General features: G+C 42.0%; 4 protein-coding genes across 4 annotated transcripts; 1 reads left to right on the top strand and 3 right to left on the bottom strand.

Moving 5' to 3' along the window:
• Positions 1-2,932: 2,932 nt before the first annotated feature.
• On the bottom strand, positions 2,933-15,871 carry LOC124255932 (arrestin domain-containing protein 3-like). The gene is made up of 7 exons (XM_046689879.1): positions 15,546-15,871; positions 14,348-14,518; positions 11,156-11,376; positions 10,018-10,197; positions 8,708-8,896; positions 7,671-7,989; positions 2,933-7,399 (listed from the first exon to the last, which is right to left on the bottom strand). The coding sequence occupies exons 1-7, from the start codon at positions 15,715-15,717 to the stop codon at positions 7,227-7,229; spliced, it is 1,425 nt and encodes a 474-aa protein (XP_046545835.1). The 5' UTR covers positions 15,718-15,871; the 3' UTR covers positions 2,933-7,226.
• Positions 15,872-18,650: 2,779 nt separating this feature from the next.
• Positions 18,651-40,439, bottom strand: LOC124255948 (arrestin domain-containing protein 17-like). The gene is made up of 6 exons (XM_046689904.1): positions 40,245-40,439; positions 28,770-28,907; positions 27,067-27,272; positions 25,273-25,638; positions 23,375-23,558; positions 18,651-19,721 (listed from the first exon to the last, which is right to left on the bottom strand). Exons 1-6 carry the CDS (start codon positions 40,363-40,365, stop codon positions 19,525-19,527), a joined length of 1,212 nt encoding a protein of 403 aa, XP_046545860.1. The 5' UTR covers positions 40,366-40,439; the 3' UTR covers positions 18,651-19,524.
• A 7,501-nt stretch (positions 40,440-47,940) lies between these two features.
• Positions 47,941-97,775, bottom strand: LOC124255933 (arrestin domain-containing protein 3-like). Its single transcript, XM_046689880.1, has 8 exons — positions 96,879-97,775; positions 80,902-81,048; positions 67,148-67,378; positions 52,851-53,032; positions 52,005-52,187; positions 50,882-51,401; positions 50,582-50,779; positions 47,941-49,648 (listed from the first exon to the last, which is right to left on the bottom strand). Exons 1-8 carry the CDS (start codon positions 96,997-96,999, stop codon positions 49,485-49,487), a joined length of 1,746 nt encoding a protein of 581 aa, XP_046545836.1. The 5' UTR covers positions 97,000-97,775; the 3' UTR covers positions 47,941-49,484.
• Positions 97,776-112,641: 14,866 nt separating this feature from the next.
• Positions 112,642-119,239, top strand: LOC124255951 (nucleoside diphosphate-linked moiety X motif 17-like). The gene is made up of 7 exons (XM_046689906.1): positions 112,642-112,803; positions 113,035-113,151; positions 113,554-113,737; positions 114,865-114,890; positions 115,570-115,671; positions 117,757-118,001; positions 118,602-119,239. Exons 1-7 carry the CDS (start codon positions 112,717-112,719, stop codon positions 118,753-118,755), a joined length of 915 nt encoding a protein of 304 aa, XP_046545862.1. The 5' UTR covers positions 112,642-112,716; the 3' UTR covers positions 118,756-119,239.
• The last annotated feature ends 15,871 nt before the right edge of the window (positions 119,240-135,110 follow it).

The following is a 135,110-nucleotide window of genomic DNA, read 5'->3' on the forward strand; positions in this document are numbered from 1 at the left end:
GGTGTATCAGTACATAATGCCCTGTATCCGACCCTGGTGTATCAGTACATGATGCCCTGTATCCGACCCTGGTGTATCAGTACATAATGCCCTGTATCCGACCCTGGTGTATCAGTACATGATGACCTGTATCCGACCCCGGTGTATCAGTACATGATGCCCTGTACCCGACCCTGGTGTATCAGTACATGATGACCTGTACCCGACCCTGGTGTATCAGTACATGATGACCTGTACCCGACCCTGGTGTATCAGTACATAATGCCCTGTACCCGACCCTGGTGTATCAGTACATGATGACCTGTATCCGACCCTGGTGTATCAGTACATGATGCCCTGTATCCGACCCCGGTGTATCAGTACATGATGCCCTGTATCCGACCCCAGTGTATCAGTACATAATGCCCTGTACCCGACCCTGGTGTATCAGTACATGATGCCCTGTATCCGACCCCTGTGTATCAGTACATGATGCCCTGTATCCGACCCCGGTGTATCAGTACATAATGCCCTGTATCCGACCCTGGTGTATCAGTACATAATGCCCTGTATCCGACCCCTGTGTATCAGTACATGATGCCCTGTATCCGACCCTGGTGTATCAGTACATGATGCCCTGTATCCGACCCTGGTGTATCAGTGCATAATGCCCTGTACCCGACCCTGGTGTATCAGTACATAATGCCCTGTATCCAACCCCTGTGTATCAGTACATGATGCCCTGTATCCGACCCTGGTGTATCAGTACATGATGCCCTGTATCCGACCCTGGTGTATCAGTACACGATGCCCTGTATCCGACCCCAGTGTATCAGTACATGATGCCCTGTATCCGACCCCGGTGTATCAGTACATAATGCCCTGTACCCGACCCTGGTGTATCAGTACATAATGCCCTGTATCCGATCCCGGTGTATCAGTACATAATGCCCTGTATCCGACCCTGGTGTATCAGTACATAATGCCCTGTACCCGACCCTGGTGTATCAGTACATGATGCCCTGTATCCGACCCTGGTGTATCAGTACATGATGCCCTGTATCCGACCCCGATGTATCAGTACATCATGCCCTGTACCCGACCCCGGTGTATCAGTACATAATGCCCTGTACCCGACCCTGGTGTATCAGTCCATAATGCCCTGTATCCGACCCCGGTGTATCAGTACATAATGCCCTGTATCCGACCCTGGTGTATCAGTACATAATGCCCTGTACCCGACCCTGGTGTATCAGTACATAATGCCCTGTACCCGACCCTGGTGTATCAGTACATCATGCCCATCCTCATTGCAAGGAGATAGACTATTAGAGTGTTTAGAAAATATAAGGTTTTACAGAGATCTTGGTCTTCCTTAACTTTTAAAAACCAGCAGGTATTTTTGTATATTTCACATCACAATGAGTGAAATGATAATAGTGATTTGCTGCATCAAACTTAACTGTGGAAGGCTAGCATTATTTCATAACCAAGGCAAATCTATGTTTGCTGGAAAGTGTGAGTTGGGTTTTAATACCGCTTTGAACAGCATTCCAGTTATATCAGGGCATGACAGTTGGGGAAGTACGACTGAAGTGATGCAGGTGAAATCCACGAGCATGGGTATGGTGCTGCTAGATCAAGATGGAACCCATGTTCATCACTGGTAGGGAACTTAGAAACAAGCTGGGATGGAACCCATGTTCATCACTGGTAGGGAACTTAGAAACAAGCTGGGATGGAACCCATGTTCATCACTGGTAGGGAACTTAGAAACAAGCTGGGATGGAACCCATGTTCATCACTGGTAGGGAACTTAGAAACAAACTGGGATGGAACCCATGTTCATCAGTGGTAGGGAACTTGGTTACAGTGAGAATGGAGTCCTTGTGGTTTTTGCGACGGAAACTTTGCGATATGTCAGTCTTTGTGATTTTAGCATCAGCAAGGGAAGGGTAAGGTACGATAAATGGCCTGTACACCTACAAATTCAATATTACAAGAGAGTTGAAATCACATTAATATACTTACAGTAGGTTTCCATCAGTAACAACTACATATATGTTGTTCAGAAACCAGTAATTGTCACGAAATTCATCCATTTTGATGAATAATCGGTATATTGTGACAAATGACCCCATAAAGAAGCGTAAAAATAATACAATGTGCCAAGTTCCAAAGAGGAACACTTTCAATGGCGTAATGTGTCAGATAATGCTCAAAGAAACAAACTGGGATGGAACATCAAATCGCGACGGAAACCGAATTGTGGTGTATTAGACAGCTGGACCATTCAGTGCCACCTGGCTGTAGGTAGCTGAACTATATACAAACCTTCAATGCCATAAAAGCTTGCTTCAGAATCGATGTCATGTTTCGTTTAAAGGCAATTCAATTTGTGGTATTTTTATGATTAGTGAGTGGCTACCCCATCGCCCCTTTAATAATTAAGATTGATGACAACTTCAAAACAATGTTGACTCAACACATGCCTGTTCATGCAATATACCGGTATTCACAAAAAGAGTTCAGACAGACAGTATTTTAGTGAAGAACTGGTTTACTTGTTGACTTGTAACTATGCTAAATTGCATATTTGACACCTATAGCTGTGAAGTCTGATCTACATGTAACCAAGCTGTAAATTGAAAACACGAACAGTTATATCCCACAGAAGGGATTATTTCCTGGCTCATCCCCTTACCAAATTCGTCCAACACCCAGTATTATTTTACCACCAGGCTACCGCATCACCCCTGATTCAGCATAACCTCTCACTACAATAGGACCATTTGTTCATGGTCCTGAACTGAATATAACAGACAAACCAACAAAATAGGAGGCAAAGATACAGCAAAACTCTCACTTGTTGTCAAGAAGCATTGGAACCTGAACCAGAGAAGATCCAGTCAATGACCACATTTCCTATACATAAACAACACAATACTCTTAATATGGTTAACTTCAGATATTTATTTTTATTCACATTTTGATGAATACATGTTAATATGTCTAACATTCAACATTTAGAATCAGCATGCTGCACCCATCAGTAAGATCAGATACCCCAAAATGACAAACTGTTATTGCACCATGACAGGAACATCACAAATCTACTTTTGACAACAGAATATAAAGTATCCTTGTGTTATGGGTGCCTAAGGACATCCTCTGTTTTCTCGTTTATCACATGAGCAATTATTAAACATGTCACTATCTTAGTAAAAACACCTTGATCTCAAACACAAACCATCATATGAGTATTTACAATGTCCTATTTAGGCAACCCGCCTAGTTGTAGTGAGTAAACACTGCCTTCCAAAAACACATATTTGGAGGATAAATTAAGGAATGAGTTGGGATTAGCACCACTTTCAGTTGTATTACAGTTTAATCTTTTTGTGGAAGGCTTATGTAGGAAGAAATATGTGATAGAGTCCAAAGACCAATCACACCCCCTGCCCCCATCTCTCATAATATACCACCAATCCAAAATTTCATGATATCTATTTCACTGCTCAAAGAATGTTTTCTACAACCTACAACTAATATTAAGCAGTTGTAAGCACCCTCATACAACAATCATATATCTCAGTCAAAGATTGTACCTGTATGTGCTTTCTAAACTTACTACATTTAGTGAAATAACTTCATGAACACTGAATATTTTAAGCATGATTGTGTTTAATGAAAAACAGATTATTTCCCTTGCGTGTTTTGCTGTCCAAAATATGACACACTGGGAATGAAACCAAATTAACTTACTCGCCAAAGGCTCTCTTAAGCTAGTGATAAGCAGTTATATTGGTGATACACAACATTTAGCTACTAACCTCTATATCCTAACAGTCATATTAACTAAGACATGCCATCTACAACACTCCATGGAGGACTTGCTTATCTAGCAATATTCCACATGATGAGATTCTCAAATAATATGAGTATTCTTGTAAAAAACATAAAAAAGCTTGCATTCTGTTACCATGTCTTACACACCTCAGACACATTCATACAACAAAGGTCATCTCAAAACAACTTGGCTTACAAGAAGATTCAAATGGTTTCCAATCTGGAAGCTAAAATGTTCTTTTCCAGTAAATACACACATAATAAATGTGTAAAATCAAGCCATACAGACAACAAAGGCCTGTTCTTTCATATCTTAAATGCAATATATCTTGTCCAATGTCACATAAAAATATGATTAATATCACAAACACTTATTTGTTTGCAAATCAGAAAACATAGTGGCTACTCCTAATGGTTGGAGTGTAAACATTTCCTTGAACTGTTTGGTAATAGAAGTCCACCTATGTACAAAATACGCTAAACTAGTTACACTTACCACATTTCAAACTGAAGTAACAGAAACCCAACAACATACAGACCTCTGGGAGCATTGAGGATCAGTGACCAGACCACAACATACAGACACAAACAATCAGATCAGTGTGGTACGTCCGTGTACAGGATTCACAGCAGTGTATGGTACAGTAAACATACAGAATGAAATATATGGTTGTTAAGACATAATAATAAAGTGCAAATCTTCCACCAAGCTACAAGTGAAACAATGACAGATGAATATACCGGAACACACAAGATCATAAAGTTGGTTGCTGATACACAAACCGAGAAGTGCAAATTCTAAATCGTGTCACAAGTGAAACAATTAAGCACTGACTGTGTATTTGCTTGGTTCACCCAGGTATGAAGAAGCCTGTCCTCCAGGTCTTGTGTATCATGTAAACATGTCTTGTTTCTGCTGCAACAATATTGCAATATCTAAAAACACCACTGCCTCATGTTTAAATAGGGGCACACCTGCAGTGGTAGTGTGACAGCTTGTAAGTACTGTGACCATCCTACTGGCTACAAACACCACATCACCCCAGGCATTAGGAAAGACCTCCAATAAATAGTCTTATTGTATTTCAGATGCAGGGTAATGTCTATATTCCTATAGTATTTTACATCCAGCGACATCATCTGTATTGTAGCATTGATGTGAGTGAGTGAGTGAGTGAGGAAGTGAGTGAGTGAGTGAGGTTTTATGCTGCTTTAAGCAATATTCCAGCAGTATCACGGAGGGGGACACCAGGAATTGGTTTCACACACTGCACTCATGTGGGGAATCAAACCCAGGTCTTCGGCGTGATGAGCGGACACTTTAACCCAGTGTATGAAGTAAAGCCCGAGACTGTCTAGATTTCTGACGGACGGCCTAAATTTACAGCTGGCCAGCCCGATGGTCTGGTAAAATATTTAGATGTTCTATACATCTGAGTAAAATTCACCATATTTGGTCTGGTTAAATTTATTTTGGGCTGGTAACATTTTGAAGTTACCAGGCCTGATGTCTGGCTGGATGTCTGGTTGGATGTTTGGCTTATTTCATACACTGTTTAACCATTAAACTACCCCACCGCCCCTAATGACATCAACAAAGGTTTCAACAATTGTTCCATCCATAGATATAATAATACAAATCTACTGTGGTGCCGCAATATATGTGCCACCACACAAAATAGAGGTCAAGGTGCTTAAAATATAAAATTTGAAAAACAAACTGAGATATAGGAACATGGCAACAGGATGACACAGTCATTATCATAAACAAGTCATTATCATAAACAAGTCATTATCATTAACAAGTCATTATCATAAACAAATCATCATAAACAAGTCATTATCATAAACAAGTCATTATCATAAACAAGGCTTGGAAACAATCCACACAATGTTGAAATATCTGTCTGTGAATCAGAGATGTAAACATACAAAAAGATATCATTGAACACATGATGAAAACAATACACAGTAAAAAACAGTATTTTATCAAAATGATTGAAAGACTTGAATATATGACTCACCAGTACCTGAATAATGGAAATCAGAGCTTGGCGACTGAGGTGTTACTGAGTGCCACACTCAGATGAAACTGTTCATCTGAACCCAACATTTGACACACCAAAGACCAATTGACAGCCAGTCAGACTGGAACTCAGTTATCACATCTTGACATAACAACGCTCTATCGTTACAAACAGTTCCTTGATGACTTGTCAGTTTAACTCATCAGATACAAAGGTTGGCATGTATCAGTAACTCACAGAGCAGGGCCCCCAACACGATCGTAACCCTAAGATGACCGTAATTCCATACTTTAACATAGACTTATGACAGTCAAAATGCTACGATCGCTTTGAGGAACAGGGCCCAGAGAGAGCTTCTGAACAGATTAAGGCAGATAGTCAAGGAAAATGAGCCAACTTCAAGTCATTTGAATGAATGAATATTGCTTTATGCCATATCAGCAATTTTCCAGCTATTCGTGGCGAGTCAGGTTACTGGAACCAATCGTTCTAATGCTGTCCATACATCATACAGGAAGACATGACTGAATCAAGTATTTCCTATCATGAGTAGTCCTATTTCTCGACCAATAGCACAGGATATGTCTCGAGACTTGCCGCCATCTGATAGTAGGGATTTGTGGTGTGATCTGTTCTGAGTCATCACTGGTTTCACATTTCGAATGTATCCCTTCAATTGACAATATAAAGAAATTATTTCGATGCAACAAAGGTATTTTGGATTTTAGAATTCCTGTACAATACAAAGGTAAGAAAGGCTGCTCCGTTAGTGACATATCTCTGACTGAACACAACAAGGCTTTCATGGAGGAGTAGGAACTACACATGGCAATGGCCAAGGGAGGTGACTCACAAGTCCTAAATGAAGTACATACCACTAATTAGTGACGCTCTACAAAGAACTCTCCCACTGGAAACCCGCTACTGGAACTTGTAACAAGTACCTAGAAGCCTATTTTCACCTATCAGTCCAGTGGAGGTAGTTACTATATCCTTAGAATAGGGGGTCTTTAAAATTGCATCCATCCATTTATATGCACGAATGTAAAACTTGGCGTTAATGTTACTTCCTCTTCCTTGATATCAGTGATAGACAACTTGATCCCACCAATCTAGGACATCTCATATGATATTACTCCAAATAAGATAAAGACCACTTACAACTGGAAGGCTGTGTTCCGTAACAGATTGACTATAGTCACATAAACAAACTGGATGCTGTTTAGCTTCTTTTGGGCAGAATGTATGAACATGACTTGAAATGTTATTATTCCATTTTGTGATTTTTTTCTGAATATTGCTGAAGATGTAGGGCTATATACCAGGCCTGGGATCAGGTCAAGATAAATCCATGATGTATGTTGCACTTGATCATGAGTATTTCTCCTGCTCTGGTTGGTGATACACGTAGCTCTGTGATGGAGGAGAGTACGGAGAAGCTGCAGCCTGCGGGAATCCTGCAGGATGACCAGCAGGAGGAGCTGATGGGTCCCCAGGTCCAGACAGTACGGACATCTGGATACATTCAGAGTAGCTCGGAGGTGCTGGGGGAAAAGGACTGATATTACAAACAAAATATTCCATCTTTTTGATTAAAAACAAAAAAATAATATTTTTACTTTAAAAATGCATTTTTTCATTTTCCTTGCCCATACTATCTGCTTGAAGTGGTCTCCACACACTGTAACCATGTGGGGAATCAAACCCATGGTTCTGGTGTGATAACTGAACGCCACCGCTAAGCTACCCAATGCCCCATATAAATAAGGATGAAACAGGTAATAATGGATTTTAAAGAAACATGTGTCATCTTACGTGGTACATCGCCACCAGGTGGAGCACTGGGAGCAGCTGGCTGATGGATTATGGGAGGTCCTGGACCACCTGAGTAGCCCTGATAGTAGCCAGTCTGAGGGATCCCTCCCTTCTGAGGATAGCCAGCAGGCAGTAAAGGCCGGCGTTCTGGTCCACCACCAGCTCCTGCTGTTAAGTCAACTTGCTCGTAGATATAAGTTTGTGGTTGTGTCATCACTGGTAGAGGTCCTCCGACAAATGGCATGCCCATGTCACCAATCAAAATCTCTGTTGATGTATTGATTTCATCACAATTACAGCCAGAGACTTCAGCTTGCAACTGAAATCAAATATACATTTCATTTGATGAACGTACAAATTTCTATTTGTTATAATGTGTTATTCCCCAAAAGGTTCATAAATGGTATCAAATATCAAATTTACTTCAGAATTTTGCTATGAATATATACCAGCAATAGGGTTATTCTTAATTAAATATACCCATAATGTGATATGCACAGCACCCACCATATTGAACAAAAGTTTTGTATACATTTCTGTGTTTGTTGGAACCAAATATTTCTGCTCCACAAGTGATCCCAGAATGACAAAGATTGCAAGCCTATGTTAAATCATGGGTGCTACAAGACCTTTACAAGGTGAAACCCCAAATATTGAACGATCTTAGTGCTATGACAATTCTAAGACTATGTTAAAGTACAGGAAATAGGATGGCACAGGGTGTGAAATGTGTTTGCTGTGGGATAAACATGGAGAAGGAATAGCAACAGCAGTCATTTTGTTGACTGTAGTATGTTGTTATATAAATGCCCTGTTTTGAGCAACAGAAGGCCTGCTTATATGGATCATTCCTGAGCCCCGAGATGCAATGGTTTGTACTTTGACAGGGAGAGAGAGAGAGTCCATTTGGATGTAATAAAAAAACATGAAGTGTACTTTATCACAGGATTAACTATTGTCTGCATCTTCACTTTTAGCACAGCATCATAAAGGAGGCTGATACAGGAACAACAACCGGCAATGGGGCAGGTACTTACACGCAGTTTATATACGATCTTGATACATGTATTCAGGGAAGGCAATATTCTTGATGGCAGAAGCTGGTCTCCAAGCTGCAACTCTGGTCTCCAGACATCATCTACTCCTGGCTCCAACTTGAAGGACGCAAACGACAGTTTCTCTGTGGCCTCCTCCCATGTATGTCCCCCAACTTCATATTCAATAGTCTGGAAGAAACATACAAACAATTTTTAAACATATTTTACAAATGTTTTAGTTTATAGTACATGATGACCTTGACGTTTTATGGATAACTTCATCTCCATATTGTGTAACAATGTTTCCAGGCTTATTCTGGCCTTCAGGGCGTACAAGTTTACCATATTTCTGAATGCTGCAAGTCGATGGTCCAAGACAATGGATCGGGAACTGGAGATATGAAGGTTCAAATTGTTTGTTGAATCTTGTTGCAAATAGATCAGTTAGCAGACAACATTACTTCTTTATGCAACTTGAAAAGCCTCCTTACATCCATTCTGTTGGCGAGGCAGAGTTTAGTTTTACAATGCTTTTAGCAATATTCAAGCAATATCATGGTGTGGGACACCAGAAATGGGCTTCACACATTGTACCCATGTTGGGATTGCACCAGAGTGTTCAGTGGCGCAAACGCTTTAACCACTAGGCTACCCCACCACTGCTTCAAGTATAACACAGATGCAAAACATATAACCAACAAAATATGTGATTACACAATGCCATTCAGAAAGAGTCGTGCCAATTTACACTTATCAGAGGGGTACACAAAGTCTGCAGTCTAGACTACCAGTTGTCCGACTTCCATTTTTGTGGAAGTCGCGGTGGCTGAGTGGGTTAGGTGCCTGACTGAGGGTAAGGGTTTGATTCCAAGATGGGACTCAACCCAACAAAAGTACTAGAATTTGTACTTTACTAACAAAGTGTAATTCCAAATATAACATATATTACATTTGACCTCTTTCTAAATGGCATTGTGTAATCATAGCTTTCGGACGTGGGAGCCATGCCAATTTACACTCATCAGAGGGTACACAAAGTCCGCAGTCTAGACTAGCAGTTGTCAGACTTCCATTTTTGTGAAGGTTGCGGTCGCTGAGAGGGGTAGTCGGTGGACTTTCTGTGCTGGCAATTAGGTGCCTGACTCTGAGGTGTGGGTTCGAATCCCGGATGGGACTCAACCCAACAAAAGTACTAGAAACGGTACTTTACTAAAAGTGTAATCCCACATATAACATATGTTAAATAAAAAATGACTTGTTGTTCAAATCAGGTGGGCTGAACCACCCCCCACCCCCAATCCAAAACTTACCTTAGTGAGCTTAATATCAGCAACGACATTGGATGGTGTGTAATTTGTCATTTCAATAACTGGTCTGACTGTTTCTCTCCTTTCAAACCCTTTCTTCGGTAAGGTAATCTTAAAACTGTAATATCCATTTTTGCAGCATAAACAACAGTTGGAGTCTTCACAAACTTCCTCATACGGGGCCTGCAGTAAAACAACAACAACATAAATACAACAAGTGTTTGCCACTGATATGGCAATGTCCCCCGCCATTAAGGAATTGAATATTTATGACATATTTACTACTTTTTATTTTTGGGTCACATACAAGGTGCCTGAAATGACTGGTGGCATAATCACCCAATGTAGGCTGTCGACATAATTGAAGACATTGGGTGCAATGTTTTATGAGATATCGCGTTAAAAAGAGTTTGAAAAGTGGTCAAAGTGTCGTGGTGACCTTGAATATAAGGTCAGGGTCACCCAAATGAACTGGTGTCTGTGTAATCCCCCAATATAGGCTGTTGGGTACAACAGTGCATGAGATATCACATTAACAAGAGTTTAAAAAGTGTTGTGATGATCTTGAAGATAAGTTCAAGGTCACCCAAATCAACAGGTGTCTGTGTAATAGTACAATAGTTCATGAGATATCGCGTTAACAAGAATCGGTACGTATGTACGGATGCCGCTGAATACAACAATGAGCTATTGACGACATACTTTCATTTATGTTCTAATATAGATTATTCCACCATTATCAAGGTATGCAGTAAACCAAAGTTTTTTTCATTTGAAAATTACATTGAAGAAAAATAAATAATTTTTTCATTCCAACACTATAAACAAACCTGTGTCCAATCATAGTGCTTGATATCCAGCTAAAACACAATCGTTGACCAAATGTCAGCCTGCTATTTGACAGAAAACACACATGCCCTATAGTTCTCTCTCTGGTACTGGTGAGCTAACATCTTGGCTTTAGTCATAACTTTGGTCCTGGAGAGCTAACATCTTGGCTTTAGTCATAACTTTGGTCCTGTAGAGTTAATAAAATTGGCCTTATAATCAAGTTTGATACTTGTAATATAGCTTGGACTTTGGCATGTTAGGATGATAATATGTTTTTGAAAATAACATGAATTCTAATTTTGATAATTACCAAGGCAGATTCTGATTGATTCAAGTCAAACAAGCCATGTATCTGGAAATCCTTCCGACATGTGATGTCAGCTCCATATGGCCTCTGGTCAATGGAGGCCTCTATCCAGTACGTGATGAAGCCATGACCTCCCTTGAAGGAGGAGGGCAAAGAAGCAGGGACTTCAAATCTGAATGGAAGCTGATGCTCTCCTGGAGCTAGAAACCCTTGAGTTCTACAATCTGAAACAGATGACACACACACATAAGTCATTATTCCAGGCTGTTAAATCTCCCAGGGTTGTTCCTTCTCCTTGTCACATGATATAGGACATACTTTCTAGGGAATATAAACTCATAGCATTGCCATCATGATGTTCACACCTGTGGTTACTAACAGTGGGCTGAGCCTCACTTCCATAGTAGTAACCTTGGTTTTAGCACATAAGTTACTTTGGTTACTAACCTTGGTTTTAGCATAAGCTACTTTGGTTACTAACCTTGGTTTTAGAATAAGCTACTTTGGTTACTAACCTTGGTTTTAGCATAAGCTACTTTGGTTACTAAGCTTGGTTTTAGCATAAGCTACTTTGGTTACTAACCTTGGTTTTAGCATAAGCTACTTTGGTTACTAACCTTGGTTTTAGCATAAGTTACTATGGTTACTAAGCTTGGTTTTAGCAAAAGTTACAGTGGTTACTAGCCTTGGTTTTAGCATAAGTTACTATGGTTACTAACCTTGGTTTTAGCATAAGCTACTTTGGTTACTAACCTTGGTTTTAGCATAAGTTACTATGGTTACTAAGCTTGGTTTTAGCAAAAGTTACAGTGGTTACTAGCCTTGGTTTTAGCATAAGTTACTATGGTTACTAACCTTGGTTTTAGCATAAGCTACTTTGGTTACTAACCTTGGTTTTAGCATAAGTTACTATGGTTACTAAGCTTGGTTTTAGCAAAAGTTACAGTGGTTACTAGCCTTGGTTTTACAGTTACTATGGTTACTAACCTTGGTTTTAGCATAAGCTACTTTGGTTACTAACCTTGGTTTTAGCATAAGTTACTATGGTTACTAAGTTGGTTACTAACCTTGGTTTTAGCATAAGTTACTATGGTTACTAAGCTTGGTTTTAGCAAAAGTTACAGTGGTTACTAGCCTTGGTTTTAGCATAAGTTACTATGGTTACTAACCTTGGTTTTAGCATAAGCTACTTTGGTTACTAACCTTGGTTTTAGCATAAGTTACTATGGTTACTAAGCTTGGTTTTAGCAAAAGTTACAGTGGTTACTAGCCTTGGTTTTAGCATAAGTTACTATGGTTACTAACCTTGGTTTTAGCATAAGCTACTTTGGTTACTAACCTTGGTTTTAGCATAAGTTACTATGGTTACTAAGCTTGGTTTTAGCAAAAGTTACAGTGGTTACTAGCCTTGGTTTTAGCATAAGTTACTATGGTTACTAACCTTGGTTTTAGCATAAGCTACTTTGGTTACTAACCTTGGTTTTAGCATAAGTTACTATGGTTACTAACCTTGGTTTTAGCATAAGCTACTTTGGTTACTAACCTTGGTTTTAGCATAAGTTACTATGGTTACTAAGCTTGGTTTTAGCAAAAGTTACAGTGGTTACTAGCCTTGGTTTTAGCATAAGTTACTATGGTTACTAACCTTGGTTTTAGCATAAGCTACTTTGGTTACTAACCTTGGTTTTAGCATAAGTTACTATGGTTACTAAGCTTGGTTTTAGCATAAGTTACTATGGTTACTAAGCTTGGTTTTAACATACAATACTATGGTTACTACAACTTGTGCCATTCGGGAATGAAAGTGGGGATAACACATGAAGAGCTGATGAGAGGAGGTTGCCCTCTATCATTTGTTCGTTTCTAGAAATTCCAATAATGCAGCTAGACAAAAGTCTCTAAATACGTCTGGACAACACAATAAAGTGATCGATGTCATGAGCATTGATCTACATATCTGGATATGGTGACATGCAAGTAAGATGCAAAGTCAACCATGTTAACATGCCTAACTGTCCCCAATTACTGGCTCGTACGACAAACATGGGTGCCTGAAGACCAGTTCCAACCGAGATCTTCTCAGGCCCTGTTACACATAATTTTAAATACAGACTATCATGCAAAACTCTCGAAACAATGTACAAATCCTTTATCTTACCTTTATTTGACTATTGCTGTCTTTTCTGGGACAATGGTACAAACGAACAGTCCATGTCACTAGAGCACCTTCACTTAGATGCCTTACGCACAATATGTGGTGCAGTTAGAGGTACGAGCCATGCGAAACTATATCATAAGACAAACCTGACTTCCTTAGCGAAACTGCGAGAAATTTCAAAATTAACATTATTTTACAAAATGGTAAACCATATGGTTCCTGACTATCTTTGTGATCTTGCTCCAGGGAATGTTTCTGATAACAGTAACTACAATCTTAGGAATAATGAAAATTATCGAACTATAAGATGCAAATCTACTAATTATGCCAAATCATTTTGCCCGATACAATTAAACTGTGGAATGACCTACCTACAAATGCGACAAATGCTTCCTCTGTTGGACAGTTTAAGAATTTAATCACACCACAAGTTAATACCAACACAATGTTCGATCTAAATTTTGTTAGTCGATTCTGTCAAATAATACATTGCTGCTTTAGGTTGGGATGCAGTGACTTAAACAGTGATAAGTATAATCGTTTCATTTCTGATAATGCTTCTTGTTCCTGCTCACAAGATTATGAGGATGTATTCCACTATTTTTTCATAAATATTTTTTGCATCTGTCCTAAGTATGAAAGCATTTGATACGAATCTTATTTCTATGAAAAAGGTAATAACTCAGTATCACATCAGACGAATATGGATATTCTAAGGTCAGTCCATCAATTCATTATTACATCAAAACGATTTGATTCATAAAAGTTTTTGTAGTTTCTATTATTTTCCTATTTGTATCAACTGGCCATGAAACAAAACCAAGATAAATTGTTGATATCCAAGATTGTTATTATTCAGAGATCACTTGTTATAACTATTATAAAAATGTACAACATTACGCATAAATGTGAACCTTCACATGTATTATGGAGCGGCATTAATATAAGCCAATTAGGCTTGTTTGCCAATCCTTTTCTTTCTTCTTGAATGGAATAAAATATGTTTAAACATAATAACAATGATAAATAATAATTACCTAACAGCTGAAGTTTTGGCAAAATCATTAGGTCTCTTTCCTCATGGTGCTCATTGCTACTCAGACTTTCTTGGGCTTTTTGAAAACTTTCATTCATAAGTCTGTACACTTTTTCTGAGCCTGCAAACCCGTCAAAAACACAAAGGAGTCCTCGAGCAGACAGAAATATCCCTGTAAAAGTGTAAGAAGAAACAGATTGAAGAAGAGTTGTTAATTCTTAGAGTTGTCAAATTTTTTATTGAGAAGTTTCATTATAACGATGTCAAAGGTGAGGTGAAATGGAGTTTGACGTCGTACTTAAGAATATTTCATTTGTATGATGACGAGCATGTGTGTGTGTGTATGTGTGGCTGCTTGTACTAGCCCAGACTTATGCTGGTTTTATAGTGCTAGCTCACAGAGATACCATGCCAAAGTTAAGCATGAATACCCCACTCAGAGTAAGACACATTATCATGACTCCGAGCCGGCCAATCCTTGTTGTACCCATTAATGCCGAGTGCCAGGCGGGGACCAACAATTTCTATATTTTAATGTGTTTTGGTATGACGTGGTCGGGGATCGAACCCACAACCTTCTGCTCTCTGGGCGGACACTCTAACCACTGCACCACAGAGGTGGTACTGGTAATGATGTCAAATATGATATACAAAAAGGAATTAAAGGACATTAATTTAAATCAATGTCACTCATTTACAGGTATAATGGTGAATAATATAACAGACACGTTCAAGATCCAATGGTGTATAATATGGTATTTGTACTACACATTCAAGATCCCTGGTATATACAATGGTGTATAATATGGTATTTGTACTACACATTCAAGATCCCTGGTATATACAATGGTGTATAATATGGTATTTGTACTACACATTCAAGATCCCTGGTATATACAATAGTGTATAATATGGTATTTGTACTACACATTCAAGATCCCTCGTATATACAATGGTGTATAATAAAAATTAACATAGTATCTGTACTAAACACAATTAAAATAACACATATATAAAAGGATGTGTAACAGAGTGTAAATATGCGTTAACCTGTTCGCTGCTTCACCATCTTAACAGCTGGTAACCCTGTTTGATTCATTCACTCAGTCACTTATAACTCTTTTTATGCCCTTCTCATTATAATGATAAATATAAGATGAACAAAGGGAGGGACCGGCAAAATATGTACCCGTGATTACCATTGCATCGTAGTAATTCAGAGACCGTTACTCGCAGCACCCCTTCAACATAACTTCCGGGCTTGACCACTTCGATCAGGGGTCTTTGTGACGGGTTCGTATTCCATACATCTTGGAGACAACTGTCGTTCAGGGTGATGGAAAATAGCTCTGGGTAAACTGGATATGCCATTTCAACGGGACAACATCTCGCGTATCAGCAAATATACCAAATCCGAGAACGTGTGGTTGTTGTTGTAAAATGTCAGGCACGAGCTCAGGATTGGGCAGAGCACAGCGCAACAGCGACAACAGCGAACCTTCTTTCCGCTGTGAGGAGCTCAGAAATTTTGCAATCGCCAGAGGTCGGCACGTTCCGTGATTCATAAGGAAATGCCCAAAATAGATTGATTTGCGGTCAAAAACAGGCAGTGGAGTACCAATCCCCTTATCAGTGTCAGGTTAGTGTGTCGTTACTGAAACAGTAGAATAGCAGTAAAGAATATTGAGAAATAAACAGGAGTGAGGACACCCCTGCTCAGTGTTTATCTTTCGCAATGTGAGTAAAACACCGTTCAATTTCGAAATAAACGAAGCAGTTGTAAAATCCGTCAAATACTTTGTGTATGCTCACCAGGTTTCAAGGTCATCACAAAATAATATTGAGCCATGCCTGCAATGGCTGCAGTCATATGTCCTACATCTGGGCCCAAATTGTCAAAACGCTTCTTGCATAATCTCTGTGATATTTACTTAAATGGAAATATGTGACAAACTGTAGGAGAAGTTGCCCCGTGTCTTGCCATTGACTGATGATGTGTGTGTCAAAATTATATCTTGTAGTTTACTTCCGACCTACAGCGTTTCTCCTAAATATTGGTTTAAATATCCAACGCCTTGTTTCCAAGTTTGAATATACAGAGTGAGTTAGTTTTTAGCAGTAGGGCGAAGCGAGGTAAGTACGAAGGTGAGGACGGAGGTGAGGACTAGATGGTAGAGACAAACACTACGGCAGGAGACATATTAATTTTTATAATAATTCATACAAAATATGACACCATACAATTGTTATTACCACCATTACAGATGTTGGAACAACGATTAAAACACTAGTACATAAAATGTTATTTGAATTTGAACAAACACTTCAAGGGTGGTCATCATAATCAAATTTACTTGTTACACCCATAAGAAGCAATACCATTCATAACAATCACACGGTTTTTGAGCTAGCGTATGATTCCACTGAAGTTTAAAACACACATTTCAATGATTACAGTGTCTAATCAGCCAGTGGACAAACACAATGCATATACACTTTATATGTCTTACACATACAAACATCTGCACCAAACACCTGCCGGAATGACGCGGTGTGTTGATTGCATCTATGTCGAATGGACTCACTTTATCATGTATTTGTATCAACTAAAATATTATTAAATCATTTTGATACATTTTTGCACTTCTACTTGTATATAGAAAAACAGCGTTAATGTACAGCTTGTTACACGATTGTATACAACATACGTGACAACATGAAACATACAGCTTTATGGACGACAAATTCATGTCAATTCGAACTATTGACTCTATCAAGGCACCCTCTGTCAAGGCACCCTCTATCAAGGCACCCTCTATCAAGGCACCCTATCAGCTTGTTGTTCAGCTTGTTGTTACTACTTATTTCCCCTTGTGTACTGGCTGCAACACTTGTGCTATTTGTTGTTCTTAGTCCCCAAATGGCCTCTTCCAATTACGTACCACTTGTTATTCAAATACATGCTGTTAATGTTAATCTGCTGTTTGTCATTACATACCATGTATATATGTGTCTCACCATTTGGTTGTAGTCACATTAGCTTGATAACGATTAAGAATCTGCATCGAAACGTTGCTCTATGCAATAAACAAGAAGTTGTCATCCATTAAGTTGTATGCTTCATTTTGACTCACCAACTTCTAGAATGCCGATCAAACAATACTACGTGACGTCGTACGGCGTGCATGGCCTCGTTTACTAATTAAACTGACTGACTAATTAAACAATAGGTCGAAACATGGGATTGCTTTTGCATGATTCGTTCGACATTTCACACACTTCTTTATACGGTGTAACACTGTCAACCGTTTGTAACGTATGGAATCTGTCCAAATGGTTTGAGTCTCTAGCCAACAGCCCGGGAAAATAATTCACTAACCCGGGTCTGCTGTCTCTGGTAGTGTTATAAATAACATTATTATTGAGGCTCGTTGACATTTATACTCCGTCACCCAGCACATCTCATGGTCCATGCGCCGACAGCCATGAATTGTGCCGATACCAAAACAATCACCAGAGGGATTATTAAAACTCAATGCTCAAGACTTCAGTTTATATCGATTAATTTCCAGAAATATGAACTGCCGGATAACGTCATTTGCGAAAGGCAGGACGACAGCGCCCCCTACAGAGCAGTATACGGGTGTCATTCATACCCACGACAATACACGTTCATTCCAAAACTTACAAACCTACACCAACCATATTCCCAAACACAAGTAATGGGATATTTTGACATTTTAGGACTAATCTAGAATCCTCAAAGCAATACATATCGACCCAAAGATATTCAATGCAATTGAAATCATACCACATTTCATAACCTTCGTTGGATCCAGGGTCTCCTTTCACGAAGCAACCTTTACTAAGGTTAACCTTAACTCCCATTCTTTAACATTGCACTAAGGTTACCTTAGTGACTTACGATCATCTAAGTGCTTTGTGAAAGGAGGCCCTGGGGGTCCTTTCACGAAGCAACCTTTACTAAGGTTAACCTCAACTCCCATTCTTTAACACTGCACTAAGGTTACCTTAGTGACTTACGATCATCTTAGTGCTTTGTGAAAGGAGGCCCTGGGGGTCCTTTCACGAAGCAACCTTTACTAAGGTTAACCTCAACTCCCATTCTTTAACACTGCACTAAGGTTACCTTAGTGACTTACGATCACCTTAGCGCTTTGTGAAAGGAAGCCCAGGACAATAAATATTACCTCGGTGGGATAGCACACGCTCACCTCGCCTAGTGGTTAAAGCGTTCAGTTGTCATGTCGAAGCCCCGGGTTCGATTCCCCACATATGTATAATGCATAAAGCCCGGTGTCCGGGGTCCCAAACACTGATATTGCTGGAATATTGCTATTCATGAGCGGCGAAAAATCGCACTCGCTCACTTCAAGAGACTGCATCTTTATCTACAACCCCCTGTAAAGACTACAGAACCTGGGGACCGGTGTCTCCTTAAGACAACACCGAGAACTCTTTTGTATGGCTTTACAGAATATACCTGTCCACTGTATAGCATAGTAATGGATTTCGACCACAGTCAATATTCTGATTTGAATGAAAGGCTCCAAATTGCTCAACAAGGTTGAATAGAGACAGGGATTTCTTGTGAATGTAGTCTGATGAGGATTGTTTAAGTATTCCCGGAAGTGAAATATATGTTGACGGGAACTGTGACGGGATGAGTGGGTGAATGTCATAATCCTGGAGTCAGCAAAGTTCCAGCTAAATCTCCCTGGCTTATATCGCGAGCATTTACGACAATATCAGGTGATACAGCGGGTCACTTTCGCCTGGGTGTCTAGACTACCTGAATGTTTCACATCGTCTATTGTAGTAACATGGGGGCGTAGACATGGCTACAGTGTACGCTCGTCCCACCGATGGCCCGGGTACAAAGTGTGCACCCCCTTTCTCGTATCCCTTGCCGTGATATTGCTAAAACATCACTCATTCATGTTTATTAATTATGCCATGACTGTATGAATAATTCAGATACAAGGACGCCCCATGAAAGATTCGAAATACAGTGGCCGAACAATGTTTTACGCAGATCTTCTCTCTGTTTCCCCACTATGAAAACCGTGAAGACTTTACAGGGAGTCTTTAAGGGTTTCATGTCGCGTGTACTCAGTCCGAGTCTGACGCCGTATCCCCGGCGTCACAGGCCGCTAGTCATCTACCCCGGGCCCTCAGGATGCTGGAGTTGGTGTTGGCCCGGGGACGGGGAGGGGTGAAGGCTGAGGGTAGGGTAAGGTAGTCGTCATGGTGATGGTTGAGGGAGGAGGACCGGGTGTCCACCGCTTCAGGGGACGACGACAGGTGACCTGGAGACTTGGACCGATGCAACGTCATCTCGTGTGCCGGCGATGCTGCAATGTAGTAGTTGCAGTATAAATGACCGTTTCATTATACACCGGTGATACAATGTGATTGGTTATTGAGTTCATCACAAATTCATACAAGTTTCACAATCATGTTGCCTTCTATACACTTCAGAATAACTGTTTTGGCAGATAAGGAAATGGTAGCATGGAAGAACGAATCTTGGTAAAAATATATAAGGATGCTATTGACAGGGTAATCGGGTAACAGCAAGATTTGAGGTGTCCCTTTCCATTAATTGGTAGACTATATGAGGTATTCTTTTATGATCTCGCAAGATAGTACAGTAACAAAATATCGAAAAGCTCAGCCACGATAATCCCACGGCTAAATATACACGAATGTGAACACAGTGTTTTGGCATACGAGGAGTTCCGTCACAAGTTTTTTGGGAGGTCAGGTGGGCTTAAAACATGCAAAACGAAAACAAATCTACAAGTCAATAACAAGGGTTGACCTCTTGGTTAAGCCATTTTCGTGGCAATAGACCTTCCATGACTCAGTCGGTTAAGCCTCTGTGCGGAGAGCTGAAAGTCTGTGGTTCGATCTTGATGCCGCGACACAACAGAACACGTTATAAGATGATTGTTGTTACGTTGCCTGAATCTCAGTGAAAGGGAACAGTATTGGTCGGATTAGACAAACGCATAGTCTCTGAATATATATAACTTTCATAGTAACAAATACATGTACACCCATTTAAATTGAAAAGGAGCCCCAGTGAAATGGGTGATCCTGTACCCGAGGAACCTGAACCTCTAAACTTGCTTCATTTAGGGCTTTTGCATTGCAGGGTGGGCTTGACAGTAGGGCAAACAGGGACTGTGAGGCCGACTATAGTCGGATCGGAGTTGTATACACTGTACGAGTAATGTATGGAACTGTGAGGCAGACTATAGTCGGATGGGAGTTGTATACACTGTACGAGTAATGTATGGAACTGTGAGACAGACTATAGTCGGATGGGAGTTGTATACACTGTACGAGTAATGTATGGAACTGTGAGACAGACTATAGTCGGATGGGAGTTGTATACACTGTACGAGTAATGTATGGAACTGTGAGGCAGACTATAGTCGGATGGGAGTTGTATACACTGTACGAGTAATGTATGGAACTGTGAGACAGACTATAGTCGGATGGGAGTTGTATACACTGAACGAGTAATGTATAGAACTGTGAGGCAGACTATAGTCGGATGGGAGTTGTATACACTGTACGAGTAATGTATGGAACTGTGAGTCAGACTATAGTCGGATGGGAGTTGTATACACTGTACGAGTAATGTATGGAACTGTGAGACAGACTATAGTCGGATGGGAGTTGTATACACTGTACGAGTAATGTATGGAACTGTGAGGCCGACTATAGTCGGATCGGAGTTTGTTTTCACCGCACGAGTAATGTATGGAACTGTGAGGCCGACTATAGTCGGATCGGAGTTGTATACACTGTACGAGTAATGTATGGAACTGTGAGACAGACTATAGTCGGATGGGAGTTGTATACACTGTACGAGTAATGTATGGAACTGTGAGGCCGACTATAGTCGAATGGGAGTTGTATACACTGTACAAGTAATGCATGGAACTGTTCCAAGACCGTCGTAAGTCTGGACTTACGTCAGCGTCAGCGACGCCCCCCCGCACACTTAGGGGAAACTACATCTGTTATAATCCCTGACGCGACCTTCAACTCAATTCGTCCTCACGGCGTTAAGTGTGTCTCCTTAGTGGTCGGCACCTAGTTCAGAAATAGTAGAAATATCACGTTTTGTTGGAGTTACGCCTCGGTTTCTGTGTTACGTGACAGTCGGGTTCAGCCTGAGGTCTGATGCTCCTGTCGTTCGTAATGCAACTGCAAGATGCTTGACATTTATATTGCGGAGGTCTGTGTGGCCTGACGCGATTCGAAGTCTGTGCTGGTCCTTATCGATTAAAATAACATAGCGATGGTTTTTTCGTCAAGTGAATTCTAAAAGCATTCAGTTAAACGTAACAAGAAAATTATTTTCGACATCAGGCTATTTTTCTGAATCGGACATTTTGACTTTTTGTGCGATACAGGGTATATGTATAGAGAACTGCACCGCATGGTACTACAAGTCACTGTATTGTACTGTCCTGTACTGAACTACACTGCACTCGACTAGTGTACTCCACTATTATACTGTACAACACAACACTACACTAAATTATATTGTACTGTCCTGTACTACACAGCACGACACTGTACTGTTCTAAACTGTATTGTTCTACACTGCATTTCATTGTGCTGTACTGCCCTGTACCCTACAACAGTACACTGTACTTTTTTATACTACACTGTGCTTTTCTATTATTACACTGTACGCGTATACTGTACTGTACGCATTGCATTGTACCGAAACGTATATTACTATATATTATTATAGTGTATTACACTGTGCTGTATTGCATTGTACCGAAACGTATATTACTATATATTATTATAGTGTATTACACTGTGCTGTATTGCATTGTACCGAAACGTATATTACTATATATTATTATAGTGTATTACACTGTGCTGTATTGTATTGTACCGAAACGTATATTACTATATATTATTATAGTGTATTACACTGTGCTGTATTGCATTGTTCCGAAACGTATATTACTATATATTATTATAGTGTATTACACTGTGCTGTATTGCATTGTACCGAAACGTATATTACTATATATTATTATAGTGTATTACACTGTGCTGTATTGCATTGTACCGAAACGTATATTACTATATATTATTATAGTGTATTACACTGTGCTGTATTGCATTGTACCGAAACGTATATTACTATATATTATTATAGTGTATTACACTGTGCTGTATTGCATTGTACCGAAACGAATATTACTATATATTATTATCGTGTATTACACTGTGCTGTATTGCATTGTACCGAAACGTATATTACTATATATTATTATAGTGTATTACACTGTGCTGTATTGCATTGTACCGAAACGTATATTACTATATATTATTATAGTGTATTACACTGTGCTGTATTGCATTGTACCGAAACGTATATTACTATATATTATTATAGTGTATTACACTGGTATTGCATTGTACCGAGGCGTATATTACTATATATTATTATCGTGTATTACACTGTGCTGTATTGCATTGTACCGAAACGTATATTACTATATATTATTATAGTGTATTACACTGTGCTGTATTGCATTGTACCGAGGCGTATATTACTATATATTATTATCGTGTATTACACTGTGCTGTATTGCATTGTACCGAAACGTATATTACTATATATTATTATAGTGTATTACACTGTGCTGTATTGCATTGTACCGAGGCGTATATTACTATATATTATTATAGTGTATTACACTGTGCTGTATTGCATTGTTCCGAAACGTATATTACTATATATTATTATAGTGTATTACACTGTGCTGTATTGTATTGTACCGAAACGTATATTACTATATATTATTATAGTGTATTACACTGTGCTGTATTGCATTGTATTGTATTACACTGGGCTGTGTTGCGTTGTTTTCTATTGTACCGTGTTACATTGTACTGTACTGTTGGCGCCTGCTGCTATTTCTGGTGATAGTCACTCAGGAAAGAAGATTTCTCTACTTACACGTTGTGGTGTACTGAGAGCCGGAGGTGCTGGGAACTTCGGGAGGGATGAGCTGAAGCCCCACCCCGCTGTCACGTCCATACGCAGAGGTCACTGACCCTTGTCTTAAAGGTACTGTCCCCACAATCAGCTCTATAGGGATCTTCATTAGCTTGAAGGACAGAGCTGAGGGTTTCACTTTCAGCTGGGAAATAGGAACATAGTCAGATTAAAACGCCTCTCATCCTCGATCATCAAGGGAATTATATATCTATTATATGTTGGTAAATACCCTGGTTCCTTTGGTAAGGGTAGTTTCGTTCGGAGTTCGATTTGAACATCGCCAGTTTTAACCTTTCACGCAAAGTTGGAGTGAGTGAGTGAGTTGTAACCCATGCTTTGTCGTGAGAGGCGACTAACGGGATCGGGTGGTCAGACTCGCTGACTTTGTTGACACATGTCATCGTATCCCAATTGCGTAGATCGATGCTCATGTTGTTGATCACTGGATTGTCTTATCCAGACTCGATTATTTAAAGACCGCCGCCATATAGCTGGAATACTGCTGAGTGCGGCGTAAAACTAACCTCACTGTCTCATCGAAAAACCGGAATGATTCAGATGTACACCACCTTGGTCAAACCCAACAGAAGGGGTATGTTGCTGACACCCAGAAGCATAATGTTTGTGGGTGTGGGGTGGGGCGGAGTGGGGTGGGGTGTGTGGGTGTGGAATGAAACCACTTCACGGAGACTGGGAGGTCGATGTTACCATCCACTCAAACATGTTTTGCGTGCTTGGTATGTTGGAGCCCCGTATCGTGTGTTGGGATGGTGGTGCAGATCCTCATCGATTAAAACAGCTTAGTGATATTACTTCTGTCAAGCTAATTAATACGTTACATGTAATACGTCATTTATGACATAGAGAATCTCACCCAAGTGTCTTCTGATATCAATTATATCATCACGAGTTGATAAAGTTAGAAATATCCGAGGCTTGCCGAGGATATTTTTACTTTATCAACGAGTGTTGATATATTTGATATCAGAAGACACGAGGGTGAGATTCTATTTATCATCCAAAATCACTCTTCATTAATTTTCAATGAAAAATGTACATCTCTGAACATGGTACTGCCATTAGACTTGCAGTGCAGCGATGTCATAGCATTGTGACGTCATCAAGTACATGACGTCATAGCATTGTCAGGGCATTGTACAAAATCTACTGTCAAAACGATATCTCCTAGGAGATATCGTTTGATCTCACACAAGCGATATCTCCTGTGGAACACAGTTTTGGATGATAAATGCTATTTTCTCTGAGATCGGAACTTTGAGTATTTTTGCAAACTGGGAATGCGTGCAACGAACTATATTTTATAAAGGAAATAATCTTGACCACAAAATTCACACTCATTTGATCTCAAATCTTCCACAGTGGTGGCAATGGTGCAGCACGTTGGGTTAAGGGTTCGCTAGTTGCGGAGAAGGCCCGGCTTCGATTCTGCACATGAGTAAGTGAAATATGGAGCCCCGCGACGCGATCTTACTAGAATACTGGCAGAAGCATCCGCCGATGACCCGGTTTCGATTCCTCATATGGTTGGGGCGGTGGGGTAGCCTAGTGGTTAAAGCGTTTGCTCGTCATGCCGAAGGCCCGGGTTCGATTCCCCACATGGGTACAATGTGTGAAGCCCTTTCTGGGGTCCCCAGCCGTGATATTGCTAAAAGCGACGTAAAACCATACTCACTCACTCCTCACATGGGTACTATGTATGATGCCTACTTCTGATTACCCCCGCCGTGATATTGCTTGAATATTGCTAAAAGCGGCGTAAAACTAAACCCACTCACTAACTGGTAGATCACTGGTACATCAAATACACATTCCCTCACTCTATCATCAACCCTCACCATCACTTTATGGTATGTGTGTATGAGGCTACACCCACGCAGGTTTCCCGGGGGGCAGAGGGGCAGACGCAGCTTGTTTTCTCTCTTCTCATAGGAGGTTCTGGCAGGTATCCGTCCGAACTTCAACTTCGCCATCACTCGTTCTGTACTCTTGTCCTGACTCCTAGCCTTGTAGTCTGTGATCTGTCTCAGTTCCACGGACACTCGGTGGACATCACGTGCTGTGTCATTCCTGATGGCGAATTTTAAGGGGATTATCTCCCCTGGAACGAAACCTTTACGATCTAGACGCAAGGCTGCGTTACAGACGCCTGACGGTGAGAACAACGCTGAGACCTTCATACTGTCAACCACCTCAACGTACTCCTGCAAGGTCAAGGTCAACAGTAAATAGCTTAAAGCTTAACGAAATACAGAACATGGACAAGTCTGCCATGAGTACACTTGCACTAAAGTACTGTCGGAAATAGAAAAAAACGGTTTTTAGGCTGTTGCTCTGTATCCCGAAAATTGACACAATTGCAAATAGCATATGTCGAAATAACCCACTTCGGCCTAACTGGGCGTTCAGTGGGATGCGTAATACGATATCCAGAAAAGCATGTTTACTCGTAAAATCGGGCAAAACTTAGAAATATACGAATAGCTGCTGAAAACAATAGATCAGACTGTAGATGGCAATTAGGTCGCTCAGCCAGGTATGACGACGGACCGTCGACTCACCTGGCATGAAATGCACGTGCTGCCTACAGGCACAAGGGGTCATCTCAAAGATATTTTGTGCTTTTTCATGTGTGTTGACTATGTCTCATCTACTGATTAACATCTTACGTGTCTTTCTCTCATAAAGTTTATGTTGAGATATGTAATATCGGTTAATGGAAACGCATTGCAACCCTAACCTAAATTATATTTATCATGACACACCTATGTGCTATTTCAGACCCCCCAAAACCCGAAAACCATAGAAACGCATCGTAGTATATAGGTGGCATGACCACCCGAAGATCGACAGGACTGGATATCATTTGTAAATTGTTATGACGTGCCGTGTACCTCCCCAGTATAATTGCCCTAAAGGATTATCTTATCTTAGCTGATATCTCTATCCCCAAGCCCGACCCCAGGTTTTGCTTTTGAGGCGACCCCTCCTATCTGTTTCTTTTTATAGTGACAGTGAGACTGCATGGTAGCTACATCCTTAATAGTTTCGGCATAAAAGTTATTATTTTTTACGTCAGCTATCGTTTATAATGAAGCTACGTCTAATTTCAAATTTGGCATTTAAAAAGAGTCCTTTGTAATACAATATCGTTGCACACTAATTTGCATAAAGCCATGGTCTGTTCCAAATAAGTCTTTTTGGACTTACAAAAAACCCGCATTGCTCATTTCTGCACTAATTTCCCCTCAGTAAAGTCCTTTTTCTCCGTTTCCTATCTCTCTACCACTGAGACTGTAGTTAGGCCGAACTTAGTTTAACAGATATTTCACACTTTCACATATCAACTACATAAATTGTAGAGATAAATGAGAAAATACAGTTATTTTCTATTTCCGACAGTACTATAGGACCTATTCCAGAAAGCAATAACTTACACCAAGTATCGAAACTTGCTTCCAGACCATATTCAGACAAGACGATCATGGTACAGTAAGAAACGCATTAGGAAAGAAAGCTCCGTGAGGCTTGTGTAGTTCAAATGGCTGCTTTAGAAACATTTCCTCTTAAGCATTGAGATCCCTTGATTTCATGGTGCAATAAAACCGTCGCAAAAAGGTAATTGTACGTACGTTGGCGTCTGGTATTTCATTAAGATCTACTTTGGCCAGCACCGCGAAGAGCTTCGTGGTTGTGTCGGTCCGCCAGGAGCGGTCAATAAACACCCTGAGCCAGTAACGGATGTAGCCAAACTCGCCGTCGAATGAACTCGGTACTCCCTCGGGAATAAGGAACTGGAACTGGAGATTATGGCAGCCCCTAGCAAGTTGGCCCGACCCTGAAGATAAAGGACGGATGAAAGTAGAAGCAATTTATGTTGGCGACGCATATTTCTGTATAATATTTGTAACAGTAGGGATGTTGCAGATTTCTGTCGGCACAGGAATTGTTTTCGTATAAGCATATTCAGTTGATGGGTATTCAAGTCTGCTTGTAAGGGCATAACACCTTCTGTTTTGTGACGTGTTTAAGCAGACACATACACGTAACGCCAGTTCAACGTTGAATGGTAATCGATTACTGCATGGCGTAATGTATATGGCATGTGTTTAGGTAATACCTTGTTGAACGATAATCAGTTACTGTAAGGCTGAATGTATATGACATGTGTTTAGGTAATACCTTGTTGAACGATACTCAGTTACTGTATGGCTGAGTGTATATGACATGTGTTTAGGCAATACCTTGTTGAATGATAGTTGATTACTGTATGGCTGAATGTATATGACATGTGTTTAGGTAATACCTTGTTGAACGGTAATCGATTACTGTATGGCTGAATGTATATGACATGTGTTTAGGTAATACCTTGTTGAACGATAATCGATTACAGCATGGCGGAATGTATATGACATGTGTTCGGGTAATACCTTGTTGAACGATAATCAGTTACTGTATGGCTGAGTGTATATGACATGTGTTTAGGTAATACCTTGTTGAACGATAATTGATTACTGTATGGCTGAATGTATATGACATGTGTTTAGGTAATACCTTGTTGAACGATAATCGATTACTGTATGGCTGAATGTATATGACATGTGTTCACGTAATACCTTGTTGAACGATAATCGATTACAGCATAGCGGAATGTATATGACGTGTTTAGGTAATACCTTGTTGAACGATAATCAGTTACTGTATGGCTGAATGTATATGGCATGTGTTTAGGTAATACCTTGTTGAACGATAATCAGTTACTGTATGGCTGAATGTATATGGCATGTGTTTAGGTAATACCTTGTTGAACGATAATCAGTTACTGTATGGCGGAATGTATATGGCATGTGTTTAGGTAATACCTTATTGAACGATAATCAGTTACTGTATGGCGGAATGTATATGGCATGTGTTTAGGTAATACCTTATTGAACGATAATCAGTTTCTGTATGGCGGAATGCTTATCCAAGAGGACGGAGAGATTCGGGGTTTTACAAACCCAGATCTTGTTTGTTCCATTTGTTTCACTCATCAATATTCAGCTACATGACGGCGGCCTATAAACGGGCCAGACAATCCTGTGATTGACACAATGAGCAACGCTCCAAACCCCTTCGGTGTACGATGATGCGCAATCAACTCGTTATTTTATGGAAGGCAAATAATATTCACATACATGAACACACAGGGTGAAAAAACGGAAGCTCGAGTGCATGTGAGCATTGATGCAAGATCCTATTTAAACTAATTCACGAGAGGTTAAAATACATACATGACCAATTGTATTCTTTAGTTTTACCCATAGTGTTCAATGCTTATTATTTACAAACTTACACAGTTTCTTGCTGACGGCCAGGTACTCCTCCTCGGCCGTGTGGTCGTCAGTCTGGCTGGGGTTCTGTGGTTCCCCCATGGAACTGGAACTGTCCTCCCAGAACACTCGGGCCTGACCACGACATTCTATCCGGATATCTACCACAAACAGAACAATCTGGTATAGTGAGTTACGACCATCTACATGATACGTACCCATTTACCAAAAACGGCGTGGTCCTTCCTGTAAACAGCTACTGGTGAAGATCCGGGTTAGAATTGACCTTCAGCAACTCTTGCTTGCCGTAAGAGACGACTAACGGGGTCGGGTGACTTGGCTGACACATGGCATTGTATGCCAGTTACATAGATTGATGCCTATACTGTTGATCAATGGATTGTCTGGTCCAGACTCGATTATTTACAGACCGCCGCCATATAGCTGGAATATTGCTGGGTGCGGCGTAAAACGACAATCAACCAACCAATCCTGTAAACAGTGCATGCCTATCAGTATTAATCTACACAACGTAACGTGACAGGGAACCGTAATGGTGACTGCGACTGTCGTAAATCTATGTTAAAGTAGGTTACTAACGATCATCTCAGCACTGTGATCGCTTGTGGAACGAGGCCAAGGAAGGTGACTCGGGGAAAATACTGGTCGCGCCACACAGTGCTGGCATGGTTGGTTAAAGTTTCATCGACTCTCAAGACATACCTAACGTGGAAAAGCTATTATTCCAACCTGGAATACATATATCGTATTTAACTGAGTCTTCTGCCATTTGTATATGGGACCGGACATTAGTTCAGTTAGGGACTACAAATATACCCTGTTTTGCACCGAGAACACTTTTTCCCCAGGACTGACTGACTGACTGACTGAGTTTGGTTTTACGCCGCTTTTAACAATATTCCAGCAATATCACGGCGGGGGACACTAGAAATGGGCTTCACTCATTGTACCCATGTGAGGATTCGAACCCGGGTCTTCGGCGTGACGAGCCAATGCTTTAACCACTAGACTACCCCACCGCCCCCTTTTCCCCAGGATATAATACTTGAGCTCTGGCCAAGTTTTAATGTTGGAGAAACTGGAGAAACTAACTCATATTTTCTGGCATCTTCCACGGCGTCACACTGCCCATGTTCATCTCTCCATGGCGGATCAGGGTGTTATTCAATAAAGCTGTTCACGATATGGGGACATGACATATAAATCGTAATATGTACAATAAGCAGACTGCAAGTACCTTTAACAATATACAACATCTACGCTCTAAACTCTTAAACTATTAGCTGCGTATTATATCAGCTAAACCAGTTTGCGTTTATCGATGCTCATGCTATCCACCTCTGGTTTACCTGGTCCAGCTCGAATGTGTTCAAGCCGCACGGTGAAGTAGCTTGAATGCGACTGTTGCTGTAATGACATCAATGCAGGCTTGGGGAAGATAACCTAGTTGTATCAGCAGCATCTGGCTTCTTATCAAAATCATGTTAACAGTGCCAGAAAAGAGCTCACGACAAACATTGTGTTGCCCCATGTACTGTAATGTCAAATATTGTACGATACTAATGTACTCTTGTGACGTAGTAAATGACCCTATGACAATGTCATAGTCACACTGGACGGGTCGAGACGACTAGGTCCCGATCCACAAAGCGTTCGTAACGTTACGACCCATCGTAACTCTAAACCTTATCATAGGCTTACGAATGGCATAGTGATACGAACGTTTTGTGAATCGGGCCCGGGGCGGTGGGATAGCCTTGTGGTTAAAGCGTTCGCTCGTCACGCCGAAGACCCGGTTCGATTTCTCACATGGATACAATGTGTGAAGCCCATTTCTGGTGTCTCCCATCGCAATATTGCTGGAATATTGCGTAAAGCTAAACTCACTCACTCAGTCACTAGATCGGGCCCCTGGTTCGGGATGTTTTAACCCCTGCGGCTGACCAGTCATGTCATGAGTGAATCCCCGTTTTAAGCTACTCCTTTTGCTGGCTATCCACGGGATAACTGAACGTAATCGTATGATGGCAGATCAGGGCAATATCAGCTGTTACATATGGAATCCTAGAAGGAACTAGGATTCGCCCTCACAAAAACAAGCAAAACGTGGCAAAATGAACTAAAGTGCGACAACACGACAATGTCCCCTCTAGGATTCCATAGTAACACGAACTCAGTGGTGAAATGTCGAAAAGCCTTAACACAGACGCGCTGACTTCATAGCATGGAGGGAGAACGAAAACATGAGCCATGAGATTTTCGTATTTGGCCAAATCATATGAAATAAAGCCATCAAAAGGGAGCAGAACAGAATTTCGTTCACACATCATCTGCCATACCCCCGTGTGCGAAATACGCATTATGTCGGAAACGCACGTTAAACCCCACATGGCCATCATCATCAGGACATTGTACTACCTGTACAAGGGTCAACACAGTGCATAATACCTCCGTTATATGACATGACTAAATTTAGTCTGTCATTATAGATTAATAAATATAGTGTGTGAAAAACTCGCCTCATAGTGCTTGAATATTTGTTGCAGTAGTACATAACACCCATTATTTCAATAAAGTGGAGGGCAATCCCTCCGGGAAAGACAATGATAATCGACACCGAACAATGACACCGAAAGGTTAAAATATATTCTTTGAGCGGTGGCGCCAAAGTTAATTTGTGTCTTACTTGAAAACTCCACTACCCGTGTTACACATTAATCGGCGCTCGATGGAAATGTACAAAAAGTACAAGCACAAGTGAAGAAGATAACGCGAATATAAAATGATCGGGGGTTAACATTGTCCAGTGGTCGTTCAGAGTCTGTGTCATTGTGTGGATATCTACGACAATAAACTGTGTCCCTCAAATTTGGAATGTACCTTTTAGTTTAGGTAAAATGTGCTTAGATGCTTGTCCAAAGGGGTTGAAAGGAATTTCTCATTTGATCGTGAGATTCCCGATGCATTGAACAACATTCGGTACTTCTGGAGTGGAAAATCACTCGGGTTCTGTTTGATTTGTATTCTCAGACCACGTAGAGGACAGTGCGAGACAATACACGGGGGAATACCAACAGGAACAATCGCAATTACCTGGGACGGAGAATTACCACTGCAGACGTTTGACAAGACCTTGTTTTCTCCAAGAAAGCACTCTAAGAAATCCTTTGTCGATACAGTTGACTCATTATGATCACGACAACCACAGTCAATTTCACCATGTTTTTTTCCACCAAACATATATTATGAAATGGTCATCGTTTTGGTCAAGAATGCAAAGTCAATCTTGCAAACCCTTTAAACCAGTATTATGGTTATAACACCTTGAGCACGAGTAAAGTAAGCTGAAGGTTACCAGGAGAGAGAAACTTCCACTTCGTGACTTTAACATTCAAATCAGTCGTCACAACTCGACATTTTCCCGAAACCTTCACGAACATTTGTCCACCTAGCTATCAATGTTAAGTGTGACAATATGACGAACCAATCAGAATGCGCAGAATATCGAGATACACTAAAAACAGTGAGAGTGCTTAAACCGTTGATGACAAAATATGACACATTCGCATACGCAGTGTGTTGTATGAATCTTATTTGTTGATGGAAATAGAGTTATCCTTGATTTGAGGTAGGTCTGAAGTTCATGTGCAAGAATGACACGTCATCCAACGAGAGGGGGCATTCGGCTTGTTCCACAATGTCGCGAGCTGCTCGGGAATACTTGGACAGTGCCATGTAGTGCTGAATTATCAGGAAGGTTGCCATGGTATTTGGTACTAGTACTGATGATATATACCATCCCTGCAAGGCCCATCCTCATTCCACACTGCTCCAATGTCCCGCGGCGGACCTATACTCTCCAAATAATATATTCCTCAACAGGCCTATTATTTCTCGGAGAGATTCTTGAAGCTGTCATAATTTCACGTGATGAAATCAACACTCAGACCTTATAGTCACAATTGGCTTTGATGGTGAGCATTGGCATTTAGTTGTCGGTAGCGTTCCCAGTTTCACAGCAGGAGAGGGAGAGCCAGAGTCAATTAGAGTATAGGCTCTGGGCGTTATTCCATGGTCAGCGCTCTCGGCTCCATTAATCCCGTCAACGACCTTGAAGGAGTGGAGATCACCTTGGTCTCAAGTAAATGCTTCACTTGATCAACAGTTCAACTCAACAGTTCGGAAGCAATGTTATCGATTTGAAATTACGCCTTGCATTCTCACAACACCTCAATTTACATGAACCGATAGCAATTCTGTTGTAAGTGAAAGCATTTCGTGTTTTCCTTGATACTAAAGCGGTGAATTATCAACGTTGTGGGTGAGGTGTCAAGAAATTAAAGTAAGCTGTAAACACATATATACAGTATTATGGAGTGAGTCCGTTTTCCAGATGCTTTCAGATCCATCTCTCTCCCTCCCTCTCTCTCTCCCTTTCTCTCTCCCTCTCTCTCTCTCTCTCTCGTCTTTGGAGGACACACTAAGTATTGAGTGTCTAAGCATGCTCAGCCGCATTTCTCAAATGATTAAATATGCATCAATTTTATTACAAAACATGAACATTATGCGAACAACAAAGTAAATTTTATGCTCTTGCTCACGTGAGTACATATACTCGCATTAATAGATATTCGGTGTAAAATATTCCTAATTAAATTCCTTGGTGTCGACCTGAATTACGGTAACTGATAACGTTTAAAAATGGCTGTTTCTGCTGAAACAGTATCTTTTCAATCAATATATTGTGCTCGCAGAGATAATGGGTATAAAATTTGCCGTGCATCGTCTTCGAAATCCATTCCCTGATTCATATGTTCTGAGCCTCACATGGAAAGACGTGACCTTAAAATGATAATTCCCTCTGCACTTCCACCACATTTGTCTGTTATCAAATTCTCAAGACCAGTGGCCATGTTATTTTGATGACTTGCTGAAATGTTTGTGGATAAACCTCAGTGACACCATGTAATGTCAACAAGAGAAGATTTCAGTAATAATGATAATGATAAGGGTTTTATATAGCGCCTGCTTCGAAAAAGTATTTGCTCAACGGCGCTGAAGAAGAAAGTCTGAAAAGTCAATGAGAGGGATATTGTGAACAGATGGGTTTTTAGGGCTGTTTTTGAAGATAATATGGTATTCCTTCTAGGTGAGGATCAGGGAATATCTATCAATCCTCTTGACCACCTAGTGGTCAAAGCGTTTGCTCGTCACGCCGAAGACCCGGGTTCGATTCCCCACATGGGCACAACATGTGAAGCCCAGTTCTGGCGTCCCCCGCCGTGATATTCCTGGAATAATGCTAAAAGCGGCGTGAAACTAAACTCACTCACTCACTATCAACCCTCATTGATTCGAATTCTATAATGTTTTATGATCAAAGTTATTGCCACCCATAAATGTGAAAAGAAAAACGAAACGTGAAAATCATTTACTTGGCGTTACCCAGCACGTCAGTATGTTGCGTGAGTGAGGTTTCCTTGCTAAACTGAGATATGGTATCTTGGTACAAAACCGTCATTAGTTCTGACTTATACATGTGAATGCGACGTTAAACTGCATTTCACCTGCCCTGATATTCAATTTTTAACCTGCAATCAATAACATACTTTTTTAACAAAATACTTGCCGAAAATGATAGAAAAAGAGCCTTGTATAAATATTGGCTGATGCGTAGATATGGCCTTCAGATCAGGCCATCTCAACCAGAAGGGGTTAATGTGATTTGTAACCACCTATTGACCAGTCAGAGGAGACTTGTCAAATTCGAGGAAGAGTCTGCTAAAACGTGTTCAATCCCAACATTTATTTTCGCACCACTGCATCATGTTATATTAATCAATGAATCCACCCCAGGCACATCCCAAGCCAGATGTGAATACAGAGAGGGTTTGATAATTAGGTAAGTGCCTGACAGAAAGAGAGAGCTTGCTACACTGCTTTTAGCAACATCACAATCCAATCTGGAATTACAATCACCAAATTGTGGCGTTTCACGTTCATCTAAGGATTGCTTAAGAAATATACAAATAATAGGCTCCGGGACTTAGTATATACCGTAGAATAAAGTTAAAGGGGGTCAAGGCCCAAACAAAATGGCAGATCAAGGAGTAAGATCCAATTCCTGAACATATTTATTGTTAGATTCCTTAGGATTTGGGATTACCCACCTTGCACTGTACATGATACACCTGCAACGGAGGCGATGTCCAGGTGTACCTGAGACACCTGCCATTGAGGTGATGTCCAGGTGTACCTGAGACACCTGGCATTGAGGCGATGTCCAGGTGTACCTGAGACACCTGGCATTGAGGCGATGTCCAGGTGTACCTGAGACACCTGGTGCTGAGGCGATGTCCAGGCGTACCTGAGACACCTGGTGCTGAGGCGATCAAGTCAAAACATTGATTACACAAGAGTCTCGTTTCCTGCTGACTGGGTTCCGTCTTATTGCGCTACTTCGTACAATAGTCAATCCAGAATTTTGAGAGCAATTCATTCAACTGGATACATAAATATTAATCAGTATTATTTGATACATCTTACCACTTGTATATTGCAACACTACTTGTGCAGCGTGCTCTGTCGTACAGCGAGCTCTGAGAAACGGAAATCTGGAAATCGTGATAATCTCAAAACGAGGCTCTGCCGCTAGAAACGTTTGGCGGTCTGGTACGGACTTGATATTACATCATTCACATTGTGCGTTACAAAATGACACTGAATAAGCGCAAAGAACACATAACAGGGTGTAACCAGTGAGCCAGATGAATTGTGAATCATTTTACAACCTCATCAAACAGGGGCAGTCTGTGACGTCTTAGTTAATGTCATACTGTCTACACCTCGCCATAAAAATAGAAATACGATGTTATTAAAGTCTAAAATTAAAATTAACTTGTAAATACCATTTTCTTATGAAACATGAAATTGGAATTCAGTGTAACCATTGTTGTTTGTGGTGTCTCTTTTCACTTTCACACGAGAAAATTCGGATCGGCTGAAAAGTAGGCCATTGTCTGAATATGTCAATGAGACTCATGTTTTGGTTTGTCCAGGTGTACCTGAGACACCTGCCATTGAGGCAATGTCCAGGTGTACCTGAGACACCTGCCATCGAGGCGATGTCCAAGTGTACCTGTGACACCTGGCATTGAGGCGATGTCCAAGTGTACCTGAGACACCTGCCATTGAGGCGATGTCCAGGTGTACCTGAGACACCTGCCATCGAGGCGATGTCCAAGTGTACCTTAGACACCTGCCATTGAGGCGATGTCCAGGTGTACAGGGGACACCTGGTGTGTTATAGTTGTGATTTAGTACTGGCTAAATCGCGCGCGCGTGTGTGTGTATGTGTGTGGTGTGTTAGATTGTATGCATGTGTGTCCTATGCAGTGTTGTCATATGAACAGGTCATGATCTATACCTTCCTCATTGTACTTCAGTATCAGCCAGTGGAGGTTTTTGTCCTGTATAATGTCAAATGAATAGATCGTGATTTATACCTTCCTCATTGTACTACAGTATGTCCAGCCAGTTGAGGTTGTTGTCCTATACAGTGTAGTCATATGAATAGATCATGATCTATATTTTCCTCATTGTACTACAGTATGTCCAGCCAGTAGAGGTTTTTGTCCTATACAGTGTTGTCATATGAATAGATCATGATCTATACCTTCCTCATTGTACTACAGTATGTCCAGCCAGTAGAAGTTTTTGTCCTATACAGTGTTGTCATATGAATAGCTCATGATCTATACCTTCCTCATTGTACTCCAGTATGTCCAGCCAGTAGAAGTTGTTGTCCTGTATAATGTTGTCAAATGAATAGATCGTGATCTATACCTTCCTCGTTGTACTACAGTATGTCCAGCCAGTGGAGGTTGTTGTCCTATACAGTGTAGTCATATGAATAGATCGTGATCTAAACCTTCCTCATTGTACTCCAGTATGTCCAGCCAGTGGAGGTTGTTGTCCTGTATAATGTCAAATGAATAGATCGTGATCTATACCTTCCTCATTGTACTACAGTATGTCCAGCCAGTTGAGGTTGTTGTCCTATCCAGTGTAGTCATATGAATAGATCGTGATCTATACCTTCCTGTCCAGTATGTCCAGCCAGTAGTCATATGAATAGATCGTGATCTATACCTTCCTCATTGTACTCCAGTATGTCCAGCCAGTAGAAGTTGTTGTCCTGTATAATGTTGTTAAATGAATAGATCGTGATCTTTACCTTCCTCATTGTACTCCAGTATGTCCAGCCAGTTGAGGTTGTTGTCCTATACAGTGTAGTCAAATGAATAGATCGTGATCTATACCTTCGTCATTGCACTACAGTATGTCCAGCCAGTTGAGGTTGTTGTCCTGTACAGTGTAGTCATATGAATAGATCATGATCTATATTTTCGTCATTGTACTCCAGTATGTCCAAGCCCAGCACCACTGAACCACACAGTGATTCTGATCTCTGCACTCAATTCACATTTATTACTTGTCTTGGCATGTATGTTCTATAGTGCTATTCCAGTTCCCTTCGTTACAATAAACAGTTATCAATAATGTATAAGATGAGAACGCTGGTGTCTTAGAAATATATGATATATATCTCTGTTGCTGCCTTTTAGAGGGGATTCAAATACAGGGGAGACAGTACAAGGATATCTTTATTCATTTTGTTGTCAAAATCAATTGAAGAAAATACTTACTGTTCTGCTAATACGACCCTACGCGGCACCATTACGTTTATATGTTCCTTATGCGAAGTAACAGAAAAACGGGTAATTTGGATGGAGACAGTAATCGATAAGCTCCCTATAACTACCTCAGCCTGTGGAATTAGTTTCTGGTGTGGTAAATTGCCGGTGGTTAACGTGGTGTTTCGGGTGATCGTGAACATAGCTCGTTAGGTCACGCTGCTGCCCTTCTTTCAGAAACATATTCACCAAAAACCGTTTAGTTAAAGCTTACAGTATCGACCGATTCAAGTACCGGATGTTAGGTTTGTCTGGACGAGATTTCCCCTGTAGATGTTAAGGTTTTTATTTCTTTTGCTGTTTTCAGATGTCTTACAGCTTGAGGAAGCCCATTTCTGGTGTCCCCGCCGTGATATTGCTGGAATATTGCTAAAACCGGCGTAAAACTAAACTCACTTACTCACTCACTCTTACAGCTCGAACCCTGTGCTAAACTTGAACTCAGCTAATAAGAAAACTGATGAAAAGAGAAGGAGTGTTGTTTTACGTTGTAATTAACAATGTACCAAGAAAACCATAGCATTCTGTATGATATCAGCCCATATCAGACAACCTATAGTTTAGGACATGATCAGCGACCCATGACCCTGACCCGATCTGATAACCCGTAGCAATGAAACAGTCTGCCACTTATTGTTCGTGTGCATACGTCGTCGTCGTTAATATTTAAGATATGTAAACGTCTGGTTGAGTGAGTCGGGTTTTACGCCGCTATTAGCAATATTTCAGGAATAGCACCAGAAAACACTAGATATGGGCTTCACACATTTTACCCACGTGGGAATCGACCCATGGCCTTTGGGGTGCTAGTGAAGGCTCGACCCACTAGGCTACCCCATGTTATGATGAAAGCACGATCAATGTCGCCAGGGTACAATGACACACAATCCACACAATTACAGAGTCGGCCCCGTATCCGTATCATAGGCGGACACAGGGGGTCGGAGGGGTGGCCGGGGGGTGGGACAAACCCCACCCCACCCAACACGCTCTTTTGTCCTCAAAGTTTATTAAATGATCATTCAGACTCGTGGAAAGGGGGAATATGAACTGCACCCCCCTTTGTCAAAAAAGCTGTATCCGCCCCAGCCTATTTTAGTTGGCGTCGGGGTGCCTTTGGCAAATTCTGTATTTACACCTCAACAAGGGCTGCAGGGTATTGGTAGTGCCTGTGAAATGCTTCACAACCACCTGCTCACGGTGCAGTCGGAGTCTTACAATCGGCTCTGGTTTCTACAGAGATTTGATTTAAGCATGGAAAGCAATTTGTCGCTTCTATAAACAGTCGATATTAGAAATGATTAGTTTTGTCGGGTTTATATACAGTATATATAAGAAGTGATTAGTTTTGTCGGGTTTATATACAGTATATATTAGAAGTGATTAGTTTTTTCGGGTTTATAAACAGTATATATTAGAAGTGATTAGTTTTGTCGGGTTTATATACAGTATATATTAGAAGTGATCAGTTTTGTCGGGTTTATAAACAGTATATATTAGAAGTGATTAGTTTTGTCGGGTTTATATACAGTATATATTAGAAGTGATTAGTTTTGTCGGGTTTTTATACAGTATATATTATAAGCGATTCCGTGGCGTTTGACTGGCTAAACTAGCTGGCTTGCATGTACGTTTTCATAAACCGGAAACGTAATAGGCCAAGTCCACTATCGGCCGAGTTTCTCTTCAACGCGGGCTGACAACGATGTCCCATTCCGCATTGTTGTCTGCATGTTTAGTGTTTAGGATTAATAATTAAGTGAGTGAGTTAATATTTATCGTCACATCGGCAATATTTCAGCCATATCGTATGATTAATCATTAATGCAGTCTGTGAAGGTGTTACTGTCTGTGAGGGTGTTGCCGTTGACGTATAGTATATATGTAGACGAACTGTCAGCTTGATTTCTTTTGCTTTTATAGAGTTGTAAACATGCGTGCACACTTTAAAACAGTTTCGATTAAATTATACATTGTACTTGTTGTTTTTTCTACACAAATTGCGATACAAATTTAAGCTCGCTCTCTGAGAATTTCAGTTACAACACGGCGTTCAATAATCATGTGACTTATCGGCTAAGACCGAGTCAACGCACAACGTCTGTACATTCCACACAACCCGCTCTAAAGTGCCTGTATTTTAACCGATGAATACCATGCTTACTGAGCACTTTGTAGTGACGGAGATATTGTGATGGGACTGCTCATAAACTGTATGTTATAAGAATAGAGCTACCTATTTGCCGTGAAAGGAGACACAGTGGATGGTCGTGTGTGATGAGGTAGATGACTGCATATCACCACGGACCTATGTTCACGATGTCAATCACTGGATAATCTGGACGCGAACCTGATAATCAGACGCAAATATTTGCGGCGCCAGAGACCGAACTAAACTGCATAATATACTGAATTTTGAAATGATCATTAGACACAACTATCACAACTAGAATCACAACACTTTCACTGGGTGTCCTCATGTAAACATGCAAGTTTTTATATCAAGCCCTTGAATGAACATTCCAAGGTTATTCTTACTACTTTTCAAATACAAAGAGCAGAGACCATCTGTTGCCCAAAACTACTTGTCGTTTCAAACCTAAATCAAATGAAAGAAACACATCATGACATCTGCTAACGTAAATTTCATACCTTTTTTTTAAACAACATCAACAAATTGCAATCACCTTTAAACCGCAAACACCATGTTATACAGCTCACCTTTGGTATCCACGGTTTGAGACACTTCCAAAACAACCCGTCCCCTTAGTATTTCTCCTGGATGGCAAACTCCGCCGGAATTGGTAACACAAATATCGAAAGTCTGTAGCTTCCCCATCATTTACAGCATGAAACAGCAGCGACGGCGTCAAGCAGCATCTGCGACCACAGTCGTCGGGGAACTCCACTGCAGCACTGCACCGCACTGCGGTCTGACTGACTCGTGTTTGTAAACTGTCTTATGTAGCGGCGCTGTCTCATAGGATATTGTTCTCGAGGCTACACGTGATAGTAGTAATGGCTTCCTCTGTGTTGTCAGCACCATTCCGTAAACATGTTTACGTAACAAGATGTGACCGATCTGATTCCATGGCATGGTGAACGTCATCTGTGACATCAGTGTATATGATCTATATATTAACAATAATTGTGTACGCAGTTATGCATTAAAAACTGGAATGTATTCATTTAAGAAGGACTGTAATGAAAGATGATGAACATTTAAAGCAGACAATGGCAAGAGCGGGAACATAGACGAGAGTAGTATTTCGACCATGAACAAGTACATAATGCCACTCGATGATGGTTGGATGAATATGCAATATTTAACTTGCAGTTATTTATTTGGAATCAGAACCCGGAATGATTCGTCATCTCATTCTGCAGCAGCAGGTGTGAGTGAGTCAATGAAAGGTAGTACCGGCGACCAATGAAAAGAGGAAATACCATGGATATACTATAGGTTAACGATGAAAAGCATTACAAAATATTAAATATCCCCTATCCAGCTGCTTCCTCGTATAAACTAGCCACAAAAGAAACTGTGAACATATAAATAAATTTATGTAGGACCAACGTGTACAGAAACACAGTCATTAGTGAATTGAACTGAACACCTATGGCTAAGCTTCTGCTACTTCTTTGGATTGTCAATGGTTTTTACATGGGCACGTGCAACACGATAAGCTGCGTGGAGCACATGAATGTAAAAAACTGTCATCGATTTGTTAAGCTTAATTGTTTGACGTTCGACAAAAAGTAAAAGGCTTTTGAACGGCATATATATCACGCCACGCCTAACTGCACAACGTCATGAGGATATTGGGATGATCCGCGGGGAAATGTCTCAACGTCAGGTGGTCGCGCATTTCCAATGACACGGAAACACCATTTCAACCATGGTGCGACCTGTCAGAACAATAATAAGTTGCCGATCGCCTAGGTCCAGGACGTCCGCGTTCACAACGCCAAGAAGGATGGATAAATGGTAAGTAAATAAAACTGGTCATTTGTATAACGCCCTTTCCAAGAAGGATTGCTCAAGAGCGCTGATCACTAGTCGGCTTTTGCAAAGCATGCGTTTTGAGCTTTTGCTTGAAAGAACTGAGCGTGGTACAGTTCCTGATGTCCAGAGGGAGTTCCACAGAACTGGCCCTGCTTTCTCAAAGGCTGTCTCACCAGATGTTTTGGTTGTTTTTAGAACATCGAGCTGCATAAGACCCATCTCCGGCACAGGTTACTGTCTGCAATGGCCACTGCTCAAACACAGTCAGGAACCGCTAACGTCGTTACCGGATACGAGGGAGGAGTGCAGAGAAAGGGACAGCCAGGTGTGCGAGAAAGGATGGAGACGGCACAGCACAGGTTAATGAATCAATAACTGTGTCGGCACTTGTGCACGTGCTGCTCTAACACCTGGCTGTCCCTTTCTCTGCACTCCTCCCTCGTAACAAATAGTGAACTGTGTCAAAATTTTAATGATAGTTTGTTAAACAAATCTTTTAATTTTAGGACATAAATTCTGCAAACAAATCACAGAGTTGGTCTGACGTTTTGATTATGATCAGCGTTTCATTGATATTATATGTTTATTAGTTTTCGAGTTGCAATTCATCGGTCCGCTTCTGAGCCAAACGGACTATAATAGTTTAGCATACTACATCAACGGAAAAATCCCTCACATGTATATAACATAGGGAATACTCAGGGGGATGCTGCTGGAGGAGAATAACAAATTGATACCATCTGACTTAATTCTCCGTGGGTAAGGTAATAGATGCATCCCACAGTTGGCGGTATTGTCGACTACTAAAGTTAATACAGCGTTGCTGTAATTGAAATTGACGATCCATGTTCTGTGTCTGGGTCATGTGTGATCCGGTCACACATTGGCCACTGTGTCAGCCAGCACCACGGATCACAGATCGCAGCAGACCACAGATCACAGAGCTATGCACAGTCAGGAATCACCACCAATAATACCATTATAGTGTTTTTGTTGCATTATACATTCCATTCTCATCTGCGTAAATCCCAAAAGGCGAAATGCCGCATTAGCATATTCAGGATATCTCAGATATGATATATGTGACATAATTACAAAAATGAATATTTTCCTTTTCAATACATAAATCTATATTATTCAAACTTCAGAAGCGCTCCCCTGTGACCAAGTGCATCAAGTGGTGTGTTATGAAATTGGATGCACATATATTTAAAACCATCTGATGAGTCGAATATACTGTTTTCAATTCGAGCATTTTGAAACATACAGCGACGTCCTTTATTTGTGTCCAGATTCGATTATGGTTGGTTTATATTCGAGGTATTCGAGAATCCTTATGATTCTATTTTTGTCAACAGGGCAGTCGTTCTCGTTGGCTTCACGGAAGTGGTAAGCGTCAAGACATGTAACCTGTTCTTCCCACATTAAACATGTATGCTCTGAAATGCTGTTCACATCGGGGAGGTAACCATCTCACCTCACTGACTCTGTTATCTGTTTCATTGTCGGATCCAAGCGTAACACTCACGAATATACGTGGGTCAAATAATGTATGTCCAGTCACAACTCACCATTTGTTCGACATACACAATGTACTTCGACCAAAGAAACATAAGGGAAAAGAACATAGGATAAATTGAAGTAAACTAAAACTTTCCTGTACATGTTTGGACAAGGATGACTTACACACGCCAACCAGCCTGTCATACAAACAAACTGTGGACATCTGTTGAAATAGCCAATGGCAATACTGCGTAAAGACATGTTTAATGGCAAGGTTGTTGCCATGTTCCCCAAAAGCCAGCTAACAATATATCACCTCGGATTAGTCAGATCAACCGTCAACACCAGAGTATCACACCACAGACTAAACTGAAACCAAAACAATATCATGAAATAAGATGTATGGTATAAAACAACAACAAACACCAAACCCCTTCAAACAGAAAGAGGGGCGGTGGGTAGCCCAGTGGTAAAGCGTTCGTATGTCACGCCGAGAACCCTGGTTCGATTCCCCATATGGGTACAATGAGTGAAACTCATTTCTGGTGTCCACCGCCATGATATTGCTTGAATATTGCTAAGAGCGGCGTAACACTAAACTCACTCACTTACTCACTCACTCAACGAACATTGGACATCGCGTGATCCACTTCATCTGACCAGCGCCTGACACCGTTGTGTCAGGCTCCGAGTAAATGTATGGATGGTTGCCAGGGTTTCAGGGTAACTAAAAATGAGACGAGCAGCTAGTGATCGATCGATGGAAGTATATTAGATCAGGCAGAGACCATATACCGATATGGTCTCTGGATCAGGGTATCGTTTTTGTTTTAGCTTTACGTTTGAAGTGTTTCGGCGACGGTTTCCAGCCAAGTAACGTTTTGATAACGTTTTGGTCAAATCCACAAATGCCACCAGAAGAATGCTTGATTGTGTTAATTCGCTAACCCATTGTTGAATGTTTCCGGTTACAAACACAGTCTGTACATATAGGGTTATTCTTCGAGAGACGATAAACACAGCAACGCAACCACTTGATGGTACATTGACATAAACATATTACACAGACCAACATCCGTCTCTCTGGACAGTGTGTTGCAATATACAACAATGTGAGGAAAAGGGTCCTACTTCTCAGAGGACACATGCAAATATAAATATATACACTGAAACCTTCCATTTGGAACATTCTTACACATGAGAACGCTTCGGTCAGGCGTTTTGGGTGTGCGGAATCCTGCCCATGCTGCCAAATGAAAACAAAAGTTCAAATGATGACACATGTCGTTTTGTTAGAAAACCCCATAAAATTATTAAACCCTCTGAGGTACCATTGGCGGCGGAAGATTAACAATAGCGCGCTGGTCTGTTCCAAAACTTGAAGCTTTTTACTATGTAGTATGTCCAACATCAAACATATGCCGTTCCCATGTGACAGGGCAGAGCGGAGAGGCCTTTATCAGATGGGCACCGTTCATCTATGCCACCTGGGATACCTGCATCAGACTACACAGTCCGCTCCTAGAAGCCGAGTATGTTTGTAGCATGTGCTTGAAATATCATAAAAAAGGTATTCACATTTCACAACTGATAGACAGGTTTCTGAAATACGTATTCACATTTCACAACTGAGAGACAGGTTTCTGGAACAGGTATTCACATGTCACAACTTAGAGACAGGTTTCTGAAATAGGTATTCACACAGAATAACTGTTCGACACATATCTGACATAGTCGTTTATAAAGGAACCTGACACAGCTATTCACTCCAGTTCGGTCTATCATTTACGGGCTGCCTTGGTGTAGCTGTAATCCTGCAGACTACAACATACATCCACGCAAGGGGTATAAAACATGGTGCAGAATCCAGTCTACACAATATCTGTCCATGGTTCCCAGTGGCCTACATCTGGAGAGCAATACATTAACAAGTGCATCTACGGTAACCTTTCATAAGTCACACTGATGGACGAGTTGCCTTCTTCTTCTTGAAGATGACAGATGGCAGAGCGCGAGAAATGTGTTTAGTTTGTCAGATCCGGGCTCTAATTGCTTCAGATGGACCAGGTGCCAACTTGTCAGTCCCTTTGTCTTAAACTGATACAATAATCTTGTAACATATCTACTCAATGTTATGTAGTAGAGGATTCAAGACAGCTCGGTATGATCACTGTTCCCAGACCTTCCACAGACAATCATTCCATATGGTTTGACACGTTTATCTTAGAATCTGATATCGAGAGGTTATCACCTGTTGTTGGAAATAAACATTCCGTTTTAGGAAATTACAGTGTGTTTAGTTGAAAACTATAGCGTGTCTAGGTTTTTATTCCAAATACATTATTTACCATTCAAGAACAAACTCGGGTAAAATACCCTTATTATTATATGATGTTTATTTGAACTTCTGGAATCGAAACACCTATTCAGTTCCTACATATTGCTGCAATGTGCGAATGACACAAGCCGTTTTGTGTTGGCGGATTAATGTATTGATTAGTTATTAATTAGCTGTACTGTGATAACAGTCAAAATGTACTATGCAAAGACGTTGGGGATTCGCCTTTTGGTGAAACTACAAGAACTTAGTGAAATGTTTGGCAATGAAATTACGTGATTTATGAGGCAAAAACGTAACCAATGAAATGAAAACCCAAGCTCATACACTCCTTAAAAAGGCCTCTGGCAGCAAGTGCCAGTGGAGGAGCTATGCAAGATTTGTAAGGTTGTAAGCAGATGCATATTGGTTTTTTAGGAACTATAGGTCTAAAGACACTTTATTGAACGTAACGGACGTAAGTGTATTGATCATGCGACGTCTGAAGTTTGCTGGGCGTTCACCTTCCATTGGTATGTTGCAAGTGGCTACACATCAGAATATTGTTGATCAAACGCTGCGTATTTCTCAATCTGCCATCAGCAGACTGTAACCCGAGACCAACAATCACATAACGTCGACGACTGACGCCGCTTTGGACGCCCATGGGCAACAAATTGCCAGTCGGACAAGGTAGCAGTTGCAACAGCCAACTGATAAAGAGTGCATCCCAGACTGTGGCATTTGCGTTCATGACGTCCACGTGTCACCCCACAACTTACTGCACGCCATTCTAATCAGAATGGTGGAGGGAACGAAGGTGCTTGGATAAAATACGTTATCATGTTTTGTGTCGGGTCGATGTTTACTCTTGACATCCATGGCTGAATGACCTTGGAAACGTCAGAATGGGCGTTTTAGGGACATTAACGTTGTACATTATGAGTTTTTAGGGTGGGTCCACAATGACATGGGGTGTTATCACAATGTCCAGTCGAACCGCGCCCGATATTGTCAGTGGAAGAATCAAAGGTCAATACTAGTGTTACTATGGAAACAACATCATCAACAACTTGTGCAGCCATTTCATAACGTTTAGGCTTGTCGAACGAGGCGACTAACGGGATCGGTTGGTCAAACTCGCTGGCTTGGTTGACACATGTTAACAATTGCGCTGATCGATGCTCATGCTGTTGATCACTGGATTGTCTGGTCCAGACTCGATTATTTACAGACCGCCGCCATATAGCTGGAATATTGCTGAGTGCGGCGTAAAACTAAACTCACTCACTCATAACGTTTAGGGGAACGTTTCATCTTTTCTCATTGTGCCAGGGTTATGACACAATTCCTCCAACAGCAAAATATTCATGCCATACTATGGCCTCTCCCCTACATAACTAAGCTGGGGCTGACGTATACGTCACAATCTTAGTGAGTGAGTTTAGTTTTACGCCGCTTTTAGCAATATTCGAGCAATACCACGGCGGGAGACACCAGAAATGGGCTTCACACATTGTACCATGTGGGGAATCGAACCCTGGTCTTCGGCGTGACGAGCGAAAGCTTTAACCACAAGGCAAGCCCACCGCCCCACTCGTAGTGAACTCAGTACTACTGTTAGTAAGTAGAACACCATGACCCAAGATTACATTGGTCGACTCATCAGAGTAATCCCTCGTAGACTTCGTTCATGTCTGCCCAACGGAAGTGGTTGTACCTGCTATGAGATTTGTGGCTGCAAAATGCAAATTTCGAAATTGACCTCTGATATCTTTCACGACTTACCTCCCCATCATCTTATCTCATCCATCATTAGTGAGTGGCATGGGTCTACGCCGCTTTTAGCACTATTCCAGCAATATCATGGCGGGGGATACCAGAAATGGGCTTCACACTTTGTACCCATGTGGGGAGTCAAACCCAGGTCTCCGGCGTGACAATCCATCATAAGAAACCACTAGATCTGATCGCCTACACCCTATCAGATCTCATCAGTAAGATTTGCCAGATCAGAAGAGATGCATCGAAGATTCCGAGCTTCCCTTGCTTTGTTGGAATAAAACTACGATAAACTACCATTTTGGCATTGATTTCTTCTTGTGATGGATTGGCACATTTTATGGCCGCTTCGCGTTATCAAGGCTGCTGAGTTGTAAACATATCAAAAGGTTACTTTCCGTTTTAAGACTGTTCGTTGAGGTAGTTATTTTTTCACTTCCAGACTTGACATGTATGTACAACAGATTAAATAGTCGAACATAGTCGTGACATTTGTGTAAACTGAAACTATGGTTTCATATGGTGATATGCATATAATGTGATGATTTAAAGGCACATCTGACGGGTTTATTAAGGGGAGACTACTGTCTGAGCCTTACCACTTTTCAGGACCAGAACATGTACACAGTCACGTCCGACAGATATCAAATCGGAACGGAGTACATGACATCGTTTGTCCCGTTTGCGTGCCTTGTTGAAATCACCATGTTCCACTATGAATGTTTCATTTTATGCACTCCAAGTCTCGCTTTCAAACCGGAAGTGCGGAAGTGAGCAAACGGTCAATTACAAACAACCAGAACGCCGAATACTGCAGAAAATATTCACCAATACGGTGTTTTAATCACGCTATGAACGAGTGTGCCCAGTTACAGAGAAATACACGGTACGATTACAAACATATCAAAATATATCATTATGCAAAACATTTTGGCGTTATCGTGTAAATTATGTTTATACTGGAGACAATCACAAATGTGCACATTGTGTATAGAACATATCCATTGATATAATCGAGTAGAATAATACGTTTCTGTTCCATGGTCACTGGAAGAGTTTGGATAAGTATCGACGCCCAATACGACGTCACATATAACATTGTTTCATTATGTGTGACAACATAAAGTTGTGCTTTACTGTTGTAGACTAATGCATTTGGATTCGAACCCAGGACACACTGTTCAAACGCTGGCTGTCTCATCAGTGCTAGACGATATAAATGTCTTGTTTCTCCCTCCTGTCGCGAATATCATCAATGTGTTACACTAATGGGAATTGTGTTTCAACAGCTTGTATTCTATAAACATCATTTATTAACTCTCTCTCATACATTGGACCAACACAAGCATGGAGGCAGGGTTATTCGAAGATAAATAAATAGAGCGAATTTACCCGTCACCTCAACTACGGACAGCAGAGACTGTCATTTCATTGATCACATTAACCGCTTCCACTTGTATTTCCTCAAGGCGGATCCACATGGGGGTGGTACATTAAGGGGGTGCGCAAAGACCTTTTTTCGGACACCTCTTATACATGTTAACTGTGTCCTCTATTTCGGCCAGGTCTCCCATATGTCTGTGTATCACGTGCACATACCCCACTTTTACAGGCTATTAAAGATGCGATTCTAACTGTGCGTTTCCGTGTCTCACAGTGCGATTCTAACAGCACATGTCCACTTCCTACTCGCCATCTGGACGCGATGCAAAAGGTAGGTGGCCTTCTTTTACACTGTAACGATATGATTAAGGAGTCACGTGTTTATTTCTCAACCCTGACATGCCTAATTATTCGCTGTTTGGATGCGAATCTGACAGCACATGTCCATTTCTTATTCGCCACTACGTTTCAGTCACTGCGTGGCCGTATCTGTTTTTGTCCTGATACTTACACATCACGTTCATCGCTATACTGCGATCCTTACACTGCCGTTACACATCACGTTCACCGCTATACTGCGATCCTTACACTGCCGTTACACATCACGTTCACCGCTATACTGCGATCCTTACACTGCCGTTACACATCACGTTCACCGCTATACTGCGATCCTTACACTGCCGTTACACATCACGTTCACCGCTATACTGCGATCCTTACACTGCCGTTACACATCACGTTCACCGCTATACTGCGATCCTTACACTGCCGTTACACATCACGTTCATCGCTATATTGCGATCCTCACACTACCGTTACACATCACGTTCACCGCTATTCTTAGGTTCTCACACTGCCGTTATACATCACATTCGCTGTTATACTGCGGTTCTCACTCCACCCTTCTACATCTTATCAGCCGTTGTATTGCGATTCTTACAGCGATTGTCCGTCCGCACCCCACTCGCCACTACGATGCGATTCTCACAGTGCGCGTCGGTTTCTCTTTGGGCTTCTCGAAGTCGTAGAGCACATACAGCGGTGTGTAGTACAAGTCCCCCTGCGTATACTCGTCGTCGTCGTCGTCCCTCACGTAACGCTGGCCGAAGAAGTACTCCGAGAGCATGGGTGTGGCTGAAACATGACGTCATATTATCGGTAAAAACTTTAGATGTAAGGTAAGTACGACTGTATGTACGCGCTCTCTCTCGCCTCCCCTACCCAAATGTCATTGTCTGTGGGGTAGTTCTAGTCCGGACTAATGCCAGGCTTTATAGTGATAACACACTGAGATATGATACTGCTGTTTACATCCCAATTGGCCGGGATTGGTATATAGTAGGCACCCTCATTGCAAATTCCATGTACCTTAAATAAGTATGGTAGCACATCTACACTTGATTCCATGTACCTAAAATAAATTATTCCATGTACCTTAAATAAGTATGGTAGCACATCTACACTTGATTCCATGTACCTTAAATAAGTATGGTAGCACATCTACACTTGATTCCATGTACCATGGTAGCACATCTACACTTGATTCCATGTACCTTAAATAAGTATGGTAGCACATCTACACTTGATTCCATGTACCTTAAATAAGTATGGTAGCACATCTACACTTGATTCCATGTACCTTAAATAAGTATGGTAGCACATCTACACTTGATTCCATGTACCTTAAATAAGTATGCTAGCACATCTACACTTGATTCCATGTACCTTAAATAAGTATGGTAACACATCTACACTTGATTTCACAGAACGTTCCCATTTAGGTATTCGAAAAGGTTCCTAAACATGCCATATCACTAAACAATTTAGAGACACATGGAATATAGAGACAATGGTAATTAATTGTTGCTGGTTGTTCGTGTTTTACAATGCATTCAGAGGAATGTTTAAACGGAATGTCATGAATGTATGACTCAATGGAATCAATCCTACATGGAGCAGTTTCAATGCAGCGTAAAGTAGAGCATCATTAAAAGAACATTAGTTTTCCCCTCGAGTCTCTTTGAGAGTAAAATGTGCTGAAGAACATTAAGTAATCAAATATCTCACGCATCCACATGTTATCTCCTTGTGCATCGGCAGACGCTCCTTGGGGATGCGGACCATTTGACAGTCGTGCATCTGCAGCATGAGGGTACAGCTGGTTAACCTGCTGCCCTTGAGGATGCGGGTATGGACGACTTTGTCCATAGCCATGGCCTGGAACCGGAGGTGGTCCATAGTTATAACCTTGACCTTGACCATAACCTTGAACACTGTTTTGATCCTGGCCAAATCCTTGAGCCTGTGACTGTCCATAGCCATGGCCTGGAACCGGAGGTGGTCCATAGTTATAACCTTGACCATAACCTTGAACACTGTTTTGATCCTGGCCAAATCCTTGAGCCTGTGACTGTCCATAGCCATGGCCGGGAACCGGAGGTGGTCCATAGTTATAACCTTGACCTTGACCATAACCTTGAACATTGTTTTGATCCTGGCCAAATCCTTGAGCCTGTGACTGTCCATAATTTTGGCCTTGGAACTGACCATGGTGACTGAGCTTATTGTGTGCTGAACTTGGAGGGAAGCTGTAGCCAGGCTGCCCGTAGCTGAAGGCGATGCCAGGAGTACTGGGTTGACTTACGGAATACCCAGGGGAGGAAGGACTCTGACTGGGTTGGCCGTAGGTATTCGTCAGCACGGAGTTGGTCCAGCCTATGTTATTGTTGGGGCATGATGGTGGTGGCTGTGGAGGTCTGTCCACTGGTGGAGCGATCTGATTGTTTCTTATGTAGTTTTGGACGGCTGAACGGACTGGGATTGTTCCAATGAGGATCTCTATTGGAATCGACAGGTCAAACGCCGGTCCCACGGGGTCTACGCGTAACTGCAAAAATAGAGTCAAAAGTACAGTACAGTGCACTGAATACATGGTGTAGCAGGTTCTTATGCAGGCGGCACTACCCTTGTGAAAGTATATGAAAGAGACAAAACCCTTTCCATAATAATGGGACTGAAATATCTGCTGAAACTATTGGACCATTCAGGCTATTTCATGAGCACGTGTTTATGAATCACGGTTAAATTCTGATGGTACCAAGATTTCTCGTAGATGAGCGTATCGGCTACCCTGCCGTAACGGTTGCATACGCCAAAATCACGAGCATAGGTCAATCGATTGTTCATCTGAAAAACTTACGTAACGTACGGAACAACTCGAAATAGGAAATTGCATTGGATGTCATTGTTGCGGAGGAAATATCCTCCACGTGTCTGCTAAATAACTTTTACAAAACATCGCTGATAACGTGAATGTTGTAACTTTGATCTTTGACAAAGGTCACGCGACGCTCATTTCAATCTTCGCAGAATACTGTGGAGGAACACTATCGGGATGCAAAGGTAGCAGCTCTGCACTGATTAGTGCGCGGCCTTAAACCACTTGGCCTCGTTTGCTGCTACCAGCACTGCACATGTATACCTGTCTTACCTCAATGATGTACTTGATGTCGATGATGCTGCAACCGAGGAGGAAGGATGGCGGCAATGGGGGGATGATCAGCTTCTCGCCGTCCCATATGTCTGTGTCCCCACAGGAGATTGGTCCCCGCTTCAGTTTCCCCACCTGCTGGGTGATTGCCCGGCTTTTGGTGGTAGAGTGGAATACCGTTGTCTGAGAAAGGATTACACGTAATGAACATGAGTGTTGGTTGTGATTAAAACGACACATCATTGCAAACATATACGTGTTTTAAACAAGAGCGGTTACCTGTGTTATCTCGGACTGGTGTTGCGGTTTAGAATATATTGATTCGTGTCGTCAAATTTCTTGGTAATCAACCACCAACCAGTCTACATGTAATCATATTGTGCGGAACAAAGGCGTCTTAAGCACTGAGGTCACCAGTGCCCTATAGTTGTCAGTTTTCGTTACAGTCGACTGTTATGGGTGTGCGTGTAGATGGAGTGGATGGAGATGTTTGGGCTGAGGTGTTACCTATTGTGACCTATTGTGGTCTGTTGGGTCGACCGTCGGAACGTTGCTTTTATAAATAGTTTCAGCCACTGGCGATATTATTTACTGGTAGCGATAACTGGTTGGACTATGACGTTGAATAACCTCTAGTTACTCAGTGGTACATATCATAAAACGGAGCTAGCCTTCAAGGTCTGCAAATCGGTGGAGACTAGTCTCCTACTAGAGTGATGATGAAGACAGGGTATCGCGATGTTACACTGAAGAATAAGAAATTCACCAACCCGGTCTATATATATACTATAGCTTCTAAATAGAGAGCTAAAGATTTTGGAATAACGACACCAAGAATCAGCTCACCATCTTCAGTTCCACCGACGAGCCTCCCATCTTCCTGGAGGACATGTTGTTGACCTCCCCCGTGATCACAATGGCCTCTCCGGGCACAAAGCCCTTCTGTTGGACGCTGAGAACGGCGCTGACAGGCCCCGACCGGCAACACAGGCAGCACAGTCGCTTATTCTTCTTGACTGAAGGGGATGCTGAAAGAAAATGACCAGAAGGAGTCAAGATCCTTGAACACCAGATAAGGCTACAAACGCAAAACGTGGCTCTGGCACCCTTCGGTCGGATGTATTGCCAGTACAAAAATGTATATTTTGTTTCCAGCGTCACACCAAAAGGACATTGTTCCCCATGCTTGAAATTACATTAGCGAGGAAAGTTCAGTGTGTGCCCAGTTAGGTTTGTTGGTACTCTTAGTAGGAAAAGAATAGACAGTGTTAGTCCCTCACCTGTTTTGTTTTTAATATTAACAATACAGGTTTTGAAGCCTTCCTACTTGCAAAAACTGGCATATTTTATGCAACATACGATATGGAATTACTTTTGTAACTCTAGTTATTTTGGTTACCATCTTATTGATGTAATTGAAACAATGAACTTTAACAGAAATGATATATTTTCTTCCCAGCTTAGTTTTACGCCGCTTTTAGCAATATTCCAGCAATACTCCCGAAATGGGATTCACATACTCAGATGAAGGAAGTTAAGTTCAGTGTTTGGTGACAATTAACTGGATCTAAAGTCACACGTGACATAAACACTTCGGCTCACGGCGCCAGTGAGATAACTCTCAACATTGACAGTACCGCTGAAAATGTAAGCCTCGTTTTGGGAACAAACATGGCAGGTAAGTGGCCAAACCATACATTGGTAGATAAGGACAGAGCTGCAAGAAGTAATGTTAGTAGTCCTTGATACATAAGGAGCATTGGTTGGTTTTATAGTTTTAGGGCGATCCTATTTTATAAGGAGCATTTTAACTGTGAAGAGTTGAGTCCCTTTTCACGCCAGCATTATCTGATCGTAGGATGAGATCACAGCGGACTCGCCACGTTTGTGATCCTTGAAGCTTTGGAGATCATTTACTATCGGCTTACCACACCTTCCCGGACAGCCTGAAATCACTAATGTAGTCTGTCTCACAGTCCCTGAACCACATTATTTTCCCTACTGCCAAGCCCATTGCTAAAGACCAAAATGAAGCAAGTCTAGATTTCCTCAGGTTCAGAATCTCACATCTCACCGGGGGTCCTTTTCAATATAAATGGGATTATTTGTTATCAGAATTATATACATTCAGAGACTAAGCGTTAGTCTGTCACTAATAGTGCATATCCCCTTGAACGCGGTACGTCAGTGCTAAGATGACAATACGGCACCCTGCTATGTGAATGCAAATAGTTGGAAACTAGTGACTCAATTTCATCAGGTAATCTTCATTAATCTTTGTGCGATGATACCATGCACGTGAGAGGAGAGTCCACCATATTGCAAGTGAATATTCATCACGAATAAACGCAAGACGCGTGCACCCTTTAAAAATAGAAAACAACAGGTGCATACGACGTAATACGAATTTAGGTGAGAAAGCATATACCTTACTCCTGTTTAAGGTGGAGCTGAGAAACTTTACTTATATCTAAATCAATTTTACGTGTCGAGAAGAGCCTGAAATAGACCATATAACGAATTTATCAGAACCACGACAAAAAGCGTAGCGGAGTGATAAATCAGGGGCACCTGCCGTGCCAACAATTTATTTTACAGTGTTAGCTCGCTAACGAGCAACTTGGGATCGTTTTGGCACATTCCGCCGTCAAGTTCCGATCTGTCCAGCAGAGCAGCAATTAGCTGCAGGAAGACGTTGGGTAAATGTGAACTTGATGCTGCGAACGTAGAAGAAACAAGTCGAGTAGATGATGACTTGGTGTTTATAAGATATGGACTTAAAGCACTTATTTGAAGAGTTTTTACCAAGCAAATTCAGTCTCCTGTGGGGTTAACATGTGTTGAGTAATTTTCCAAGCGCCTCGTTCATGAACGATGAGCACTGAAGTCCGAAGACACATGCTCCATCTTAAGGTAAAAATAACAAAGCTAGCGTTGATTCAAAAACGACGTCCCTTTGGGCAAGCCGAAATATATTCAGTCTAGCATCACTTTGGTCTGTGTATGTGAACATACATGTATGACGACAGTTGAGTTGGGCATTACGTCACATCGGCATTATTCCAGCCATCTAGTGACGAGAACAAGTCTGCATTAGTAAACATCGTAAGTACAGAGTCAAAATGAGTTTTATTTCAAAAACATATATTCATTACATTGTCATTTAAAAGAAAGAAAAAGTCATAGCACTTAATTTAGTCACATTACACGGTTACAATTTATGATACAGATCAACTTCCTTCAGGTAGTTCACTATCAGATGAGCGCTCACGCGGGAGAACAGAAATTTCAGGTTTGTTGCATCATAATGTGAGTCCCTTGCAGACGATAAGTCCACACAGTCAATCAGAATATGCTTGATGGTGAAAACCTCATCGCAAGAGACACACATGGGGGGTCCATCCCCATCCGTTTTCAGCAGATAGTCATGAGTAAACCGACTGTGGCCAATACGACATCGTCGTAAAATTACCTCATCACGTCTTGACTGACAACCCAAGTAGGTATAACCAATTCGGTGTGTGCGTGTGAACATATATGACAGATGTGTGTGTATGTGAATATATGGGACGAGTGTGTGTGTATGTGAACATATATAAAGGTACATGTGAATATAATCGACGAGTGTGTGTGCATGTGAACACATATGTCGGATGTGTGTGTATGTGAACGAGTGGGTGTGTATGTGAACATATATGACGGATGTGTGTGTTTGTGAATATATGGGACGGGTGTGTGTGTATGTGAACATATATAACGGATATGTGTGTATGTGAATATATGGGACGAGTGGGTGTGTATGTGATCATATATACCGGATGTGTGTGTATGTGAATATATGGGACGAGTGGGTGTGTATGTGAACATATATAACGGATATGTGTGTATGTGAATATAATCGACGAGTGTGTGTGCATGTGAACACATATGTCGGATGTGTGTATGTGAATATATGGGACGAGTGGGTGTGTATGTGAACACATATGACGGATGTGTGTGTTTGTGAATATATGGGACGGGTGTGTGTGTATGTGAACATATATAAAGGATGTGTGTGTACATGTGAATATAATCGACGAGTGTGTGTGCATGTGAACACATATGTCGGATGTGTGTGTATGTGAATATATGGGACGAGTGGGTGTGTATGTGAACATATATGACGGATGTGTGTGTTTGTGAATATATGGGACGTGTGTGTGTGCATGTGAACATATATAACGGATATGTGTGTATGTGAATATATGGGACGAGTGGGTGTGTATGTGAATATATGGGACGAGTGGGTGTGTATGTGAACATATGAAACGGATGTGTGTGTATGTGAACATATGGGACGAGGACGAGAGAGTGTGTGTATGTGAGATATATGGAGAGAGAGAGAGAGAGAGAGAGTGAGAGAGAGAGAGAGAGAGAGAGAGAGAGAGAGAGAGAGAGTGTGTGTGTGTGTGTGTGTGTGTGTGAACATATATGCAAAGAAGAGAGTTTGGCGACGAGTTATGTGGTCGTCTAAATGCTCGAATCCTATCCTAGAATCAAGGCCAGTTACTTGAAATCCCAGATTAAGCACGACTGTCACTCTGAAATTTTGTGAGCCCAACACCGTACTCCTGGTACACGTCTAGGACCTGCTTAACTCTGGTGAAGTTTTATTCATCACATACGAGACGCACTCACATTCCATTAATCCGCTCGATGCCGTCATCATAATATTGGCCCGGAGAAATATGTTTAGAAAAACGTGTATTGTGTAGTAGTGTTTCTTTGTACACAGGCAGTCTTCCTCAACAGGAAGATACAACATGAAGGCTATGCTAGGTGTCAGCGCAGAGTAGGGACATACTTTGTACATGGAAATTCGCGCAATGTAGTATTGTGTTGAAAATATTTTGTTTATCATCGTGTTATGATTTAATTTCCAGTACATGTATACTTTATCACAGGTACACCTTCCGAATGAATCAGTGTTAAGCTTATAAAGGACGGGTACCTGAAAGGTTGGATGGTGACCACTTCCTTTGATTCACCGAGGACAGAGTAAGATGACTTCCTTTGATTCACCGAGGACAGACTAAGGTAGCTTCCTTTGATTCACCGAGGACAGACTAAGATAGCCTCCTTTGATTCACCGAGAACAGAATAAGATCACTTCGGTTGATTCACCGAGGTCACGATGCACGACTCACAAAAACATTCGCAATGACAACTCACAAAACTTCACCGAGGACAGGCTACCTATTCCAGAACAGGCGGAGTGCCTTCACTGCCTCAGTAAAGATAAGCAGAGTACCTTTAACACACCGGTGATCCCCACAGTGTATATATGCATCATACAGTATATAACCTTTCCTAACAGCTCCTTATCTATTCTCATTATCTTAAGCCTTGAAACTCTTTGTGTGATTGCATTCCATGTTGAGCTTTGTTTCTACACGATGCCAGACGATGTGTAGGTACAGGCGTACAGGTATGCGTGGTGTACGTAACTGTTGGAAAACATTAGGTGTAACTTCCAAGGTATAGATATTATTTTTAATATTTTTTTCGGTTTGCTCTTCTTTTGCAGTGGCAAAGTACAAAAGGAACATAATGTGTGATATAGTGCTGTGAATGCCAGGAATGGGCTCCAAGTAAACACCACAGAAATAGAGCAAACGCTAGAAATAAACTCGTCTGGCACTTTGAAAGTAAGTTACATAAATCTGGGTCTTAACAAGACCTGAGTAAAGCTCACAGTGAGTGATGAAGAGAAGATACATATCACTGTACACCTGGAGACTGATACAAACTGGAGAAAGGCAAGACTCGGACCCAGCTGAGATGTAGCCTGTCTCAAAGTCCCGGAACCATATTATGTCCCTTCAACCCAGTACTGCATGTAAGGGAAACTCTCTAAGCGAAGCAAGTCTAGATTTCCTTAGGTTCAGGCCTCCATCCCCTTCGGGCTCCTTTTCAGTTTGAATGGAGCTCTTGTTTTTGTTACATAGTTTACGAGACTAAGCGTTAGTCTAGATAAGATGAACCTCTGTGTTTACAACGGCCTTGTGTTCTTATTTTGCAAGTCAAAACATTGATTATACAACAGTCCTGTTGACTGGGTTCCGTCCTATTGCGCAATTTAGTACAATAACCAGTCCAGAATTTTGAGACCAATTTATTTAACTGGATACATAAATATTAATCAGTATTATTTGATACATCTAAGCACTTGCATTTTGCAACACTACGCTCCTTCTAATCCTTGCAAACACGTGGTGCAGCGTGCACTGTCGTACAGAGAGCTCTGACAAACGGTAACCTGTAAATCGTGGAAATCTCAAAACGAGGCTCTGCCGCTAGAAAAGTTTGGCGGTCTGGTACGGACTTGATATTATATCAATCACATTGTACGTTACAAAACTACACTGAATAAGCGCAGAAACACATAACAGGAGTAACCAGTGAGCCAGATGAATTATGAATCATTTTACGACCTCATCAAACAGGGGCAGTCTGTGACGTCATACTGCCTACACCTCGCCATAAAATATAGAAATACGATGTTATAAAAGAAAAAAAATTAAAATTCATTTGTAAATACCATTTTCTTATGAAACAAGGAATTGGAATTCAGTGTAACCATAGTTGTTTGTGATGTCTCACTTTTACGAGAAAATTCGGACTTTCATTGTCTGAATAGGTTAATGAGACTCATGTTTCGGTGAGAAAATACGGTAGCCGACAGCATGGGACAGACATTCTTCGACTCTCATGATGTGAAAACCCCTGAAAGTAATTTGAGAATATGTTCCCAAGTAATAATTGATTATGTCTCGATCTCTACAACTCTTAACTCGTAACCACCCATTTCTAAAACGCATGCAGATGTGGATGTACATTTCAGATACTGCTGACAATGGAAGATAAAAACGATTCTTTAGATTTCATGGTTGTGTGGTCAGCAACAATGTATATATGTTGTAGACTAACAATTAGTCTCTGAAATGAACATATTTACAGAAAATAGCTCATATTAAAAAAATATATATAATGAAAGGGAGCCCTGAGACTTTCTTCATTTTCAGAGACCATGAAGCTGTTGAACTCTAGACTTGCCACATTTCCTAAACTTGCGTGGGCTTCCTTTGATATATTTGCACAGGGTCTGTGTGACAGACTATATATGTTGTTACGAGGGAACATACAGGATCAACAATATAATGTAAATGGAGCACGGCTCTGGACAAACGGAAAACGGTTTAGTTCTTTTTTGGACAAAATAAATAAACTGTCAGATGAAAGGTTGGATTTGTGATCTATGATAGATGCCAAACAGAAAGTCTGTCAGTCCTAATCGATAACTCTCATCCATACACTTCAAACCTGTGTTTCTAAAACGGATTTCTGTAGTTACCGTCAGAGAGAAATGGTTGCCCAGGGATACATCAGGAAATTTATGATGTTGTCGTTCACTTCGATCATTGACATTCACCATGACCAGTAGTTAATGTGTTGACGTGTCATCTTGCCCCAGCTAGACAAAGAAGGTATGATCAAGACAATCACTACTAACGCTGGTACATCAGGGTAATTGTAACCCTATTGCCAGCTATTTAACATCAAAGATCTTTGACCACTTTGAAGTTAATGCATCAAAGCAACACCAGATGATGAGCGCACCTTGTGTGATGTTGAACAATTTTGTTTGTTTCGTAGAAATTGGTGATGATGGAAGCGTATCACACGCTTAGTGAAACGGAAGAGAAAAAACGACGAGGGTTTTGCTTAGAATTTTCTTTCCATATTATATATAACAATTTTCACCGCTATTGCCTGGTACGCCGAAGGGAATCTGCTTTGGCATATAATATAGACATTTATTACCCACCTGTTGAAGATATCACTGTTTAATAATTTTACAATGTTATTACACATTGTGTAATAACATCACGTGGTGCCGTACGTATGACGTAAAACTGGTTTACAGTTATGACGTCACAATGCTAATACCTCCGTCACAATAGAATTATACCTTGCTTGACTAGCGGAAAGCTGAGAGTCATCACACTCGTTGAATTCTCAGGAAAGAAGTACTTTGCTCGATATTATTTTGCTAATGTTGGGTGAGTAATAAATAAAATACTAAATTATGTCCCGTGTAATACCATATTTATGAAACGAGTGAATGGTTTGGTATCTGACGAGCGAAAGCGAGTTAGATACCAATACCATTCACCAGTTTCATAAATATGGTATTACACGGGACATCGTTTAGTATTCTCTATATTTATATCTGGTGTTAACGTTGCGTATTGCGTTCCTTTCAGAAGAAAAAGTAATGTTACGTATTTCAGCCCTGCAGCACGTATGGCCTCGTGGCAAAGTGGAATAGACCATGGTTCTGTGGTCACGATGTATAGGTTGAAGTTTTAAGTGTGAGTGAATGAGTGAGTGACTGAGTGAGTGAGCGAGTGAGTGAGTTTAGTTTTACGCCGCACTCAGCAATTTTCCAGCTACTTGACGGCGGTCTGTAAATAATCGAGTCTGGACCAGACAATCCAGTGATCAACAGCATTAGCATCAATGTACGCAACTGGGATACGATGGTATGTGTCAACCAAGTCAGCGAGCCTGACTACCCGATCCCGTTAGTCGCCTCTTACGACAAGCATGGGTTGCTGAAGTTCACACGACAAGCATGGGTTGCTGAAGATCACACGACAAGCATGGGTTGCTGAAGATCACACGACAAGCATGGGTTACTGAGTCAATTCTGACCCGGATCGTCACGGGTAGTTAAAGTGCTTAAACTTCGGGAGCTTGTTTTGTGATGTCAGGACATTTGTGAAGGTCACGTGATATTCGCTATTTATGTCCGTTTCTTCAACAGATCTTGATCCCATTGATGATATGATAATGCGATGCCTAAGGTCTACTTTGAGATATAAACGACATCTTAATATCCTTATTTCTACATTGCAATGAGATTTAATTGAAGTCCAAGGTACAAATATCGTTGCGGTAGGAAAATTCTACACACACGGAATGAGCAAATATGCTGCGATTTAAGTTTGATACTGAAGCCAAACTGCTCCTCATCATGCAATGTGATTGTTCATGGTTGTACGTATAGAATGTATCACTAGGAGTTGAATCCACGCCTCCTAAATCCAGCGTATTTATGACATGTGGAACGTTCAAACCGGCAAGGCAAGATTTAAGCAACCTGATTTAGATACAGAGCAAAACACACAGTCCTTCAACTTAGCGATGATAGCTGAAGATGGCGGGGATTATATATAGCAGCTGTCGCTATTAATGCTCAAAGGAGCTAACTCTGATATACATACGACTTTTAAAAGCGCCGGGGCGTTGGGGCAGCCTAATGGTTAAAGCGTTCGGTTGTCACGAAGGTTCCAGTTTAGATTCCTCCCCATGGGTTCATTTTGTGAAGTCCATTTGAGCCATTTCTGGTGTCCCCTGCTGTTATATAGCTGGGGTATTGCTAAAAGGGATATGAATCACTCATTCATCCTAAATGTGTAGTCTAGGGTTTTGCACTAAAAATACACTTCCTAATTCCCCAAGGTACATATACTATCCCAAAAAAGAAACGCATAGGCATTTTGTATTTATAAAAATCTATTAATTTCCTTTTGTGTTCAAACAATCGTCAAAATATGTAACAAAATTGTTCAGAACATGATTTTACACAATTGTGCAAGTCAAAAATCGATTTTACCTGAAAAATGTTGATTTTGATGAGATTTCTTACAAGGACTAAAAAGGGATCGCCACAACGCAACAGAAATCACCTTGAAGTTGAAATTCTGCACCAAAGAGCATACGCCATAATCCAGATTACTTTCGGAAATCGACATTCGTTTTGAAGAAGTTTCAAGGTCAAATCACTACGCCACGTCTTGACGCTGCGACACAGAACATCGCCATTGAAAGAATGCAAGCTGGAGATTATCAATCTTTTGTTGCCAGGCGTCTGAATGTTAGTCTTAGCACGATATCACGGCTTGCAGCTCGTTACAACCAAACAGGTAGAACAAATGACCATCCCCGTACAGGCAGACCTCGAGTCACCACTGTCGCCCAAGATCGGTACATCCGGGTACTACATTTACGTGATCGTACTGCCACGGGTGAGAACACAACAGCGAGGGTGCCTGGACTTCGGAGGATATCCGGTCAAACGGTACGGAACAGGTTGAAAGAGATTGGATTGAGAGCAAGGAGACTCGACGTCGGGACCGTGCTACGTCGTCGCCATCGCGCTCAAGGTCTCCGTCAACTAAAATTATCCACTTGGTTGTATAGACATGACCTTCTTCTAAACTGATGTAAAAATCTATGCACTAAAGTCTATTTGTGGACGAGTTATGCATGTTTGAAAATACAACATTTTCGCAACGGATTTCTGGCCTATGCATTTCTTTTTTGGGATGGTATATATAAGATGGTTGTAGCTGTTCCTACTAACAAGGCCTAACGTGACCTAACCGACAGTGTAACAATAACATAACCGTTATATGTAAGCATCACCACATAAATTGTTTTGTTCAAAGAACCTGGTGTAGTGGCTGACCAACTAATGCCCATATATTAAATGAGGGACAAATCTGTGAAAACCACATATCAGAGCTATCAACCTGTGACTTGTCTCAAACATGAACACATTCCATTTCTATGTTGTACTAAATTCCAAAGCTCAGCTCATCTCTAATATTAACGACAATCCCTAGTGTTATCATGGCAGGACGTTCTTAATATTCCCAGAGTGTATGTCACTACCGTGTGAATTCTCGAAACCTCCAAGAATTTGTGAGTGAGTGAGTTTAGTTTTACGCCTCTTTTAGCAATATTCCAGAAACATCACGGCAGGGGACACCGGAAATGGGCTTCACACATTGTACCCATGGGGGGATAGACCCCGGGTCTTCAGCGTGACGAGCGAACGCTTTAACCACTAGGCTACCCCACCACCCCTGGTGGCACACGACACACCTCAGGCTGAATTTCGTCAGTTGAACCATTCATAATGACGACTACATCAAATTGGTGGTGGTAGGTTGGAGGATGGGGAGGACATTTAGGCGAAAAGAGGGCATCCCCATGGGCACCAATTTATCGAAATGTCGACTCGGAATCAAAACTACGTCTAATCAAAAGTTGTGACGAACACGTTTGGCTACAGCTTCATGTATATCACTGATTTGATAACGCTCAGTAAGGTTTAAATAGGCATTCCCTTCCACTAGTTTACCCACCTGTACAAATAGAACAGCCCCGTGATACCGCCTCCGATAGGGTTTTACATTTGGATCAATACAGTGATTCACACATAAAAACTCTCCACAAAACCCTCATCACTCCCACCATCCCTTTACGTCGGGCAATAGTCCTGCAATTCCAGTCGACGTTTCCCATTTTTGAAGCACATTCTAACATATTCGTTCTACGAACATCTCATATCTCATGACAAAAGGAACGTCTGATGCAATTCCTCATACTAACTTGTAGGTCATGTTTTATGTTTTCACAGGTGAACAATTGCCTCTGTCTGTATTAATGAGGGGTGCCACGGGTGGGAACAATTGCCTCTGTCTGTATTAATGAGGGGTGCCACGGGTGGGAACAATTGCCTCTGTCTGTATTAATGAGGGGTGCCACGGGTGGGAACAATTGCCTCTGTCTGTATTAATGAGGGGTGCCACGGGTGGGAACAATTGCCTCTGTCTGTATTAATGAGGGGTGCCACGGGTGGGAACAATTGCCTCTGTCTGTATTAATGAGGGGTGCCACGGGTGGGAACAATTGCCTCTGTCTGTATTAATGAGGGGTGCCACGGGTGGGAACAATTGCCTCTGTCTGTATTAATGAGGGGTGCCACGGGTCCTTATTCTCTCATTTGTTTTCACTGTGGGAGATGTAAAATACAGTCACAGCCATAAAGAGGCACTGAAACATATCCAGATCCATCACTGTTCCTTGTAAATTGACCAGGGTATTTCAAGGGTGAACAATCTCTTGTAAGTTAAGTGTTTCCTCCCCAAGCTGTCGTCCCATAAGACCTCTCCGAACAACGAGAAAAATGTAATTCCCCAAAGAAACTAAATCATTTCTGTGCACTTACCAATAAAACGATCGCTATCTGTTGGCTTAATTGTGCCCAACATACAAGAAGGGAACGTTATCGGACGTACATGTTATTCTCATTGAGCTGGGGTTGAGTACCTAGAGGAACGCTGTTTGCTTCCAGGCAGTTTGTGGTTGCTATTTCCACAGCAGCTGTGACGGACATTAATGAACGAAGCAGCGGCCTAGTAACTCAGGTAGACTGGGGGCCTACCATTTAAATGTTCAGTCAGTCGACCTCAGTGTGTACTGGCGTTAAGATGTGAAGATAGTCATGGTACAGTATATATAGCAGTCCAGTGCAGCCATTGTACATAGCGGCAAAAATGTGTGTGTGAGAGAGAGAGAGAGAGAGAGAGAGAGAGAGAGAGAGAGAGAGAGAGAGAGAGAGAGAGAGAGAGAGAGAGAGAGAGAGAGAGAGAGAGAGAGAGAGAGAGAGAGAGAGAGAGAGAGAGAGAGAGAGAGAGAGAGAGAGAGAGCGCATGGGCATCTAAGCCCGTACCAACATCTGGGCCATAATCAGGAATCATAATCAGGAGCTTCGGCTGTATTAATGTGGTGTTAGTAATTACTTTTCATATCTTAGAAGAAGGGTTTGTCTTACTTGCCACCATCAAATCATGGATTTCGAGCGTTCAAGGTCATAACATAGGAAGTGCAGTTGCCAGGACATGGCGTCCATGACACGTGAGCCAGGGAAGTGTTCTGACACCTTGTTTATATAAACAAACCACACGTGTTGCCTGGGATGTTAGTATTATTGTGAAACCAGGATGAACTACTTGTAACACCCAATCCCGTTCACTTGCGTAAACCACTTTCTATCTGTGCTGCATGTGTTCTTTACGTTGGGTTATCATACTCCGTTGGGGGGAGAAACACAGTAATGAGACACGCCATGCAACCTCGTTACATCATCAAACTTGTTAAGATAAACGAGCGTGAAGGAAAGACATGATGACGCGCATACTACAGCCTGTTTCATTTATTAAACGTTGCTGCTATTCCGTTCCTTGCGTCAGCTAATGTGAGATATAAAACGCCACAGGCACTGAAAGAGCAGTGTTGAGTATCTGTCCATATAGATTTCATTCAGCGAAGAGGGTTAAGTAATAGTGAAACAAATATGAATGATGCACTGAAAATCATTAGTGACGCTTGGTGTTCGTAGAAAGTGTAAGCATGTCCTGCTCAACCCACACAATCTGCAGTGCACAGTAATTTAAGTGTTTGTTGCTTAACGGCGTTCAGCAGTACTGCCATACAGAGGCTGCTTGTAAACAATGGAGCTTTGACCAGATCAGGGGACAGTTGAACAGACAGACCCTTACTAATGGGTTGTAATCTATCATACCAAGGAAATTATACTTGCTTACGCATTCTTTTGTCGTGTATTGCTATCGAAGCATTACATGGAACCTGTTTTTGTGATCCCATGCGGGTACTCGAAGCTAAATGTCCTGGTATAGTTCCCTGGAAGTGATGTGGCCTGACATGACCTGGCGTGGCGTGATATGGCCTGACGTGGCGTGATGTGGCTTGACATGGCCTGACGTGAGCTGATATGGCCTGACGTGGCGTGATATGGCTTTACATGACCTGACATGACCTGACGTGAGCTGATATGGCCTGACCTTGCGTGATATGGCTTAACATGACCTGACGTGGCGTGACATGGCTTGACATGAACTGACATGACCTGACGTGGCGTGATATGGCTTGACATGAACTGACATGACCTAACGTGGCGTGATATGGCTTGACATGAACTGACATGACCTGGCGTGGCGTGATATGACTTGACATGACCTGACATGACCTAACGTGGCATGATATGGTTTGACATGAACTGACATGACCTGACGTGGCGTGACATGGCTTGACATGACCTGACGTGGCGTGATATGGCCTGACGTGGCGTGACATGGCTTGACATGACTGACGTGGCGTGATATGGCCTGACATGGCCTGACGTGGCGTGATATGGCTTGGCATGACCTGACGTGGCGTGATATGGCCTGACATGGCGTGACATGGCCTGACATGGCCTGACGTGGCGTGATGTGGCCTGACATGGCCTGACGTGGCGTGATATGGCCTGACATGGCCTGACGTGGCGTGATATGGCCTGACATGGCCTGACGTGGCGTGATATGGCTTGAATGCTGCAGTACAATGTGTTCTGTACACGGACTTAATGATGCCCCAGGAAGGCATACAGCAGCTTTCAAGGCAGTACACGTGCTGTGTCCGCGGTCAGAAGACGTACTCCCGGAATTTGTAGTATTTCTGACATCACTGAGTTCATGCACTGGGGTCCATGTGGAACCCTCATCATGTCAATCTCGCCCTCCCGTAAATATACCCCAAAAAGATTTATACTTCTCATGCAGAGACACATGGGCTCCACAGGCAAACTCAGCTGTGATGCTATAAAGTCATGGTTGCTAAAGACTGATACTATTTCTTTGAGTGGCATTTTAGAGGTTGGGAAGTGCAATACCGACAAGTTTGTGGATAACAACTTCTTTTACTTTGTGAGTGGCCATAAATTTGTCAGTATTGATAATTATGATGCACTGGACCAAACAGCTGTAGAGGTTCGCCATGCTTCTTCTGAATGCGTATCGGTCTTTACAGAAAGTCATATAGAATGTGTTTCCTACTTCCTTGCTGGGAACTATAAATAATCAAATATTTCACCTTAATTTATGTAAATAACACAAAAGAAAGTGACATTTTGTTTTGAAATTTAATTTAAATTTTAAAATACCAAAGCCTATAGTTTACGGCTTCAGCCCAGTATTGATTAAAATCTATCAGAAAGTAGAAGAAGCTATTCCTGGAAAGAGGGAAGAGTTTCGTGTTTCCAACAATGTCACAAGATGATAAATATAAACATTATCGCTGTTGTTCTGATCATTCATTTTATGTCATGCACCCTGTAAAGGACATGCTAGGGATGACTTTAACATTAGTGCAGCACATTTAAACCAACATAAACCGTTCGCCTGTACCTACCCCTGATGATGGTTCTCTGTTCAGGTCCATGGGGCAGAGAACCGTGAAGACCTTCTTGGTGGAGTAGTCGTTCTTCCATGGTTTCTCCATTGTCACCTTGATCCAGTACCGGAGGTAGCCGTGCTGACCTTCAAATGAACTGGGTAGATTGGCCGGTAGCTCAAACTGAAAGGGGTACGTGTACTGACCAGGGGCCAGGATCCTCTTTTCGTCATTGTTACCAGACCCTGAAAACAATGATAAAGCAATATGGTCATGTCGTTAGAACCAAAGGCCCAAGGACCAAAGGGCACCAATTTAGATAGTCACCAAGATAAAAAAAAATATATGGCAGTAACGTCCGCCTTAGAGGTACGATCTCATCTGGAGGGCCTGTGGACTAGTCACAAGCGCTTTATTCGTACCTGAGTGTGTTGTGTGTGTGTGTGCGTGCAATCGTGCGTGCGTGTGTATTTTCCAGGTCATCCACCATGTACAGTACACACGTGTTGTAGCAAAACCGGAAGACAAACTGCTATTCTCTTACATTTTCGGACACAAATCATCAATGAAAATGAAACAAAGTACACCTAGGCAGCACCCACGGAAGTTGGACGTTCCTTAACACAAACCTATCTGACTTTATATGTTGATTAAAAAAGAGAAATACGTGTTCTGTTCCACAGTAAATGAAAATAAAAGCCTTGACGTACTCAGCATATCATAAATCACGTAGAACTACGGCACGATAAAGCACAGATCAGTGTGTGACTGTCCGTACTTCCCCAGCCTCTCCATGTGTTCGCTTCGCACACAACGTTCCTGGGATTTTTAAATCTGATAAACGTGATCTTGGGTCATCCTCGACTGCTGATCACGGATGCAGATTATGCAGAGAGTATGTTTACTGCTGAAGTGGACAAGTTGTGTGCATGGAAATCGGAAAAGCGGATTAAAAAATTGCCAATATTCTGTACGACTTCGGTATGACTCATGATTTTTATATGTTAAGCGAGTGTGATTGTCCTGCGCCAGCTACACATGATGTAGATCAGAGATCCCAGCTTGCCCCAGAAACAAACTGATAAAAGAGCAAGAAAAGAACAGTTTACTCAATACAAATGGCTCCAACTAACCTTAAATTATGCCTGTTATATCCCTCAAACCCTTATTCATATACCAAATAACAGTAATCATTACCGCTGCGGGGTAAAATCAAAGTCATTATTCCCTAAACTATACACGACTCCGTTATGGCATACTGTAAAACATGGAGTGGAGTCTTGGAGTGGAGGGTTGGAGTGGAGTCTTGGAGTGGAGTCTGGAGTCTGGAGTATATGTGCACTTGCCACTTCAGTAAATACTGATTACTGTTTAGAAATATACCATTAATGGCTCTTCCTAGTTGTCATTTATACCTTTTGAATCACCGGTTTAAAAAAGTACTGCAAATTCATATACATGCTGAAATACCTATTTTTTTTTTTTACAAATATAATGTAACTATATATTATATTTGTAGTTTATACAGGATATTGCCACTGTTCCTTCATTGACTGCTATGCAATAAATATGTTATCTAATTCATCTTAGATATTAGTCTTTCTTGCCTTACAGATTTGGAAATTGTCATTGTTCATATCTATACATAGAGATGCAAATCCTAAAGATAATCCAACACATTTACAGTCCAGATAGTTATGTTTTATTTCTGAAATTTGATATTTATGAGGAAAGTTAATACAAGTATATAAATCATGAATGGGTAGATGGTTTTGTCTTTGTAATTGTGCTATTTGTTATGTAAAACATAAAACCAAACAACAATACTGTATTCACGTTTATATTTTGCTGATGGGACTCCTGATGTCATTTCAAATCTTTTCAGTTCAAAATATGTTACATGTGACATATTTATAAAACAAACTATCTAAACGATGAACGATATATCCTGCCATACTGAAATTTGTGCTGAATCCCTGGGATGGCTGTCAAAGTGTCATGGGTTGAGGACTGGTCATTCATTCTTGGAACAGGGTTTGCCTGGAACTTTATCAAGGCATTGACATTGTAGATGTTTATCAGAACTAAACATCCTGTGGTTGGAAAACAGTAATTCCTCGAAATATTTCATTAATTTCTTTAAAAAGAAATATTGTCAACAAATAACAATGAATACAATGTCTACAATACTTTAACTGGAAAATATATTTGCACTTTCAAGGAGAAGACAGTTTATGTTGGAAAGATTCTTGGCTATACAAGGATTCCTATTGCAGTATTACTATATTTACTACCATAAAGGGTGTTTCCACCAGTTTATCCAAGTGATAATTGAAACATTGGTGGAAACTTTCCATCTATACAAATTTGGTCTGTATACTGAAGAAGAGGCAAAAGAATTCAGTCCCACACAGAAATTTGGCAACTACCTAAAATGGCGAAGATTGTCACAAATTCAAACTCGCTGCAATTATGCTTTCATTTGTAGACAGCAACGTAATCAAGAGTGTGAAAATGTTTACATGGCAATCCTCAGTAGCACTGGTTTAGCTTTCTGCCATTCTGAGGGCAGATCGTATCAGTGATGTGTTGCCTGTTATCTGTCACATTCCAATGGACTGCCCATACATAACCTTACAGAAAGTTAAGATTTTCGAAGGCACAGAGAACTGATGAAACTCACTAACAATCAGCTTGCAAAATATTCAACTGTATTTATTTTTGCTTTTTGTTTGTAAGTTCAAGGATGTAAAAAGATAACTATTTTTATTAAAAAACACAAGACAATTATGACATTGCAACAGTTACGTTTGCCATCACTGACAAAAAAAATCCTGTTCCTGAATAATATAGTGCTATGTATCTTATGTTATCAATTTCTTTGTTATGTAATATGTCTTAGCATAGACCGTATTTCTGTACCTTTCCCTTACAACGGCTTCCTCTACACAAATGTGCATTTGCATGTGTCAATGTTATGTATGTCCTTCATTGGACAATAAATAATGCCATTATTAGTATTTGGTGTATAGGTTGTAAATCATTTCCATCCATACATTCATCTGTTATAGCGCCTAATTCAGGACAGCCATCGTTCAAATATTCCTAAAGATAAAAAAACTATGTAGCGAAACCATGTGAAACTTAATTGCAATTATTTAATCTGCATACTTAATCATTATCACTACCGCACTGTTCATCGTTTTCTTGTCAGCAACCCTGTACCACTTTGTCACTTTCATTAATATGACATTTAGAACCTTAACTGGTCATCCCCCTTGGCCGCGTCTGCCATCACATCCACTGTTACAAAGAAGTGCTATTGTTTCTCTATCTGTCCACTGTTGTGTGCTCGCCTGTCCATTGTTGTCAAAAACTGTATATATATCCTCACATCCATATTGTCAAGGAGTCCGGTATTCCGACTGTCTGTTGGGACGACCACGAGCAGGATAATCCCTCGTAGGAAGGGCATAGTGTAAAGTATGGAATGGATTTTGGAATGGAGTTTGGATTGGAATGATGGAATGGAATTTGGAATGGGAATAAATGGAATATACTCATCTTGTACTAAACAAACCAAGTGTTGTGCCTACCTTCAAACATAAATTAAATTGACAGTTTGTAAACAGTTCGGGGTCGCTTTCCCTCCTGCTCCCAATTTCTTGCACCCCTCCCCCCTCCGGATGTAAGATAAGGCTAGTGGCAGACAGAGGTGTGGCAATAGCCTGTCTCACAGTCCCTTAATCATTTTATTTTCCATTTACCACTGCTAATAATTTGCATTATGAGATGACTGGAATATTATCTACTAGCTGTGTAAGTCGATATAGTAGTACCTTGGTAAATATAGTCATCTGCATCTATGTCTATGGACACAATAGTTGAGTGAACAACTTGTTCTTATTTTGTATATAATCAAGTAATTGTGATTTTAAGTGACAGTTACAGAGACTATGATAATATAGACATTATAGATTGCTTTTTATGATAATAAACAAGATTAATGTCAAAATTAGTTCTAATATATATGTTATTTTCCTTCACATGGTGTTCTGTTGTGCTTCATAAAAATATCATGAGACTATTGTGTTGAATAATCCGTTTCCTCCTCCATATATGTCTAATCATGCCACAACACAGGTGCCTGCCACCATACAGGCATGCAGTTAGCCTTGCTTCAAAGACATACATAATAATAATTGCAGGGATATATATTAGTAATTCTGTCCCCATAATAAGCAAGTCTAGATACGTAGACAGCACGTGCCATCGGCCTTTCTTCGATACATCTTGTTCTTATTATCTACATAACCTAGAAAATAGTATTTGAACTCAAAACTTATTCCCCCAGAATCATGTGCCTTTGAGTGTGTGGTGGATGGGTCATGGCTGGAGAGAGAAGCTGACATCCACGTCCCTTTGCTTAGTGATATATATATCAGTGATCAGCTGTTTATAAACTGTCTGAGCATATTAGAGCGGAGACTTGTTTATAAATAGCAAATTTGTGTCACTCCAAATTCCATTCCACTGTTCCATTCCAAATTCCATTCCAAAATCCATTCCATACTTTACACTATGGTATTGAGCCGGAACTCCACTAACCTCATTCATGTATACTATTACTAATGTTTGTCCTGGCTTGTGCAACCAACTAAAGTAGTTTGAACTCAACCTATGCTTCGTCTTTGTCACCTTATTGTACGTATAATTCCAAGCTAGTTCCCCTGTCGATCATATCTACGCGTTGACACATCCATCCTCCCGATCTATTCATACACATTTTTCTTGATGTCAACAAAGCCCCAGAAGACCCCACTCCAAGACTCCACACGTTTTACAGTATGCCCTCCGTTATACGTAATGTATGTATGAGGAAAATTGACAATATATTAGGACTTTCTTTAACAGGAAATATACCAGCACTATAATAGACGCAATATGTCAGAGTGCGGGTGACGTATCAGAGGCCGGTTATGAGTGCATTGTGTAGTTAAGGACCAAGGCCGATCATCTCTTACATATAACATGGCTGTTTTAGAGCCATTATTTCCTCATGGTGAGGATTTCCTCGGGGTTTGTCTTGGCCAGATCGTGGTTTGTCTTGATTGTTTAGTCTGTTGTGATACAATTGGAACACAAACGCGGCTTAAAAAAATTTACACCTAAGAGTGAACAATAACGTAATGTGAAATATCGGTGAAGGCTGGAGACAATGAAGCAATAACTACGCAATGCAGATGGGCCGGGCCGGGGAGGGTGCTTGACTAGACTGGGAGTGCTAGGTTCGGCTCCACTAGAATATCAGATATGACTGAATGTATATTTTCGCCGATTTATCGCACTTTCCTGACAAACCTGACAAACGGCAAATATGTGTTTTGTGTATCACTGGCGTCCTTGTTGTCCAGAAAACTGGTGTAATCAGAAGGAGCACTGTAAATGTAGTAAAGTGAACATGCGGAGCTTCACACAAGTATCCTTAGTATCTTGTTTACGCACATTAGGAGCATTCTACTGTAGGAAACTCTCTTAGCTTTATGTAGACGGGCAACTATGCCAGACGTAATAGAGACAGAACAATGCCGCGTGATAATCATCGAGTTGGGATATGCCGTCATTAGTTACTGCATACAACCACGGTGGCAGTAGTCGATGCTGGCGCATTGCTAGGATTCATAACACGTCGGGATGTAGTCCGGAAAGTCCTCGTTACATACAGCCTACACTAGACTAACAACTAGTTACTGAAATGAACATATTTACAGTTCATAGTAAAACAAATAAAATATAATGAAAAGGAGCCCTGACACTTTCTTCATTTTCAGAAGCTGTGGAAATCTAGACTTGCCACATTTTCTAGACTTGCGTGGGCTTTCTTGGATATATTTGCTTCAGGGTCTGAGTGACAGACTAAGCCTACACCAAACCACACCACCCGCGCCTCCACTCTAGCAGTATGTCACATAGTCACTGAACCACATTATTTTCACTACTGCCTGCAATACTAAATGAAGCAAGTCTAGATTTCCCCAGGTTCTGAATTTCCCATCTGACTTGGTCTCCTTTTCAATTTAAATGGGTTTATTTGTTACTATCAAAATAAAATACGTGTATATTCATAGACTAAGCGTTAGTCCAGCACGCTATGTGTTTAAGGAGTGAGGCAGAGGTAGTGGCTCTGTGGGTAAAGTGTTCGCTCGCAAAGTAAAAATACCAAGAGGTCGATTCTCTACATGAGTATAATGTGTGAAGCCTCTCTTGTCCGAATAACGAGTTACGGTTATTACTGACTTTAATCAGTGACATTTGAGTTCGTTAAACTATAACTAGTAACCCCTTTGAGTCCAGTAATACCGTAGTCTACTGTAGATCATATCAAAAAGTGGAGTGTGAAACCTGAACCAAATTTGCTACCGAGTCAAATCCCACTTAAAGTGCACATCATATGCACACTGAAGTATCGTTGTATTTTCTGTTGAAATATGATGAGCGGATTGTCGGGTTTTACATTTATTGCGATGGCGACGGAAATAAAGGGCGGCCATATTTACGCTAAGCTGCCTGGATATGAGACCAACTCGTGCAATAAGATGACATAAATAAATATGAAGTGAGAGAATTAATTTTACGCGCTGCATCAAATCAATAAAGTCGTGATATGACCACCACTCTCCCCAAGACCATGCCTCGTTACCACATATGTCGTAAATGATATATTTAATCAGATTCGTTATCTATAGTCTAAATAATTACTGCAAGTGTTACCACTCCACATTAAGGGGACCACCCCGTGTGTCTACTCCTGACGTCTGACTGCACCTTCAGTTGTCTCGCCGAACCACGCCACTCAACCGCTGACCTTTCACCCTGACATTTCCATATCCATGGCAACCGGAAACAAATCATACACACTGTAAATCTGAATGACCTTGCCAAGTCCTCCCATCAGGTGGCTTTGATCAAAGAAAGAGATTTTAGTGATAATATAGCGAACACAACGCCCCCCTTCGCCGGTTCCCCCAACTGCGACAAGTACCCACTGGGTCATAATGTCGTAAAGCATCGCACCAAGGCAAATGAAGTTTTAATCTAATTACCTCCTAGCAAATGGAGTGTGCCATGGAATCAGGTGGTAAATTTAACATGAGACAGTAAATACGACACATGCTAGACCCTAGGCATTGAAAACGAGGCGACGAGTGCTCTGGGAAAACGGGTCGGCGTGTCCTTGTACATAATTATAGGAATCGTGTAATCAGTGTGTTATTCAGAATGTAGCTGTCTGATCATATTCTTTTGAGAATAGCAAATAATTAAGGATAGCAGCATTATATTTATTGACATTTGAACTGAGTGAGTGACTGAGTTTAGTTTTACGCCGCACTCAGCAATATTCCAGCTATATGGCGGCAGTCTGTAAATAATCAAGTCTCAACCAGACAATCCAGTGATCAACAGCATGGGCATCGATCTACGCAATTGGGTGTCAACAAGTCAGCGAGTCTGACCACCCGATCCCGATAGTCGCCTCTTACGACAAGCATGGGTTACTGAAGATCAATTCGAACCCTGATCTTCACGGGTGGACGTTTGAAGTGAGCTCGGTTGACGTACATGACTGCAGATCTGCGTGTATTCCACCATCACAATGCGTGTCGGGGGAGAGTCCAGACTGGTATTCCACCATCACAATGCGTGTCGGGGGAGAGTCCAGACTGGTATTCCACCATCACAATGCGTGTCGGGGAAAGTCCAGACTGGTATTCCGATAATAGACCTTTACTCATTCCACGGTCAGAACCATGGCGCAAGATTCACAATCGGGGTGAATATGAGGTTCGAATCCACGAACAGCAAACCCTAATATAGCAAAGGGACATGATCCTGGCCAACTTCAGCGTTAGAGACCCCTGGCATCTCACGGTAATCTTCCCATCATGCACAGGGAATTCTGGTTAGGGGTGCGTCCCATTAATCGTTGTTGCCAGTAGGAAGTGGATCAGTTTGACTTGACTGATTGTGTGCACCATACCCTTACGACCTGTAACGTTGCTTACAATATCAATCATTGGTTTGTCTGGTTCAGAGTCGAGCACAATTTTCATTTGAAACCTCAACATTTATATAACGATTTGTAAAACCAAATGTAAAACTATTTCATGGTCAGTGCCGATAAATCATGCCAATGTAAAATGGAAAGAAATATATATTATACATATCATTTTCACTTCACCCAGGAACTCCAAAATTGACGTGTTTCAAAGGAGGTCAGTATGCAAATCATATGTGTGAACATTTTGTCACAGCTCTGAGAAATGACCCTCCACAATTCCCCCTTGAATCTGGAGTCCCAGATGGTGTATGTAATACTATGTATATGACGGTTTTGTATAACTGTGCTATCTTGTCTCACAATTACAGGCCAATGTTCGTTAGTACCTTCCAAATTTACCATTTCACAGTGCGTTAATTAACCTAGATCAAACCCTACGGGTAAAGTTGGGAAACACTTAATTGGAGAAAACAATCAAATGCTGAGACGTCTAGGGAGCTGTCGGGGAGAGGGATGAAGGATGTGTCTATTTCTGTTGCCGAGGGACTGGGCGGTAATACTGAGTGCAGAAGGTGTTGATGCGCGGCTTGAAATAACCAGTCTGTTTCTAACGTGGGTCTGAATGATAGGTCTAATATATGTCACGTGTAAACTGGGCGATTAATGTCGACGGAGGTGTTGACACGATAAGTAATGAGTGGTCTTAAGGGGAAACTAATTGATAGAAGAATTCCAAGAATTGCTTTGTTGGAATTCAACGCACCCCAAAAGAGAGAATGAATAAAGATGTGCATATCACCCAGCAGTATTGTAGCTGCATGGGTTATCTGTTGTTTAACGCCGCACTCAGAGATTATTCAAGCTATATGATGGCGGGCTCTTAATCGAATCTGGACCAGACAATCTAGTGACTGAAATCATGAGCATCGATCTACGCAGCTGGGATACGATGGGCTTGAGCACCAGATCGCGTTATAGCTGTAATACGTATAGAGTATATAGTCTTGTCTGGGCCAAAGACACCAATGGTTACAGCATAAGCAACGTCCGCCGCACCGGGTCACGACATGCCACACTAACGCATTGTCTTTGAGCCACCCAATCACCAGCTGATTGTATAGCGTAAGAATATAGTCTACATGTTAATGGCTTTGTTGAGGTCACAGAATTAGATATTACGTCGACGCCGTACATGCATTTATCCATCACATAACTACATGTATATTAAATGAGACGTTTAAATGAGCAGAGATCTACTTCTGAAACGACGTGTCAGTTTAATCTGAGTTGATTAAAAAAATATGATAAATGTACCACTTTGCTCCCTGTATATCAAAGGACAAGAGGCGGCGAGATTGGTCTGAGGTCTAACCACACCCTGCTTCTTTCCCCCATCGACACACACACACACACACACACACACACACACACACACACACACCATTTGAAACAATGGTGCTGAAACTGGGTTACCGGATTAATGCCCAGTCCTTGAGTAATGTTCAACTTCTGTGCACAAACAGAACAGTGTCTCTTCATCATCACACTGGTGAGACTATAGATGCAAGTAACCATATCTCAACGCGGAGTAATATCGGGATATACGCCTGGGCTACTAGATTTTCGAAGATCTCTTAGCGCTAAGATAGTCGTAAGTTAATGTTAATGTATGGCACTTACGACTATCTTAGCGCTAAGAGAGCTTCGAAAATCTAGGCCCTGAACTCCACTTAATTTTGATTAATTATGGTGCCCCTAACTCCAGTGTCATTTCTTCCTTTCTCCGGACACATTCCTCCGGCCCCTCCCCTGTAACGAATTACCAGTCCTTTGCCATGTTGTGAAACTCATATCATAATGACACAACCCAATGTTGTTAAAAGCGATATTTTGAGAATGTCTGAGACTGTTGTTGGTTAAAAGATAAAAGGGTCTAATATTGCTGTGTGTTTGGCATGGCCTGGTGTCTATCTTTAACCCAACTGTTTAGAATGGGAAACAGGTGAAAGCAGACACAACTTTAAAGGCCAAAAAACACCGTTATACCTCCCTAGCAGAGAGCCTCGAGGCACACGTGTTACAAATACAGATCAAGGCGGAGATTCCCCATGTCACAGAGTTGGCCAAGCCATGCAACACTGTGTATACAATGTCCCTGCACACGTTCACAGCCCTACACTGATACAGTGCAAGGGGGCTGACATTTGTGTAGGAGGAATTACTAGGTATATGGTGTCGTACGGCTTTTATAGAATGGGAAGCGGATCATAGTACAATGCATGGGGTTTGTGATCCTGGGGCACGGCGTTAGTGGTCCCTCCCGGCTCCCCTTACCAGTGTGATGCTTCACAGATGTGGCTGGCTAGAAAAACTCGAGATGTAGGTGAATTGCTACCCTTTGTACATATGGATAAATAACCACCGAATTACCCTAATGTCAATTTCTATAAGGGGAAATCCGGTAATATGCCAATGTCGAGAGGCTCATGACTATATTATTGAATATATACCTAACCACAGCAATATCTGATGAAAAGCAACTGTTTGATGATAGTGGGGAGGGATGAATAGGAACTGTGATGCTAGTAGATCTTCCCCCTCCACTAAGATGTAAATCATCTGTCTGAGGAAAAAACCCAACAACATTTATTTTGTCTTTCGGCGAACACGGCTTCTCATGTATTGAATGAATTCCGGGTGCTCCCTGCTGAGATGCTCGGTAATAAGGACACCCCTCACACCCCACTCTAAGCCCATCCCAGGCCAGCCACACGCACATCAACAAAGATTTTTAAACAGTTAGTTTCGTAAAGTTCTCCAATTATTCCAAATTAATCATATCTTGCCCTATATATTTCGGTTACAGTTATTTACGATTCAGGAGCTATCTTTATTGCTTGACAGTAAATTCTAACCGTTTTTCTCGCTGCTTTCACAGATTCAGAGATTGAGCAGCTGCGGATGAAGTAGGGGTCGTCTCAAACCGAGAAACATTCAAAGTATGTAACCACTCGGAACCATGTTGTGTAAGTTGAGTGAGTGAGTGAGGAGTGAGTTGGGTTAAACGCCACTGTGAACATTTTTATGATGTATGAATTGAGTGAGTGAGTGAGTATGGTTTTACGCCGCTTTTAGCAATATTCCAGCAATATCACGGCTGGGGACACCAGAAATGGGCTTCACACATTGTGCCTATGTGGGGAATCGAACCCGGGTCTTCGGGGTGACGAGCGAACGTCTTATGATGTATGAAGGACAAAAGCCCGCAGTCACAAAGCTCTAAGGCGTACCACGGGTTTGTTCTGACATACCAAATATCACCGGATCCTGGTATGGTTTATAAACGGGAACCCAATGGATAACATTGCGGCGCCGCTTGAGTGAGTGAGTCAGTCAATATGGTTTTACTCCGCTTTTAGAAATATTCCAGCACACCAGAAATGGGCTTCACACATTTGTACCCTTGTGGGGAATCGAACCCGGGTCTTTGGCGTGACGGGCGAACTATTTAACCTCTAGGCTGCTTGAAGTACCAGTTGATGTAATGAGATAAATATGGGTTGGTGATGACACAAAACTCCTTTCCACCGACATTTTATGCTATCACATCCCTATATATAGATTATGGGAGGCGAATTTGTAAACAAAGTACAACTCCTTACCAACGGGCGGAATAAACGAGACAAACGTGTTTACTGTGTTTACATTTGTCAGTTTTATGCAGTTCCAATTCTTGAGCAAAGATTGAAGTTTGGAGAACTGGATCTGAATCACCACCATGAAATACTCGTCAGTGAGGAACTACCATCATGAGACTTTTTATATATACAATCTTGTAAATACATGGGCATGGACGCCACCGTCAATTTCGAATTCTGATAATGCATTATGGCGAAATCACATTTAAGATTTAGGGATATTTAATGTTAAAACGTGATGGTTTGGAGATTAGATTAAATCAAAGTATTTTACATTAAACGTTTCCTCGATCACACTAGCGAGACTCCAGTATCAATCAAAATTCAAATAATGTTTTTTATGACTTTTGATACAGCCCCGCAGAGACATATTTTCTCTTCTCTTCTCTTGGTTTCTACATAGATACACAGGCGTAAAGTGATATTGCCCTATCTTTCAACATAACAGACATAGTTATTTCAGACAGAAAGATGAAAACAAAATACATCCCCTCCCGAGAGTTCTATCTGTACATTAGCAAAGAGCTTTAGAAATTAAATTGCGACCGGGTAGGGAATTCGAGTGCCAAATTCATCATATCAACGAGATCCAGTAAACTGTGGTATCCTTTAAATTATTAAGCTTTATCAAGCTTAATTTCTTGATGATATTGGTTTCATGCCGAGAGACCGATGCGCGTAATGGGCCAACACGTTCGATGGGTCTTTATTAAGTCTTCATGATGCTAAATATAGAGAACTCGGACAGTTAGCAGAGTGGCTAATGAACAGGTTGGTCTAAGTAGATGGTTTGAAGTGAGAAGTCTGTGAAACGAGCAGTTAAATACACGGTTGAAATTGATTTTCTCATTTCCATTTACTGAAATAGATTTTAGGGACATTGCGTGGACACCTATCAAGGACATTTGCAACTCTGTTGACAGCTTTTAGATACCATACGTTGTTGCATCTCTGTTTTAGATTTTAGGGACAGTAAATTGTTTCAACTTATCTTTTGAGGTAACTGCACCATGTACGGATACAGTTATGTGGTCACCTCGTCGACTTTTTTAACGGACATTACATTGTTGCAACTCCGTTGACAGATTTTAGGGACATCTTTAGTGGTAAATGTGCTACTTCCACACCGATGACAGTTTTGCCGTTCAATCGACAGCTTTGTACGTAGCCTTGCTCAAAAGCTGTACTAAAGGATACCAGGGTGTATGGTTATTCTATTCTTTGTAACAGGCAAATCTAGACAAACGGACAGTCTAAGGACGCCAGTATTTTATAGGGACAACTTGTTCCTAATATGTGTATAGTCTCATAGACTTGTGCAGGTTTACTTTAAAGAACATTGCGCTGTTGCACATTCATCGACAGCTATTGCGACACCGGACTAACAGTTAAATAACATTCCGGAGCCCTGGTTTTATCTTTCTTAACAATTGTTAGGAACTCTTCGATGTCCGAATCGGGACAGTGAGTACGTACACCTCGGTTGCTCTTCCTGTAGCGATGTGTGCATATTTTGTGATGCTTTTACTGAGATCTGGTGCTGTTTTAGGTACAGAAAAACAAACAAACATCAACATCGAAAAGAGGAATGCTGTAACACAATAACTTGTCTTACAGTTCTTGAACCAGGCTCTTTGGGTCTCTTTTTAATTTATATTATCTGTTTCTGTCAAAATTACATTTTCAGAGACTTGGTGTTAGTCGTCCCAATAGTGTATGTTACTAGTTGTGTGGACGGGAGGGGCGGTGGGGTAGCCTGGTGGTTAAAGCGTTCACTCGTCACGTCAAATACCTGGGCTCAATTCCTCACATGGGTACAGAGTGCGAACCCATTGCTTTTATCTCTTGCCGTGATGTTGCCGGAATATTACCGAAGCCTCACTCACCCACCTGTGGACGGGTCAAGCCTATACGAGCGAGTCAACTTGCCCCATCCTACAAGGATTCACCTCTCTGGAAGGGCCAACGTACGCCTAGGGGCGCAAGGACAGATTCAGACAAAGCTACTTACCCCTAGGTATAAGAGGATGTGACACGTCGAAATATTCCTCCTTGGCTGCGTGGTGACGGATTTCCCGGAAACGACTCTCACCTGGCCCCCTCATCAGCTGTTCCGTCCAGTGCACGAACGCCCGACCCCGAAACGTGATCCGGATGCCTGTGAACAGAACGGGGAGTTAGTGAGTGAAATTTGTTCGAAGCCTTGACATGGTGACATCAGGATGAAAGCCACGAGTGACACAAGATATATGATTTCATAGCTTTGTCGACCAACTATCACATGTGAGACTTCTTCGACGAAGGGCTAATTTGGACCTTAGCACTAAGGCACTTCAAACATGACAAAAGTGATGGTGGTGGTGATGATGATGATTGATGATGATGATGATGATGATGATGATAACGATGATGAAGAGGAGGAGGATCGTTTTGAAGTAATATCTCTTCCCTCGTCCTGTGATCTAATTTATACTCTAAACACGTCTTTCGTATTAGCAAATGTAGTAATGAAATATAATTTAGCAAAACATTAAACGCCCTAATTTCTAATAGGTCATTGTAACAAAGTCCAAATCTATTATATGCTGTGACTTACGATTATTCTCACATCTGACAGTTATTGCGTTAAGATTTTTTATTACAGATATTATCCAATCCTCTTCACTAGCATTCTCTTCCCACAGAAGTTACTTGTCATATCTTCCCACAGAAGTTACTTGTCATATCTTCCCACAGAAGTTACTTGTCATATCTTCCTACGAAAGAACGTCGCTGATTGCACAACTAAATCTGATTGCAACCAATCACGAATCCTGAACACCCGCACCATGAAAGGGCCGTATTAGAACAGAGGTTCGTAGGAAGATATGACAAGTAACCTCTGTGGGAAGAGAATGCTTTACTAGTACCTTTTCACACTCCTCTATAACCTACTATATTGTCGGAGTGAAGCGAACGTTCTGCAGTACATAGGTCTTACCATTCCCAGGTTCAATGTAATGTATTCCCACAAGAGAGGGGACAAAGGATCCCTTCACAGTGGGCAACTTGAATCACGACACTAAGTTTGTATTTATCACACGCTGGGACCTTAAATCAGATTATGTGATTCAATCTCCCACACGACCACGGGGTCAACAGAGCATTGTGTAAATCCGGTAGATAATATATAAGGTGTTAATGACATTACAGATCGCGCCTTCCTCTGTGAAGATTCTCCGCGTTATCCACGTCCGTCATCTGGGACATTTATTGCAGCTAGTAGTCACAGTGGCATCTGTGAGGTTGGCATTGTGAGATAGGGTAACATACTTAGTACACACACAATCAAATTGTCCATCCCTTGAAGTTAAGGGTTAGGCCAGATCGAGACAGAATTGCCTCAGTTAAAGATATAGATATAGCAAAATTCTTCTATTTAATTTTCGAATAAATGACCCTTGAAACATGGTTGTATGGACACAGGATGTAGACATAATAAGACAGTCTGTCTGCAAACACCCACTCCAGCTTAGATTTATTAATTTATTATAAACATTAAGACATCTACAGTAGTGAGATTGTTTCGTGTATTGTTTGTGAGAAATGATGTACGGGATCAAACTGAAAGTGTTTCACGGATGTATAATCATACTACAGAGAACGTATCCAATGAAAACCTAACTAGTACAGTATCCCATGAAACCTCAGACAGTGCCGTTCTTGGAGGAAGCATCCCATGAAACCCCAGACAGTGCCGCTCTCGGAGGAAGTATCCAATTAAACCCCAGACAGTACCGTTCTTTGAGGAAGTATCCAATTAAACCCCAGACAGTGCCGTTCTTGGAGGAAGTATCCCATGAAACCCCAGACACTACCGTTCTTGGAGAAAGTATCCAATTAAACCCCAGACATTACCGTTCTTTGAGGAAGTATCCAAATAAACAACAGACAGTGCCGTTCTTGGAGGAAGTATCCCATGACACCCCAGACAGTACTGTTCTTGGAGGATGTATCCAATTAAACCCCATACAGTACCGTTCTTTGAGGAAGTATCCCATGAAACCCCAGACAGTACTGTTCTTTGAGGAAGTATCCAAATAAACCCCAGACAGTACCGTTCTCGGAAGAATTATCCAAATAGACCCCAGACAGTGCCGTTGTTGGAGGGAGTATCCAATTAAACCCCAGACAGTACCGTTCTTGGAGGAAGTATCCAGTTAAACCCCATACAGGACCGTTCTTGGAGGAAGTATCCAAATAAACCACAGACAGTGCCGTTCTTGGAGGAAGTATCCCATGACACCCCAGACAGTACTGTTCTTGGAGGAAGTATCCAATTAAACCCCATACAGTACCGTTCTTGGAGGAAGTATCCCATGAAACCCCAGACAGTACTGTTCTTTGAGGAAGTATCCAAATAAACCCCAGACAGTACCGTTCTCGGAAGAATTATCCAAATAGACCCCAGACAGTGCCGTTGTTGGAGGGAGTATCCAATTAAACCCCAGACAGTACCGTTCTTTGAGGAAGTATCCAGTTAAACCCCATACAGGACCGTCCTTGGAGGAAGTATCCAAATAAACCACAGACAGTACCGTTCTTGGAGGAAGTATCCAGTGAAACCCCAGACAGTACCGTTCTTGGAGAAAGTATCCAAATAAACCCCAGACAGTGCCGTTCTTGGAGGAAGCATCCCATGAAACCCCAGACAGTACCGTTCTTGGAGGAAGTATCCCATGAAGCCCCAGACAGTAACGTTCTTGGAGCAAGTATCCCATGAAATCCCAGACAGTACCGTTCATGGAGGAAGTATCCAATGAAACCCCAGACAGTGCCGTTCTTAGAGGAAGTATCCAATTAAACCCCATACAGTAGCGTTCTTGGAGGAAGTATCCAAATAAACCCCAGACAGTACCGTTCTCGGAAGAATTATCCAAACAGACCCCAGACAGTGCCGTTGTTGGAGGGAGTATCCAGTTAAACCCCATACAGGACCATTCTTGGAGGAAGTATCCAATGAAACCCCAGAAAGTACCGTTCTTGGAGGAAGTATCCAGTGAAACCCCAGACAGTACCGTTTTTGGAGAAAGTATCCAAATAAACCCCAGACAGTTTGCCGTTCTTGGAGGAAGTATCCCATGAAACCCCAGACAGTACCGTTGTTGGAGGAAGTATCCAAATAAGCCCCAGACAGTACCGTTTTTGGAGAAAGTATCCCATGAAACCCCAGACAGTACCGTTCTTTGAGGAAGTATCCAAATAAACAACAGACAGTGCCGTTCTTGGAGGAAGTATCCAATGAAACCCCAGACAGTACCGTTCTTGGAGGAAGTATCCAGTGAAACCCCAGACAGTACCGTTCTTGGATGAAACCCCAGACAGTATCCAAAGTACCCAAGAAACCCCAGACAGTTACCGTTCTTGGTTGGAAGTATCCCATGAAATCCCAGACAGTGCCGTTCTTGGAGGGAGTATCCAATTAAACCCCAGACAGTACCGTTCTTTGAGGAAGTATCCCATGAAACCCAGACAGTACCGTTCTTGGAGGAAGTATCCAATGAAACCCCAGACAGTACCGTTCTTGGAGAAAGTATCCCATGAAACCCCAAAAGTACCGTTCTTGTAGAAAATATCAAATGAAATTATGCCAGACAGCAGACTCCTCGGTGAATTATTCCAATGACACAGGACAGTTGTGTCCATTGAAATCTTAGATCGTACCTTTTTTGGATGAAGTTATTCCTAAACTAAGTTCCAAATAGAACAAATTATGACATATCGATTATTTGTTTTCGGTGGAAACAAACCCAAAATACCCCAACAACCATAAATCAGCTTGTAACACGATATTGAAACCGCGCAAAGAACGTTTCCACCTATGGAAAACTTATTAACACATTTGCCTGTATGATTGATATCCTCGACTGACAAAGAATGGCATTATAAGGTCCTGCCTGATTTCCTCAGTGGCACTGACCATTATTCCTCATTAAGACTGACATGTGTCAGGTCAACCAATCAGAGCTCACGTGTCAGCTGGAGCACCGGCGCGCGTCTGTCGGATAGGTTGTACTGACATCCCCCTGACGAGATGTGGAACACCATGGGCGAAATTAATTAACTGGATGCTAAACTGAATTTCTTATATTGATTAAGTCACATTAACACACGTTCCATAACCGCGATCCGATAGCAATACTGATGTACGGAAATCCTTCAAATGAAAATATGAAGGATGTATTTCAGTACAAAATGGTCACTGTTAATTAAATCCGTTTCTAAGTGAGACACATTTAGCGTAGAACAGATAATATACAAGATGCCAGGGTTAACAGTAAACTGTTGGGTGATATATGACGTCCATACCAGTCATACGTCTGACTTCGATATATTGTCAAATTCACCACACAGCAGAGGAACAGTCTTTCATCACCAATGACCAATTAATACATTTGAACCACACTGTACACAGATATTAAATCTCTGGGAATACTAGTTCTGTTTTAGGTTTTGAAAAGTGTGTAAAAATCTCTCATTTTATTTACATTTATTTATAATGTTATTTACGTATCCATGGCCATAAGATGACATAATCAGGATGCAATTCCTAACTTTAACATGTACCATGTATCCGTTTAGTTTTAGTAATCTATTGACTTGCCTGTGCATGTATAGGGGCGGTGGGGTAGCCTAGTGGTTAAAGCGTTCGCTCGTCACACCTAAGACCCGGGTTCGTTTCCCCACATGGGTACATTTTGTGAAGCCCATTTCTTTGTCCCCGGCCTGATATTACTGGAATATTGTTTAAAGCAGCGTAAAACTAAACTCACTCACTGAGTCATTGTGTGTCATATGCAAGAGGTAGGACAGGACATACTAGTACACAGTTTTTCGCGAAAACCTAGGATCAACACAATTTAATAGTGAATCACAGACACATGTGTTGCACATGATGAAGACATTATTATTTTCTAAACAAATATAAATAATAGACTGACGTCCTTACTGTCTGCTTATCACGACTTGCATCTTTAAAGGATATAATTACTATACATAGATGGGCTTAGCACTCAGTACAGCCTTGGAGTAAGGCTAGGCCAGTGGTAGTCTGCCTCACAGTCCCTGAAGCACATTATTGGGTCTACTGCCTAGCCCTACATGCAATGCTAGAAGCAAGTCTAGATTCCCCCATTTGACAGGGGTTCCTTTTCAATCTAAATGGGTTTATCTGTTACTATCATAATTACGTATATTCAGAGACTAAGCGTTAGTCTAGGCCAATGTCCGCCGTGCTGTTTATACAAGGAACCAGGCATTACTGTGGGTTACATGGTTATTAACCATCTTGTCAAATTGATTTGATGAATGGAAGGAATTATTGGGAATCTCGCTATCAGGAGCGACCATCGTTTGTGTAGGAGATTAGTCAGAGCTGGGGCAAGGGTAATTGCTTATGACAAATAAGACACGACAGGCTCAACAGCCTAGATACAGTCTTCCCCCAGCCACCGAGAAACTTCACACTGAGATTTATTTTCGTTACTGGACTTCATCAATATTTGATTCAGGGAGGTTCGGAGAGAGTTCTAACGCTGCACGAGCTGGGTGGTTCTTCTCCATGATTGTGGATTTTATTCAGCCAGAACTAATCCAAACATACAAGCCTAGTCAGGTCTACTCCGCATGAAATCAGCATTAGTAATTATATATACAACTTAGACGAGGGAAATATATTGTGTGATTAGGTATTAGTATTACACATGCATGTGTTGACCTTGAGCTGGTGTTGACCACTAGGCAGCTGGTTTCTCTGGGGGTGCTGTCCTATTTTTGGGACGACAAGCTACGAAAGCATATTCTTGTGACAGAAAAAACAGATGGCTGTATGCATAATATTAGCATTACATATTGTGTCTCTCCAGCAAGTCAGGGGGCAGTGGGGTAGCCTAGTGGTTAAGGCGTTCGCTCGTCACGCTGAAGACCCGGGTTTGATTCCCCACATGGATACAATGTGTGAAGACCATTGCTGATGTGCCCCGTCGTGATATTGCTGAAATATTGCTGAAAGCGGCGTAAACCTTACTCACTCACTCAGTACGGTCAGTTTCCCAAAGGGATGTTAATGCTACGATTTCGCTTTACAGGCGCTGTCACAGAATCATAGAGCTAAGATCGCCTTATTTATCACAGCCCGTTCCACAAGGCACTAACATTCTCGTGCGTCTATATCAGAGCACTAGAATAACTTTGTGGAACACCGCTTAGAGTGCTGTCGTACAAGTTATCTGAGTGCAGGTGATCGTAACTCCAATGCCTTAACATGGACACAAGACAGTCTTACCTTAGGGCGCTTGTCAGGCACACAGGAACACAAAGCCTTCCTCCGATGCAAAAGCCATATTTGAAACAAGTCTAGATTTTCAGATTAAGAATCCCCCACTTCACTGTGACTCCGTCTCAATATATATGTTGTATTTTTGTTTCTATCAAAATTATAGCCTATTCAGAGATTAAGCATAAGTCTAATATAATTACGATAGTCTTTGAGAACCCCTGGCCTACATTTTTGTTTAAATTTTACATATAAGAAGCACTATCTAACAGGAAAATATCAAAGCATCCGGAGGATGATGGTCGAAAAGGCACAAATTCCTCTCCATTTACTAAGGAAGCAATTTGAGCATCTACCCCTTAACATGAACGTTGGACATATACTCTAGAATACTGACAGATACTGTCACAACAGGCAGAGATAATGGAAGGTCTCTATGTGTAAATATGCCACTGATTGGTGTTGGTATAACATAATGATATACATAATCGATTAAAAAAAACAATTTGAGAAAACAACATGGGTGATCAACATACGTGTGACTCCACTGGTAATAATATCATGTGACTTGTTAAATCCAAGGACAGCTGTTACAGGAATATTTAACAATATATTTCAATGCATATGTGACACATTAATGAACTAGTTTTCATCTTTTATCAAAGAGGAGAAAATACAAAATCCATTTGTAATTTCGGTTTTTGAAATTGAACATGGTCAGAATTACCCTTGTATCAAAGTTGGTACCTTTGTAAATAAAAGCGACAAAACCCTCTCCATATTCATAAAACATCTTTGCTAAAAGCAGAGTCGATTGTACAGTTGGGACTATATCATGAGTGCATATTTGTTTCAGCAGTATTACAGTTGTACGATGATGTTTGTAAACAAATCGAGTCTGGACGCGACAATCCAGTGATTGTCACCATGCGATACGATGACATAGCATGAAATAGTGATGATACCAGGTATTCGCGAAAAAGTGAGCGTATCCTGCCCCACCTGTGGCAGCCGTCATAAACATATGCTAACTCTAGTCAGTTGTTCACCTGAAATAGTTCGTGAACGTATGGTACAGGGAATTTCATCGGACATCATTTTTGTCACTGATGCATCAAATTTCGATATGTCTTCCACATGTCTACCATAAAACTTCTTGAAAGCTTTACTGAGGCCTTGAATGTTGTAACCTTGATCAAACAGCTTCTGAGCAAGAGTGGTAAGAGGCTCTTTGAAATCTTGGTGAAAAGAGCACGCTCGACTGTACACACCAGAGGCTGGAACTGTTGGAATATTGCTCGACATGAAAGGAAAGTTGAAAGAACGACATCCTGCATCGTGATAGATAAAACACTGGTATACAATTAAACTAGGCTAGGGATAGAATAACCCTGACGGGGAGGTCTTTGGTTAAACCAAGTCTTTAGGCTGTGCGTTAGTCTGTCTCACAGTCTCTGAACCACATTATTTTCCCTACAGCCAAGTCCTCTCTGCAGTGCTAAAGCCCTAAATAAAGCAAGTCTAGATTTCCTCAGGTTCAGGATCTCTGGTCTCCCTGGGGCTCCTTTTCAATTTAAATGGGCTTGTTTGTTATTATCAAAATTATATATATTCAGAGACTAAGCATTAGTCTAGCTGTGCGTTGGAGCCATGTATTTAGCTCGTCACATCCAAATTACGGGTTCTGTGTCCCAAATAAACATGTTGTAAAATCTCCATTACAGTGATCAATGTGTGGATAAAGTATTGGCACATCACGACAAGAACCCTGGTTGTATCACCAGGGCCCTGTTCCCTACAAACAGCGTTTACCTACAGTCAAACGCCATTGTATCGAAACTGTTGGGACTTACGTTAATACTTCGAGTTAACCGAGGTTCGTCACAACAGACAATAATCAATAAAGAAAGAATACGAAAGGATCAAGCCTTCCCTTCGAGGTATCCGATTTCAGCACAACAGACAATAATCAATAAAGAACGAAAACGGAAAGATCAAGCCTTCCCTTCGAGACACCAGTACGTTCAACACATCTAACTTCGACATAACGGTGTTGAACTCATTCATGCATGTGAGTCATTCAGTTTGCTTAAATACTGTATCACCCTTGAAAGCCTAGATCTTAATTTTCAGTCTCAGACTACAAATCTCTTCCTGTCTGTGAAACAGAAAATATGTGTATGTCTGTATATCGGTGTATATACTGATCCATCACTCATCCATGATGACCTGTGCGCCTCTGGTTATTTTAACATGAAAGGTTCCTTGTCTGAGGCACCGCAGTTCGCTCTGCGGAGTTACGTCCCTTGGTCACACCAGAAACCTATGATCGCGGGTTCGTATCCCGGTTTGCCTCCATTGTTTAAAGGTCTGCCAGCACCATGCATACCCCTGCTCTTGGATGCACCTGAAGTGGTAGACGTCTCAACCCTGCATCTCTCCGTACATATAAACTACATATGAACTAGCGTCCAAAAGAAATGCCACCAAAATAAAAATTATCATAAATTGTCAAAATAATTGTCAATCTGCTGAAAAACGGCTGAAAACACATCCCTCGAACACAACCTGTCTATTCACAGTGAACAAGTCGACGAGATTTTGATGATTGGTGAGTTAAATGAATTCGCACAGAAAAAAATGGAAATTGTGCACAAAGTTACCCGTATGACACGAGGGTATAAAACCTGACTAGATTTGTTCTCTCTCATCATGTGACACGATTGAAAGCAGCCAACATGCCTCGATTGACCAAAGAACAGAGGGAAAGAGTAGTTGGTATGCTTCAGATGGGCGCAACACAGGTGCACGTGGCCAGGATCATGGGATGCTGCAAGTCCACCATCGCCAGACTTGTCACACGTCACAGACAGACTGGCAGTACTGCTGACAGACCCAGGACAGGAGTGGCAGACCCAAGGTCACGACCCCACAGGAAGATCAATATTTACGGGTGCTTCATCTGAGAAACTGCTACCTCACTGTGACGGCATCAAGCCTTGGACATGCAGTCAGCAGACAGACCGTAGCAAGACGACTCCGTCAGCATGGTATTCGTGCCTATCGACCTTTCAACGGCATGACGTTAACGCTCCGACACCGACGTGACAGATTGAGGTGGGCCAGGACCGTAATGCAGTGGCAGCAGCGAAACTGGCGAAGAGTGCTCTTCAGTGACGAGAGCAGGTTCCAGCTCTTCAAATCTGATGGTCGTGTTCGAATCTACCGACGTCGGGGCGAACGGACGGCACCTACTTGCATCCAAGAAGTGGAGCATTACGGCGGTGGAAGCGTTATGGTCTGGGGCAGAATTTGATGGGACCAGAAAACAGATCTCGTCATCATCAACGGTAATCTCACCGCACGTCGTTACATCGACGATATTTTACGGCCTGTGGTGCTGCCTTACATGCAAAGTCACCCAAGGACTCTGTTTCAACAGGACAACGCCACACCTCACACAGCTCGGATCACTAGTGACTTCCTCAACACTAACAACGTCAACCTGCTACAGTTGCCAGCGAGATCACCCGATCTGTCTCCAATCGAACACCTCTGGCACCAACTGGGGCAACGTATTCGGAAACATCAACAGCCGCCATTGACTAGGGACGCTTTGGCAGTTGCCCTGCAAGAGGAATGGCGCCGAATCCCTAATGATGACGTCACAAGGCTCACATACTCAGTTAGAGCCTGCATCACTGCTAGGGGTGGCCACACACGATACTGAATCATCTGTGTTGTTCAGGACAGTTTAAGACCTTAAAGACGAATCAGCGTTGGCGATCGAATACTGGACACTGCACCCCTGTGTCATGCATGTGCCTTCAGAACACGAACTGTTTCGTTTTTCTAACTGAAACGTTTCAAGAACTGTTGCTGACTGATTGTGTTTTACAATACAACACTTCTTGTTACCATCATTTGCTTTTGTTGTGTTTTAGTGAAGAAAACTGTGTGGTGGCGTCTCTTTTGGACGCTAGTTTACAAGGTAACATGCCATCATATAACACCAACTCCCTCACTCACTAAAGTCTTTGGTTAGATGGGACGGTGGGGTAGCCTTATGGTTAAAGCGTCCGCTCGTCACGATATAGACCCGGGTTCGATTCCCCACAAGGGTACAATGTGTGAATCCCATTTCTGGTGGAATTGCTGGAATATTGTTAAAAGCGGCGTACAACCATACTCACTCACTCACTCTGGTTAGATTGTTCTGGGTATTGTACACGCTACCACTGAACGGCGGCAATACGTCAGTGTCAGTCACGAGCCACACAACCAGCTGAGTGCTGGGCACACACCATTAAGCAACATCTGAAAATCCAATACACTCCCTGCCATATGGGGATCATATACACAGTTTTAAAATGTCGTTTGTCATTAACCATGATGTTACAATGCAACCGTGTAACTGCTATTAAATTGGGATTCCCCGGGGAGCCCATCGGCCTGGTTTCCTGGTTGAGTTGCTCAGCACAATATTTCCAGTGCTGGTACCATTATCACCTCTCAAGATAGGCCACGTGCTCTCCTAGGCTAACATTTCGTCCCCAAAATATGGCTGTGAATAATGATTAATGGAAAAACGCTACAATAAGGTAACCCTTGTGTATCGAGGATCCATCAAGTCTCTTCATTGTGGTGATTGTTGTTGTTGTTGTGGTGGTGGTGGTAGTGGTGGTAGTGGTGGTAGTGGTAGTGGTAGTGGTGGTGGTAGTGGTGGTGGTGGTGTTGGTAGTGGTGGTGGTGGTGGTGGTAGTGGTGGTGGTGGTGGTGGTGTTGGTAGTGGTGGTGGTGGTGGTAGTGGTGGTGGTGGTGGTGGTGGTAGTGGTTGTGGTGGTGGTGGTAGTGGTGGTGGTGGTGGTGGTAGTGGTGGTGGTGGTAGTGGTGGTTTGTAAAAAGATGTGGTAAGTATTATCAAACTTCCTTCTCCGTTGATGCATGAGGTAATAGCATCATTAGTTTCTATTACAGACCCCAGAGCAAACATATAATGAAGCACTCCCATTCCGATGTCATCCACTTCTCAGCTCCTGAAGCTGATATTCATCCCTTTTTTGAGCTTGTGACAGTTTGGATCCTTGATACCTCAGGCTTCTATGAAATCAATTGCATTTGTCCTTGTGCTTAACTTCAGTTTACTGACTGTATGTTAGTTCTATCTGACAGAAAATGGAGAAACGGTGAAGTTAACAAACACTGCATGACTGGAATGGCAGAACTCTGCCTATCAACAGTCAGTATTTACCCAGGCAGTAACTGTTATCCTCATTACGCACACTAGGTGTCCCATTGCTCCATGTCAGAGAAGCATTGTGTTGTAATGAATCATGCAGTGTAAAACACTGAGCAGGTGTAACCTTACAAACAACATCGCAGATACTGCAGCAGGTATATCGTTATATGTGTTAGAGAGTGTAACGACGTGTTACATCAGAGACCATATAATAGAGCCCTCTATTATATGGTCTCTGGTTACATGGCACCAATCATTATGAGGAATAGTGTGTTCCCCGTCAACGTATTGTCGCCCAGACCGATGTTGCCTCTAGCGGGTCACGGTGACCTGGCAACAACGTACACACACAGAGGAAATGGGTTCACAAATTAAAATAAACAAGGGGCTGATAAAAAGCTGCCTGAATCAGGTTTTTAGAAGCCTTTGGCAGTTGGGCAAATGGAATTTAACACATGGTTGCATCGCATTAACATCAGTGCAGCATATTAACACTGCTGGTGTTTATTTTTTGTCAACGGCGTCGAGAAGAGAGGCTGACAATCGACTACGTAATCGATCCACCTTTTGACATTTAGGGCCACTGTCCTCACAACTGTAAATACTATGTCGGGTCTACTGATGTGTGTTTGCTGAGACCGGGTTCGATTCCTACGTCGGTCCACTTGTTTGATGCTTGCTTTTATAGACGCCTGCCAAGTGAGATCTATAAACCACCTGACTCCTAAGCTAAGACGGCTCTCATAACTTTTCAGCATACTTTGTTGAAGTTTACGCAGTAAACTATATTTTTAATTTTTTACACTAAAATCCTGCCAATTCTATTGTATAGTTCTGAGGTATGGGGTATTCAAGGCGCTAAAAGCATTGAAAAAATACAATTGCAAGCATGTAAACGTTTTCTGGGCATCCGCAGATCAACAACAAGTGATATTGTATCAGGTGAATGCGGAAGAAACCCAATCTATATCTTGGCACTGAAACGTTCTGTCTTACATTGGTGGAAACTCATCTCAATGCGTCCTCACCGCTATCCTTTAAAAGCCTATAAGATGTTACTGTATTTGGTTGAAAATGCAAGTGATGCTAGAAATAAACATAATTGGGCTGTGTTAATTAAACTACACTGTTTCAACTTGGTCTTGGATATGCATGGGTTAGACAGGGAGTTGGGGATGCTACAGCTTTTTTATCCATTGTTCAACAAAGACGTAAGGATTGCTTTCAGCAAGAGTGGACACATTCGTATTCTCTCTTTAAACAACATTCTATGTGTGAAATGTACTTAACAGTTGTGAATGTAAGGAAACTAAGAGTATTGTTATCGCAGTTTCGATGTGATTATTATGATCTAATGTATTTTAACAAAGTGTGTCATGCTACTGAGAACAGGTCCTGCAAAATGTGTTATGAATATCACGTCCGTCTCATCTGTCCACAGGATATAAGGATCCATTATATAGCATCTTAGTTTACGTCCTGTCCCACGTTTCATAAATTCCGTGTGCTGTACTAATGTCAACCGAAAATGTACAGCACCTTCAGAATATTGCTACGTTTATACACCATGCACTGTTAAAAATGCAAACGCGCTTGTCCCACTCGCCCATTATAACCGTTTTACTTGTACTACGGGCCTCTGGCCTACAGTTTAGAAATAAAGAATCACTATATGGATGGTTGCTTTCACGTGTCTGCGTGATATAACGGGTGGTGGGTTCACTAAAACGTTCGCTCGTCGGGCCAAAGACCTGGGTTCCATTCTCAACTGTGTGAAGCCAATTTCTGGTGTCCCCCGACGTGATATATTTTGGAATATTGCTAAAAGCGGCGTAAAACAGTTCTGACTCAGTCTGGTTGCTATGACAATATTGTTCAATATATTTAATACGGTGCCATCCTAAACAGTCTTAGACAATTCACTTCCGTTTAATGCTAAACCAATGTAAATGCTACAAATTAACATGCATTCAATTCGGGCACTCGCGTTATTGCTTAAACCAAGATCTTAGATAAGTCTCCTTTGATCGTAACGAGTAAATAACAGTGTAACATTACACGCTTAACAATCTTAATTTCATTTCAGCAAAATAATGCCTTAATGCCTCCAGTCAGGCAAACACTCACAAACCATCATGAAGAAAATGAGGTTAGGTCTACTGTTACAAGTCTGAATGATTAGGTTAAAACATCAAAAGACAGTAGCGACAACCACATAATTAGCTTGTACGTTTTCTCTCAATCTTTTAAAGTTCTAAATGATTCCCATATACGTTGAGCGACGGAACCCGAACCATTTGTCCGTAATGTTCTTGAGCCGGAGCTGAACATGTAATTATTTGCTGAGGACCTTCTACAAATTGCTCCCGGTTGCGTAGAGATGTACAAACGCCACATCCCGATCCAAAAGCTGGCCCGTTGCAAGTAAACACATGAAAGTCTAATCAGTAAACAAAGTGCGGCGTAGAATGTTGGTTCAGGAACGACGTCGGCTCGGAGCCGGAGGAACAACGCGTTAGAACACTCGCCAGAGACAACAATTTCCAGCATGTTCGTTACCACCGATGGAAGCAGGACGACGTCTATCTCAGGTCAGGTGGCTACAGACTTCGACGGCTGCTCCTGGAGCTCAAGTGTGTAGGCAAATCTGAACAGGACTGGTATTGTTTACTTACCATAACTGGGGCAGTAAACGTTGTTATGGGCAGGTAGTGACATTTAATGATGGATCGGGGAGGGCGTGATACGTTAAATGTCATGAAAGGCCTTCTCTTATAATTAGTCCCTGACAGAATTCCTGCATCTGAAGGAAGGATTCGGCACGGGCGTAGTGGCAGGGTACAGTAAACTTGATTCTGACCTTTCAGATGCCAGTATTCAACTGACATTATGTAATCTAGATCAAACTAGCAATATACAACTCTCTTATTAAAACGTGACACTGCCTCGTTTCAGGCCTAGCAATGAGTCCAACATCTAAACCAAAATAGAAGCCAGCTTCCGACGTTGGAATCTCTCTCACCGACTGCCCCGAACCGATAACAGAGTGAAACCCTTCTCTCGGAAAGATGATTTTTATATTTCTGCAATTATTTTATTATTTATAGAATCTCTCATTGTCAAATAAGACTCTAAAATAATCAGTTGTCAGTCAACGTCATTACCTATGCATAATAGTACGTACAGGCGGAGGCGGGGTAGCCTAGTGGTTAAGGCGTTCTCTCGTCACACTGAAGACCCGGGTTCAATTCCCCACATGGGTACAATGTGTGAAGCTCATATCTGGTATCCCCAGCCGTGATATTGCTGGAATATTGCTAAAGACAGCGTAAAACTAAACTCGCTCACTCGCGTAAAGGCCTTATTACTGACTGATTTTAGTTTTACGCCGCTTTTAGCAATATTCCAGCAATATCACGGCGGGGGACACCAGAAATGGGCTTTACACATTGTGCCCATGTGGGGAATCGAACCCGGGTCTTCGGCGTGACGAGCCAACACTTTAACCACTAGGCTACCCCAAAGGCCTTATTATATTGCATCTTTAACGGTACCGGTGGTTTAAGACCCCTATAACAGCACGGAAGGATTGCTTATTTTTTATCTCTTGTTCAACACACATTGTTGTTATTACCTAGGGAAAACTCTTTAGCAAAGCGTACACAATAACAAACATCTCGTGTGAAGGCCACATATCCACGTAGTCTCTGACAGGCTTATGGCTAAAGACGCGGAAATGTGGATAAAAACCTTCTCAAAGCGCAACTTGGAGTGGCTTTCATTACAATACAGCGTAAAACACCTCGGTGTGCTCAAACCTTCAGAGTACAGCCAAGTTGTTGTATAATTGTGAACATGCCAGAAATGTTCTCGTTGAGTCTTAAGATGGACAGATGCACGGGGATGTAAAACAAGCGTTTAAGTGAAGACCCACTGGCGCCTCCATCCCCCCAGCCCCTGTCCATGTGCTTCCCAGCTGTACAGCCGAACGAAGCTAGTGTATGACCAACTGCACGGTATGCACGTGTTGCTGGAGGTATTCGCCACGATTCAGCAGGCACTCTATCTCATCTTTGTATACGTTCTACATGTCATAAAACTGTCTAGCTATTAGGGGAAATGACCATTCTTTTCATATTGATGGAAATGAATACCTTTACTGAATGATATTTGAAATATTTCACATAAATTCAGTAAAGGACGTACATCGATATGGACATTCCTGTATTTCCGTCTTTAATTCAGCTGAGGACGTAGTCGCGGTATTGTGGAAATACTGCCGGTGTAACTCTAAATATTAACTCACTCAGTCAGTTGAGAAGATGTTCCAAAGACTGTCTGAAAATAGTTGATTTGTGTGCTCATTTTAAAGGCAATGCCATTAAAACCAACCTTATTAATGCAGACCACAGAAATTATAATTATTCAAACATACCTTTTAACTTCACAGGTTCGTTCAGCTCCAAGATCACGTGACCCTGCAGCATCTGTCCCGCAAAATAGACACCGTGGACATTGCTCAGAGCTATCTTAAACACGCTGAGTTTCCCCATCATAGACGACTTCAGTGAGCTGGTATAATGTCGGTAATCCGCTGGTAAGAATAACGAGCAGCTCAGTCATGTGCACCAAAGTGTACTGTTGCACAACTAAGTGTCCTGAACTTTAGAAAACATGAAATCAGTTGTAAATTGTTTCCTGTGACAGAGTGGCATTAGATTGGCCACTAGATCCGAACATACATGCCAACCGAGAAGGAATATCAGTAGGTGGTACCTTACGTTGATGCTGTTATGTTCTTGATGATGTTGATAAATGGTTCCCTGAATGGCTGGGTAATATCACCAGATGGTAAATGGAGCCACTGTGTGGTACTTGCAGTTAGTTCCGTTAATGTACATCCAAGTCTTCACAATGAATTCAATTATTATTTCATCCAATGGTTTCTCTTCTCAAAACTTTCTGTTATTGAAGAGTTGCAGGAATTAGGCACCAGTGGAACACTTGCTGATATCCCCCCAGCATTGAAATACCTAAAGCAGACTCCTTTGAAAGTTTGCCACTTGGTGAACTTGCAGGCAATTAATCCATATCGTTCCTCCAATTGCACCGATCCTTATTGAATATTATCGTCTGCTCTCGTGCACGAAAATACTCTCTAAGCGGTGTGTAATCGCTACTCCTCACTGAAACTTCGCCGAACTGTACCCGTTTTTGCAGGCGAGAAGTGATTGTGTTAGAAGCATTATCACCTCCACTGCTCAGCCCCCGGTCGACAGAACAGCCTCCACAGATTATTCCCCTACCATGGCTTGCAGCTTTGTGGTCAACCAGCCGCGGGGAATTTAGATCACTTTCGCTGCTTGCTATCTACAACCAATCAGATGCGCCGCTGGGAGGTTTTGACAAATTCCATTGGCTTGTTCTCTTCAAGACATTTGATGCCTCGTACCTTGGTGTTTCATGGTAAATTTATTGCACTCTCACTCCGGTTAACTTACAAAGAAAGGACTTTTAGACGGTACAGCGCTGCTGCACAGCGAATAAACACAGGCATGATGCAAAAAAAAGTTCTTATGCTACCGGGCAGGAGAAAGACGAACGCATAAATATAGACGATGAAACGTTCTGAAGTGATTTTCTCATATGATGAAACGTGAAGGTGTTTGGCAGCGGACACTGACCTGAAAAGATTAGCCATAGATCTTCAGACACAGGAACTCAGCAATATTATATACCTAATTATACTTAATGTAGCGTTATTAGCTTGATATACTTCGCCTATGGTCAGTACGTGTTTCCAAGGATCAGTACAACGTAGCACCTAATTTTACTAACAAGTTCTGTATCTAATATTGTTAGATGTTACTTTCTGACGTTATATTGTGGAAAAACAATTTGATCAGAATGTCCCGTGTATACACAATGTGAGTGAGTGACTTTAGATTTACGCTGCACTCAGCAGTAATCGAGTCTGGAACAGACAATCCAGTGATCAACAACGTGAGCATCGATCTACGCAACTGGGATACGATGTGTCAACCAAGTCAGCGAGCCTGACCACCCGATCCCGTTAGTCGCCTCTTACGACAAGCATGGGTTACTGAAGATCTTTACGGGTCATACACAACATGCACATTGGCCAGAATCAATACCAAAATAGAATGCGGTATAGGTGCTATTGGTATCAAGAAACACGCAAGACGAGATGTACCAGTCTGTACTATACAACACTGTACAGAACGGGGTTACACTCCCCCCTCAAGAACTCATTTCAGCAGTATTGGACCCTAACGTAATAGTTGTATTGTTGTATCAGCAGTATTTGATCACAACGTAATAGTTGTATTGTTGTATCAGCAGTATTTGATCATACCGTAATAGTTGTATTGTTGCATCAGCAGTATTTGATCACAACGTAATAGTTGTATTGTTGTATCAGCAGTATTTGATCACAACGTAATAGATGTATTGTTGTATCAGCAGTATTTGACCATACCGTAATAGTTGTATTGTTGTATCAGCAGTATTTGATCACAACGTAATAGTTGTATTGTGCATCATCAGCAGTATTTGATCACAACGTAATAGTTGTATTGTTGTATCAGCAGTATTGGACCATACCGTAATAGTTGTATTGTTGTATCAGCAGTATTTGATCATAACGTAATAGATGTATTGTTGTATCAGCAGTATTGGACCATACCGTAATAGTTGTATTGTTGTATCAGCAGTATTTGATCATAACGTAATAGTTGTATTGTTGTATCAGCAGTATTTGATCATAACGTAATAGTTGTATTGTTGTATCAGCAGTATTTGATCACAACGTAATAGTTGTATTGTTGTATCAGCAGTATTTGATCACAACGTAATAGTTGTATTGTTGTATCAGCAGTATTTGATCATAACGTAATAGTTGTATTGTTGTATCAGCAGTATTTGATCACAACGTAATAGTTGTATTGTTGCATCAGCAGTATTTGATCACAACGTAATAGTTGTATTGTTGTATCAGCAGTATTTGATCACAACGTAATAGTTGTATTGTTGCATCAGCAGTATTTGATCACAACGTAATAGTTGTATTGTTGCATCAGCAGTATTTGATCATAACGTAATAGTTGTATTGTTGCATCAGCAGTATTTGATCACAACGTAATAGTTGTATTGTTGTATCAGCAGTATTGGACCATACCGTAATAGTTGTATTGTTGTATCAGCAGTATTTGATCACAACGTAATAGTTGTATTGTTGCATCAGCAGTATTTGATCACAACGTAATAGTTGTATTGTTGTATCAGCAGTATTGGACCATTGGACCATAATATAGTTGTATTGTTGTATCAGCAGTATTTGATCATAACGTAATAGTTGTATTGTTGTATCAGCAGTATTTGATCATAACGTAATAGATGTATTGTTGTATCAGCAGTATTGACCATATAATAGTTGTATCAGCAGTATTTGATCATAACGTAATAGTTGTATTGTTGTATCAGCAGTATTTGATCACAACGTAATAGTTGTATTGTTGTATCAGCAGTATTTGATCACAACGTAATAGTTGTATTGTTGTATCAGCAGTATTGGATCATAACGTAATAGTTGTATTGTTGTATCAACAGTATTTGATCACAACGTAATAGTTGTATTGTTGTATCAGCAGTATTTGACCATAACGTAATAGTTGTATTGTTGTATCAGCAGTATTTGATCATAACGTAATAGTTGTATTGTTGTATCAGCAGTATTTGATCACAACGTAATAGTTGTATTGTTGTATCAGCAGTATGTGATCATACCATAATAGTTGTATTGTTGTATCAGCAGTATGTGATCATAACATAATAGATGTATTGTTGTATCAGCAGTATTGGACCATACCGTAATAGTTGTATTGTTGTATCAGCAGTATTTGATCACAACGTAATAGTTGTATTGTTGCATCAGCAGTATGTGATCATACCATAATAGTTGTATTGTTGTATCAGCAGTATGTGATCATAACATAATAGATGTATTGTTGTATCAGCAGTATTGGGCCATACCGTAATAGTTGCATTGTTGTATCAGCAGTATTGGACCATAACGTAATAGTTGTATTGTTGTATCAGCAGTATTTGATCACAGCGTAATAGTTGTATTGTTATATCAGTAGAATGTGATCACAACGTAATAGTTGTATTGTTGTATCAGCAGTATTTGATCACAACGTAATAGTTGTATTGTTGCATCAGCAGTAATTGATCATACCGTAACCTGTTGTAATTTGTGTACTGTTATTGAACCATAATTCCTGGATCATATCGTAATAGTGTTATATTTTCAGTAGATTTAAGGGGTTTGTTTGTATTAGGCTTTGTCGCCTTATCTTCAATAGATTGAAGAGGATGATGTCAGCCTGTGGGTGGGTATAGTCTGGACCTTCAATAGATTGAAGAGGAGGATGTTAGCCTGTGGGGGACTGAAGAGGAGGATGTTAGCCTGTGGGAGGGTATAGTCTGGACCTTCAATAGATTGAAGAGGAGGATGTTAGCCTGTGGGAGGGTGATAGTCTGGACCTTCAATAGATTGAAGAGGAGGATGTTAGCCTGTGGGAGGGTGATAGTCTGGACCTTCAATAGATTGAAGAGGAGGATGTTAGCCTGTGGAGGAGGTGATAGTCTGGACCTTCAATAGATTGAAGGAGGAGGATGTTAGCCTGTAGGAGGAGGGTGATAGTCTGGACCTTCAATAGATTGAAGAGGAGGATGTTATGGGTGATAGACCCTGTGAAGGGAGGATGTTATGTTAGGTGGGAGGGTGATAGTCTGGACCTTCAATAGATTGAAGAGGAGGATGTTAGCCTGTGGAGGGTGATAGTCTGGACCTTCAATAGATTGAAGAGGAGGATGTTAGCCTGTGTGGGAGGAGTGATAGTCTGGACCTTCAATAGATTGAAGAGGAGGAGTTAGCCTGTGGGAGGATGTTAGCCTGTGGGAGGATGATAGTCTGGACCTTCAATAGATTGAAGAGGAGGATGTTAGCCTGTGGGAGGGTGATAGTCTGGACCTTCAATAGATTGAAGAGGAGGATGTTAGCCTGTGGGAGGGTGATAGTCTGGACCTTCAATAGATTGAAGAGGAGGATGTTAGCCTGTGGGAGGGTGATAGTCTGGACCTTCAATAGATTGAAGAGGAGGATGTTAGCCTGTGGGAGGGTGATAGTCTGGACCTTCAATAGACTGAAGAGGAGGATGTTAGCCTGTGGGAGGATGATAGTCTGGACCTTCAATAGACTGAAGAGGAGGATGTTAGCCTGTGGGAGGGTATAGTCTGGACCTTCAATAGACTGAAGAGGAGGATGTTAGCCTGTGGGAGGGTGATAGTCTGGACCTTCAATAGACTGAAGAGGAGGATGTTAGCCTGTGGGAGGGTGATAGTCTGGACCTTCAATAGACTGAAGAGGAGGATGTTAGCCTGTGGGAGGATGATAGTCTGGACCTTCAATAGATTGAAGAGGAGGATGTTAGCCTGTGGGAGGGTGATAGTCTGGACCTTCAATAGATTGAAGAGGAGGATGTTAGCCTGTGGGAGGGTGATAGTCTGGACCTTCAATAGACCTTGAAGAGGAGGATGTTAAGGGTGATAGGAGATAGATTGAAGAGGAGGATGTTAGGAGGAGGTGATAGTCTGGACCTTCAATAGATTGAAGAGGAGGATGTTAGCCTGTGGGAGGGTGATAGTCTGGACCTTCAATAGACTGAAGAGGAGGATGTTAGCCTGTGGGAGAGGTGATAGTCTGGACCTTCAATAGACTGAAGAGGAGGATGTTAGCCTGTGGGAGGATGATAGTCTGGACCTTCAATAGATTGATGAAGAGGAGGATGTTAGCCCTGGACCTTCAATAGGGAGGTGATAGTCTGGACCTTCAATAGATTGAAGAGGAGGATGTTAGCCTGTGGGAGGGTGATAGTCTGGACCTTCAATAGATTGAAGGAGGAGGATGTTAGCCTGTGGGAGGAGTCTGACCTTCAATAGACTGAAGAGGAGGATGTCTGGACCTTCAATAGATTGAAGAGGAGGATGTTAGCCTGTGGGAGGATGATAGTCTGGACCTTCAATAGATTGAAGAGGAGGATGTTAGCCTGTGGGAGAGTATAGTCTGGACCTTCAATAGACTGAAGAGGAGGATGTTAGCCTGTGGGAGGATGATAGTCTAGACCTTCAATAGACTAAAGAGGAGGATGTTATCCTGTGGGAGGGTATAGTCTAGACCTTCAATAGACTGAAGAGGAGGATGTTAGCCTGTGGCAGGTGATAGTCTGGACCTTCAATACAGCTTTGGTCGTGTTCTGCACCTGCACTATGATGATTGTTCAGGGTATCACATTTATGTCTGCTGACATACTGAAGTCTATTGTCTACCCGTGAGTTGTCATTTTACATCGGCATATATTGATGAAGGCCATCTGAACATGCTGTTTTCATACAATCCTCTTAACCTCTATAGATCGAACATTTACAAACTAATTTGCGCAAGCAAAATAAATAATCTTATATTTGGCCCACAAAGCACCCTGATGTAGAGGTCTTCAGACTTTCGCCATCTTCAGTCTGGATACAACAAAAGGTAGACTTATAAATTCAGGAACAGATAATAATCCCGGCGAGGTGCTGCAGGGCGCCAGTGGATCAATCAGGATGTCCACGGAGTGTTGGTCGCCCTCGGAACTGTCTCTAGACATGCCAGCTAGTGAACTCCAGAAAAGACGACATTGGGGGGACAGTCTGGTTGACATGGGTTGTACTCCTTGCTGGTCTCCGTGGTCGCCCTTTGTCTTTGTACATCCCTGCGATAATGATCTTTCTGAATAATTATCCCATAAGTGAGTGAGTGAGTGAGTGAATTTAGTTTTACGCCGCTTTTAGCAATATTCCAGCAATATCACGCCGGGGGACACCAGAAATGTGCTTCACACAGTGTGCCCATATGGGGAATCGAACCAGGGTCTTCGGCATGACGAGCGAACGCTTTAACCACTAGGCTACCCCACCGCCCAATTATTCCATAAAGTGTTGACTTGTATCATGCAGTAATATTTGCCTGGTGTTCACACGAACATTGTCACGATTGCACCTTTGTAAGGATGTCATTGGTTGCTGAAAGACTATCTGGACATGTGAAGGCATATATATTCCCTTGTCGGCCAGGTATGTGTTTTCATATTTCATGTGAAAATATATATACCAGGCATCATTAATAAAGGTCAAATGATATATAGCACATGTAAAGAAATAATAGAACTAAGAGTATCATCATAATGTATAATGTGTTGACAAACGTGACACATCGTGACATACAGACAAATAGTTCAAACGGCACTAGCAAACATCAGTTGTATAGACCAACCCCCAAAATGAAAATGACAGACATGAAGCACTCGGTCATTCAATATCTTGTGTACCCTCCTCGCGCGTCCAAGACATAGGTGCACCTTGCTCTCATGCTTCTTACGACTTCATAAGGAAAGCTTGCGGAATCGCATTCCATTCCTCTACTAGAGCTCTGCAGAGTCCTGGAAGATCCTCTGGTGCTGGGTGACGTGTGTACGCACGTCGACCGAGTTCATCCCATGCATGCTCAACTGGGTTGAGGTCTGATGAGCAAGCTGGCCACTCCATCCGCTTTACACCCTGCTGCCTAAGGAATTTCGTGACAATCCTGGCCTAGCGTTGTCGTCTTGCAGTAAAGGGGGTCTACCATAAAAGCCATGCAGAGCTTGCAGGAATGGTACTGCTTTAAGAGCCAGAAGCTCGTCCCGATAACGCTGTCCGGTAAGATTACCGTCGACCACGTGCCATGGAGTACGTCCGGTAGGAGTTATTCCTGCCCAAACCATGACCGACGCCCTCCCAAATCGGTTATGCATGGCCACAGTTGCATCTGTGATTCACTCTCCATTGCGACGATAAATCCTCTGCCGACCATCATGGAAGGACAATTGAATGTACGTTCATCTGTGAAGAGCACACGAAATCATTGACGTTGATTCCAGCGGCCATGATCAAACTCCATTTCAAACGCGCCTGCCTGTGACGTGGTGTTAGTGGACGAACTGCAAGTCGTTACAGCGGAGTCCGGCTGCCCTTAAACGTCGAAGAACGGTGCTCCTGGATATCCTTACCTTGTTGACATTGAAGTTAAAGATCTGCTCCGTTAAGGAATCTGTTACGTAACGCAGAGTTAATCATGTGCCTGTTATCTCGGACTGTTGTGACTCTCTGCCACAGTCTACCAATAGCACTCTAACTCACATTAAAGTTTGATCAGATTTCAGATTGTCAAAAAACGTCTATTTTAAGATGCGATTTCAAACAGGTAAATGAACAGTGAACGACAATGCGACTTGCACGTGCAAATCATTGACATTAAGTGGCAGGTGGACTTCCATATTGACAATTTGAAGAAAAGATTATAATGAAATTTCAACGGCCTGGTGTGTTTTTTCCAAACTGTTAAGAAAGTTTGAAAAACATTCAGTAGTATATATTTCAAACAAAACGAAGATTTTACAACTTTTCATTAATGACGCCGGGCATATGTTGCTTAACGCTGTCCTCAGCTCTTCCAGCTGTATGGCGAGCAGACAATCCCGTGATACACATAATGAACAATCGGGATGTATTGACATGCATCAGCGAGACTGACCACACAATCACGTTTGTCGCCCCTTACTGAAGATCTATTCTAACGAATTCAAATGCTGAAACCGATTTATCAAGGCTGGACTGACTACGTTTTTGAACATGTTACCTTTGGTTGATCAAGAGTCCATCTACACGATGTGGAAGAATGAACTTGAGATCTAACTGTACATAAAATACGTCTGTAATTAAAGTATCATATGATACTAATTATGCTAAGTAATGAATTAAAAAACATCATGACCAGCTGATATTACTTGATGTTGAGTAGAAATGGATTCGCTCAAATTGCAGTCTAGCACATGCTCACGTGACAGAATTTGGATTGTCGGAATTTGTAGTAACATAAATTGGTGACACGGTCCCTCTGTTATCAGAACAGCGATAAACCCATCAGACCATCAGACATGATGAACCTGTGTGCATCTCTTAATCCTATAGGTGTCGGCTTGGCAGGACCCCGGTTCCCAGGGAACAGACTTTTCACGGATTGTAAAAACAAGGTGGCTCAACTACAGGGAAATGTGTTGGTGATCTAGTGACCTCTGACAATAGTCACTCAGTGCGATTACAAACACTGGGCTGACGTTAGAACGCGAAATTGATCTGAATTCAAACCAAATGAACAAAATTATATAACAAGAATTTGGCAGTACAAAGACGACAATGGTTGGTAATGTATGTAAGTGATTAACATAAATGTACAAAATAGACAAATTTAAAGGCACGGTATCACACATTTTCGACAATATTTTGGCCAATAGTATATGTATTGGGGCATATGCCCTCACTTTAGCTTCCTTTTGATGCAATAAAAGACTTCTTATCACTTACGACTTGCCTGAAATCGATAATTGAAATTTCGAGGAGAACAGCTTCCAAAGAGAGAACACTTGCCATAATTTTTTATATGAAATGTAAACGATTGCTCCGTACACCGAAAATGTTGCACGCGTGTGTTATCGGTGTTTGTCGAAGTAGGTTTCAATCACAAGATATTCGTATATTTTGAAAGAGCGCTCCAAGGGACATAACTCTATGGGGTTCGCTTGAAATAATGTTCGGCCGGTAGAGGGCGCGAGGGTCGATTTAATGCAACGTTGAATTAATTCATTTGAACTTTATATTTTAATTCTGTAATCTAAATACGTCATTTTTTAAAATAAATTATATGGTAACTCCTTCCTGAGGGCTGATAGTATTACTGAGAGAAATGCATTATTCATTTTTAGAAAAGCGTGATATTTATATATCCAGATGAATGAGTTGGTCTCAAAATTATGGACTGGTTATTGTACTAAGTTGCACAATAGGACGGAACCAAGTCAGCAGGAAACGAGATTGTTGTGTACTCAATGTTTTGACTTGTTATGAACGGTCACTAAACTGAGTAACCAGGCTATTCAGTCATGTCATGGCTGGTAAGGTATCTGCAGTTGCAACTGGCAGCTTGAGTACTGCATTGATTGAAATGTATTCAGCGTCAGTTTTCCAGCTGTCAGCATTTCTCTCCTTTTGTTACATACTGTTTGCCTTAGAAAATTAGCATAATAGGCGCTATGTAACATCAGAAGGCAGGTACTCAAGCTAGACTAACTCTTAGTCGCTGAATTTTGTTAGAAACAAATGATTCCTCTTAAATTGAAAGAAGCCCCTGTGAGACAGAAGATTCAGAAACTGAACCTGAGGACATCTACATTTCCTTCCTGTTGGGCTTTAGCATTGCAGACAGGGCTTGGCGGAGTGGAAAATAATGCTGTTCAGGGACTGTGAGACAGAAAAGTAAACAACCACAAAAGGTCTGTTTACATCTCAGAAACCAGTTGCCAGAACCTGCTGTTGTTTGACAGCGAAACGTCTTTGGAGGTGGTGGAGGCGGTGCTTCCACTGTATACCTAGTTTGGTTTCAGGATCCCAGAGTTGATTCTTATCTTTGCAACTATCATAGTATGCGTGCATCAAAGTCTGCTGGGTTTCCATCATAAGACAAGAGAACCGCAGGACTTGAGTAAGTGAGAGTAGTTTTATGCCGCTTTTAGCGATATTCCAGCAATATTTTCGGCGGGGAAACCAGAAATGGACTTCACATTGTATCCGTGTGGGGAATCGAACCCCGGGACTTCAGCGTGACGAGCGAACGCTTAAACCACCAGGCAACTCTCACAACCACTGTCAGTCGAGGACAGAATCAGCCAGAAGTGAAGACTTGAAGTCCGATGGTGTTGATCTTGGACGCTGAGATATCGAGGAACCCGAGTAATATAAACTGAACACACTATACACTATGTTATACATTATGGTGTTCCATCTGTCTTCATGCTGCTGCGTCATCAACAACTTTACTCTAGCAACAGGGGCGGCAGGAGTTATTGTTTCCATCAAAATGATATATTTTAAGAGACTAATTGTTAGTCTCCCCAATAGTGTATGTAGTTCTATAGACGGGTAGTGCGGTGGGGTAGCCTAGAGGGTAAAGCGTTAGCTCGTCACACCGAAGACCTGGTTCGATTCCCCACATGGGTACAATGTGTGAAGCCCATTTCTGGTGTCCCCCGCCGTGATATTGCTGGAATATTGCTAAAAGCGGCGTAAAACCAAACTCACTCACTCACTTGGAACTTGGGTGCCAAACATGGCTTTACTTACTTGTTTCAACTCAGAAGACTATTTAGCAATCGGAGTGAGTGAGTGAGTGAGTCTCTGCTGTAAACAGTATTTGAATTATAATCACGGTCGGTTAACATAGAGTGTGAGGACGGCCCAAAGTGTTTCAGGTTTTACACGTTTACCATTCTGATGGAACTCAGGAACACGGATGGAATTCTAGAACACTGGAAGCATGGCGAATCTGGGACTGGAGCACAGGATCCCGCCGCCACCTCCAGTAAGAACGCTATGCAATCATCTGCCTGTACGCCTCAGAGAATCATAACGGGCGGATCTTAATGGTGCTGTAGATTAACAAAGAAGAACTTATCGATCGATTCATGGCTCATTCTTGTATTTTGTGCTCAAGATAAAAGTCGAAATGGTTATGGATCTGATGATATAAGGTCCACGCAACTTCAAAAGGTGGGAATTGTAATTAACGTGACATCGCGTGTTCTATACTGAGGTTCACAGAAACAGAAGCTTTAAGGTGCCATTGCAACTACAAGAACCTCTAAGACTGTTTTCTTGGACTTGGAGTTCCATTATTTCCGTTCGTGCGTTGGACAGATCTTTGAGGGTGTAAACTAGACTCCCTTGTACACTTTTTTGTACACATGTGTATGAGACGGTTTTGAGCCATGCAGGCCATGATTTTTTTTTTTTAATGACGTGTATAATTTAGCATTCATCTGTATCTGTTGGGTTATTACTCACAAAATGGCGAGCTTCAGTTGAGTTGCTTTCTTACGATCTGGAAATAACCAAGTCTGGACCAAACAATCCAGTGACTAATATTATCAGCACCAATCTATGATGACATGTATCAACCAAGTCGCGGAACCTGATTTCACGATCCCGTTAGTCAGCCCTCACGACAAGCATGCAGTGTGCGAAATAGCCACTGGCCCGCTAGCTCGTGCCTAGTGAAAATCCAGTCGGGCCAGTAAATCTCCACTGTCATTTTTCATGGGGTCATTTTGTAAATATATCACTCTCTCTGACTTGTTGAGTTGATACACTTTTAAATCATGCAAGATTATGGCCGAGTAAATATGGTGATTACATCAGCAGCTTAATGATGAAACCCGTGTCTACATTCGGGCTAGTGAATTAGTTTTTACGCTAGTAACTTTCATGCATAACTAGCCCGACTTCGTTAGCAAAATTTGGAAACTATTTCGCACACTGCAAGCATGGGCTGCTTATAACAGTTCAAACACAAATCTTCAATTATTTTCTCCTTGTAAGTCAATGAGAATACTAATGAACAACTAATGGTTGTATGGTGTTGATTGGGTTGCTACCCCCATCATATGCCGCTATACTACATTTGATAAAGGAAGGGTGGGTGAAGGATTTCGGGTGATATACTAGTCTGGTCGAAACACCACCAGCACCACGAAAACACCCACTCACGTGGCACTGAACAATAGACGTGTTACACTCCAAGAGTTAGAAGTCACAGGATTCTCGTATCACGCGTATGTATAAGTGTCCCATGAGTTCCCGGAAAGTTATCTAGAGTAAAATGAAGGTTGTGCGGGTCACGACCTCTAATGAAGGTTGTGCGGGCCACCACCTCTAATGAAGGTTGTGCGGGTCACGACCTCTAATGAAGGTTGTGCGGGTCACTACCTCTAATGAAGGTTGTGCGGGTCACGACCTCTAATGAAGGTTGTGCGGGTCACTACCTCTAATGAAGGTACGGGTCACGACCTCTAATGTGCGGGTCACGACCTCTAATGAAGGTTGTGCGGGTCACGACCTCTAATGAAGGTTGTGCGGGTCACGACCTCTAATGAAGGTTGTGCGGGTCACGACCTCTAATGAAGGTTGTGCGGGTCACGACCTCTAATGAAGGTTGTGCGGGTCACGACCTCTAATGAAGGTTGTGCGGGTCACGACCTCTAATGAAGGTTGTGCGGGTCGCGACTAATGAAGGTTGTGCGGGTCACGATAATGAAGGTTGTGCCGGTCACGACCTCTAATGAAGGTTGTGCGGGTCACGACCTCTAATGAAGGTTGTGCGGGTCACGACCTCTAATGAAGGTTGTGCGGGTCACGACGTCTAATGAAGGTTGTGCGGGTCACTACCTCTAATGTCCTGTAATGATTTCACTTCAGTGACTTATGACAAAAACTACATCCATCACGAAGATTTGGAGGACAAACAAGAATCCATGGAGTTGAAATACCCGGGTGTCCAAACCCAAGGCGTTTTAAAACAGCCAGATAGATCTTATGGTCACTTTTGTTGATAACACACGCCAATTGTTTATCAATAACAGCTAGTTCTATAGAAATTATTACGCGACTCTATCAAAACCAAAAGACCCGGTAAACCTAATGGTCTCCTCCATTAGGCACCAGGCACCACGTTGCCATGGCTACATCATGATATTCACCATATTTGAGTGTTAGCAGCTACCACTTTATCAAATTTGAAAACCCAACACGTCCGTGGTAAGATATAAAACTGTCACCAAGGATCGGTGCTGCTATGGAGGGCTGATGGACAGACCAGGATTTGACCTCCTACAAAACAGTGACCTGGAGAAGAGCAGCGTTTGAAATACCTGCTTGCCCGACCGCCCGGGGCGGGCTATTTTCAACACGGACTGCCAGATTCTCAAATTCACCTGCCCGACGGTAGGTTAAAATTTAGACATGTATATTAGCATTTTTTGTGGGAAGGTAAGTTTTGGTCTGGGCTGGCAAGTGTTACATCTAACCAGCCCTGTAGTCTGAATGAAAGATATGTATTTCCAATCTTGGTCGGAATCATTACTTCTATCAACAAAATGTGTATATCATAATCAATGGAAATCGGATATACGTTATGAAAACTAATTAGCAAACATCGACGTAACAAAGTTTCGTTTCTCTTTCGTTTTCGTTGCTCTTCCCGTGATTTTTTTTATTGAAACTGGCAGGTATGCAGGCATACTAAGAGATAACAGAATATGTCAATTCTGTAATATGAATACTGCTGAGGATGAACAACATTTCCTTCTGTATGTGTCCTGTTTATACCACTCTACGAACCAAATACCTAAAGCCATACTATTATAAGCATCCAAGTGTAAGAAAATTATTTTCACTGTCAACATACTGTCACATTATTATTACAGAATCTAGCAATATACATCTATTTCGCTATGAGTTTAGGAAAAAGGATTTTTATAGAAAAGAATTTGTAAATGACATCCAACTACTCATGCAAACTTTAAATGTACCACAGGCCTGTGGCCTTTTAAAGTTCCGAATAAAGATTGATTGATTAGGAGTAAGTCGTTCTATTCACGTTTTTCTAGGCCACAGGCCCACAGTACAAAACATTTCAATATTGTGATTACAAATGAAGTGATTCATACAATTTCATAGCAAAATATATGTATTTAGACAAATTCACATAAGTAAGTTGACGATTTGAAGACATAAGTCTAACAAATGTTTCAAATGAGGGGTTACTATAGTATTTATACTCAATATATTGCTTTCTTAAGTCGGTGAAGGCACAGCAGACAAGGATAAAATGGTACTCGTTTTCGACAAGCTGGATATTATATCGAAGGCAGTATCTGCATAAACGGTTCTCGATGCCTATGCCCAATCGTCTCCCCATTTCGATCAGTAGCTGGTGGCAGCCACATCTGAATCTGGTTAACGCTTGCTTCAATGGAGGGGAACTGTTTTGTGAGAGATAGGATTCATCATGCAGAACTGTTTTGTAAGTTGAATAAGCTGTCAACTTGGAGTTCGATGACATTGAAGCCTGCCATCGTTGAATGTTGTAGTCAGACGCTCTTTGTTTGAACTCAGACATGACAATATCAATATGTCCAACATCTTGCATAACCCAAGCGTACCCGAATCCGAACTGGAATAAGATATGTTTGTGGCCCAAGAAGATCTGTTGACGTTGTCTAATCCATATAGCATAAGATAGGTTTGCTTCAGTAATCTGTCGTTATTCATGTTGATTATTTTGGCCCAATATTTATTAACACATTTAGTTACATAAGAAACATATAAAGGTCGTCCACTTTCACCAAGCACCGCATCATTGCGGGTTGTCAAAGGCAGATGTAGAATTCGTTTGATGAACTTTGTCTGTACCCTCTCAATTTGTTCTACCACCTCATATCCCCAGAGCTCGGCGCCGTATGTAAGTATTGGTAGGACCATGCTGTCGAAAATCCTCATTGCAGTGGTGATCTGTAATCCGCCACACATATAGTGAAGTCTGTATATGTGTACACATACTTTCTCCGCCTGCTGTGCTAACAACTGTGTCAATCTTGTCCACACTAGTTTGGGTGTAAAATGAAGTCAGAGATACTTATAATACGAGACAGTTTCTATTTGGGATCCTCTGTAGTACCATTTTTCAAATGAACGTAAATATCCACCTTTACGGAATACATGTACAACGATTTTGGATTTCTGCATATTCAACGTCAACCCGCATTTTGTACAAAAATTGCTGACACAATTGATTTGGTCCTGTAGTTTTCCGGCAGATTCCGAGGCGTTAGCAACATCATCGGCGTAGAGAAGTGAACATACATTAGGGAATTCCTCTGATATAAATATTCCTTTACAGTTAGACGTTGACATTTCAGTGACTAGTTCGTTGATGTATAAAATGAACAACAGTGGACTGACCATACAACCATGGCACTGATTGATTAAAAGCGGCGTAAAACCACACTCACTCACTGTTATGAGTGGTGCGTTGCGGTGGCCAACATTCGTAAACTACTCGCCTCTTTCCCTGACCTACACCCGGCTTGCTAGAATGACACGAGTAGTTACGAATGGGTGGCCAAATGATCAATGCAAGGGAAGTAACTCTCATTCCGTAACCCAGAACAGAACATCAACAAACAGGTCGTCTATCGGTCCATCAAGCAGTGTTTTAAATCAAAATGACAGCAAACACAAAGCGAATTCTGGTGCATCTGAAGAAAACGAAACCTAAAGAAGGACAAGAAGTTCTCGCACGATTCTCACAGGTATTCATTAGTGCAGTTTGTTTCATGCGATGTTGTTTTCACAATATCAACAGCTGATCAATCAGACTATATGACGAAAATCACATGTCATAGTCATATGCTAGTGCGGCCATAGTATTCTATTACTTATCCTTTGTCTCCAAGACCTAGCTGTGAATAGTCTTGACTAATAATTGTATCATTGTGTACATAATTTGTGAGCATGTGTTGCTTATCATTTTCTTTTGGCAGTGCATTCTGGAGTATTTTGGGGCTACTGACCTGACAACACATCTACATGCTGAACTGGTCAACAACAGGCTTGTAGTGACCGATGACCTCACAGGGAAAACACCTGTCAAACTCAAGGTAACAAGACGTCATTGTGCCATCTTGTATTATCTTCGTCCCGTAACCCCCCTTTATTATCATTCTATGCCTAAGATTTATAGTAAGATTAGATGTTTTTTTATAGAAAGCCTATCCTAACCCTAACCCTAAACCTAATATAATGCTGAATCTAAACCCTAAACCTAAACCCTAACCCCTTGAAATGATCATACTAATTAGAATACTTTTCAGCAGGGGTTATAGGCAGAACTCTTACCGAAAAATAACCCCAACTGGACCAGGGGGTCATTGTTCCTGATAGTGAGGCATGGATGACACAACTGTCTCAGCTCTCAGTTCACTGAGTTGCCACCCTTGTAGTGCCAGACCCAGTACGGCCAGTAGCCTGCATTGTTTACATAGTTCCTACTTCCTCCTCAGCATCCCCCTTTCTGTCCAGTTCTTCACCTCAGCCCTGAAGATGTGGCAGCTCTCTCACCAGAAATTGCCAACAGAGGGGTAGATGTGGGAGCTGCTGTTGTCATGGAAACTGGAGATGGGAAAGTTCTACTGACTAGGAGAGCCAAGCAGTTACGAGCATTTCCGGGAATATGGGTTCCTCCAGGTATGTGAACATCCATCTGCCTGTGTGGACATGTAAATGAAAGCTCTTACATTTTAGCAGCAGATCATGTCATCAGTGCTTTGAAGGTATTGGAATTGTGATTTAAGTTAAGATCAGGACTTCCACAAGGGGGTGAAGTGTGAGTCCTGTCCATATTGTCCACACTGTTCAAGTCTTGGCACACCAAGTCAACACCAGGGTGCCGTTGTACAAAGCAACCTTAGCGTTACGTCAGTCGTAAGTCTGTGTGGTGGTATGGAAGTTACAATAACCTTAGCGCTACGTAAGATTTCAGTGCTACGTCAGTCGTAAGTCTATGTGGTGGTATGGAAGTTACGATAACCTTACGATAACCTTACGTTATGTCAGTTGTATGTCTATGTGGTGGTATGGAAGTTACGATAACTATGTGGTTTGGAAGTTACGATAACCTTAGCGTTACGTCAGTCATAAGTCTATGTGGTGGTATGGAAGTTACGATAACCTTAGCCCTAAGATTGCTTTGTACAACGGCACCCAGGATTTGCACAAGTGGACAAAATGTGAAACCCATTCTCATTGTGTACACTGTCTAACTTATATTTTGCACAGCCTGTAATGACCACTGTGTAAAGTTATTACCAACAAAGCTGTGTAAAGTTATTACTAACAAACCCGTGTAGAGTTATTACCAACAAAGCTGTGTAAAAAGTCTAGTTGGTACTGTAAACAAATTGTCTGCTGCTTCTTTTTTTCTGACTGTTAGGTTAAGCAGAAATTGTTTATAGCACTGAGCAATATTTATTTGTCTGTTTACTGTTACACCTACAGAACTTCATGCCTACTGTATATGACCAATGGAAAGCCCAATTTTGAGGACCAAAAATATTCTAGAGAAAGGGGTAGCGACTGATCTGAAGGTTATGCTTTCACCAAACTTTTTTTTCTGGTGCTACAAAAAGACATCATATCGCTTTGTGTGAATGAACAAGAGAAAACGACTTTGTCACTGAAGATGCAAATTACAGAACTGATGTTGATGGTAGGATAATGTTTATGGCAGTAGCTGTTGATATGCCAGGATGTGTTGCTGTGTGGATTCCACTGAAGAGGGATGAAACAACTAATCCTGATATTTACAATTACAGGAGGGCACATAGAGGAGAATGAAACTGTGAGTTGGATCAGTCAGTGTCTTCTGTAAACATTCTGCACCCGAAGTCTCAGTCAAGTAACATTTCTCCTGGACTAGTAAATATCAGATTATACCAGTCAATATGCTAGGACTAAGATATGTGGAAATTATGACATGTTCGGACTGGAGAACTGAAAATCTTTTGTCACATGCTGTGGAAACTATCTCTGCATCTTTCAGTGACATTGTGTTTGTTGATGAGATCAGTGGTGCCAGCAGCTTATTACTACATGATCAATGGAAACTTAAATAGCCAAGTTTTCTCATTTGTGACAATTTGCTCTTTCCTTTGAATCTTATGTCATCATAATTAAGTTTCTCTGTCATTCATCTATAAACATCTTACAATTCAATATATTCAAAACTATACAGTACATATCAATGGGGACCCAAAATCAAGAGACTGACCCTGACCTTTAATATTGTCAGAACAGAACAGATCATTATTGACCTGTCACATGATTAACATCAGTTGAGGCATCGGGGTCAGGTGGTCCTTGTTTTAGTGTATTTACCTTGTCAGGAGCCGTTATTGCTTGTTCTCACCATACACGTGTACACGTGCTGGTGTTATCTTTGTGGTCAATATCCTTCATGTCGCCCAACATCAAACTGATCTACTACTCAAGGCAATACCCAATGTCAATTTATTTTTCAGTTTGTGGAAGCAGGTCTGCGTGAGTTTGGTGAGGAGACAGGCCTACAGCTACAAGCTAGTCAGTGTGTTGGGAACAAGCTACATCTTCTGGCTCTCTGGGAGGTAAGGGTCTGTGTGAGTTTGGTGAGGAGACAGGACTACAGCTACAAGCTAGTCAGTGTGTTGGGAACAAGCTACATCTTCTGGTTCTCAGTGTGTTGGGAACTAGCAATGTCTACTGGGTGGTAAGATAGGAGTTCCAGTTGTCGTCAGCCAAAGAAACAATACTGTCAAATGGTTGGATCATTATGTCATGGTATCCATCAACTAACTGAAGCATCAACCAAGAGTCCTACACAGAGGTGGTTGATAGCCTACTGGTACACCATGTGGGATCTGAATGTGGTGTACCTGAGAGTTCTACACAGAGGTGGTTGATAGCCTACTGGTACACCAAGTGGTGTACCTGAGAGTCCTACACAGAGGTGGTTGATAGCCTACTGGTACACCATGTGGGATCTGAATGTGGTGTACCTGAGAGTCCTATACAGAGGTGGTTGATAGCCTACTGGTACACCATGTGGGATCTGAATGTGGTGTACCTGAGAGTCCTACACAGAGGTGGTTGATAGCCTACTGGTACACATCTGAAGGTGGTTGATAGCCTACTGGTACACCATGTGGGATCTGAATGTGGTGTACCTGAGAGTCCTATACAGAGGTGGTTGATAGCCTACTGGTACACCATGTGGTACACCATGTACCTGGGATCCTGAATGTGGTGTACCTGATCTGAGTCCTACACAGAGGTGGTTGATAGCCCTGGTACACAGAGGTGGTTGATAGCCTACTGGTACACCATGTGGGATCTGAATGTGGTGTACCTGAGAGTCCTACACAGAGGTGGTTGATAGCCTACTGGTACACCATGTGGGATCTGAATGTGGTGTACCATACAGAGGTGGTTGATAGCCTACTGGTACACCATGTGGGATCTGAATGTGGTGTACCTGAGAGTCCTACACAGAGGTGGTTGATAGCCTACTGGTACACCATGTGGGATCTGAATGTGGTGTACCTGAGAGTCCTATACAGAGGTGGTTGATAGCCTACTGGTACACCATGTGGGATCTGAATGTGGTGTACCTGGGGAGTCCTATACAGAGGTGGTTGATAGCCTACTGGTACACCATGTGGGATCTGAATGTGGTGTACCTGAGAGTCCTACACAGAGGTGGTTGATAGCCTACTGGTACACCATGTGGGATCTGAATGTGGTGTACCTGAGAGTCCTATACAGAGGTGGTTGATAGCCTACTGGTACACCATGTGGGATCTGAATGTGGTGTACCTGAGAGTCCTACACAGAGGTGGTTGATAGCCTACTGGTACACCATGTGGGATCTGAATGTGGTGTACCTGAGAGTCCTACACAGAGGTGGTTGAATTGATAGCCTACTGGTACACCATGTGGGATCTGAATGTGGTGTACCTGAGAGTCCTACACAGAGGTGGTTGATAGCCTACTGGTACACCATGTGGGATCTGAATGTGGTGTACCTGAGAGTCCTATACAGAGGTGGTTGATAGCCTACTGGTACACCATGTGGGATCTGAATGTGGTGTACCTGAGAGTCCTATACAGAGGTGGTTGATAGCCTACTGGTACACCATGTGGGATCTGAATGTGGTGTACCTGAGAGTCCTACACAGAGGTGGTTGATAGCCTACTGGTACACCATGTGGGATCTGAATGTGGTGTACCTGAGAGTCCTACACAGAGGTGGTTGATAGCCTACTGGTACACCATGTGGGATCTGAATGTGGTGTACCTGAGAGTCCTATACAGAGGTGGTTGATAGCCTACTGGTACACCATGTGGGATCTGAATGTGGTGTACCTGAGAGTCCTACACAGAGGTGGTTGAATTGATAGCCTACTGGTACACCATGTGGGATCTGAATGTGGTGTACTTGGTCAACTCTTGATTGCCTTTCATGAATTGAACTGTCTGGTCTTGACATATGCATGTACAAACTAGTTTCAAAGAAAAAAGCTCGGCAAAAGAAATGGACATATTGAACACCCTTGTTAGTTAATGTAACAGTTCAAACAGATTAAACATCAAATCCAACCCGGGGAGTGTATGTATATAGTCTTCTTTAAGGGATAAAATATAAGGATATTTTGTTGATTGTTAAATTTCAGTCTGTGTACCCACCAAAGCTGTCACATGGTCTGCCAAGGCGTCATCACGTGGTTGTGTACTTGTACGGGAAACTCATTTCTGACCTGACCTCTGACAAACTGACCAGTCAGCTGAAGATGCAGCCGGAGGAAGTGGACGCCTGCACATGGCTGGACCGTGACATCATCACCAACATTGTGAAGCTGTCAGATGAAGAGTCACCAGAACTGCCGAGCACCTCTGGCAGACTTCCTCAAACTATCAGGTAAACCTCTGATTTGACACATAATGTGTAGGCCAAATCTCACATAGCTCTGTTAATTCTAGTATCCTTCAATCATGTTGGTTTGACATGAGTTTGTATCATGAGGTGGTTAGATGTATGTGTATATCAGTATAAAACATGTGATATTCCCCGCCAACATTTCCCATTATGTATAATGCTCAGGACTTCTTTAACAGTTTTGACATCCCTTACCCAATTCCTAGTGTCAGTTAAAACATATATATATTTACAATTTAAAAACATGTTTGGTTGTCATTAAGACAAATGAGTAAGTATGGTTTTATGCCGCTTCAGCAATATTCCAGAATGGCATGGACACCAGAAATGGGCTTCACGCATTGTACCCATGTAGGGATTTGAACCCAGGTCTTCAGCTTAACAAGCGGACACTTTAACCATTAGGCTACCCCACCACCCCTCATTAGGACAAGCACTAAAACAATGACAAGGAAATATAACCTTTATGTTATTGATAACTATATGCTTTCTGTAAATATTGAGAAAGTTAAAGAAACCATGGTTAATATTAATCGAAATAAGATGATTGGTTTTTATCATGGTCATGCTGTCCTGTTACAGAGCCATTGTCCTGAATGATGAAGGCAAGCAAGTTGACCTTGACCTGCCCTTGGCCCCATTACTACAGACATCTGGAGATAAGGAGTGTTTAGGGAGGGTCAGCACCGGCACCAAGTTCGCTTTTGAAGAATGGCTAAAGAGAACCTCTGAATGATTCCAACAGCCATTAGGAACTTAATACTAAAGAAAGATAATATTCCGGGCAGATGGAATAGCCTGACAAGAGTGTTTGCTGGGGGTGGGAAATGTGATTGTTGAAGTAGTGATGACTCACATTTGTTTTATTATTAAATAAATTATACACCCACAAACTTTTCACTGCATTTAGTCTCAAAATATTTATTGCTTGAAAGAGCAAGTTATCTGGTTATCCTCTAAGAAACATTATTGCATATGTTCCTATTTCAATAGTAAGCATTTACCATAGTCACCCCAAGTGTTTAGGTTATAACGTGCACGATGAAACTGCCACTAACAATGACCTATTGGTTATGTTCATTATTTTATTTGTTTGTTGTTGGGCTAACAAATATTCTGGTCATTCCTTGCCAACCTATGCCAGACAAATGAAGGGATGTTATTATAACTTTTATGGCATGTTCATCATGACATCCAATCAATTAAATCATCCAGTCTGATCCAATCATTTGCTTTTGTTTCACACAATGGAGTGCTGGAGATCTGTTATAACCAGTCCCTTTGAGTTGATGCTCTGTGTGCAAATCTCCCAAGGAAGATTATTGCCCCAACTTCTGATCATATCATGGAAGAAATGATTGTGATTTTTGCTGTATATGCCATATCTTCATCAAAATCCTTTCAGCACTGAAACATGTTTTATTATCCATATGGTGAAACATACGAGGGTCATATATATCATATGTGTGGGCTTAATGGCTGACTCAACTTCATTAGATAGGAGCCATGCTTCCCATTTCCAATATTTGGAAATGCTTGTCTACAATCTGAAAAAAAGAAGTTTTTGCACTGATAGACTAGGTGAGGTGAGGTGAAGTTGGGTTTAACGTCGAGCTTGAGAATATTTCGGTCATATGACGAAGTGCATGCGTGTGTATGTCTATGTGCGGCTGCTTGTACTGGTTTTATAGTGCTAGCCCACTGAGATACCATGCCGCAGTGAAGCATGAATACCCCACTCAGACACATTATACTGACTCCGAGCCAACCAGTCCTTGTTATACCCAATAATGCCAAGAGCCAGGCAGGGACCAACAAGTACCATATTTTAACGTCTTTTGGTATGACGTGGTCGGGGATCAAACCCGTGACCTTCCGCTCTCTGGGCGGACGCTCTAACCACTACAACACGGAGGCGGTGATAGACTAGGACAAATTACTCAAATTGTTAACCCTGAAGGCAAATCGTGTTAAGTTTTGGCATACAAGCTTTTGAGTGGTATTGAGGGGTGCTGAATCCAAATATGCTGTATGCCAAGCTCAAAAATGCCCCATAATGCCTCAAAATGCAGAAATACAAGATGGCCACCAACGCCAGATTGAAACATGAAAACTAACATATCTCATTCATTTATCAAGGAAGAAAATTAAAAGAGTATGCTTTCTTATGTTTTCACATATGGGGAAAGCAATGCAATACTCAATTTCATGGTTACAATTGTAGAAAATTCTTGAATTGTACATCTTTTGCAAAAAATTGTCATTTCTAACAATAAATTTGTTCTTCAACTTATAATATCATCCATAAGAAGGTTAATTTGACATGTCCTGCAATGATGTACAGAATGTGTGCAGGTTTGTTTGTCACTGCACATAGATATATGATGGTCTTCGGTCAGTCAATACTATTAGACAACTTCGTTCTAAATTACAATATGACAATTTCCGAGAAGTAACTGATCTAATCTACTCACTTAAATACTCCAAATGGACTCACGTCAGCCAATCTTACGGCATAAGGACTGTCGATCTAGTTACATGAGTAAATCAAAAGTCGAAAGACTAGAAAATGCTGCATTGAGAACAGCAAACAGTAACAGTTCGTCTGGAACCTCACCAAGTGTTGTTCTTCGAAGCAAACATCTGCGACTGATTGGAAGAAGTGTATCTTTTGTCAAAAAGACAAGGAAGAATCACTTCATCTCATAAAAGAATCCAAAGTCAGCTCCAGAATACTGGAAGCAGCAAAGTATGGCCCATCATTAAGAGTTCGACTGGCATGTGTAAATGATCTTACAGCCGCAGACGGAACTTATCACCAGCCTTGTCTTGTCCTGTTTGAACGTAACACCAAGCGGATGAGTGATGTGTTGCCACAAAGTACAGATATCATATTCTGGCTTCGTCAAGAACTTGAGCAATCAGCAAAACATGCTGATATCCTTGATCTCGTAGATGTATGGAACAGGTACTGCACAATAGCTAACAATGTCCAAATAGATATACCATCTTCATTTATGACCCGGAGGAACACCTTCAAAGACAAACTAGCTGACCATCTTGTGGGCATACATGATTTTGTTGTATTGTACGATCGTGCTCCAAACAAACCTCATACTGTGTTGGTACCATTCAAATTCCTGCACATTCCAATTTCTGAAATGGTGACAAAAGTTGACACCAAGGATATTAACAAAGTCATTCCATCATTCAAACATGAGGATCAGGATACATTTCTGACCATGGTCAATGTGGACCTGTGGATTCGTGGTGTCATGAATTATCAAACTTGACACTGCACTAGCCAAGAAGACATTAGAGACCATGGATGACACTGGGGCTGTTATGCCACAAAACCTAGCAAAGGACCACTTTGTCCATTTCTCGACAGACAACGTCGACATTAATGCCACTCAGGTAGCTGCCTGGCAATGTGGTCCACCCGGATATAATCTCTTCAGAGGCATTGACATTTCTAAGACAGGAATCTTTGATATACCTGAAGTGATGACTGTCATCATACCTGCACCAAACAGAGGATCACAGAGCGTCAGCCAGATAAAACTACAGTGGGCTACCTACCTATCATACAGGCTCCTGCATCTGGACTGGATACCTTGAACACAGTTGTTAAGAGGGTGATCCATGTAGCCAAGTCTATGGGAAAGCAGCATGTTCTGACTGTTGATGAGGCCCTTTATCTGAAGCTGTTGGAACTGAAGTTGCCTTGGAGGACTTCACATTGCCATGAACTTTCTCAGTATAATTGGACGACATATGAGCGGGTGCAGTCTCGCCGAGCTATGGGTAGAATGTGATGTATTGGGAACCACTGCTGCCCAGCATGTCATGGGAGGAAAGGGATGCACGTGCCATGCGAATGCACAAACTTACTTCTCAAGCTCTTTGGCAAATATGCAGCTGATGACCCGAATGCTGCCTTCTGGTGGGATGGATATGTTATGCATACTACTTTGCTTCATATGTTATATTTGGGATTACACTTTCTTAGTAAAGTACAGATTCTAGTACTTTTTGGGTTGAGTCCCATCCTGGATTCGAACCCACACCCTCAGAGTCAGGCACCTAATCGCCAGCACACAAAGTGTGGCATTGTGTATTTCATAGCTGTCGGCCGTGGGAGCCGTGTCAATTAACACTTATCAGAGGGGTACACAAAGTCCGCAGTCTAGACTACCAGTTGTCCGACTTCCATTTTTGTGGAAGCCGCGGTGGCTGAGCGGTCTAGGCGTCTGACTTTGTGTATACTGACGCAAGAAGTCTAAATGTCTGCTAACCTCATGCTTGATGAGTCCAGCTGCCCGCTCATTGATGGCCAAGCCCTAGTGATGGCACTTGGAAAGCAGCCTGACATTAGAACGTCTGGTGACTACGCCAGAACCTTTGCAAACACCGTGTTCAAGATGGGAGCAAATTATCACAGAGTTGACATAGTATTTGACATGTATCATGTTGATTCCATAACAGCGGGGACAAGGACAAAATGCAAGCAGCGCCTACGACCGATACGTGGTCAAATAGCGTGTGGGTCAGTTCCTCTCCCACTCCCACGGGTCTTGATTTGTTGCACTGGTGGAAAATAAATCAGATCTTGCTGTACTGCTGTCAAACCATCACACTGAACACAGCACAACCTGTAGTTGTAGCAGGGGGGTTCACTGAGGCCACTACAGTCAGGTTGTCTGATCCAGAGCTTGAAGTCTCATCTCTGGGAGCTGATCATGAAGAAGTGGGCACACGACTGATTGCATCCATACTCAGATGAAGATGATTGTTATGTCAGTGCGTGACACAGACATGCTTCTCCTACTTCTGGCACACTATGACAAAATGAGATGCACTCATCTCTACATGAAAGCTGGGACATCGAAAGCTCCAAAGTATCTGGCAGTACACGAAATTCGCAGGCTTCTGTCTGCGGATCAGGTTCAGGTTGATACACTACTTGCTTTCCATGCCATCACTGGATGTGATGGTGTGTCTCAGTTCAATGGCCACAGTAAGAAAACAGCATGGAAGGTGTTCCAGCAACACCATACTGATGTCACTGGGCTTGGAAAGGGTCCTTTTACTGAAAACCTAGCTAGAGAAAGCCAACAGAGACGTTCATCTGTAAAATATATGGCGTGCCTGAGGTCGATACATGCAACAAAGCACGGGTAAAATTGTTTTGTCATGGCAGTGTACAAGAGACTCTGCCACCAACCTCTGACGCAGCAAGGTTCCACATCATGCGTTCCCACTACCAAGCAAGTGTCTAGAACCAAGCACGCTGCCCATATCCAGATCTTCCTCCTGTGACTGATATGGGGTGGGTTCACCAAGACAGTCAGTGTCACGGATAGAATGCATTGAGGCTAGGAACTGCAGGAAACGCAACAGCAACTACTGGAACACCAGATATGAATGGGAATAAGTGAATGCTTACAATTTTTACTGCAGACAGCATTAAACAATTTGCATTCTTTCCATTACCGTGATTCCGCAAATAAACATATTGTTCTTAAAACACTTACCTTGAGTTGTGTCATTGATAGTTGTAAGTGCCCTGTTATACTGAGTCAAAAGACCACTAAGAAGGATAGGGTTTTTGACCATCTGAATATTCATTGTTCAAAATGATAATTTTTGCAATAGGTATGCAAATCAATCATTTTCTTCCAATTTAATCACAAAACTGAGTATTGGATTGCATTCCCCATATGTAAAAACATTTTTCAACTTTCTAACTTGATTAATGAAAGTGATATGTTAGTTTTCAGGTTTCAGTATGGCGATGGTGGCCATCTTGGATTTCTCAAAAAAATTTTTAGCTTGGCATACAGCATATTTGGATTCAGCACCCCCTCAATACCCCTAAAAAGCTTGTATGCCAAAAATTTAGCTAAACCTGTAGAGGTTTCCAATTGTTTGAAGAGAATCGTCCTTGGGGTACATATATGCATTTTCTGCGGCTGAAAATGTCATGTGACAGTTGTATCAATGTTTTAATAAAAATATTTTACAATAAATAATAATTTTTTTATCTATTATACGGCCCCCACCACGTGGAGTTACCTCCCTGCTACGCATGCGCAGCCAACCAGGTAAGCACCTAGGCCCGTATCATCATTCCTTCTACTGAATGAATCAGTGAACAGAATTGCGGGGAGGTGGGTGGCCCTACCCCAAGGACGATTCTCTTCAAAGAATTGGAAAGCTCTACAGGTTTAGCTAATTCTTTTTCATAGAGATCGTCCTTGGGGTACATATATGCATTAAATCAGACTCCCAAAGACCGGAGGCTAGGGAGGAGGGAATTCTGTCAAAGTACACATAAATAGCGATTGTTAGGAAGAATGTAACAGACGCCACAACACTCACCTGTCATGTGTCCCAAAGCTTCCGCGAGAGGCATGATGGGAGGGTAACCGACAGGGAGGAAAGTACTGAGACACGATCTGACAGGTTAAGCAAATCAAGTCGCACACAGTGCGAAAAAAAACAACCCCCGCCCACATCGTGAATCTATTTAAGAGCACCAAAACAGAACGGCCAAAACGCGCATGATCACGAGAATGTGTATTGAGCTGATAGTGCCTGATAAAAGTGCTAGGCCTGCTCCAAATAGCGGCAGAGCATATCTCTTCAATGGGCAGTGCCGATGCAAAAGCCTTTGAAGTGGCCATTGCCCTGACCGAGTGAGCCTTCAACCCCTCAGGGGGTTGGCTTGCCCTTAGCCTGATAAGCAGCACAAATGACCAATACAAGCCAGCGTGATAGGGTCTGTTTGCTAGCCGGAATGCCAGCCTTTCCGCCACCGTAACAGCAGAACAGATGGGTACCCGTACGGATCCCTTGTGTTCCTTTGATATAGACCTTGAGGGTCTTACGTACATCCAACGGGTGAGTGCTCGTTGCAGAGGTCCCCGATGTGGAAGGCTGGGTAAGAGTAGGAAGTTCGATAGGAGCTGTCACATGGAAAGCGTGATCGATCTTCGGACGGTAATATCCGGGAGGCAAATACTAACACGATCTGGATGGAACACAGTCAGCGCCGGGTCTGCCGACATAGCATGTAAGTCGCCAACCCTTCGCCCAGATGTTACCGCCACCAGAAATACGGCCTTCCATGTTAACAGCTGAATGGAAATAGCTGATAGACGTGAGAACGTAGGACCGGACAGCCAATCTAGCACGATTGACAAATCCCAAGGTGGGCTGGTTCGCCTGACAGCAGGTCGAACCCGATCCACGCCAGCTAAAAAGCGCTGCATAAGAGGGTGCTGCCCCAGAAGAGCACCATTGACAGGACAGGTGTGGAAAGTGGAAATAGCGGTGGAGTAGCCACGAATGGTTGAAGCCGCCAAGCCTTCTTCCAAACGAGCTTGCAAAAACTCCAATACTCAGACTAAATCCGCAGAAAAGGTATCTGCAATCCCCCTATCTGAACAGCAGCGCGCATAGCGGGACCACCTATCCTCATATTGAACGTTTGTTGAATCCCGTCTTGAAGCCAGAATTGTGTCTGCAACTGCTGCAGGAATTCTGCTTGCTTCGAGGCTAGACCTGACAGAGGCCGAGCCACCCACTGAATCCGTGGATTGGGGTATGGCGTGCCCGTTCTGAGTGAGAATGTCCGGTCACAAAGGTAATAGAACAGGAAGCTGAGCCAGAAACCTGAGAATTACCGGAAACCAGCTCTGTGACGGCCATAGCGGTGCCAGTAGCACAAGTAGCCGAGCTGGCTGGGTGGACAGCTGGGAGAGGACCTGGGGAATGAGTGGTAGAGGCGGAAACGCCCACAGCACCTTGCCTGTCCCATCCAGCAGGAAGGCGTCGGAAGCCAACACCCTCTTGTCCGGTATTCGAGAGCAGGACACGGGTGTCTGATTCGTCCCGCCGGACGCAAACAGATCTACCTGGAACGATCCGTACAACTGGGAGATAACTCCAAATATCTGCCGGTTGAGCATCCACTCGTGCGGGGCCAGGATCCGGCGAGAGAGAGTGTCTGCTCGCATGTTCTCCAGCCCTGGGTGATAAACAGGAATCACCTGACAGGATGTATGTCATTGCCGTACGGTTGTCCAACTGAAGACGAACCATCTGGCTCTGAACATGCTCCCGGAAGCTCTAGTAAACCAACCGCACAGCTCTTAGTTCTAAGACGTTGATGTGAAGGCGGGCTTCGGGTTCAGACCAGAGTCCGGACACCGACAGACTGCCCAGAACATTCCCCAGCTTGTGAGGGACGCATCGGTTTGAACTGTAAGAGCTGGCGTCGGGATTTCCAAAGGGACCCCCTTGGAGAGATTCCCGATATTGGTCCACCACTGAAGGTGAGGACACAACAACCCGGGGACTGTGAGACACTTCTCCAGATCCTCCAAGTGAGCCCACAGACTCGCCAAAGCTTGCTGTATAGGGTGCATCCTCAACCACGCCCGCCGGACGACAGAGATAGTTGCCGCCATATGATCCAGTAGACGGAGCCAAGTCCGCGCTGGTGCCTGGGACTGGGAGAGGAATGAAAACACCATCTCCCGTACTCTGGTGACCCGGTTGGGCGACAAAGAGACAAGACCCTTGTGAGTTGTGAACTGCGCCCCGCGAAAAACCAAGTCCTGGGTGGGTACCAGGTCGAATTTCTTGAGGTTGATGATCCACCCGAGTCGAACTAGAATGTCTATCACCGTGTGGGTAGAATCTAGGCTCGCTGGCTGAGTTAGAGCACTGAGCAACCAGTCGTGTAGGTAAGGGTAACAACGCCTTCCTTGCGACCATGTGAGGGTAGCCGGCACTAACATGAGCTTGGTGAACACCCTGGGGGCAATAGATTTGCTGAAGGGGAGCACCGTGAATTGGTAATACATCCTGTCATAAGAGAACCAGAGGTACTGCTTAAACAATGGATGAATTGGCACATGTAGATATGCATCCTTTAGGTTGATTGACGTAAGCCAATTGCCGGGCTGAACAGAGGAGATCACCATGCGAAGGATGGAACCTCTAACATGTGATTCAACCCCTTGAGGTTGAGAATGGGACGGAACCCGCCTTCCTTCTTCAGAACGAGAAAGTACGTGGAATAAAACCCCGCCTGTTCCTCGCCCGGTGGTATACACTCTATTGCAGACTTGTCCAGCAAAGCCTGAACTTCATCTCTCTGTATACCCGCCTTGACCGGACATGACGGCACCGGAGTGCGACATATGCAGGTGAACTCTGGCGGGCCTCGCTTCCACAGTGGTAGATGGCCGACACTGACAGTGGCACCCAAGTGTTGCTGGTAGCCTTCTCCCACTCCGGTAGGAATAGAGAGGCGGCCCCCCACTGGGACGTGTGGTAAGAGTGCGTGAGTGGTCCCCTGCAGATGAACTGGCTGGGACGGACCCACGGCGACAGCCTGCAGGTTTAACGGTAGGTCGGGGCAGATCCCCCGCGACCGCGAAAAGGCTGCTGGGAGCCAGACGAAGAGGCCTGCTCCTTGCCCTTACCTTTGGCGGGACGGCTCCTCCTCCTACCTCTACCCAGCGGCTGCAGCCAGCTGGCAGACTTTGGCGTAGGCTGCGCCCCAGAAGAAGAACCCACTACGGGAGCGAGAAGCCTTAGAGTCCAACAAGGCCTTAGAGTCCTTGAAGGAAGTAGCTGCTGCAGCAGCCTCTCGAATGACCTGCTGTGCCCCCGGAAACAATGTCGCTCCCAGCCAAAACGGAAGGGCCAGCAAGGTCTGTTGTGTTGCTGCCGAATAACGGGATGTAGACAGCCACAGCTTGCACATCCCCATGACTACGCACATCACCATAGACGTGGCAGACAGTAAAGAGTCTCGCCAGGTTGGCCTGTACTGCGGATAATTGGCGGAGCAGAACAACATTCGGGGAAACGTCCCCAGTGCTCCCTTCCGCCTCCAGAGCCGACCTTTGGATCGAGGAAAGGTACGCCTCGTGGACCACGACCCGTACCTGCTGCATGGCATTCCGGTAGACTTCCTCGTAAGTCAGGGGGGCGCCCACTAGGGCAAATGGTGGTGCTAACCGCCCTTGCTTAGCAGCTGGGGCTGCACCTGAGAAAGCTTGGGGAATATACTCGGCAATACGTTGCCTAACCTCCCGGAGAGCCGACGAAAAACGGAAAGTACCCTCTGACTCCTCGACCTCCATAGACTCAGCACCCGAGCCCGAGTCAGAATTTGGATCTCCAGGTGAATGGGAGCCGAACCCCGACCCGGTGGGAGGCCGAGCCACAGACGCCGTGGGAAGGGAAGAGCCGAAGGAACTCTCAGCTCCGGCCACTGACACAACACTCGAACCCCCGTTGAGACACGGGAGGAAGGCCGTACAGAACCGGCTTCTCCACTCTAATGGGGCCGGGCGGCACAGGGACCGGAACCCCAGGAATCCTAAACGACCCTGCGCCAACACCGAGAGGGACTGGGAGGGACTGGGAGCGAAAACACCTGGAGACCTCCAACCGACTCGTGAACAAGGGACTTCACGGAGTGCCAGTTGCTGAAACAGTTGAGTGATAAGTGACATATCAAAACCACTGGACGGAGATGGAGAGTGTGACCTATGTGAAGACTTAGTTTTAGTTTGCTTAGCCTTTTTGGCCTTGGACAGGGGAACCTCCTGGGTCAGGTCCCCTCCAGCCTCACGCAATTCCTTATAAAAATGGAAGTCAGACGCCCGTCTCTTCTGGGCCCGGGGGGAGAAGCCCATCCACAACTCACAGATGTCAGGGTTATGCCCTGCCTACTCCAGGCAGCATAAGCATTTGTCATGCTTATCAGAACGGGGAATATTTTGCCCACAGGCAGCACATCCCGTAAACGCCTGAAAGCACACACGCAATCATGAAGCTAACGGCGTACGCAACAGCATCATACACAGGTACAAAACATTGAAAATTACGTGAATGCGACAACGCGACATGAAATACTTGGTGAATAATGCAATATTTCAACCACGTGGCACGCTAAAACCACGGGAAAGCTTGCGTAAAAGTTAATACAAAGGCACATAAATGAGAAATAACAGACTGCAAAGTCCATAAAACGTTTCTCAAAACGAATAAAGACCATACGTACAGTTGTTGAAGTGTCAGACATTCTTCTACAAGAAGTAAATCAGCTAGAAACTCTGGGTTGAAAATACGTGTGAACGCTAGAGTGACAGCAGAAGGAATGATGATACGGGCCTAGGTGCTTACCTGGTTGGCTGCGCATGCGTAGCAGGGAGGTAACTCCACGTGGTGGGGGCCGTATAATAGATAAAAAAGATATTTATTTATTGTACAATATTTTTAACAAAACATTGTTACAACTGTCACATGACATTTTCAGCTGCAGAAGATGCATATTTGTACCCCAAGGACGATCTCTATGAAAAAGAATAACACGATTTGCCTTCAGCGCCTTAAATAAGCACTTTTTCCCAAAAGCTGCCTAGACTATGATGGCTGTAGGATAAATATGATATTTTGAATGAGATGCATGGGTATCTTGGGTATTTTGTATCGAAGGATGAAATAAACGCTGTTCACGGATATGTTGAAGGATATGAAGCGCTGTCTACAAGAGTGGTATTCCGTATTTCATTCAACAGATACAGCAATAATAGCAAAATTGCTGAATCAGTTTATGTACTGGCACATGTTGGTAATACCCAGATTTTGCTAAGTCAGCAAAATGATCGGGTTTGGCTTAGACAAATCAGTGAGCAAAAGAAAAAGCAATAATGCAAATCATCAGTTAGATTTTCTTTGGGCAAAAATCCATATTTCAACATTCTGTGAACTGGAAAACTAATACCTAGAAAGAGTTAGCTACTATGAGGGCTCCAAGCAGAATACCTGATGTCACACAGAAAAAGCATAATGCCTCATATTTGTCATGTTTTATTGTGTTTATAATGATGGTATAAGGAAGTGTCACATCTCCAGTTTTACACAATTATATGTTGTACCATGAAATATCTAAAAACATTTGTGTTCATTCATTAACCAAATATCATTCTTGACATGTGATTTAATATCACTTAGATCTGAAGCAAGAACACTGCTCATGTCATAAAAGTAAAACCACTTTGCTAATAAATTTTATTCCAATTCATAAATGGAAAAACAAGCCATTGTGAAATACAGATAGAATCTGTACAACAAAGAAATATAAGATATAAAATCAAGACATGGTATTTGTCTAAAGGAAACTCACAACAGCACCAACATATTCAATATCACTCTGCCCACATGTGAATACTAGATACAAAGATATTACATATATATCTACATACTATATACAAAGAACTTACTGTCCCAACAATTCTACAGCACTATATACACCATTACCCATGCTATTGACATTAACCCACAGCTTCATATGTTGGTGCTAGTCAGGAACTATTACGATTGTCACAGCCCAACAGAGTGATATAACATCCTTGGTCAGTATTTCTGTTATACAACCGTGGTATGTAAAGTTATGAACTGGGCAAGAAGGGGAGAGTATAAGCACAAATGTGTGGCTTAGATGATCATCTCCGTTACAACTGTGGGTAGGACAACACAAAAATGTGACCAAGCAGTATTTTCCTTAGTGTTCTTGTTTTCATAAACCTAACAAATAGGTGTTGTCAACTAGTGGATAACTAATATCTGATTGGCTGGTGACAGAGTAGACAATATCTTGTCTATATTATTGTATGTTTATGATTAAATAAGCAGTCTATGAGGTTATTAATGTTGACTAATTTATTTATAAGAATTGACCTAACATACTTGTTTTATGTATGGAGGTGTAACTATAAACATAAAACCGTTGCAAAAACTTTTCTGAAATTATGCTATACCAATCACACCGGATCTTACATATATAGCTCCATGACCACAACAGAAAACTTAAGTCAGTTATTAATTAGACAATATATGGTTGTCATCAGAATACATTCAAAGTTTTGCTGTCATATTTCCTGTTCCTCATGTCTTCTAAAAATCACTGGAAGGAATACTTGATTCCATGTATGGAACGTAATAACCTTAGCATGTTTCAATCACATCCACCAAGTAAAGCATGGGCTTCCTGCTGTGTGAGGAAAAGAAGCAGATGTTCACAACGACAAGAGAACACTTTAACGGTTACTGTTCACCCCCCAAATAGAAACAGACCAGCAACCAGTGAGTGAGTGAGTGAGTGAGTGAGTGAATGCAACTGTGTTACCAGAAAATGGAACCCTTTAGTTTAGGTGAAGCATCTGACAAAGGAAGGGTCTAAGTGAGTGAGTGAGTGAATTTAGTTTTACGCGGAACTCAGCAATATTCCAGCTATATGGCGGGGGGCTGTAAATAATCGAGTCTGGACCAGACAATCCAGTGATCAACAGCATGACCATCTATCTGCACAATTGGGAACAGATGACATGTGTCAACCAAACAAGAGAACCTGACCAACCGATCCCGTTAGTCGCCTCTTATGACAAGCATGGGTTACTGAAGGTTCATTCTAACCCGGACCTTCAGGTTATTGTGTAACCAGAAAATGTAACCCTTTAGTTATGATTGAAGCATCTGACAAAGGAAGGGTCTAAAAACAGGTCTGTAAATCCATAAAAAGTGTCTGTTGTGTTTTCAGGTGCGACAATTAAAGGTTACTTCCTGTTAAGTACATTTGCATGGAAGCTGTTTATTGTTTTTGTTTTTTTGTATTTGAATAATCCTATTGTTTTTATTCATTTAATATGTGTAAAACAGAAAGCTGTCTGTGGGTCTGAATTCAAACCCATGGGATGTTGTTCCCGATAGGAAATGGATGTTGTGCTTGGCTCCCACACAGGTTTTCAATGGACAAGAGGACTTGTATTTAATGAACATAGTAACATGGTCTGTAATCACTAACTAGTATCAATACAATAGATAGGTATTATGCATTAAGGCATTGCTTGAAATCAACAGCATTAGGCAAAGCTTCATGAAAGACGACCCTCTCTTGTTCATGCTAATGAGTGAACTTTGCTTAATGCAGTTTAGTTATATCACAATGTCACTGCTTACTGTAAGAGGAAAAACCATCATTACACAAGTCAATGGCGTTTATCGCTTTGGTTAAACCGACAGGAAGCGAAAGGTGTTGATAAACAAAGGATTGTGATCAGAATGGACCTGGGTTTTGAGGCCATGACCAGTAAATCTTTGCATCTAAGGCCTGTAACTGCGCACAATGATTTGATGTCATTTGTGGCTGTGTCATAATGGAAAGTTACACAGCACATTCAACCTTACCTGAATAAAGCTGGAACAAAGCATCTTGTCAAATACACGATACAAAGATACATGATACAAAGCATGAAGATTAACATCATTACTGCAATGATCACACACAGTCTGTGCAAAACCGATTTTGGTCAATAAGTCCAAATTTGGTTCTCAGCATAATATTTTGTTGGTTAAGGTGTTATTTTTGGACTATTATCAGCTGAACTGAACTGACTAGACCAAACAGAATGGCAGCATAGCCGCAGACTGCAACACACCAAAAACAAATTCAGGAAACAAAAGTCATGAATGAGCATTGTATCGTGGTACTCCAATGAATGTTACACCCCTAACACTAGGAGTATGGAAGATACCAGTAAACAAAGGAGAGTTGTATCGTGTATCGTGGTACTCCAATGAATGTTACACCCCCAACACTAGAAGATGCTAGCAAACAAAGGAGAGTTGTATCGTGTATCATGGTACTCCCATGAATGTTTACACACTAGAAGTATGGAAGATACCAGTAAACAAAGGAGAGTTGTGTATCGTGGTATCGTGGTACACTCCAGTATGAATGTTACACCCCCAACACTAGAAGATGCTAGCAAACAAAGGAGAGTTGTATCGTGTATCATGGTACTCCCATGAATGTTACACCCCTAACGCTAGAAGATACCAGTAAACAAAGGAGAGTTGTATCGTGTATCGTGGTACTCCAATGAATGTTACACCCCTAACGCTAGAAGTATGGAAGATACCAGTAAACAAAGGAGAGTTGTATCGTGTATCATGGTACTCCCATGAATGTTACACCCCTAACGCTAGAAGATACCAGTAAACAAAGGAGAGTTGTATCGTGGTATCCAAATGAATGTTACACCCCTAACGCTAGAATATGGAAGATACCAGTAAACAAAGGAGAGTTGTATAGGTGTATCATGGTACTCCCATGAATGTTACACCCCTAACACTAGAAGATGGAAGATACCAGTAAACAAAGGAGAGTTGTATCGTGTATCATGGTACTCCCATGAATGTTACACCCCTAACACTAGAAGATGGAAGATACCAGTAAACAAAGGAGAGTTGTATCGTGTATCATGGTACTCCAATGAATGTTACACCCCTAACGCTAGGAGTATGGAAGATACCAGTAAACAAAGGAGAGTTGTATCGTGTATCGTGGTACTCCCATGAATGTTACACCCCTAACGCTAGAAGATACCAGTAAACAAAGGAGAGTTGTATCGTGTATCATGGTACTCCAATGAATGTTACACCCCTAACGCTAGAAGATACCAGTAAACAAAGGAGAGTTGTATCGTGTATCGTGGTACTCCCATGAATGTTACACCCCCAACACTAGAAGATACCAGTAAACAAAGGAGAGTTGTATCGTGTATCATGGTACTCCCATGAATGTTACACCCCTAACGCTAGAAGATACCAGTAAACAAAGGAGAGTTGTATCGTGTATCGTGGTACTCCAATGAATGTTACACCCCTAACGCTAGAAGATACCAGTAAACAAAGGAGAGTTGTATCGTGTATCGTGGTACTCCAATGAATGTTACACCCCTAACGCTAGAAGTATGGAAGATACCAGTAAACAAAGGAGAGTTGTATCGTGTATCATGGTACTCCCATGAATGTTACACCCCTAACACTAGAAGTATGGAAGATACCAGTAAACAAAGGAGAGTTGTATCGTGTATCATGGTACTCCAATGAATGTTACACCCCTAACGCTAGGAGTATGGAAGATACCAGTAAACAAAGGAGAGTTGTATGTATGTATCGTGGTACTCCAATGAATGTTACACCCCAACACTAGGAGTATGGAAGATACCAGTAAACAAAGGAGAGTTGTATCGTGTATCGTGGTACTCCAATGAATGTTACACCCCTAACACTAGGAGTATGGAAGATACCAGTAAACAAAGGAGTTGTTGTATCGTGGTATCCCATGAATGTACACCCCTAACGCCTAGAAGATACCAGTAAACAAATGAATGTATACGTGTATCACCCTAACGCTAGAAGATACCAGTAAAACAAAGGAGAGTTGTATCGTGTATCATTGGTACTCCAATGAATGTTACACCCCTAACGCTAGAAGATACCAGTAAACAAAGGAGAGTTGTTGCATGTATCGTGGTACTCCCATGAATGTTACACCCCCCCAACAGTAAACAAAGGAGTTGTGGAAGATACCAGTAAACAAAGGACTAGGAGTATGGAAGATACCAGTAAACAAAGGAGAGTTGTATCGTGGTACTCCAATGAATGTTACACCCCCAACACTAGAAGTATGGAAGATACCAGTAAACAAAGGAGAGTTGTATCGGGTATCATGGTACTCCATGAATGTTACACCCTAACGCTAGAAGATACCAGTAAACAAAGGAGAGTTGTATCGCGGTATCGTGGTACTCCAATGAATGTTACACCCTAACGCTAGAAGATACCAGTAAACAAAGGAGAGTTGTATCGCGTGTATCGTGGTACTCCAATGAATGTTACACCCCTAACGCTAGAGTATGGAAGATACCAGTAAACAAAGGAGAGTTGTATCGTGTATCATGGTAATGCCAATGAATGTTACACCCCTAAGCTAGAAGTATGGAAGATACCAGTAAACAAAGGAGAGTTGTATCGTGTATCATGGGTACTCCATGAATGTTACACCCCTAACACTAGAAGATGGAAGATACCAGTAAACAAAGGAGAGTTGTATCGCGGTATCATGGTACTCTCAATGAATGTTACACCCCTAACTAGGAGTATGGAAGATACCAGTAAACAAAGGAGAGTTGTATGGTGTATCGTGGTACTCCC

Source organism: Haliotis rubra, unplaced genomic scaffold (genome assembly GCF_003918875.1).
Source record: "Haliotis rubra isolate DU_JTF1 unplaced genomic scaffold, ASM391887v1 Scf613, whole genome shotgun sequence".
Taxonomy (NCBI): domain Eukaryota; kingdom Metazoa; phylum Mollusca; class Gastropoda; order Lepetellida; family Haliotidae; genus Haliotis; species Haliotis rubra.

What these genes read in the sequence shown, in the direction of transcription:
- LOC124255932 (XM_046689879.1), bottom strand. Translation starts at nt 15,717, where the DNA reads ATGGCATATCCAGTTTACCCAGAGCTATTTTCCATCACCCTGAACGAC. An exon ending in TGAATTACTACGATGCAATG is followed by an intron (nt 14,519 to 15,545) that starts GTAATCACGGGT and finishes ACACTTTTACAG; the next exon opens with GGATATTTCTGTCTGCTCGA. An exon ending in CTGATATTAAGCTCACTAAG is followed by an intron (nt 8,897 to 10,017) that starts GTAAGTTTTGGA and finishes TGTTTCTTCCAG; the next exon opens with ACTATTGAATATGAAGTTGG.
- LOC124255948 (XM_046689904.1), bottom strand. Translation starts at nt 40,365, where the DNA reads ATGATGGGGAAGCTACAGACTTTCGATATTTGTGTTACCAATTCCGGC. An exon ending in GGCCGTCAGCAAGAAACTGT is followed by an intron (nt 27,273 to 28,769) that starts GTAAGTTTGTAA and finishes CTTTATCTTCAG; the next exon opens with GGTCGGGCCAACTTGCTAGG. An exon ending in ATGAAATACCAGACGCCAAC is followed by an intron (nt 25,639 to 27,066) that starts GTACGTACAATT and finishes TTGACCTTGCAG; the next exon opens with GAGTACGTTGAGGTGGTTGA.
- LOC124255933 (XM_046689880.1), bottom strand. Translation starts at nt 96,999, where the DNA reads ATGATGGGGAAACTCAGCGTGTTTAAGATAGCTCTGAGCAATGTCCAC. An exon ending in AGAACCATCATCAGGGGTAG is followed by an intron (nt 53,033 to 67,147) that starts GTACAGGCGAAC and finishes ATTTTCTTTCAG; the next exon opens with CATCCCCTTCAGTCAAGAAG. An exon ending in AGGAGATAACATGTGGATGC is followed by an intron (nt 49,649 to 50,581) that starts GTGAGATATTTG and finishes GTCATGTTTCAG; the next exon opens with CCACACCCATGCTCTCGGAG.
- LOC124255951 (XM_046689906.1), top strand. Translation starts at nt 112,717, where the DNA reads ATGACAGCAAACACAAAGCGAATTCTGGTGCATCTGAAGAAAACGAAA. An exon ending in TTCTCGCACGATTCTCACAG is followed by an intron (nt 112,804 to 113,034) that starts GTATTCATTAGT and finishes TTCTTTTGGCAG; the next exon opens with TGCATTCTGGAGTATTTTGG. An exon ending in AGACTTCCTCAAACTATCAG is followed by an intron (nt 118,002 to 118,601) that starts GTAAACCTCTGA and finishes GTCCTGTTACAG; the next exon opens with AGCCATTGTCCTGAATGATG.